The 144,179-nt window shown below is 45.0% G+C and overlaps 1 protein-coding gene across 2 annotated transcripts; it reads left to right on the top strand.

Moving 5' to 3' along the window:
* The first annotated feature begins 5,228 nt into the window (after positions 1–5,228).
* On the top strand, positions 5,229–82,663 carry FHL3 (four and a half LIM domains 3). 2 transcript variants are annotated; one of them, XM_069756917.1, is made up of 6 exons: positions 5,229–5,383; positions 60,951–61,124; positions 63,072–63,246; positions 74,095–74,264; positions 74,411–74,597; positions 79,899–82,663. In XM_069756917.1, the coding sequence occupies exons 2-6, from the start codon at positions 60,969–60,971 to the stop codon at positions 80,048–80,050; spliced, it is 840 nt and encodes a 279-aa protein (XP_069613018.1). In that variant the 5' UTR covers positions 5,229–5,383; positions 60,951–60,968; the 3' UTR covers positions 80,051–82,663. The 2 variants fall into 2 exon arrangements, with proteins under 2 accessions (XP_069613018.1, XP_069613017.1); XM_069756916.1 differs by lacking the exon at positions 5,229–5,383 and adding an exon at positions 8,788–8,937.
* Positions 82,664–144,179: the final 61,516 nt, after the last annotated feature.

The following is a 144,179-nucleotide window of genomic DNA, read 5'->3' on the forward strand; positions in this document are numbered from 1 at the left end:
TGACATTGGCAGAGATGCCGCGCCAATAGAGCAGCTCTTCCTCTTCTGGTCAGTGACTGTCTACAGTATGCTGATTGACAGTCGGCTTCCCACAGTTAGGCATAGGGGAGTCGGCTGTCAATCACGATGACATTGGCAGAGATGCCGCGCCAACAGAGCAGCTCTTCCTCTTCTGGTCAGTGACTGTTTACGGTATGCTGATTGACAGTCGGCTTCCCACAGTTAGGCATAGGGGAGTCGGCTGTCAATCACGATGACATTGGCAGAGATGCCGCGCCAACAGAGCAGCTCTTCCTCTTCTGGTCAGTGACTGTCTATGGTATGCTGATTGACAGTCGGCTTCCCCCAGTTAGGCATGGGGGAGCCGGCTGTCAATCACCATGACATTGGCAGACATGCCCCGTCAACAGGGAGAAGCACCTGCTCTGTCAACATGATGTCACAGGAAGCTGCCGAATCACCGGCAGGAACAATCTGTGACTGATCTGACCCTGAAGAAAAAAACACACAGTGATTACACAGACAATTTCTGTTATGTGCAGATTCAACAATGTGAAATAGTTTGGTCACATCTGCATCATGTGAATATGAAGCTCAATGTCTATCCGCTTTCTTTTCTTCTTAATGCTCATCCAGGAGAACATGTTTTACGCCCATGTGCTGTCAATATGCAAACCAGTTAGCACACAGACAGCACACGGACCAACATAAGCCAAATTTGGGTTTAACATAAGCATTCTTACACACAAGCCAAAGCATACACCACTCTGACCCAATTTTCAGATCAGACTTGCCTATTAAACTCAATGGGTGTGTTAATAAAATTAATGCACCATATGCATGACATCAGTGTTTTTTTTTATCCAATTGCAATTGAGAACATAAGAAACTATATTTGACCTTTAGTTTTTTGTATAAAAACAATGTCGGCTGGAAAATAGAGGCACACGGAAGTGGAGCGCCCCCAGACACAGGGCCACGCGTTCTCGGTACCAGGCCTCTCTGGTTCGGTTCTGTGGCTGTCACGGTGGCTAGACCCGGTCCGCGACCCTGCTAAGGGGCGTCCAATAAAGGTGGTACTGTCTGTCAGGGATTTGTGACGCCACCTGTGGTGTTCGGTCAGGTTGACTGACGCTGCTGTGGGGTCCGCTGGGGTGATGGAATGGCAGCTAGATGGTATACCTTCCCACAGGTGAAGTATGTCCCCAGGGCTTCCCAGTAAGGTGGATGGTGATGGTGTGAAGTGCAGTCAATAACGAGGACACAAGGTTGCAGTCTCTTTACCTCTTTACTGAAGACTTCAGGATCCTCAATCCAGAGCACAGTTTACAGGGCTATCTGAGACCGGCCGGTCCTATGGGCACATCCAGAATTCCCTTTGCAGGTGGAAATCGTTGCCTACCACTAGCGCCTGTGTGTTGTAGTGCTACCTTGCTGAGCATTCGGAATATTCCTCACAACTTCTGTTCTCGTTTGTTTGTTCTTTCTAATTCGTTCCAGATCTTTCTAGTTCAACGTCCCCCAGGTATGTTATGGCTAGGACGCACCCGTATGACGGGAAGGCCTGGAGTTCTTCCGGGACCCTAGAGACGCCCCTCTCCCACAGTTGCCCCCTATGTCTTCGTAGGTGTTTAGGTAATACAGCCAACCTATAATTAACTGTCCTGCGGAGTTTGAAGTAAAGTGTAGAGTCAGTTACTCCCTCAGTGTTCCGGCCACCGGCTACGCGCCTCAGTAGGATGTTGCCTCGGTCTCACAGCACGACTCCTACTGGTTCTCCTTTGTGCTTGATCTCGTTTCTCACTGTTCCACAATATCCTTCGCTTCGTGTCTCTTTCTTAGGATACCGCCGCGGGGTGTGCAGGCGCGGTTCCGTAACGTTCTATTCTGGTCGCTAGGTGCCTGCCAGGTTCCCACGCCTGACAGGGACCCCCCTGTGTCTTCTCCCTGCAACAGCCCCTGCCACGGGATGTTGCCTGAATCCAACCCAGTCAGCTTCTGACTAACTTCCTATCCAACCCCTAGTTTTACCAGTGTGAAGAGTGGCCCAATCAATAAAGCCTGTTGCTCCCCCTAGTGGCCGGAGTGTGAAGTGTAATGTGTGCTGGTGATACCTGGTCAGTAGAATTCCTTCAGTGCCATCAGACGTACCATAACTCCCCTTAGAGTGTCATACTGCAACGACCAGAACTCTGGGGCGTTGCAGAAGGATAAAAAATCACTCATTTTTTCTAGTTGAAAAGTAACTTTTCATACGGTACTCTCATCTGAACACGGCCTAATGTCGTATTCACACTTCTGTGTGTGATGATCTCAACATGGACCCTGAGTCACCGACTGGCCCGAGAGTCTCTTGACCTGAAGTTATCAGACTCATAGATATAAATGAGGCCGTGAAGTTCTGGTCAAGAGACCAGTGGACGGTCCGTTCTTCCTAGACCATGCTCAGACACTGAAAACCTCTGCAGTGTTTCCATGCTGGACTGATGAGTTCCCATGGGATGAAAGGTCAGGAGACCAGAATCATATAGTGCAACGTGTGCAGATGCACAGGGGCCCAAGAGGTAAGTGGGCCCACATCCACCTCCGAAGTGTAAGGAGGAGGACCAGGCTGCAAGTACCTGTATTGAGCCGGGTCTGGAACTGCTGAGGCGGCATCCTCTGTCTCCTGGGGGAAGGAATAGAGGACCAGACAGGCCCCATGACCCAGGAAGAGGGGGTGTGTTTAGAGAGAGAACCCAGCCAGAAGCAGAGGTAGAAAGGGTACGAAGCTACAGAGAGGCCCCTGCCGTCAGCGTGCGAGCAGCAGGGCAGGCAACGTGCTCCACACTCGAACCACCGGCACTGCGACGGACTCCAGCAGCCAGACCCGGTGGCCTAGAGCGAGATCGGGTGCAGGACTGCCATCTGCACCTCGATTCACCAGGGTATATCTGCTGGGCCACGTCGGGCTCAGACAGTGACGGAGCCCACCGCATTAATAAGGAAAGAGCCGGGAGCCCTGCTCAGCTAAGCCCCGCATGCCAGCCTAAGAGCCAGGGCAGAGTTCAGGACTGTTCGCTGCTGCCCTTTTTGCCGGACCGTGTTCCGCGGGACCATGCTGGAGAAGCATTGCACCAGTGGTTTTCGACGCTTCAGTCTTTGCGGGAACAGGCAACGCGCAACATAGAGAGAAAAGTGCAGCATGCCCCCGGTGGCTGGCAGAGAATGAGGTGCCGTGTGCTTCGTGACCGTGAGTACAGCGCACGTGCCGCAAAGAGAGAACCAAGTACTGGATAGACTTTTGTAACCCACCTTAACAGCATATACTTTCCCAACCACGGGAGACCCTGATTGTGCTGCGGCCTTGTTTGCTCCTGCCGCATATGTTCATGGACTAGGGGCTCAGTGGAAGATACAGGACACCGACTACTGCCGCCAGAAGACGGACCGTTGTTTGCAGGACCCCACTGGAACAGCACCGCGCCAACCGTTGTTGGCATCATCGCCTGCTCTGTAATTGCCACGGCGTGGAAGACGACTGACAGGCTAAGTTGATCTAACAGGAACTGCCACTACCTTTTCCCTTGTTTTCATTGACTTTGACAGCATCTTTTTTTGCATCTTTTTCAGCATCTGCTACTGTTTTTGTTCATCCTTTAACTGTTTGCCTCCCTGCGTGGAGTATTCCCGTTAAGTTAAACCTTTCTCTGCCTCCTGTCCGTCACTGCATCTCACAACCTGCTTACAGAAGCAGCAAGCAGGTCCAGTCACAGACACGAAGGGGGTCCCAAATGCTGTTCTTGCACAGCGGCCCTCCTCCGTCTGTGTCGGCCACTGCCCAGAATGTACCAAGACTGGCATAGAAAATGGTCCTAGGATATCATTTGTATCTTTCCAAGAGTAATCCACAGCAAAATCTGCAAAAAAATGGCCTTTATCGTAGATTGTAACTTTCATATTAAACAGTACATACTGTACGCTCCCCTATAAAGTGATATGTGGATTAAAAAAAAGAATCCAGAACGCAGGTGAGCCTCAACACGAGAAATAAAGAGAATTTAACATTCTCAATCAGCCTGCTGCTAATGTGAAATCCCAGTCCGTGAGGACAAGTTCGCACAGATGGAGGCAAAATCGTCCAATTTTCATCTGCGTTGTCCCACACGCACAATCTGTACGACACCTGGGTTTATACATCAGCTGTTAATGCAATTGATAAGACCAATGTATTCGGAAAAATCGGATTTTTTTGCGCACCCGTAGACTTGAATGGGTGAGTGATGTACAGAAGACACTGGTGCGGCTGCCATTTTGTTTTACGTGGACATTCGGTCACTTAAAAAAGGATCGATTATCTGATCAGCCCTTCTGAATAATATTGGTCCGAGGGCTGACAATTGTTTTCACATCCATTTTTTCATATGGTCACGTGTGGGCTTAGGCTTCTTTCACACTTCCGTCGGTACGGGCCCGTCACGAAGCGTCGGCGCGTCGTACTGACGGAAGTGTTTGCTTTCACATTTCCGTCTGCGTTGCCGAGCAGGAAAGATCGTGAGAGGGATATTTCCTGCTGGGCATACGCAGTGTGAAACACTGGATGCGACGTACGGAAAAACGTTCACTTGAACGTTTTTACGAGACGACGGTCCGCCAGAACCCGACGCATCCAGTGGACGACGCATGCAACGTGTAGCCATACGTCCCAATGCGTCGCTAATGCAAGTCTATGGAGAAAAAACGCATCCTGCGGGCAACTTTGCAGGATGCGTTTTTCTCCAAAATGACGCATGGCGACGTTGGCCAAACGACGGACGTGTGAAATAAGCCTCAGCCTGTGTTCACATCTGTGAGGGAGACAACATGCAGCAATATACGGGCAATGTAGTGTACAATTCTGTCACAACTTAGTCTGCGCTCACACCGTCTGCCATGTTGCTGTTTTACCTTGACGACCAAAAATAAAACGTGGCCACAATGTGTGAACAGCTTATGCCACAAGTCCATAGGATAGAAAACTACTGCTAAAACCGCATGGAATCACAACGTCGTTTTTTTTTAAGTAGGAAAACTGACACCAGGATTAAACTATGACCAGAAAGTGAGAAAAGCCGCACTGTTTCTAAAGCCCGGCGGGGCTGTGTGTGGACAGGTAGCAGATGGCACCACACAGGAGCCAGGTACCAGGCTGCCCCTTGTCACTGCCCATCCCCGCCCCGGGCACGCAGCACACACTGGTGGGCGCGGCCTATGCTAATGAGCCGTACCTCAGGAATGAGGCCAGTCCTCTGCTGTTAGTCATTTCCTCTGAGTGGCCACATTACACGCGTGTCTGTCTCCGGAGTCTCGCCACTTTCCTCACAGCCAGGAGGGCAGCCGTGTGGTACCAGTGCCAGGAGAAGAGGTGAGTGCCAGTGCCTCAGACACAATGGAGTCTGCCGAACACAGGGGAGAGCCTACCTGTCTGCTGTGGGGCCATTAGTCAGGAAGCTGCAGAACCTCTTCATGTATGGACTGATGGGGAGACATGTCTGTCCTCTGCCCTTCTGGGCTACAGTTTTCTATTAGTCCAGGTGAATTGTGTTGTCACCTGTGATCTCTTCTGCCTCTATAGCGGCAACATATTCCGCAGCGCAGTACAGAGACTGTGATCACCACCGATCTGAGCTGTAATATTCAGCCGGATTATGATTGTATAATTCACCTAACATGGAAGGTGTGCTGGATGAGACCCCCACCTAACATGGAAGGTGTGCTAGATGAGACCCCCGCCTAACGTGGAAGGTGTGCTGGATGAGACCCCCACCTAACATGGAAGGTGTGCTGGATGAGACCCCCACCTAACATGGAAGGTGTGCTGGATGAGACCCCCACCTAACATGGAAGGTGTGCTGGATGAGACCCCCACCTAACATGGAAGGTGTGCTGGATGAGACCCCCGCCTAACATGGAAGGTGTGCTAGATGAGACCCCCACCTAACATGGAAGGTGTGCTGGATGAGACCCCCGCCTAACATGGAAGGTGTGCTGGATGAGACCCCCACCTAACATGGAAGGTGTGCTGGATGAGACCCCCGCCTAACATGGAAGGTGTGCTGGATGAGACCCCCACCTAACATGGAAGGTGTGCTAGATGAGACCCCCGCCTAACGTGGAAGGTGTGCTAGATGAGACCCCCGCCTAACGTGGAAGGTGTGCTAGATGAGACCCCCGCCTAACGTGGAAGGTGTGCTGGATGAGACCCCCGCCTAACGTGGAAGGTGTGCTGGATGAGACCCCCGCCTAACGTGGAAGGTGTGCTGGATGAGACCCCCGCCTAACGTGGAAGGTGTGCTGGATGAGACCCCCGCCTAACGTGGAAGGTGTGCTGGATGAGACCCCCGCCTAACGTGGAAGGTGTGCTGGATGAGACCCCCGCCTAACGTGGAAGGTGTGCTGGATGAGACCCCCGCCTAACGTGGAAGGTGTGCTGGATGAGACCCCCGCCTAACGTGGAAGGTGTGCTGGATGAGACCCCCGCCTAACGTGGAAGGTGTGCTGGATGAGACCCCCGCCTAACGTGGAAGGTGTGCTGGATGAGACCCCCGCCTAACGTGGAAGGTGTGCTGGATGAGACCCCCGCCTAACGTGGAAGGTGTGCTGGATGAGACCCCCGCCTAACGTGGAAGGTGTGCTGGATGAGACCCCCGCCTAACGTGGAAGGTGTGCTAGATGAGACCCCCGCCTAACGTGGAAGGTGTGCTGGATGAGACCCCCGCCTAACGTGGAAGGTGTGCTGGATGAGACCCCCGCCTAACGTGGAAGGTGTGCTGGATGAGACCCCCGCCTAACGTGGAAGGTGTGCTGGATGAGACCCCCGCCTAACGTGGAAGGTGTGCTGGATGAGACCCCCGCCTAACGTGGAAGGTGTGCTGGATGAGACCCCCGCCTAACGTGGAAGGTGTGCTGGATGAGACCCCCGCCTAACGTGGAAGGTGTGCTGGATGAGACCCCCGCCTAACGTGGAAGGTGTGCTGGATGAGACCCCCGCCTAACGTGGAAGGTGTGCTGGATGAGACCCCCGCCTAACGTGGAAGGTGTGCTGGATGAGACCCCCGCCTAACGTGGAAGGTGTGCTGGATGGGAACCCTGTATGTACACCCTAGGTGGTGTTGTAGCAGATCTTTAGTGTCCCCCTCCAGTGTTGCTCTCCTGCCCAATGTGACATATGGCGGGTAGAGACGTACCTTCTTAGGTGGCCATACAATGCCCAGCAGGTATCTGCCAGCTCTAATGTTTGTTGAGGATCTGCGCCTAAGTGCAGTCTCTGCTATAGTAGACCCCCAGCTACAGTTTCCATCATTACAGGGGTTCTCGGTCCTTGCATGTGCCATAAATGTGATAAATGGGGGTCCCATCCTATCTGTGGGGAATTCTGACCTGTAAGACAAGGTCTCTAGCAATGGCCACTAATGAGATAGGTGATGGCTTGGCTGTTTCTGTGGCTTCTATAGCCTAGTGAAGGTGGTCTAGTGCGATGCTGCCTCTGGCCTGTAGAATGGGTCAGGGGATCCCTGATCTCCCACTTAGTGGGCATAGAGTAGGAATCCCACCTATCAGACATTTATGGCCTATGTAGTTGACAGTAAGGCTATGTGCACACGTTCAGGAATTCATGCAGAAAATTCCTGAGAATTCCGGACATTTTCTGCATGAAATCCGCAAGAAAACCGCATGCGTTTTTGCCGCGGTTTTGACGCGTTTTTTCCGCGTTTTTTTCCGGACACTTCCCAATGCATTCTGCTGTGAAAAGAAGTGATCTATTCTCGGGATTGGTGATTTGTCCAGTAGGGGTCTGACCACTGGGACCCCCATCAATGGACAGAACTCTTACCCCTATTATAATGGAGGCGTATGCTCGTCCTGCATTACATTCATTCTCTATGGGGCTGGTTAGCGCTGCTATTGACTTTCTCTGGCAGCCTCATGGCGAATGAATGGCACAGGAGTTGGGCATTCAAAATGCCACGCCATTTTGTAACCGAGATAAGAGCCCTGTCTTGGATAGAAATTCCCTAGGTCGCGGCAGTCTATTCCCCACAGATCAGCAACTTATCTCCTAGTCTGTGGGTAGCTGATATTTTGTTTTAACCCAACAACTTCTTTAATGATGAATATCATTGCGTCATATACCATTTATGCCTTCAGGGGCCATACAATGAAACCTTTTCTAGATCTCAAAGACGGGCAGCAGCAGTAGTAGGTTGGATTTGTACAGCCAGGTGTATGTCTTCCTAATATTGTGTCGTTATTAGTGATGAGCGAACGTGCTGGGATAAGGTGTTATCTGAGCATGCTTGTGTGCTAACCGAGTGTCTTCGGCATGCTCGAATAATATGTTCGAGTCCCCGCAGCTGCATGTCTCACGGCTGTTCGACAGCTGCAACGCATGTGGGGATTGCCTGCCTGCATGGATTAAGGGACATGCAGCTGTGGGGACTCGCACATATTATTCGAGCACACGAGCATGCTCAGATAACACCTAATCCCAGCACGTTGGCTCATCACAAGTCGTTGTTACTATGTATAGAAGGAAAAGAAAGGGTGTAGACGTTGGCTGCGTCTGTGGGATAAGCAGCCTGATGTGCCAGATGCTGGAAAAGTTGAAGGTAATTGTAGGTCTGAGTCATGTTGTACATGTGGTAAGCCCACAGGGGGAGCTCTTCATAATGGAACTGAACGCTAAATCCGCTGCGCTCACTGCCAAGACAATCACTTTAATGTTTTATTTCTTTTTCTTCTCTGATGCTACTGACAAGTATAAACCGATCTGACAAGGATGACTAAGACCATTTCACAAAGTGATCACACAATAACTGTCCCATCCATAATAACCTCTGTTGGATGTGCCAATATCCAGGGTGCAGAGAAGCAGCTCTGGATGTTCTGCACTTATTATTTCATGTAAATATTTGTAAGGTAGGTTTGTTATCTATTAATTCCTTTTATTTTTTATAGAGGTGATCCAAGTGTGATATCATTGTATGTCTGATTGAGGAACAGTTTTTTTTTTTTTTTTTCCTAGCTACTTTGTCTATATCTGTTAACAATCCGTTTCCTCTCAATCTATATAACCTGTAGTTTTCGGGTCTATGGGCAGGAAGTTGGCTGGCGCAGGATGTGTATGTGGCCCTGTCTGTAATGTTTATCTCTACAGTACAAGTGCATCAGTTGAGAGCTCGTTCCTTCAGGACGCAGAATCTATAATCCAAGCCATGTGTGCTAGCTCAGTATTTGTAACATTACAGAAACAAATGTACTACAGAGCATAAGATTTTGTCCGAAAAAACGAGTCCTTTTGGGGAGAGGAAACGTCTATATAGATATAGCTTACTGTATCAGTATGGGTGAAGTACATCCGTTACATGGTCAGATATTTACAAGTTACTTTCAGCAGATCAGAAGACCATCCACTTTTTGTGGTCACTAGATGTCAAGTTTTGGATGAACTGGTCAGAGGTGATATCCTATTTTAATGTATCTGAGGAGGGAGTTGGATCCACTCTGAAACGAGTAATACAAAAAAAAGAAAACCTTCATCTACCTGACTTTGGACATCTCTCACCCACAGGCTTCGCCCAATATATTTCGTAATTCGTATTTTTGAATGTCAAACGTTCATTCCAATTCCAGCAGTATATATGCATAGGAGCAGCGGTCACAGAGGTGTCTAATGGACTCGCACACACGCTCCAGTGTTGTGCCTGCTAGGCACAGGTCGCAGCAGTCTCTAGTGGACTCGCACACCCGCTCCAGTGTTGTGCCTGCTATGCACAGGTCGCAGCTGTCTCTAGTGGACTCGCACACCCTCTCCAGTGTTGTGCCTGCTAGGCAGAGGTCGCAACTGTCTCTAGTGGACTCACACACCACTCCAGTGTTGTGCCTGCTAGGCAGAGGTCGCAACTATCTCTAGTGGACTCGCACACTCTCTCCAGTGTTGTGCCTGCTATGCACAGGTCGCAGCTGTCTCTAGTGGCCTCGCACACTCTCTCCAGTGTTGTGCCTGCTAGGCACAGGTCGCAACTCTCTAGTGAACTCGCACACTCTCTCCAGTGTTGTGCCTGCTATGCACAGGTCGCAGCTGTCTCTAGTGGCCTCGCACACTCTCTCCAGTGTTGTGCCTGCTAGGCACAGGTCGCAACTGTCTCTAGTGAACTCGCACACTCTCTCCAGTGTTGTGCCTGCTATGCACAGGTCGCAGCTGTCTCGAGCGGGCTCTCACACCCGCTCCAGTGTTGTGCCTGCTATGCACAGGTCGCAGCTGTCTCTAGTGGACTCGCACACCCGCTCCAGTGTTGTGCCTGCTATGCACAGGTCGCAGCTGTCTCTAGCGGGCTCTCACACCCGCTCCAGTGTTGTGCCTCCTATGCACAGGTCGCAGCTGTCTCTAGCGGGCTCTCACACCCGCTCCAGTGTTGTGCCTGCTATGCACAGGTCGCAGCTGTCTCTAGCGGGCTCTCACACCCGCTCCAGTGTTGTGCCTGCTATGCACAGGTCGCAGCTGTCTCTAGCGGGCTCTCACACCCGCTCCAGTGTTGTGCCTGCTATGCACAGGTCGCAGCTGTCTCTAGCGGGCTCTCACACCCGCTCCAGTGTTGTGCCTGCTATGCACAGGTCGCAGCTGTCTCTAGTGAACTCGCACACTCTCTCCAGTGTTGTGCATGCTATGCACAGGTCGCAGCTGTCTCTAGTGGACTCACACACTCTCTCCAGTGTTGCCTGCTATGCACAACCTCCCCAGGTGAGCAGTGCACAATCTTATATTGAAAAAAGTTGATCCACAAGTTTTACACAAGGAGCGTTTTCTCTATTTTTGTATTGCTGTTTATTCTTCTGTTTTTTTCCAGTCAAAAGATGCTTTTTACTTTACAATACAAGGCAATAGAAAGGTTCAGAAGACACCAAGATGTTTTTTGGACTGGGAAATGACAGTGAAAAAAATACTTGAGAAAAACCTTTTTAAAAAATCAAAAAAAAAAAAAGTCTTTCCTATCAGGAGTACGCTGGGAGCTAAAGCACAAGTGACTCGCCTGCACAGTGGAAACATGAAGCCCATGTCCAGGGAAGGGTGGAACACTGAAGAGGAACGACTGCGCAGGCGCGAGATTACAGGCTGAAAACCCAACGTGTCAGTGATGCTGTGGGAGGCGATTCACAGGATAATGAAGTACGGAGGCGGAGGGTATCCAGCCCTACCTGGAAGAACTAGTGTACATAAATTGATAAAAGATGATTTCTCAGCAACAAGGCATCTGATATGATACATACAAAGAGGACTGTTTTCAGCAGTCTATAACCTGTATGCCCATATTAATAGAGGAATGTTTTCAGCAGTCTATAACCTGTATGCCCATATTAATAGAGGAATGTTTTCAGCAGTCTATAACCTGTATGCCCATATTAATAGTTTACATAGCTCAAAGTGGTGACAGATTCCCTTTAAAAGACGTCTGTGCACATACCCTTTCAGGAACTCCCCTGGAGGTCTTTTCACAGCTTGCATATTAGATGTGGAAAGTTCTGAAAGTGTGGGACTGTCATCTCTGTGACTGCTAAAATATCAGAGTGCTGTATTTTGGCTTTCTCTGGCATTCTTATAGACCATAAATGGGGTGTAGGTTGAGCATGCGCACCTCTCCTCCAGTTAAGATGCCTGTTCCTGGAATCGCTGGCTGTCCCACAGTCGGACATCTAGCGGTCAGTAATTTATCTACTATCTGATGGATAGGAAATAACTCCTGATTTTGGACTAACTCTTTAAAGAGACTGTCACCAAGCTTTTCTAACCTCATCTAAGAGCAGCATAATGTAGGGGCAGATGTCCTGTAGACCTCGAGATTCATGAGCTCCGTTTATTCCCAGCACTGATTGGCAGCTATATGCCTATGCACAGTATACACAGAAAGCTGCCAATCGGTGACATGGACAGGGTTACACAGAGTTCATCATTCAGAGAACTACTAGACCAGCAGCAGATAAAACAGTGGTTTGTTTTGTTTTCGGGGTGTATGGGGGGGGTGTTACCAAAACTAGAGCAAAAAGTCTAGGATCTTTGAAATCTGGGTCTCTGGAATTGGGGTCTTTGTTCCTACACTATGGTACTCACAGATGAGGCAGCAAAAATCTGGTGACTAGTTCTCTTTTAGGGTGGCGTATATTTTGGTGACTGGAACATTATTTCAAATTAACACCATTAATTTTCGGATCCTCTAGTATTAAAACTTTCCAGTTCCTTATGTATATAAAACAGGAAAATTCACTGCAAAATACAGAATAGTATAAGGTTCTTGTTTTTCATGCTATGGGAAAGCTGATAAAGCGAGGAAGTGGATTATAGCTGACTAGAGAATTACATGGAGGAAACCTCATGACATCCATTATTTGCATTGTCCCATTTCCTTGTCAGTCAGGAGTAATGTTTTTTCAGTGATGTCCTGTGCTTTTCTCAGCAGTTCTATACATGGCTTGTGTCAGTGTCTTGGCCACCCAAGTATATTATGGGGAGGTCAACCAGACACCAGCATGGCCTCCATAGTATTTCATTGTGTGGCAGTCTGTTTTAGGGATTTGGTGCAGTAGTTAGAACGTGTCTTAGAGGACCTGTCACTACTGATGACTTTTGTAGTAAATATTTCTATTCTCCATGAAATAACAATGCTTTACTTAGTCTGCATTGCGCCATTCCACAATCATTCTTTCTAGTAATAAATAAACAAGTTGACAAGTGAGGGCTGTTCCCTGCACACTATTTAGGTTGCAATATACATGTCAGTAAGCCAACTATTCGGTGTGCATGGAGCTCATGAGACACTTCCGCAATGGCAAATGTCATGGAAAAGATACACCAGTGATGCACACACATGAACTAAAACCAGCTTCTGTTGGTGTACAAGCATGAAAATATATATAAAATATCAACGAAACAACCTGAGCTGCACATAGTCTGGTGCAAACATGGGCCAAGTTGACATACCAAAAGGTAGACTTAACAGCATTATAATACATCATCTCTTATAATTATTACTAGCAATGGCACATAGAATTAGTATAAGTCATGCATATAGAGGGCACCATATAATGCCCCAATAATCCTAAGGAATAAAGAAATGGTATGCTACATCCCACACCAGTGAGAACAAGGCATACTGGAGATGAGCTACAGAAAGAGTGAAATATCACATATTGCACCATCACACAGAAACATTTCGGTTGTATTTACATTCACTCAGTTCAGGCCATTAAACAACCGTGACAGTGAAGTTGTTTGACGCTTGTTCCTGAGTTTCTTTAAACTGCCTAAGGAAGAATTATGGGCACAGATAGTCCTCGATATAGTATAATGCACTCCCCACGGTCCTTTGTAGAGTATACTGCAACCCCCCTCAGAGTACTTCGCTATACACACCTAGTATAATGCATCTCCCTCTCCCCCTCCCCCTCCCCCTTTACAGTTGGGAATAGGGTTGGGATTAGGGTTAGGTGTGGTTAGGGTTACTGTTGGAATTAGGGTTAGGGGTGTGTCAGGGCTAGAGGTGTGGTTAGGGTTACTGTTGGAATTAGGGTTAGGGGTGTGTTTGGACTGTTTAGGCACATCAGGGGCTCTCCAAACGTCCGATCTCAATTCCAGCCAATTCTGCGTTGAAAAAGTAAAACAGTGCTCCTTCCCTTCCGAGCTCTCCCGTGTGCCCAAACAGGGGTTTACCCCAACATATTGGGTATCGGCGTACTCAGGACAAATAGGACAACAACTTTTGGGGTCCAATTTCTCCTGTTACCTTTGGGAAAATACAAAACTGGGGGCTAAAAAATAATTTTTGTGGGAAAAAAAAAGATTTTTTTTATTTTCACGGCTCTGCGTTATAAACTGTAGTGAAACACTTGGGGGCTCAAAGTTCTCACAACACATCTAGATGAGTTCCCTGGGGAGTCTAGTTTCCAATATGGGGTCACTTGTGGGGGGTTTCTACTGTTTAGGTACATTAGGGGCTCTGCAAACGCAATGTGACGCCTGCAGACTATTCCATCTAAGTCTGCATTCCAAATGGCACTCCTTCCCTTCCGAGCCCTCCCAAGCGCCCAAACGGTGGTTCCCCCCACCATATGGGGTATCAGCGTACTCAGGACAAATTGGACAACAACTTTTGGGGTCGAATTTCTCCTCTTACCCTCGGGAAAATACAAAACTGGGGGCTAAAAAATAATTTTTGTGGGAAAAAATTTTTGTTTTATTTTTACGGCTCTGCATTATAAACTTCTGTGAAGCCCTTGGGGGGTCAAAGTGCTCACCACACATCTAGATAAGTTCCTTAGGGGGTCTACTTTCCAAAATGGTGTCACTTGTGGGGGGTTTCAATGTTTAGGCACATCAGTGGCTCTTCAAACGCAACATGGCGTCCCATCTCAATTCCTGTCAATTTTGCATTGAAAAGTCAAACGGCGCTCCTTCCCTTCCGAGCTCTCCCATGCGCCCAAACAGTGGTTTACCCCCACATATGGGGTATCGGCGTACTCAGGACAAATTGTACAACAACTTTTGGAATCCAATTTCTTCTCTTACCCTTGGTAAAATAAAACAAATTGGAGCTGAAGTAAATTTTTTGTGAAAAAAAAAAAAAAGTTAAATGTTCATTTTTATTTAAACATTCCAAAAATTCCTGTGAAGCACCAGTAGGGTTAATAAACTTCTTGAATGTGGTTTTGAGCACCATGAGGGGTGCAGTTTTTAAAATGGTGTCACACTTGGGTATTTTCTATCATATAGACCCCTCAAAATGACTTCAAATGAGATGTGGTCCCTAAAAAAAAAAAAAAAATGGTGTTGTAAAAGTGAGAAATTGCTGGTCAACTTTTAACCCTTATAACTCCCTAACAAAAAATAAAATTTTGGTTCCAAAATTGTGCTGATGTAAAGTAGACATGTGGGAAATATTACTTAAGTATTTTGTGTGACATACCTCTGTGATTTAATTGCATAAAAATTCAAAGTTGGAAAATTGCGAAATTTTCATAATTTTCGCCAAATTTCCGTTTTTTTCACAAATAAACGCAGGTACTATCAAAGAGTTTTTACCACTATCATGAAGTACAATATGTCACGAGAAAACAATGTCAGAATCACTGGGATCCGTTGAAACGTTCCAGAGTTATAACCTCATAAAGGGACAGTGGTCAGAATTGTAAAAATTGGCCCGGTCATTAACGTGCAAACCACCCTTGGGGGTAAAGGGGTTAATGCTTGTAAGCCATGCATGGCAGGGACATCATGTGCTGCGCACAAGCAGAGCACAGCTGCCAGAATACTCACTGGGTGTTCATTGGAGATCGCGGTGTGTATCCATTCCTCTTCAGTATCGCGCACTGCTTCCTTCTGCTGTCGGCGGTCACGTGTGCCGCTACTTAAATATACCTGAATATTCATTTTTCTTAAGTAAAGGTTTTTTTTTGTTTAATCGTTTCTGATGGGGACATGGATACCAGGACTGGGATGGGGCCAATCATACCAGCAAGGGTTGGGGCCAATCAATCATACCAGGATGCCAGAAAGAAATGAATATTCATTGCCCTCCACGCCCATGGTCGTGGAATGCAGTGCATATTCATTTCTCTTTAGCAGCGGGCAGAGGAATTGGCCGGAGCTGCCGGCTCCTGCCTCTGTGACCCGCTGCTCCTTTGATATCGCTCCCCCCACCTCCCCACCACAGCCAGAGCCAATGTATCCAGACTATAAGACGCACCCCCCAATTTCCTCCACATTTTCGGAGGAAAAAAGTGCGTTTCACAGTCCGAAAAATACGGTACTTTCTCCGTCTCCTCCACAGTTGTGCTCCGATCCTGTCGTGCAAAAAGATCAGATCAGAGAGCACTCGCCTCACACTCGCAGCAGAGCTGGAGCTGAGGGTCATTAGCATATCATGTCTGATGCTCTCGCAGTGGGTGCTATAAGCTGGTGTGACTTCAGGCTTGGGTACAGTATGTAGAGCTATGTAATAAATCTCACATAATGTAATAATAGTATTCCCAAATGGCTGTAGCCAGATGTACCCAGTTATTCAACAATAAATACACACAAAGCCCACAGCAGGTGTAATAAAGATGCTTATAACGTTACTATTGTCACATATGAAAAACACTCCTAGACTATTCCTAGCCCAAGCTGTAACAGATAAAGTGCCGTATGCTAAGCAACAGAAAACAAGTTCATTTTTTCTAAAAGTCGCTATTTTTTTGTGCAAAGTAGTACACCCACAGCGTCTTTTTTTTTTTTTTTTTTGATGATAGAAATTTTGGGGCAAATGCTAGAGTTGGCTGCAACATTTTAACAACGTATGAAACGTTTTATTAGAAAAAGGTGCCAAACAAAGTTAAAGGAGGGGAAAAAAAAACCTTTTTAGCGCAAAATTCAGTAAACACATGCACCATTGAAAAGAATTTGGTGCAAAAAAAAATATGACAAATTCTACAAAACAAAATAAAGTGGCTTTAAAAAAAAACAAACAAACACACAAATGACTCGTACTCTAAATTTAAGTACAAAGTTTTCGGAGTGAGTAAACTATCTTTGTCTTGGGTATGGAGTCCTTCCTTTTACTGAACAAAAGAGCATACCACACTGCACAATTTTCAAGCATTTTATTTGGATGTTTGGCAAAGCGTCCCATGCAGATGTGAATTCTTGCTGTGGAGTCTCCTAGCTTCCGAGTCGCAGCCAGTGGTTGGGTTTCCTCTTGGCTTCAGAACCCCACAGCTTGAATCCACTGGAACAGAAGACGTCTTGTGACCGCACTGCCGATTTCTCCCCTGCCAAAGACAAATGCAGTACACGCTGCAATGTGTTCTAGTAGGAAGGAATGCAACGTCTTATGGTTGGGCGATCTGTTCTGTCTATGCCATTTGGATTACTTTCCTAATATTCTCAGTTATGCCATTTTTTTTTCTCCGACTCCACTCTCTCACACTCTCTCTCGCACACACACTCGCGCGCGCACACACACTCGCGCACACACACTCGCGCACACACACTCGCGCACACACACTCGCGCACACACACTCGCGCACACACACTCGCGCACACACACTCGCGCACACACTCGCGCGCGCACACACACTCGCGCGCACACACACTCGCGCGCACACACACTCGCGCGCACACACACTCGCGCGCACACACACTCGCGCGCGCGCGCACACACACTCGCGCGCACACACACTCGCGCGCACACACACTCGCGCGCACACACACTCGCGCGCACACACATACACACACTCGCACACACTCACACGCACACACTCACGCACACACTCACGCACACACTCACGCACACACTCACGCACACACTCACGCACACTCGCACGCACACTCACGCACACTCACACGCACACTCACACACACACTCACACACTCACTCACGCACACACTCACTCACTCTCTCACACACACTCGCACACACACTCTCACTCACTCGCGCGCACACACACACACTCACTCGCACACTCACTCGCGCACACACACTCACTCACTCGCACACACACACTCTCGCACACACACACTCACTCACTCGCGCACACACACACTCTCGCGCACACACACACACACACACTCGCGCACACACTCTCTCTCTCTCTCGCGCGCACACACACACACACTCGCACACACACTCTCTCTCTCTCGCGCGCACACACACACACACACACTCGCACACACTCACACACACACTCCCGCACGCACACTCCCGCACGCACACTCCCGCACGCACACTCCCGCACTCACACACACACTTCATTTCACGTTCCAGTGGAAGACAGACATAGGACATGACCACGCTTGATGTGGATTCCTGTGCATGTACTTTAGTGAACCCAAAAGGAATTATGCCACATCCTCAAGAATCTACAGGGTATATCCTAAGTGTTATAATTCACAGCAGATGGGTCAGATAGTGTGAACAAGTTTACTTCAGTGGTGTACTATTACTTGTACAGGATTAACCTGTCCTGGAAGGAAATAACAATCTGCTGACTATTTCCAGGTAAGGTGGCAAGCATTCAGAGACCATTCGGTGTTGCAGAACTGTGACTGCTGACAAAAAGCAGACTTTCACAATAACCATGGTCTGAGTTGATATATATATCAACATCTCGTCACTTTTTTTCTTCTACATTGGCTAATTTCAGGAAATTTCTCTCTGGTTTCTAAATGAGATGAAAGAATCACCCATTATAATGCTCTAGTTATAGAGCATATTAATTACTGAGACTTTGCATACTGTGGCCTTGATTCATCAGAGCAATTTTGCCAGAATTCTTGGGTAAATTGCTTTGAAAAGTTGTAAAATTTTTGCACAACTTGAAGTTGCAGATATGGAGCGCCCCCAGACGTAGGGCCGCGGGTTACTCGGTACCGGTCCTCTGCTGGCTCAGTTCTGGGGATGTCACGGTGGCTGGACCCGGTCCGTGACCCTGCTAAGGGGCGCCCAATGAAAGGTGATACGAGTCTGTCAAGGGTTTGTGACGCCACCTGTGGTGTTCGGTCAGGGTGACCGATGCTGCTTGGGGTCCACTGGGGTGATGTGATGGCAGCTAGATGGTATACCTTCCCACAGGTGAAGTATGTCCCCAGGGCTTCCCAGTACTGTGGATGGTGATGGTGTGAGGTGCAGACAATAACGGGGACACAGGGTTGCAGTCTCTTTACCTCTTTACTGAAGACTTCAGGATCCGCAATCCAGAGCACAGTTAACAGGGCTGTCTGAGACCGGCCGGTCCGAAGGCACATCCAGAGTTCCCTTTGCAGGTGGAAATCATAGCCTACCACTAGTGCCTGTGTGTTGTAGTGCTTCCCTGCTGAGCATTCGGAATAGTCCTCACAACTGCTGTTCTCGTTCGTTCCAATTCGTTCCAGTTCTTTCTAGTTCTACGTCCCCCAGGTATGTTATGGCTAGGACGCACCCGTATGACGGGTAGGCTCGGAGCTCTTCCGGGACCCTAGAGACTCCCCTCTCCACGCGTTGGCCCCTATGTCTGCTTAGGTGATGTAAGGTAGACAGCCAACCTATAATTAACTGTCCTGAAGTAAGGCATAAAGTCACTTCCTCAGTGTTCCGGGCATCAGCTACGCGCCTCAGTAGGATGTTGCCGTTCTCCAGGCATGACTCCTACTGGCTCTCCTTTGTGCTTGATCTCATTTCTCACTGTCCACAATATCCTTCGCTTCGTGTCTCTTTCTTAGGATACCGCCGCGGGTAGTGCAGGCGTGGTTCCGTAACGTTCTGTTCTTGTCGCTAGGTACCTGCCAGGTTCCCACGCCTGACAGGGACCCCCCTGAATCTTCTCCCTGCAACACCCCCTGCCACGGGATGTTGCCTGAATCCAACCCAGTCAGCTTCTGACTAACTTGCTATCCAACCCCTAGTTTTACCAGTGTGAGGAGTGGCCTAATAAATAAAGCCTTTTGCTCCCCCTAGTGGCCGGAGTGTGAAGTGTAATGTGTGCTGGTGATACCTGGTCAGAAGAACTCCTTGGTGCCATCAGACATACCATCACTCCCCTTAGTGGCAGAGCAACGTTACTGCAACGACCACGTCTCTGGGGCGCTGCAGATACATTTTATAATCTTTTGTGTTTTCATGTCCGCTTTTCCCAGCTCCGTCAAAGTGATGCCAAAGCTCGTCTAATTCATAATGATCTGTGGTGTCCTACTCTAGAAATCTTACTCTAGTCAAAGATTGAGGTAAGATGTTTGGTTCAGTGATCGTAAGTGCGTGAAACTTGTCAGATGCTCCTAATTCATAAAGAGACGTGCACGTCTTCATGAATCGGGAGCATCTGACTTCACCACAGCCCCTCTTCAATACTGGTGAGAAAATCGCCAGTCTTGATGAATCGGGGCCGATTTCCACTACTGACACTGTAGGAGAACAGCTCATTGAGTTACCAGTCACTTCTTTTATCTTCAGACCAATTTTCATAAAATTTATCAACCTCCTCCATTGTGTCAGTCCATGGAAATTGGACTGCACTCAGATGTCATCCAAGTGAAGTTCGATGTTTTCCACGCACTGATTGACTTGCATGGCTCAAACTTGGGCATGCTGCAATTTTATTTATGGGCTCAGTCCTAGAAGTCGGACATGTGCATGGCCCCATAAAATAACATGGGGACGAGGGCTGTCTGTCAAAATAACGGATGATGCTCGTCTGATTATCACTGTTATCTGCACGAGCCCTAAAAGCCTCATTGGCATATATAACTATGAAATGTGGACGTATGAAGCCGGACATGATGTATATTGAGCGGAACCAAGTTAGCTGTCTTATCCTGTTATGTCTTGCATAGACATTTCCGATTATTGTGTATAATTTTCAGTAATACACCTATTGAGAATATCTTGCTGCCTGTCACTTTCCACAATAAGCGACAAATGAGTGTGACTCTGAATTGCCAAGTACCATAATTCTCTTCCCTGAACGACATACATAAAGCATTATTGACAAAGCTTAAAGGTGGTTTCATACCTGAGAGGATTAACTCCTGCAGAGTCAGACTTGGAGAAGACTTCCTGGAAGTGTTGGGAAAGCGGATGGATGACATGTATAGAGTATTTTGTTGTAGTGCTGGAACATGTAATAGGTGTCAAGAGACGGCTTTGTGTGCCTGAAAGCAGACCTCTCAGAATGGCTTCGATGACACGTGTACCTCCACGATGTCAATACACAGCACTGTGACTCTTTCCAGCTTCATAGAAGCCCATTTCTGTTCTTCCGCTGTCTTGTACTTTGTCACTTCACCTCCAGTTGGCAGCTTATAAATATACCTGACTTCATCTTTTGGAAATAATCAATATAGACACTTTTTTCTGGACTTCATTACACTATTTCTATTGAGACCCTTTACATCAGCCTCTCCCAATGGCTACTTGCAGAAAGCAGCAGACTGCTACCTGCAGAGTAATGCAATAAAATCAACAATTGCCGTTTCATTAGTGTTCTGTTTCTTATTGCTAATGCATAGCGGTTATGTATCCGACTTTTGCCATATTACAGATCTGTACAGTGTGGTTCTGTAATACAACACCTATAGACTGCTTTGGACCCACGCCCTGTGCTTCTAATGTTAGTAGCTACACACATTTTATTTATCCTCGCCATATCAAACAGGCATTAACCTCTAAATTCATTTCTTATCTTTTTTTGCAGATAAGAAAAGAAAACCATGAAAAGAAATTTCAGCACGTTCCCAGTTTTGGCTAGAGTATATCTCTAGAGGGTCTATCACCAGTTTTGATCCTTCACAGAGAGCAGTTGAAACATACATATGCGCATGGTCATACAGGTTACATGACCAATGACGCCACATTTTACAATTCCTCGCATTGTGAGATCGCAAATGTTCTGGGGACAGTTGATTTTTGTGTGCAGTATCCCGGGCACGCTACACTAAGCACTCCCCAATATTTCCCCTCTGAGTGATGGCTGTAGCATCTAACCAGACCGCTAGAGCTTTCTCTCAAAAGCTGAGTGGAGAAGTTGGGGAGTGTTCAGAGTAGAGACCTCCAAATGGACACTTGCTCTGATAGACATAAGGGGGTCTAAACTTGGATTCCTGAGAATCAGAATGGTTCAAACTGCTTCCATTATCACCTATGTAACTGTCTAAAGCTTTCTTTTAAAGGGAATATGTCAGCATGTTTTATATGGAATCTGAGAGCAGCAAGATGTAGGGGCTGAGACCCCAACTCCAGCGATGCGTCACTTATTGGACTGTGTGTTGCTGATTCAATAACATCAGTAGGTTATCACTACAGAACTAGGTGTCACTTCTAGACGGCTGCTTTATGTAACCAGGCCCCTGACACTAATTAGCAGTTTTCTGTCAATATACAGTGTATACAGAATGCTGCCAATCATGTGCGTGAGTTTACACAGAGCTCATTTTAGCACTAGATCTGCAACAAAGAAAACAGTGATTGTATCAAAATGGTGGCATGTAGACAAGCAAGTGATGCATCATTGGAATCGGGATCTCAGCCACTACATCATGCTGCTCTCCGATTGCATAGGAAAAAACCCGGTGAATGGTTTCTAGTGATGAGCGAATGTGCTCGGATAAAAGTATTCAAGCACACTGAAGATACTCTGTGCTCAAGTTCGACAGCCACAACACATGCAGCAATTTCCTAACAAACAGCAATCCCTGCATGTGTTGCAGCCACAGTGACTCAAACATAGTATTCAAGCACATCGAAGATACTCTATTAGCATACAAGCATACTCTGATCATAGATTCCTACAATGTTAGTGGTGGAAGGGAATTCCAGGGTTATCATGTTCAACCCCCTGCTCAATGCAGGATTCATTAAACCATCACTGATATATATCTGTCCTGCTTCTGTTTGAGGACTTCTGTTGAAGGAGAACTCGCCACCTCTCGTGGCAGACTATTCCACTTATTGATTACCCTCACTGTCAAAAAGCTTTTTCTAATATCTAATTTGATCTCCCTTTCAGTTTAATTCCATTGCCTCTCATGCTTCCATGTGCAACTGAGAAGGATGATCCCTCTACACTGTGACATCCCTTCAGATATTTGTAGACAGCTATAAAGTCTCTTTTTTGTTGGCCAAACATTCCCAGATCCTTTAAAGGGACTCTTGTCACCCCCCTCCAGCCGTTATAAACTAAAAGAGCCACCTTGTGCAGCAGTAATGCTGCATTGTAACAAGGTGGCTCTTTTAGTTTTTGGTGCAGTTATTGCGAAAATAAAGCGTTTTATAATTTCGCCAAAATACCTTTCTTTAGACAGGGAGGCAGGTTTTAACCCCCCCTGCTGGAAACGCCACACTGCCGTCACTCAAATCTTCTGGGGCACCGGGCGCCGCCCCCTCCGCGCTGTTTTCCCATGAAATTTGGCGCCTGCGCTGTTTAGTACTGGCTGGTGCAGGCGCAGTGAGCTCTGGCCGTCTGACCTCTCATGCAGTCTTGCAGACTGCGCCTGTGCGGCCAGTACATTTATAAAAATGTTGAACACTGGGGCCAGGACAGAGTCTTGTTGTACCCAACTTGAAACAATCTTTCTATTGGATGATCAACAGTTTATCACCACTCCTTGAGTATGATCACTGAGCCAGTTATGAATCCACCTAACTGTTGCCTTGTCAGTCCCATACTTGGTAAGTTTTTCAATAAGGATAGTATGAAGTACAGTACTTTGTCATATACTTACCAGATATTGAGATATACTATATCTACCGCATTTCCCTGATCCACCCAGTCAGTGATTCCATCTTAAAAGGAAATTAGATTAGTCTGGCATGACTTGTTTGCTAAAAACCCATGCTGGCTCTGGTTAATTACTGTATTCTTATCCAAGTATTTACATACTTGCTCATCACTACTGGTTTCCCTTATTATCTGTTATAACTAGCATCCACATGACTCTTTGGTTCTAGTAAATGTTTTGTTTGCATTGAACTCCTACTGTGACTTTAAATAGACTTTTTTTTATGTAATTCATACACGATTCTTTTTTTTTTTTAAGAAATATGGAAAGTTTCTGGTAATCTTGCAGTACGTTTTGTTCTTTTATATCCGGTAAAGTGGCTTTTACATAATAAATATTTTACAGTCCACTTGAGTATTAATAAATGGACTCTGAATTCACTCAAACCCTCCATGTTCATGTCCAGAGACAACTGATTTGGCAAAGTGCACCGTGGTCCCCTGCAGAGCCAAATCCTGTGAATGGTCTCCCAACCAAGCACTATTTTTGAGCTGTAATGTCAGAAGGGCACATTCCTCTGTCCATTTAAAAAAAACAAAATGCCCAGAGTTGAATTCCTGAAGTAAAAAAAGTTGTGTATCCTCATCATGATTTATTCCAAAAAGGATGCTTTCTGTATACCGTACATGCACAGAAAGTTATCACTGGTGAAGAAAGTTTCAAACATTGGAAAAATGGGGTGGATATTGCCATGAGTTTTCTGTGTATATATTTTTTTTTTTCCCCGCAAACTTGAAATTGACCATTTTTATTATATGGAATTCTCAAGTCTACCAGATCAAGACTGATCATTTCACGGAGGGTGAAAGATTTTTACAGTAACTTTTATGTTGACTTGTATACCATGAGAACAACATGCACCAAGTTTAATTTTCTGACAAAAACAGAGCACTTGCAAATTATGGATGTCTGAAGTTGATGGCTTTAAACAGATGGTGGTCTCCTGTGTAATGACGAGAAAAATAGCAGTAATAAATGTCAGGAGTCCCAGTAAAGGTTATTCAAGGGCAGATGTTCTTTGTGGTCTGCAAATAAAGAGCCGTGTAACCGCATCTTGTCTTAATATGGCAAAGAATCTTTTGCTATTGTTGGATCATTGTATTCTCGTCACTGCTGCTTTCCTTGTCTGCTGATGAAACATAGCTTTCTTGTGGATGATGACAATTTACATAGCTACATGGTAGCATTATAGGCTTTACAATAGCTATATAAACTCAATGGAGCTTGAATATCCAGTTGACAGAAATGGAAATTGTCTCAAATTGGCTATACACATTAATATATAAGGTGGCCAAATCCCATTTCCGCAAGATTTGCCAATGTGTTGAGGACGGACCTTGTAGGATAGTCACCTAGTCCTTTCTTCTTTTAGGAGATAAGCAGATACTAGAGGTATCTGGCAGATACTTATGGCCCTTTTACACTGGTAGAAAAGTGGAAAACAAACTTGTTTCTGACTGTTGACCCATTTATGCATGCTTGTTGGTCAGGTAATTAGATTGTCATCAGCAGATCATCCTGTGTAAATGGGGACTGTGCCTTCAACAATGTTTTGAAGTATCTTGTGTGAGATGATTATTAAACGCTGGTCAACTTGTGTAGTCGTATGTGTCCTTGCTTAAATCTGCCGATGTAAATGGGCCTTAATTCCTTTATTACTATTAAGATGAATATGCATGTATGATGGGGTGGCGGAAGTCAGAAAAGTTAGCCATCAAAAGGCACACATACACACAAAATAAGTTGGTCAAAATGGCCAATTTACACCGTGATGATCGATCCTCGGATGTTTTGGTGAAACTAACAATTGTTTAGTTCAACTGATGCCCGAACAAGATATCATTATCATTTAATTGTTTCATTTTTATTTTTTTTATAAGCACTGGCTGCATTAATGGCCAAAAAAGAATGCTGACATGCTATTTTTGTCGTAGAGAATCGGTCATCTGTCCACCTTTTCTGTTATGTACGTGTATTGGGGCCTTTCGATTGCATTTACCACCTAAGTTGGAGTAGCTTGTCTGGAGGTGCCAAAGTAGCCTCTGCTATTCTTCACCCAAAGTTATAGCACAGTATGCTGCACTATTTCTTTTCAAGAAAAATGAAAGAAAGGACCCTAAATCTAGTGAATGGAGTCCAATAGGTGTTGCATCATTTCATGGATCTTTACCTCACATAGATACGCCTAATGATCAGAAAGTACAAAAGGCCTCTTGAGTGCGATTCATCAAAGGTTTTTTGCCAGATTTCTGGTGAAAACAACAAAAAAAAGCTTTGGAAAGTAGACTTTGTTCAGTGCAAGGTTGCGCAAGAAAATACAACTTCTGTTGTTTTCATGCAATTTTCACCTCAGCAAAATGGTCAGTACTTGAAAGAGATGAGGATGTGGCAACCTCTGGTCATGTAATTCTATGCCACAAATAGTGAGGCGCACTCCACTACCCCCCGCACCTGATTCATTAAGAGGCATGTGCAGCGTCCGCTCCAGCACACCACCTCATCAAGGCCGGCAAGAGAATCGGAAGTGTTGAGGAATCGGGCCTTTCTATGCTTTGACGTATTTGTAAGCCAAAACCAGGAGTGGGTGATAATACAGAAGTGGTGAATATGTTTCTATTATACTTTTCCTCTAATTGTTCCACTCCGGGTTTTGACTTATAAATACTGATGTAAAATACTGACCAAATACTGCTAGTGTGACTGTGGCCTAAAAGTACCGTAATTCGTGATTGACATCCTAACTATTGAAGTCTACATTTCTTTTCAGGCATCGGAGCGGACGTATTATTGGGGCACCTGTGCAGCCGCACAGGTGCCCCATGAGCGAAGGGGCCCATTTCTATCTCCAGAACAGGTGGCATTTTGCATTATTATGAGCTATTGGACTGGAAAGGGCCCATTTACTGTACTGTTCGTGTACTAGTGCCCTCTTCTGTCCATGTCTGCCAGTGTCAGCATTATTAATTTAAGACTTTAGAAAACCGCTCTGGTCTGGTGATATTTTTTTTTTTCGTTTTCACCACTCAAAGAAATTACTTTACCACTACTGCAGTAAACATCTTAATATATACTTACCTTGTAATGTCTTCACATCCTGTTCCGTCCAGATGTGTCCGGATCTCAGAATTCCAAGCAGCGGAAGTTCACCGACCTCCATATTGGGACACCCAAGTGATGGGTGTCTCAATATGGAAACTGCTGGTGGTACCAGCCTCTTGTGTAGTACCACCAGTGGAAGACGACAAAATGTATCGTCTGCGATCTCCTGCTGTAATGTCAGTATTGTCATTGAGGGGAGAACACAGCACAGGAAGGAGAGAGATGGGGGGATAGCACATGGGGTAAACAGGTCAAAGAAGAGAGCACAGACGAGAGAAGTCCGCACATGGGGGAAAGAGAGAGTGGATAGGTGGGTGAGCACATGAGGGGGGGGGGAGAGATTCTCAACGCTGCAAAGCCTGCCCCCATCGTGACATTACCGCCCTCGGGCCTCCATCTAGTCTAGCTATAACTGTATACATTGCAGTGTTTGATTCCGACACTATGCACATAACGCACTGTTCAATGTCAGCTGTCGAACCCTAACAATAAAACTTTCTAGGTTTTTTTTTTTTCCGCATTATAAGCTGTAGGTTGGAGTGGCATTAAGTTTAGACGTGCAGAATTCTGGTAATATATATTTATCTACAGTTAAGGTTTTATTTGAAATGTTTGAATACGAAAGTACATGAAGCCACACCTATTGTTGGATAATGCAGTGCATGAATGTCTTCTGAATCATTTATTGTTTCGATTATGACTGCACTAATGATTTTTATTTTTTTTTTCCTCCTAAAAATTGTCAGCATGATTTCTCAAATATATAGTGCCCGATGAAACTGACTTTTAGTATAGGCTTTGTCCTTGAATGTGCTGTTATGTTCACATCTGGATCCTAAAAGGAGTCCGTCTAGATTGTGTGTAGCGGAACTGGCCCCTAAAACAATCATACTGGCATTGTACCTGTTGCTGGTACAGTGACAATGACTTTTAATTCATATGCAAATTAATAGGTTTTGGTGCACCCTTAGTGTGGCCAAGAGTTTGGTGCATCATTATGCCTCCTCGTTTGCAAATTGACGCCCTTCCCCTGCTTCTTATTGATAGGGCTATCTTCCCAGAGCAAACGCGTCTGCTGTCGGTGTGTCTGGCTGTGGCTGCGCACTTTCTCCTCTCTAACTCTATTATTGTAGGTCGTTCTGGTAAGCAAGTACTGTAAGAAGGTGGGGGGAGACCCCCAATATGCATATGAGGAGGCGTACCTGTGCTCCGATCTTTCGGCCATGCCAAGGGTGCACCGAAGCCACCTCATTTGTATATGAATGAAGTTATTTTCTCACGCACTGTACCAGTGACATGTACACTGCTAGTATGGTTCTTTTAGGGGCTAAAAGTCCCATACCACACTATAGCCCATTTTTTAAATAGATTTTGGAGAGGATAGATTCCCTTTAAGGAAAACTGTTATGGACCACATTTTGCTTGCATAATCTTGGCTTTGTAAAAGATCCAGTTTAAAATGCATTATCTTTTCTATCCAAGTCATTCTGATAAAAAATGCAGCTAGCAAACACACTACTACTGTGCACCAGTAGTCCCAATTTAGCTTCTCATTTGCTTGCCTCCGATCTATTATTCTAAACAGCGCCACCCATACTCCTTCGGGATCACATCAGTTCCGGCTACCATCACCTTGCCCACAGCAGGCAAGCAGGCACCCCATTTTTCCCCAGTGCTGCTAGCTCAGTAGAAATCCAAACAATAGTTGTGTTGTCTTCCCAGCAGAGCAGTTTAATGTTGACTGCAGGGAGAGGTGCAGCTATAGGCTCAGTGGCAACCCAGTAGAGGGGCATCTGCCCACCTAAATCATATAAGGCAGGAACAAGTCATAGTCATCAGGGCTTATGCAGTAGTCACAATGGTTAGCCCGGTTCTCGTTATTCTCAGATTTATTACTGAGTGCAGTATATTCTTGTGAACTGACTAGACAAGTGGAGAAAGGAAAATCACAACTACTTGGCACATTTCTAGCCCAGAAGTTAGTTGTAAATGTAACATTGAGTAGATCCTTCCCTTTATAAAATAAAAGAATATTGTAATCTCTAGATCAAAATTTCGTAGTGTTGTGTGTGTGTTATATTTATGCACGGACTTCTTGATTTAGAGCTGTAGGAATCCTACAAAACGATCAAACTTAAAATGGAAAAAATACAATGGCTGTATGGAGCACTCCCACTAAATCTTGACAATCGCGCTAAGGATTACTCCCTTTTAGAGCTAGACTGTGACTGTATGGATCACTCCGATTAGCTCTTGACTATAGCCGTATAGATCACTACCATTTACTGCAGCTTTGAATTACTCCCTTTTCGATGTAGACTATAGCTGTATGGATTACTCCCGTTAAATCTTGCCTGTAGCTGTATTGATCACTCCGATTTAGCTCTTGACTATAGCAGCATAGGCCACTACCATTATCTCTAGACTATAGCTTGTCTGGATCATTCCCATTAGGTCTAGACGATAGCTGTATAGATCACCCACTTAGATCATGCCTGCAGATGTGTAGATCACTCCCATTTGATCCTTCGAGTGATAATGCTACAGTTTTTTACATGCACTTTCTGCCTCAACTGCTATAGTGAAACACAACAATCACCAGTGCAATTTCATTTGTGTAACACCTCTTTCCAGGGACCAATGAACTAATACTCAGTCTAAAAAGTAGACCCTTTTCTATTTACTGTCCCTCTTGAAACTGTGAGTGCAGGCCATATGATGCCTTCCCATAGGATTTTCTAGCTTCCACTCCACTACTGATGCCACGTAATAGGGTACCCGGAAGTGCTCGGACATCCACTGAGCATGTGCAGTTCATACACATTGTTTGATGCACTCAGTACATTTCCTCCACTGTGGTGCAAAAGGCATTTTGCCGCTTTAATTGGATGTGAAGCCACCATATAAAGAGCTTTTCCTACAGTGGCTAATGTATTAGAAAGCCTCTTTAATACATTTTTTCTAACACTAATGTGGTTGTTTGCTTCTGTGAACAACTTATGTTTTTCTTCCTTTTTCTTCTGATTGGCATTAGTTCTATTTGAGTGCCGTGCATCGGTTTGGGCCTCGCACCTGGGCACGACATTTGAGTGAAGCATACAGGTGTATCCTGTTTGCCATGGCCAAGGAGAGCATGCCAGCAGGCCTGTAGACAAGGACTTCCTAAAATAACATGAGCCAGCAGGTGGAAGAGGCTGTAAGCACAATGACCTCAGGAAATCCCTGGCTCCCATCCCTCATGTCTGCAACATATTAATACTTGTCTTATGTATGGCACTACACCGCCCGGCAATTGTTTCCTTCCCAGCCCTGCAGAGCGCATAATCGAATTTTGGAACAGATATAGAAATTAAGATGGTCTGCTGTGACAGTAAGCATATTGGCTAGGACGAGGCTACTGGCATAGCTCATATGCTTTTATTACTTCTTAGACAAAATCTTAGCTGTAAATAATAATAATAAACAACATACAGGCACAAATAGTTAAGCAGTCTTTGTTTTACAATATCTTACACCCATTAAATAGGCAGATTTACATGGGCACATAAAGTGTCTTAATAAAAGTAATAAATGTTTCTTCGATGACAGATTAATCACAGTTAACGCCCCATCCTTATTTCTTCTGTGAAATGATCATTATTCTCGGGAACACTAAATTCGAGTTTAATGCCTTGGACTAAAGTTAATTATATAATTGCCTAGCACTAGAATAAATCGCTTTAATATCAATATTTTCCCTTCGTAGCTGGATGCGGCAAAATAAATGTTGATTTTTAATTGTTAAAATGAAAATTCTCCTTTTATTTTGCAGCACAGTGTAGGGTGCGGTTGGTCACAGCGTCCGTGTTAGGAATGGGCTATCTGTGCCATGCTTTATGTAACCCGTACGGTAACTCGCCTTTATATATGAAGCCTCACAAACGGCACTGCTTCTAGAGAGCCAGCAAGTGGGGGGGAATTGGGCAAAGTAGTTCTACCCCAGTAGTGCCCCCTAAAGGTAACTACCCAGGCTGAACGTCCGTGAGGCAGAAATCATGGAGCATTATGCGTTACTGTGTGTTACAGTTTCTCATGTGATGGTTGGGGGGTACAATACGTTTTCAGATATGAAATAGGATTTGGAAAGTATCAGCTTAGTTTGTTCTCCAAAACCCCCTAGAAAATCTCAATGAGCACAAACCCTATTGTTCTCTTTTTACTGCTGTAAAATCACCTTTTTAATGGAACGTTTGTTTGTTTTGCATCTATTGTGGCAGAACAATTCCTTACATATGTGTATCCCTCCTATAGGGATTCCTGCTTCCTTCAACATCTCCTCTTCCTCCATGTAAAAGAGTATTCTTCTCCTTCTATAGTATGGGAAACACAAAACCCATGTCAATGACAACTAAATTTAGCCTGCTTGGCCTCTTGCTGCTTTTAATGGGCTTCATTTGAAGAAACAGACCATTGTTTGGTGTATTGAGCAAAAAAAAATCTATAAATGTAGTCTGATCTGGAGAATGTTTATACAGAGTTAAAAAAAAAAAAAATCCTTAGTCATTTCTTAATTGTGGATTTGCACACTGACACCAAACATTTTGAGTGGCCACGTCCTGCCTTGGCCTTTTTGCTACCTATTGTACCTCGCTATGCCCCATTATATAATGGTATGGGGCTTGTGGCTTGTGCATTGCAGCTATAACCACACCACAGACTTGACTTCAAATAATGTTGCGTTAGCCACACGTTCTCTGACAAAGGCCGGCATGAAACCCAAGGAATGTAATGGTGATCTGTAGAATCACACTTGTGTATAAACTTTTACTCAAGGCGTAAAAACACCACGCTGTGCCTGTAATTCTATCCCCTACTGCTTTCTCTGGATATTAAAACGCAGGACCCTCCATCAGGAAAAGGGCCTTTAAGTTTTATTGGAGAGCGGTGGAGAGATGCTATGATGATATGTTACCTCACCCTGCAAATATGCTTTGTTCCAGAGAAAGTGGAAACTGAGGTTTGTGGTTTGACTGGCGTATGCGCTTCATCAGGACACGGCTATGGCGGCTGAATGTTCTATTCAGATACAGAGCCTTACATTGCATATGATGCTAGGCACTTGCGTCTCTGAAGTGCATTTGTGGTGTATATACAGTACAGACCAAAAGTTTGGACGCACCTCATTTAAAGATTTTTCTGTATTTTCGTGACTATGAAAATTGTACAATGCCAAGAGTGTGCAAAGCAGTCATCGAAGCAAAAGGTGGCTACTTTGAAGAACCTAGAATATAAGATACAATTTCAGTTGTTTCACACTTTTTTAAGTATATAATTCCACATGTGTTAATTCATAGTTTTGATGCCTTCAGTGTGGATGTACAATTTTCATAGCTATGAAAATACAGAAAAATCTTTAAATGAGGTGTGTCCAAACTTTTGGTCTATACTGTATGTATATAGATTATACTATAGTTAAGTATTGAGCTATTCTAACCCTGGGCTAGTCCTCCTCTTAGGGCAGTGATGAAAAAGGACATTGGGGGGGGATCTTCTTTTTTTCTTTCTTTTTCAATGAGAGGCTTAGCCCTTAGTTTTTCCCCCCTAGCTTGTCACCTGGAACTAGGTACTAAACCGTTGAAATATATATCTATATCTTGACATTACAGAATCTGAGCCCCATTCAGGGAATTTAACTGCCTCGCATAGAAAAGAGACCCCCATGTTCTTTTTCCAGATGAGGACTAGCCCAGGGTTAGAATAATTCAATACTGAACTAGTCCTCCTGATCATTACCTTCAGTTACATTAATACTACTTTTAGGAATCTAATAAAGCTCTCGGCAATCTTGGCTAATGTTATGCCTTCATGAATGGCATTTAGTTAATGAGAGGGAAATCTTATTTGGGTGGGTTGGGCCTGTAATTAGGCTCCTCTGTCATCTGTGAGCGGGCGTCTGGGCTCTGACTGATGCTAGGCTTGTGGGTCCCAAAACAGTAGCGTTGAGTAGTAGGTATTTAGTCTGGCTTCGGCTTGTGGTCAATGATGTCATCTGGTTCATCCTGACACAGCTGGAACAGCAACCAAGCCTATGTAATTTGCTTTCTCAAGGATTTTCATTAACCCATTTGTGTCTAAGTAACTCTAGAAGGAGTTCAACCACTGCAGACATTTCCTACCAAGTTTTTCCTATATCTTTTGGAGATGCCATCTTTTCCGGTCCTTTTCATTACATAGTATTGCTCGTGGTTTCTGATGAGCTCGATTTAGCAAGAAAACTGATGGATCTGAAACTGCAGCTGATAAAGATTAACAGCCTGCCAGAAAATCCTTTCTGTAGGTTTGAGGCAAGAGGTAATAGCAGTCTCGGCCCTTCAGTCACGCAGCACAACAAACTTTACTCGCCCGTAAAAATGTAGACTCTTTCCTGCAATCTTCCTTTCTTAGCTGGGCCCGATGAGTTTATGATCCCACTAACACCAGGGTTTGAGGTTGGCAGCTTGCCCGGCACATGCGTGGTCGCTGGCCTCAGTTACAGACTTCAGCTTGAAATCTTCGATCCTTCGTGAAAAATGTACACTCTCCTAACCAATTCTTCTATTGCTGAATGTATCCCATTGTAAGCCTATGTAGTGGAATATTCACAGCCTTCTATGTCCAACATACACCTCTGCTACCTCTCTGTAGCATGGTGAAATGAAGGTTTCAGTACACTTTTACAGGGGTATTCCCATCTCCCAAATCCTAGTCCGATATGTAGTAGGTGTAACAATATTTACCAAATACCTCCAATAAGAAATGTAGTATAGTTCTTCTGATTGACTGTTGCTTACCTCTTGTTTACAAAACAAACATGGAACAAAAAACAATACAATAAACAAAATTAGAATGGGAGATAAGTTTCGCTAGGAGAGTGCGGGCCCCACACACTTTTGACCCAAGCTGGGAATCTTATCATGAATGGTTTGCCACTTGTATGGCATAAGAAGGCTGCCAATGGCACAAGCCACACTTACAAAATAAAGTATTTCCTACTCCAATTAATACATTTTTAAAAGGAACAAGAGAAGGGTGCGGCATCTCCATAGACAGATTTTCCGCAACTTGTCCCAGAAAATGATGAAGCCACAGCTTTCAGCTAGCATAGAATTCCTTTACTGGCATCACAGAGGCACAAGATGTGCCCGTTCTTACCCTTGGCACATTGTAATCCTTCACACGTTAAAACTTTGATATTTGCTTGCTGTCACTTTTATGTAGATGAAGCCTTTGTGTTCAATAAGGCAAAGGTTGGGGGTCCTGTAGTTTTATCCTGGATATATGCTCTAATCTCTCTAGCTCTCAATACTGTGACCAGTGTGCTGCCATATGTCTCATGTCTGTGCTGACCTCTCCCAGCTGCACTGCTGTGCTGTCAGTGGCATTTCCAGTTGGGGGATGGGATGGGGAACTAGCCCCACCTGCCATAAATAATGGTGACAACTGATTCATCCCCAGTATGCTTGCAACCCCTCACTTAAAAAGTTCTCTTATTTCCTGTTCTCTGCTAACTTATTTTTTCCATTATGTGATTATATACCGTATATATATTTTTTTTACAGTGACCTCATGCCAAAGAGCAGAAAGTTTTACATGCCATATTTTTGGCAAGCCTTGTGCTGCATACACATCATTAAACATGACGGGGCTCATGAGGAATGGTTAGAGAAGTCTTCTAGTCTGGAAATTATCATTCTGCTTGTAACTCATTGTTCTGATCTGCCGAGCCGTACAGTGACCAATGTGCATTTACTGCTGCCTATTATTCCACTGGTCGAGAGTTTAGATTTGATTGCATCAAACAAGCCAGTCGAGATTGTAGCCCAGGCGCTTCTCTTCATTGGATGGTTAAAAGATCTAGAATGGCCGAGGATCTTTTTGGGGACATCCAACAGGCATCTCACTTGACATTTAAAGTTCCAGAAAATACAATTTTTTACAAAAACTGGTCTAAGCTATACCCCTTTTTGAGATGGTTTGCAAAGCAGACTCAAAAACTTATGCAAGTATGTTACTATGACTGTCAGATATGTCATGGTGCACTTTGCTTTTTTTGTATATGGCTGTTGCTCTCGACTTTAGCTTTCCTGTTGTTAGTGGTAGTAATAGATATGATATTGATATATCTATGTGAGCGGACATGAGCTTTCAGTGTCCATATACACTGGAAGAAGTCGTCATCTGCTGAAACTGAAGAAAAGGCTTCACGCTGGGACGGCACAGACTGATTCACAGGCAAGTTTTCTTGTTTGACATGATGATAGATTTGCGTGTGCGGACGGGAGACCTGTTTATTCTTTTGCCTACCAGCCGTTTCAGATGTTCGGATGGTTTTGATGACTTGCCTGAGTGACGGGCTGATGCAGATAGGGTGGTTCCTTTTGTCATTCTCTTCTGTGCTTTATTTCGCCATGAGCAGACAGATCTTTTCACTTGTATTCCTGTCTCATACTCGCCTATCACTCACACAACCTGAGGTGAGGTTAGAAAGGCTGGCATACCTCACAAGTTACTGCACACCAAGCTGACTAATTGTTTCCGTCTCTATATCAATATATGAAAGAGGCCGTAAAGTAATGGTTTCATTATTACCTACTGCAAAGTATCTGTATAACTGATAGTCAGCACCCATTTTGTTGTGCTGATAACTATGTAATTGGCATTCCAAGGAGTTTAGTTCCTGATTATTGGTCCATGTAAACAGGCAAGCAAACCACCATCAAGTGGGTGGATCTGTAAGGAGTTGGACATGCTTCCCACATTCCCCCTTGAAGAAACAAGTGTTTTTTGTAATGTGAATTGTGACTAGTGTTAGTAATGCCGATATTGTGTAGTGTTTGACAGTATACACAGTGAGAATTAATGGTTGGGACTAGCCCAGGGTGTGAGGGGCTAAGCTGAAGGGAAAATAGTTTCCTGTAAGAACGGCAGAAAGGCCCAGTGATCGTAGAAGAAAGACCTAAGGTCTAGTGTGAGCAGTGAAGCATGATGTGGGTGTCTCTACCAAGAGAGGATATTGAGACAGAGGAAAATGAGATTCTGAGCGGAGAAGTAGAAGTGACTGCAGGAATAGTGATCGGAGACAGGTCTTGGGTCAGGACGCCTAGCGGTACGTCCTAGAGTTTACAGCTCAGAGGTAATGGGCATACGTAAGTCGAAGAGTGTGCCCCGGGCGGCAGTCCCAGAGCGTCATAGACAGAAAAGATAATTACTGGTAAAGTAGCTTCCATTAGGGGAAAAGGATGCAGAACCAAGGGTTGAGCAAATGATTCTTACAAACTGGACTGTATACTGAGCTGGGTTGTGGTACAGTTTGTGGTGGAATGAAGAGGAATGGTAAAAAATAAATAAGCTAGCAAAGAGGAAAGCATTGTGTGGAAAATGCTCGGTATCATGAAGGAAATGTTCGTAAAGTTGTGTACCTCTATCTTCTGTATATATTCCCTACCAATTTCCCGCTTCGTAAAGTTTCTTTTTGAACTGCGGTCTCCCTCATTGAACTGTCCAGCATCTGTTCCGGGGAAACCAGCCTGCACGGGCGTATAGCGCCCTCACAGCACAAGTCCACACACCTAGCCAGGACCTCCACTTTCATGTAATGTGGTGGGTCACAAGAGTAGTACCTCGCCCACTGCTACCACTTCGCTCCACATTACAGATCGAGCACAATGGATCAGTTGCCAGATTTCCTTATGAAAGAATTTGTTTTGGAAAGCCTATCCCATAGCCGCAGTTTGTGTAAAAAAAAAACAAAAAAAAAAAAAAAAAAAACATATATATGAAAAATGCTTTACTCTCCCTCCCCTAGGCCCAGCGCTGAGTCTCCATCACTGCTCCCAGTGTCGTTTATTGTTTGTAGAGCTGACTTCATGTTGACGGAGCAGGAGACAAAAACTGAATTTACTGGCTCTACCCAAGTTGACTGCACGAACAATTCAGAGCTGCTTGGCTCCATTATTGGCTGCATTGCTGCCGGTCTGCAGAACTATTGTCACTATTACAGGCATGGAGAGTAAGGAGAATACCTCCGCAAATGGGCAGCGGTTTTCTTGTTTTGGATAGCAAACAACTGGAGAAGGCATAACGCTATAGGAACAATGTTTTTTTTGGGGGGTGGGGGGATGGATGAGACCAAAATACAACTTTCTGGTTTAGATGAGAATGTTTGGAAAAAAAATTACAGCACGATGGTGAATAGTATCATGGTTTGGGTTTGGTTTGCTGCATGGTTTGGGCCATGATGGGTTTCCGTTATTGATTGGAACAATGAACTCTCAAGTATACCAGCAAATTCTAAAAGAAAATGTGAGGACATCTGTCCATGAGCTGAATATGAAGAGAATGGCAGTCATGCACAAGACAAAGACCCAAAGCACACAAGACATTTTACGAAACAATAGTAACAGAATAATAAAGTTCTGGCTGAATCAAAGTCTTGTCTTAACCTCAGTCCTATAGAAAATGTTGAGGAAGGACCTGAAGCAAGCGCGTCATGGGAGAAAACCCACCAATAGAATAGTTGAAGGTGTTGTGTAGCAAAGAATGTGCTAAACGTCTTCCAAGCCAATGTGCTGGACAACCCAGATACTGAAAGCAAAGGTTCATATACTTTTGCCAGTCAAACATGTAGTATTAATAATTTTCCTCATTTGAAATGACAGTCTAATAATTTTTTACTTATTTGTTAGATTTGTGTTTTTTCATCTACTTTTAGGATTTCTGTAAAAATCTAACGAAGTTTAAGTACAAATGTATGCACAAACTTGGAAGACTATTAAGGTTTCACAAACTTACCGTATATGCACTACTATGCACTTTGCAAGAGAGGTACGGTATATAATATACGGTACTTCTTTTTTTTTTTTTTGTTATAGCTTTGGGTACTATTTATGTATTTGTTATTAATATGCTTGTTTTACTCAAAGGGAGTCAGGTTGTCCCTAGAAAAGCCCTAACAATCCCCTCGCTGCCTTGTACCTCTCTCCCTCCACCTGTGATTGATATACACAGCCGACAAAGTGCGTGCACAGGTGTGAGGCTTTGCTGGCTGTGTGGTTGAAGAAGAAGACCTAATTCAAATCATTCATAAATATAGGGGCATCATTACAAGGCAGAGAGGAGCTGCCGTGCTTGGTCTGAAAAGCCCATTGGACCGTGTGTGTGTGTGTTTTCTTTATGTATTTTTTTACGGAGCTGCTGTGACTGCTCATGATTAGGTAAAGGGGCCCTGAACTGTCCCTAGGACTGGGGCCCTAACTATTCCTGCTCCCAAAGGTACCTCTAAAGGTGAGGAGGTTTGGGCCACCAGCCTTAGGCTAGGTTCACATTGCGTTAGGGCAGTCCGTTTAGCGCATAGCGCTATGGACTGCGCTTATGCAATGTCCCAAAAGGGATTGTGTTTGCCGATCCCGCTAGCGCAAATACCCGATCTGCGATAGCGAGGAACGGACCTTGGACGCTACAAGCAGTGTCCGCGGTCCGTCCGAAATTAACGGGACATCGCTAGCGTGTGCCGAAAATGGCATGCGCTAGCGATGCACTAGAGATCCGTTAGCACATTGCCGTCAATGGGTGCGCTAACGGATCCGTTGCATGGCGTTAATTGAGACAATTTCGCCATATAACGCAGTCCACTAGCGTTAACCCATTAACTGTTCTGTTATTCCCTAAGCTGTCCCCTCAGGAGGCCTGGGACAGATATGCTAGTGTATCAACACACAAGACCCAGTGATAACAAAAAGCAACAAACATACAAGCCCTCACCAAAGGTAGAGAGGTATATAGGGAAGGATAGGAATGTACCAACCAAATGGGAATAGGACAAAGAGGAAAGCATACACCAAAAAACAGCACACAACAATCTCCAGTAGCAACAAGTCTCCAATTCAGCACAGCGTCTCCAAGGAGCTAGGAAGCAAAGCTTTCACTTGCATGGAAGAGAAGCTCTGACCAGATTTTGTAGGGTGAGGAAATGACCAGGTCAGGGACAGCTGTTAGATGGAGCTGAAAGTTTCTAACCAGCATAGAAAGGGGGATTGTTAACCTCCTAAGCACTAAAGGAAACTAAATCCATTTAATAAGAAACACAAACATTGGCAAAATTTAAAATATGCAATTCACAAAACGTAGTGATTGTCGAACCCCTGATCTCAGGTGGACGTGACCTGCTCGAGACAGTTGCCTGAGTTTTATAGTTGACTGACTTCAGTATTTTAATACATTCTTTATATGTGGGGTCAGTGATTTTTATATGGATAATCTGGTGAAGGTTTCGCTTTAAGGGACAAAAAAACAGCAAATGTTTTGCAGCAACTCTGGAAAAAGATGAATTCTAAAGTGATCCATAATAAAGTATTTCCTGTTACTTTTATTGTGCTTATGAGTTCTGCAGCGCAGCACACAGATTATAATCGTACTCATCAGTCCCTGTCCCTACCTACACTCAAATCCTAGGCTCGGCTGAGTACGCCTGTGTTCTCTGCGCGTAGCAAATGGATCAGCCATTGTAATTCTACCATTCCACTATCTGTCAGGAGGCCCCCTATACACATTAGTCTGTCTGCCAGTTGGCTGGTTTGGACGACTTTAGTCTAATTTGTATGGAGTCCTTAAGACTCTATTCACCGGTTTTGTATCTGTTGATGTCTACATATCACTAGTAACATGAGAATCCTGGACTCTTCTACTATGGAAATAACAAAGAGCAATAGCGTTTTTATTACGTCATTGCCGAACACTATCCGCCTTTAGGCTATGTGCACACTTCGGGATTTTCTGCAGAATTTTCCTGAACAAAACCGGTCTTTTTCTGCAGGAAATCCGCATGCGTTTTTGTTGGTGCGTTTTTCTGGAGCTTCCCAATGCATTAAATAGCGGCAAAAATGCAAACCATCCGCAAAATTAATGAACATGCTGTGTTTTTTACGCGGGGAAAAAAAACGCACCATGTGCACAAAAATTGCAGAATGCATTAAAAATGATGGGATGCTTATATGGCTACGTTCACATTAGCGTTGCGCGCCGCTGCGTCGGCGACGCAATGCACGACGCACAAAAAACGCGCGCAAACGCACGCAAAAATGCTGCGTTTTGCGACGCGTGCGTCGTTTTTTGACGAAAATCGGACGCACGAAAAATGCAACTTGTTGCATTTTCTTGCGTCCGACGCTAGCGTCGGAAACGACGCACGTGTCGGAAAACGCAACAAAAAAAACGCACGCGTCCCCCATGTTAAACATAGGGGCGCGTCGCCGACGCAACAGCGACGCACATTAGCGGAACGCTAATGTGAACGTAGCCAAAGTTATACGTTTAAGCGTTTTTTTCCGTGGAAAATGGCCAAAAAACCCGTGAAAAATCCTGAATGTGCGCACATAGCCTTAGAACCAGGGGCAAGAAAAGGTTCCAAGAAAAATATATTATTGGCAATCAACCAGAATAGACTTCACTGCTGCAGAAAGATTCATGGATCCTTCGGGATATTTGCACTTGGCTGCAGTTTTTCGCAGTTCTAAAATCTCAAACTGGGGCTCTTTCTATCTGCTCTCTCCTTTATGAGCTTTTCCACCAAAATATTGTTTATATGTATGCCCATGTGCAAGTTTATAATTATATATTTATTTATAATACCCACATTTGTCTATATGCTTTGGGTACACATGTTTTTATATGTGCCTCATGTTGATGTTCACATTAGGCCTTGAAGGTGCTCAAAATGCTCTTCAAAGATTGGTATAGGTTTCCTGAATTGTTTACCTGAGAACTTTTTGATGATTGTAGTAGGTACAGTAACTACAAAATGAAAGGCAGAAATCGTGTCTAAAATGCATCCATCGCCAGCAATGAAAAATGGACTGTTTTGAACCCTTATGTGCAGTTTTTCTTTAGTACTCTAGAATTGTGCTCTCGTGTTTTTTTTTTGTTTGGTTTTTTTTGGGACGGGGTACAGTAGTAGTGGACAGCTACTGTACCTTTATCAGCCATATTGGCTCCAATGGTGTTAATGTGTTTTTCACCCACAATAGAAAAATTCAGTGACCATGCAGAGATATCCTTTCACTCTATGCTTGTGTGAAACGTGATCTGCTGATGGGCACAATGTGGAAAATTCATTAAGGGTTTTTACAACATATTAAAGACTTGCATTTGCACAATTACACTTTTTAGAGAAATTATTTTTGCTATACATGTGCTGGCTTCACCAAAAAAAGTGGGTGGACTTTTCGCTAGCTCATTCCCATGCATTGAAAATTTGTGCAGAGACTTTTGTTGCGGCTTCAAAAATTTAAAATCCACAGTAGGAAAAAAAGCACTTTCCTATTTTTCCTATAGATTCATCACAGAAAGTCTGCTGATTAGTGTCATCAAATGCCAATAAAGCTACCGTAATCCTCATGCTGATCCATGGCACATCTGTAGAAGAAATGCAAGGGTTATCCTCCTGTTCCTCCCACAGAATAAAAATATCAAATTTGAACCAATGTTTAAGGTTATGTTCACAATTGTGTATCAAGTAGTCCCCCCCAAGTAACAAAAAGTTACAACCTTGTACTCCAAGGAAGCAATCAGTTATAATTAACAAAATACGCCTGTGATGACACCTTCAGGAGCCTGCATTATCAGCCATGTCTGATTTGACCACGAGAATAGCAGAGAATAATTAAAGCACCTTTCTTCCCATCAAAGTGACAAGGCATTTACACTGCAAGAAATTGTGAACAAACCTTGTTAGAAATGCTTCTTTCACAATTATCTTGCTGTGTAAAACAGGCATCATAAAAGATCATCATTTTTTGGCAGTGCATCGTTCTGTGTCAAAAGACCCGCAATGCTGAGAAGGACATCAACCTATGCACAGTGAGTGAGCAATCTAATATAGATCGCAATCAGTGGTCTTATCCTGCTGCTGGTCAGTCTGTGCAAACAAAACCTTGGATAATTTGTCACACCTTTATATAATTCAGTGGGGGTCTGTCTGTCTGGGGACACTTAAGGTACCGTCACACTTAGCGACGCTGCAGCGATACCGACAACGATCCGGATCGCTGCAGCGTCGCTGTTTGGTCGCTGGAGAGCTGTCACACAGACAGCTCTCCAGCGACCAACGATCCCGAGGTCCCCGGTAACCAGGGTAAACATCGGGTAACTAAGCGCAGGGCCGCGCTTAGTAACCCGATGTTTACCCTGGTTACCAGCGTAAAAAAACAAACAGTACATACTTACATTCAGCTGTCTGTCCCTTGCCGTCTGGTTCCTGCACTGACTGCTGGCCGTAAAGTGAAAGTGAAAGCACAGCACAGCGGTGAGTCACACAGCGGTGACTCACCGCTGTGGCTGTGCTCTGCTTTCACTTTATGGCCAGCAGTCAGTGCAGGAACCAGACGGCAAGGGACAGACAGCTGAATGTAAGTATGTACTGTTTGTTTTTTTACGCTGGTAACCAGGGTAAACATCGGGTTACTAAGCGCGGCCCTGCGCTTAGTTACCCGATGTTTACCCTGGTTACCAGTGAAGACATCGCTGAATCGGTGTCACACACGCCGATTCAGCGATGTCTACGGGGAGTCCAGCGACGAAATAAAGTTCTGGACTTTCTTCCCCGACCAGCGATCTCCCAGCAGGGGCCTGATCGCTGCTGCCTGTCACACTGGACGATATCGCTAGCGAGGACGCTGCAACGTCACGGATCGCTAGCGATATCGTCTAGTGTGACAGTACCTTTATGTAACCAAACAAGAGAGGGCTGCCAGGCCCAATTTCAATACATTATTACTTGAGCAGTAGGTTATGTGCTCAATCAGCAGTTGACGCCCCCCTAAAAAGGAGACCACACTCCATTTACAGTGGCATGTAAAAGTTTCAGCACCAATGATAAAATTAGTTATTGTGAACAGTTAAGCAAGGTGAAGATGTGTGTGTATGTATGTAGGCGTGTGTGTGTGTGTGTGTGTATAACATTTTTATATACAGTGTGTCCGTAAAGTCATGGTGCACTTTTTTATAGTTTACATTTTGGCGCCCTTTCTCTGGCCCAATCATATCAGACCTGTTCATGAGGAGAGATATAACAAGAACCAGTCAAACACAAACTCATTTAAGCTGGTGCTGAGCCCCCAGTCAGATTAACCCCTGATAAACTGAACTCTGATTAATACACTGCCAGGTCTGTGACATCATGCAACCACAAGCTTATGCTATCGTTTGGATGTGTGAAGGGCAATAAACGGAGCCCACATCAAACTGCACTGAATAGGTATGAAACTGGGAAAGTTTTTCTTTTTATTTGGAGCAGATATCACATTTATACCTTTTTGTTTTTGTTTTTTTTTGCTTTCCAGTGACTGGTCAAAAGTGCACCATGACTTTACGGACACTGTATATTAATATATTTAATATGTATAAATTAAGAATTTATAATTTTATTATATATAATTTACATTTTAAAAATTACAAAAAGGTAAGATGGGCCAATGCAAAAGTCTGGGCACCCTGCATGGTTAGTACTTAGTAGCACCCCCTTTTTGCAAGTATCAAAGCTTGTTAATGCTATTTGTAGCCAGACAAGAGTCTTTCAATTCTTGTTTGAATTTTCATCCATTCTTCCAGCTCTGTGAAATTCTTGGGTCGTCTTGCACGCACTGCTATTTTGAGGTCTAGCCACAGATTTTCAATGATGATCAGATTAGGGGACTGTGAGGGCCATTGTAAAACCTTCAGCTTGCCCCTTTTGAGGTAGTGTATTGTGGATTTTGATGTGTGTTTAGGATCATTATCCATTTGTAGAAGCCATCCACTTTTCAATTTCAGCTTTTTTACAGATGATGTTATGATTGCGTAAAACATTTGTTGACCTTTTTATTAAATCCATTCTTCCCTCTATCCGTGAAATGTTCTCCCCGTCCCCTGTGGGTGAGAACATAATTTGCAGGAGCTGTTATCGCGAGCTCCTGCAAATCTCGTGCACGTGTGCTGCACATTTCGGCAGCGTTGCCGCACTTCTGCATCCAGGTGTATGCTTCCCGGCTTCGGAGGCATGCACTGTGCATGTGCTGAAGTTTAGAAGATAGCTTCCGGTCATGCACAGAGTTCCTCTGAAGCTGGGAAGCGAACATCTGTCTTCAGAAACACAGTGACGCTGCCGGAATGAACGGGTGCGCATGCGGGAGATGTGTACAAGTGGAGATGATGCTGCTCTAACAAATTATCACACCGATAGGGGCATGATAACATGGAAAGAGGGCTGAGTAGTCAACGGAAACTAACGCCCCATCAACTAGTCAACGCCCTAATTAGCATAACAAACGGGAAAAATATAAATGCCCATATATTTTTTTTTTTTTTTTTTTTTTGTAAACCTCATTTGCATAAAAAACGTTATACAAGGATTCTTAGTCAGGAAATTTACTCATAAATGGGGCATGGGGGACAAAAGACTTTACAAGTTTCCTTTTAATTACCATACATTTTGAACTGAGGAAAGAACAACTTGAAAACTCTTTGCTATCTTGTAGCCTTCTCCTGCTTTATGGGCCTCCACCATTTTCAGAGTGCTAGGCAGCTGCTTAGAAGAACCCATAGCTGCTGGTTTTTGATGCCAGGTTAGAGGAGGCTGGGTTTTTATTAAGCTGGGAAATTTGCATCACCTGGACTTTCCTAAGGATGATGTTGAAGAAATCATAACCCCAAGCTAATTAAGGTCTAATAGCTTGGTCAAAGTTATTTGAGCATGCACATCTCCAAGGGTTCCCAAACTTTTACATCGGCCTATTTCATCTTCAACTTGCTTAACTGGTCACAATAACAGTAATTTTAACGTGGGGTGCCCAAACTTTTACATGCCCCTGTATCTTAAGGCTATGTGCACACGTTTGCGGATTTCTCCGTAGCGTTTTTTCCGCGCAGAAACGCTGCAGATTCGGAAGTGATTTACAGTACAATTTAAATCAATGGGGAAACAAAAATGCTAATGGTGCGGAAAACTCCGCACTGAAAACACTGCGGATTAAAAGGAGCATGTCATTTATTTGTGCAGATCTGCAGCGTTTCTGCACCCATTGACTTGCATTGAGTCAGGCACATCCGCAGCAAAACCGCAGATGTAAAAAAGATCTGCGGTTTTGCTGCGGAGTTGGGTGCAAGAAACACTGCAGATCGGGAGGGGAAAAGTGTGTGGGCGGAGACTGTGTGCGGGTGTTTGTGTATGTCTGCGGGGCTGTGCTGGGATTGATTGGCTGTGCGGCGATCGCGGGGCTGTGTGGGGGTCTGTGCAGGTGTACCGTGGGTCTGTGCGGGGCTGTCTGGGGGGGGGTCTTTGGTGGGGTGTGTGTGTGTGCGTGCAGGCATCGTCCGATGGGACTACAAGTCCCATCGTGCTATGCCTGCTACAGTCACAGTGATTGACACATTAGCCAATGATGGGACAGTAGTAGTCCCATCATCCGGCTAATGTGTTGAATGTAAAAAAAGAAAAACATGCAACAGTACATGCAACAGTACATGCAACATGCAACAGTACATGCAACAGTGAGTACATACTCACCATCACCTTGATCCCCGAAGGCATTGTCACCTGTAAAAAAATATTAAAATAATAAACAAACAATATACTCCCTGATTTGCAGATATCCAATTAAAACGAGTGTCCCACGATGATCTCTCATGGAGAGCTGCAGCATCGCTGATGCAACTGCTCTCCAGGGGCTCCAGGAATACAATGACAGAAGGTATTCTTCCGCACTGTATTCCTGTGAGAAATAGTCCCTACTCTCACTTGTGGCACTGCTGCTTTGCCATAAAGTGAGACCCTGAACCAGTGGTCCCCAACTCCAGGCCTCGAGGGCCGCCAACAGTGCAGGTTTTCAGGATTTCCTTAGTATTCCACAGGGGTTGGAATCATCACCTGTGCAGATGATCACATTACCACTGATGCAATACTGAAGAAATCCTGAAAACCTGCACTGTTGGCGGCCCTCGAGGCCTGGAGTTGGGGACCACTGCCCTGAACTCACTGCCCTGAACTCAGGTAACCTCTTCAGTGATGCACTGCAGGAGCCATTGTCTCTGTTCTATAGGGGAGATCATCGTGGGACACTCGTTATTAATTGCACTACGGCGGAAAGTGAGTATACGGTTGGTTCATTATTTTTAATTTTTTGGAGGCGATCGAGAATGGTAAGTATGGTGAAATTAAGAATATTAAAATACTTTTTTTCTGGTGGTGTCTTATTTTTTTAACCCTTTCACTACTATAGGATTAATAATGGATAGGCGTCTTATTGACGCCTCTCCATTATTAACCGGGCTTAATGGCACCTTATATTAGCAAGATGACATTCAATCCCTTATTACCCCATATCCCACCACTACAGGGAAGTGGGAATAGAGGGGCTAAGTGCCGGAATTGGCGCATCTTTCTGGTGCGGCTGCGGGCTGGTATTTGTAGCCAGGAGGGGGGCAAATATCCATGGCCCCTCTCTAGGCTATGAATATCAGCCCGCAGCTGTCTGTGTAGCCTTTCTGGCTATAAAATAGAGGGACCCCACGTCATTTTTTTTTGGGGGGTCCCCCTATTTTAATAGCCAGTAAAGGCTATGCTGACAGCTGCGGGCTGATATTCATAGCCTGGGAAGGGGCCATGGGTATTACCCCCATTTTTTTCCGTGTTTTTTTTTTTTTAATTAAACCTGTAAATTAATCAACATCGGCCTTATTATATATCTATGGATTTATCTATAGATATAACTATGGCTATATCTATCTATAGATATATTTATAGAGAGTTACATCTATAGACACATAGACATACCTATCCATATATCTGGCTACTTTCACACATCAGGTTTTTGCCGTCAGGCACAATCCGGTGAGTTTTGGAAAAAAAAAACGGCTTTTTTTTTTTTTTTTTCCCCGGATCCAATTTTTTTTCTCCGAGTTGTATGAGCGCCGGATTGCACCTGATGGCCACACGTTCCATCCGTTTTTTTGCTGGATCCATCAAAAAAGCTGTTTCCGGCGGACGGAGAAAACGTACAGAACGGTTTTTCTTTCTCGCGAAAAAACTCACAGCGACGGATCTGATGAAAAATGTATGAAACTGAGATGTGAAATGATGAATCCGGCCTCCGAATTTGGTTTTTCATGCATGTTTCCATTCAAATCATGCATCTTTCTTTCTTTCTTTCTTTCTTTCTTTCTTTATTTCTTTCTTTCTTTCTTTCTTTCTTTCTTTCTTTCTTTCTCTCTCTCTCTCTCTCTCTCTCTCTCTCTGTCTCTGTCTCTCTCTCTCTCTCTCTCTCTCTCTCTCTCATCAGTTACATCAGTTTTTCACTACTTGCAACTGATCCGTTTTTTCAAAAATTCGCCGGATCCTGCCTGACGGAAAAAACTGATTTGAGAAAGTAGCCTAACTGTCCATATATCTATCCATAGATATATCTATCTCATTCCTTCTATCTGTGTGTAATGGAGTGTGGGTTGGACAAATGTAAAAGAGGAGGTTGGACAGAAATGACATCACAAATATTTTTTTTTCCAATAATAGATCTTTATTTAGCTTTCAAAAACGCATTCAAATCAGCATGGAAAAAACGCACCTGCGTTTTCTGGCAAGAGATGGAAGAATCTGCACAGGAAATTCAGCAGGCAAATCTGCAACGTGTGCACATATCCTATATCAGTGACCACTGAATAGCTGCATCCCTCATTTTGGCATAATAATGTCACTTGAGCGCCGTGGACCAACATCACTGGGACTGGAGATGAAATGATTCATGTTTTACAAAGGGACTTGGGCATTTAAGAAGGGTTATCCAAGCAGTGGTAGAGCTGATCTGGCTACTCGGTAAGCACATTGACTAACATGTGGGATATATTAGCAGCTAGTGATTAAAACATACTGGATCCTAGGGAGATCTGAAGCAGATGGTCAACCATGGCTCCTACCCCCTCAGACTGCTTGTCGTACCATCAGAGGCACGCATACCGCAGGTTGAGAAAAAAATGTACAGGCAATCTGAAAACCAGTAAAAATGGTCAGTATAAACTAGTAAGAAATGGGCGGTATGCTTTTTAGTTTAATATGTGTGCCAGATGCCACCTAATAGTAACTGGAAGAAATGAGAAAACCTAGACTTTAATCAAGCGTCTACCAGCACTTAGTGGACCTGACTCATCATGTTGTGTATATGACCTCATTGTTTCAGGGAGAAAAGGAGCTTGATATTTTTTTGCAACTCTTTCTGGGAAAAAGCTTCACTCCAAATATTGTCCCATTAGATGAGCTGTTTTTACCTGTCAGGAATTCTAACACGGAGTTTAATTGCAACATGGTGAGATCATGCTTCTCTTTTTACCATTTGATGAAAGCGGGGAGTGAATGTCATGTTCTGCCTCTCATTAATAACCTGGAGTCAGGTATGCAGACTGATCATCACACATCTTCTTATTTTTACCTGTGTATGAAGTTCGGTATTACCTTCTTAAAGGTTAAGGGCTGTTTAAATGCCCTGTAAAGACTTATGGACTTGGAAGACAGCAGGGCCGGAGATCCGCTCTGAATAAACACCCATTCTGACATTGAAGTCCTCCTTGTGTTTCCAGCCATTCCGGGAGAATGCCTGGCAGGCCATGGCCTCCATAGCACAAGCATCTGTCTGTTGACCACAATGGAATGTGCATCTTGAGAGATTTCAAAATGGACAGTGCCAGATAATCCTTTCTTCTGTGACTAACACACTACAGCCTATGGCTTCTCTACTTGGCCCCCCAATATCGGGATGTCCTACTGTTATTCTGTGGCAGTCTAGGTTAGTGAACTGCAGGAGGTCTGCATATTGTGGCCATGTGAAAGCTGCTTATATGCAAATTTGCTTACAACTGTCTTGAACTCCTGAGTGAATACAGAATATTTATTATTATTGTTATTATTATTGATCCCAGTGTTGTTCAGTCTGACTTCTCTCTCCCATGAAGGCTGATCTCCATCAGTCTTGGCAGTATGGAAGTAAACTTGTACCAACACAACCACTAAACAGTGTTGCTCTTTACTGTCCACCCATCACCCTGAAGTGTTTTCTGTCTTCATATACATACATACAGGTCTGAAAATATGAAATTGAAGTTGTCACTAATAGGGTTAGAATGAAAGTATATTAAAGGGAAGCTGTCACCAGAAAAAAACACTGTTAATCTGCAGGGTAATGGCGTTACTAACCTGCCCAGTGCTTGCACTTAGCCGAGCGCTGCGGGGAGAAAATAAACTTTATTCTCCCCAGCAGCGTTCCCATTTCACTCCTCAGGGGCGGTGCCTGGCTCTGCATTGGTGCTCCGATGTCAGTCAGGGCCGGGGGCACGGTTACAGCTGCCGCTCTGTATACTCAAAGCGATAAGTGAATCCGTGTTGCCCCCTTGACTGAAACTGGAACGCTGCCGGGGATAATAAAGTTCATATTCTCGCTATGTGCAGGGGCCGGCCAGCATTATAATGTTAATAACCTGCAGATTAACCCCATATCTGCAGGTTAATGGCATTTTTTCTGGTGACCGGTTCCCTTTAAAACACCTTTGATTGTGCGTGTGCAAAGCCAGTATGGAGCCTCTTCTAGCTTATTTGGCACTGGATGTGTACTCCTCCATAGTGTAGAGTAGTGTACATTCTTCCACATGTCATCAAAGTATCAGATTTTATGTTGTTGGAGACGTCCTATTTGTTTCTATTATTGTAAAATCATCAAACTTTTTAGATTTACAGTAAGGAAGAGTATGTGGAGAACTTGTCCTATAAGTGAGTAGTTGGCCAGTTTATGGCTTGTGCTGTGTTGTAATTTCTGTCTGCTATGACTTTATTAGAGAAGATTGTCTCTACAATATTTCTCCACAACAGACACGCAGTAAAGGTAATCTGTGATCAGGTGATGGCTATTCCACTTGTCTGCAGCTTGATGTAGAGGCAGAGACCCTGATTCCAGCTTTGTATCATTTACTGGGTTGCTTGCTGCAATTTTGATAAGAGTAATTTTATCTGTTGCAGATCTAGCAGTTCTCTGAATGCTGAGCTCTGTATAACCCCACCCACACCACCGATGGGCAGCTTCCTGTGTACACAGTGCATAAGTAGAAAGCTGCCAATCGGTGATGGGGTTATACAGAGCTCAGCGTTCAGAGAACTGCTAGATCTGCAACAGATTTGCAACTAGAATTTAGTTTATTTATACTCTCCTAAACATTGAAACTACAATACTAAGAATGAAAAGTTGTGGAATTCTGAAAATCGCAGGATGGATAGATATGTTAATGATGTGCAAATGAAAAAGAATGGAAATTAAGTTTTTAAAACATCTCAATCTATTTAGTATCCAGAATGAATACTACATGCTATCAGTTAGGGTATTAATGGTGGTCTGAGAAATGTTCTACCACGATGAATCCATGTGGGCACGTAGGTCATCAAGATCCGCTGCTGGCAGCTTCCTTTGCAATGAGTTTAATTTCCTAGTTAATGAGTTTCCTCCAAATCCCTATTACTCCGAGTAATAAATCGATTGCAAATTTTCAAATCCACAATATACCTAATGTGAAATGTTATGGATTAAATTTATTAATTGCAATTAAACATTTTCATAACCTAATCTGCATGATCTGCTGCTGAGTTTGTTGTGGACTTTCTGCTGCAGGAAATCTATTAGGGTATGTTTCCACAGGGCGTAGTGGCAGCGCTTTGGACGCAGCAGATACCTGCTCTGCCCAAAGTGCTGCCCCTTTTTGTATGCACGTTGATTCTGCATGTGTTCATTGGACACATGCAGAATCACCACATCCTACACATTGGACGGGTGATATTTATCTTGCAGAGACTGAGCGTCTCACAAGATAAATAGACATGCTGCAGTCTATAAAGACGCGCCGCATGTCCGGTTATGCAGGTCTTCCACCTGCGTGTTTGTATGCATAGTGGAGATGGGATTTCATAAAATTCCCTCCACTATGCTGTAACATCTGGATGCTGCAGCTGTACACAGCTTCCCATCCGCAGCAAAAACTCAAGCATTACGCCCCATGGAAACATACCCTTAGGGCTACATAATTGTGCATTTTCTGAAACTGTTTCAAGGGTGCCACCACTTTTTGGCCATGACTGTATATTTATGTAATTGTAAATCAGAAAAACAGCAACTGTGTGATTGCACAAATCACTTCCACATGCGTGCCATAGAGCAAGCTGAAGAGCAATATATCCTTTTACCTATATCCTCCTCACTTTATAGTGCAAGGAGTGTTTTTATTCTTTTGACCAAAAAGGGAAAGGGCCTAGGTGTGTTTGCTTTCCAGTTTTGCTCCTGGGATGTGCCCTCAGATAAGACTCTGGTTTGTGTGCATAACATTGAGCAAGGTAGATATAGTTTTATGAACTGCTTCTCCAGCCTTTTATATAAATAACCTGCACTGATAAAGAGCCAGTGAATCAGTGCACCATGGTGGCCAAGATATGTCAGCAGCAGAACAAACAGTGTTTAAAGGGCACGATCATCTGATTCATGCTGCCAAAACATGAATCAGCCTCACTGCATGATTACAGGCAAGTATACTTTTCTATGAAACTCTGGTGTTGGAGGGAGAGTTCAAGGTTCCAACCACTGACCATATTTGAAGACTATAGTAGTCTGGCTATACCCCGCCAGCTCTTCTTAGTGTTGCTCTGGGTGATTGGCCAGTCTTTACCTCATGTGCACATAGGGAAAGACATGTCAATCCTATGCAGCAGCGCTGGAAGAAGCCAGCCGAGGACAGTGCAGGACTACTGATCTCCAGCTATGGTCCATAACCAGAACCTTAAGAGTTGTCCACTGATAGGACAACCCCTTCTCGATCTGAATGTTTGCCCCTAGGAAAATAAAAGCACTTATTATTCTCTCCTCCCATTCCAGTGGTGTCGGCACTTGCGTTCCCAGGGCTCACATGCTTTTATTCAGATTGAGAAGGGCTTGTCCTAGTAGTGGACAACCTCTTTAAACACCAGTGGAACAGCACCAGCACAGGAGGAGAGAATAACAAGTGCTTTTTTTTTTTCACACTGTATATGCATCATAAATGTTGGACTACCTACAGTGGAAGTAATCAATGCCTGTCATCTACTATATAATTGTCGAAGGGTCACTTCCGTCTTTCTGTCTGTCCTTCTGTCACGGATATTCATTGGTCGCGGTCTCTGTCTGTCATGGAAATTCAAGTCGCTGATTGGTCGCGGCAAAACAGCCACGACCAATCAGGGACGGGTACAGTCCGGCAGAAAAATGGCCGCTCCTTACTCCCCGCAGTCAGTGCCTGGCACCCGCTCCATACTCCCCTCCAGTCACCGCTCACACAGGGTTAATGCCAGTGGTAATGGACCACGTTATGCCGCGGGTAACTCACTCCGTTACCGCCGATATTAACCCTGTGTGACCAAGTTTTTACTATTGATGCTGCCAATGCATTATGTTAAACAGAGGCGTAGCTAGGGTTTTGGTCCAGGGGGGGCGAAGCTTCTGAGTGGGCCCCTAACCAGGTATCCTTGATTACAACTCGATGATGCCCCCTAATAGTGGAGAACCTCAGCAGATGACCGCGCTGTTACTGAAGATAATCTCTATATAACGACCAACATGGATATTACCGCCATATGGTCAGTGGTAGATACTAGCCCTACAGAGCATATAAGAGATCACAGCACAGTTGCAGATAATGTCTTACCATTGACGTTCTTTATGATGGAATCGTCACTTTTCCTGTCTTTTCCATCTGGCCCAGACCGACATGACAAACTTCTTCCAACTACAGCTTGTCTGCAGAGAAAACAGACACATTTCACTTCTCACATTCCAGCCATCACCATCTATTCCCAACCTGCACAAACTCCTCATCCTGCTGATACCCCAATGCTGAGGCGCTGCTGTCGTATGTGTCCCTATTACTGCACCTGACACCCCAATACTGAGCCGCTGCTGCCGGATGTGTTCCTATTACTGCACCTGATACCCCAATACTGAGCCGCTGCTGCCGTATGTGTTATGATCTGGTGGCCTAGGAGCAGCATGAGACGTACTCTGGAGAAGGTGGTACCTGCACTGAACGCAGACCCTGAACTTAACAACACAACTAGATGTAGCCGTGGGATGTACCTAACGCTCCCTAGACACCTCGACACAGCCTGAGGACTAAATACCCCTAAAGATAGAAACGGAAAACTATCTTGCCTCAGAGAAAATCCCCAAAGGAAAGACAGCCCCCCACAAATATTGACTGTGAGAGGAGAGGGAAAAGACATACGCAGACTGAAATCAGAATTTAGCAGAGGAGGCCATTCTAGCTAAATAGGAAGTATAGGACAGAGTACTATGCGTTCAGTATTAAAAACACTAGAAAATATCCACCACAGAAAATACAAAAACTCCACATCTGACTAAAGACATGGAGGGTATATCTGCATCTCCAGAGATACCGCTTGGCTGCAAAAAATCCTTTCACAGACAAGCTGGACAAGACAATACTTGAAAATGCACAGAACTATAAGGCCCACAGCATGTGGACAGCAGAAACAAAGCCAGGACTTATCTTTGAAGAAAAGCACAGCAAACGGGAGAGACCAGAAAGGGATGAGAATCCTCCAAAAACAATGGACAACTGACACTGACTAAAGGATCAAGCAGGACTAAATAGCTGAGTCCAAATTGCAAAAAGTGAACACACCTGATAGCTGCTGCGCTCCACAGACAGCAGCACTACCACTCATAACCACCGGAGGGAGCCCAAGAGCAGAATTCACAACAGTACCCCCCCCCCCCCCCCTCGAGGAGGGGTCACCGAACCCTCACCAGAGCCCCTAGGCCGATCAGGACGAGCCAAATGAAAGGCACGAACCAAATCGTCAGCACGAACATCGGAGGCAACAACCCAAGAATTATCCTCCTGGCCATAACCCTTCCATTTGACCAGATACTGAAGCTTCCGCCTCGAAAAACGAGAATCCAAAATCTTCTCAACCACATACTCCAACTCTCCATCAATCAACACTGGGGCCGGAGGATCAACAGAGGGAACAACGGGCACCACATACTTCCGCAACAAAGATCTATGGAAAACATTATGGATGGAAAAAGAGGCTGGAAGGGCCAAACGAAAAGACACTGGATTGATAATCTCAGAAATCTTATAAGGACCAATAAACCGAGGCTTAAACTTAGGGGAAGAAACCTTCATAGGAGCATGACGGGAAGACAACCAGACCAAATCCCCAACCCGAAGCCGGGAACCAACACACCGACGACGGTTAGCAAAACGCTGAGCCTCCTCCTAAGACAACACCAAATTATCCACCACATGAGCCCAAATCTGCCGCAGCCTGTCAACCACAGAATTCACACCAGGACAATCAGAAGGCTCAACCTGCCCTGAAGAAAAACGAGGATGAAAACCAAAATTACAAAAAAAAAGGCGAAACCAAGGTAGCAGAACTAGCCTGATTATTAAGGGCAAACTCGGCCAATGGCAAGAAAGCCACCCAATCATCCTGATCAGCAGACACAAAGCATCTCAAATAAGTTTCCAAAGTCTGATTAGTTCGCTCGGTTAGACCATTTGTCTGAGGATGAAATGCGGAAGAAAAAGACAAATCAATGCCCAGCTTAGCACAAAAGGCCCGCCAAAACCTCGAAACAAACTGGGAACCTCTATCGGACACAATATTTTCCGGAATGCCATGCAAACGAACCACATGCTGAAAAAAAACAACGGAACCAAATCAGAAGAGGAAGGCAATTTAGGCAAAGGTACCAAATGAACCATTTAGAAAACCGGTCACAAACCACCCAGATAACAGACATCCTCTGGGAAACCGGAAGCTCTGAAATAAAATCCATAGAAATATGCGTCCAAGGTCTCTCAGGGACCGGCAAAGGCAGAAGCAACCCACTAGCGCGGGAACAGCAAGGCTTAGCCCGCGCACAAATCCCACAGGACTGCACAAAAGAACGCACATCCCGCGACAAAGAAGGCCACCAAAAGGACCTACCAACCAAATATCTGGTACCAAAAATCCCAGGATGGCCAGCCAACACAGAACAATGAACCTCAGAAATCACTTTACTAGTCCATCTATCAGGAACAAACCGTTTCCCCACTGGACAGCGGTCAGGTTTATCAGCCTGAAACTCCTGAAGAACTCGTCGTAAATCAGGGGAGATGGCAGAAAGAATCACCCCTTCCTTCAGAATGCTGACCGGCTCAAGAACCCCAGCGGAATCAGGAAAAAAACTCCCAGAGAGGGCATCCGCCTTAACATTCTTAGTACCAGGAATGTACGAGACCACAAAATCAAAACGGGAGAAAAACAGGGACCATCGAGCCTGTCTAGGACTCAGCCGTTTGGCAGACTCGAGGTAAATCAGATTCTTATGATCGGTCAGGACCACAATACGGTGCTTGGCCCCCTCAAGCCAATGTCGCCACTCCTCAAATGCCCACTTCATAGCCAACAACTCCCGATTGCCGACATCAGAATTGCGTTCCGCAGGCGAAAACTTCAGAGAAAAGAAGGCACACGGTTTCATCAAGGAACCATCAGAATTCCGCAACACAGGGGCAGAAGTAAATCGGCGTTTAAGCTCCTGAAAGGCAGAAACAGCCACCGAGGACCAATTCGTCACATCAGCGCCTTTCTTGGTCAAATCGGTCAGAGGTTTAACCACACTGGAGAAGTTGGCAATGAAACGACGATAAAAATTAGCAAAGCCCATGAATTTCAGCTCTTCACAGATGTGGGCTGAATCCAATCATGAATGGCCTGAACCTTAACCGGATCCATTTCTACAGATGAAGGAGAAAAAATGAAGCCCAAAAAAGAAACCACCTGCACTCCAAAGAGGCACTTCGACCCCTTCACAAATAAAGCATTATCACGGAGGATCTGAAATACCATCCTGACCTGTTTCACATGAGACTCCCAATCATCGGAAAAAATCAAAATATCATCCAAATATACAACCATGAATTTATAAAGATAACTCCGAAAGATATCATGCATGAAGGACTGGAACACAGATGGGGCATTAGAGAGCCCGAATGGCATCACAAGGTATTCAAAATGGCCTTCGGGCGTATTAAATGCAGTTTTCCATTCGTCACCCTGCTTAATACGAATGAGATTATATGCCCCTCGAAGGTCAATCTTAGTAAACCAGCTAGCCCCCTTAATCCTAGCAAACAAATCCGTAAGCAAAGGATATTGAAATTTGACCATGATCTTATTCAAGAGGCGATAATCAATACAGGGTCTCAAGGAGCCATCCTTCTTGGCAACAAAAAACAAACCTGCTCCTAATGGTGAAGAAGATGGCCGAATATTCCCCTTCTCCAAAGACTCCTTAATATAGCTCTGCATAGCGGCATGTTCTGGCACAGACCGGTTGAAAAGTCGGCCCTTAGGGAACTTACAACCTGGAATCAAGTCAATAGCACAATCACAGTCCCTATGCGGTGGAAGGGAACTGGATTTGGGCTCATCGAATACATCCTGGAAATCTGACAAAAACTCAGGAATTTCAGAAGAGGGGGGAAGAGGAAATTGACATCAAAGGAACGTGACCATGAACCCCCTGACAACCCCAACTAGTCACAGACATAGATCTCCAATCTAAGACCGGATTATGTACCTGTAACCATGGAAAACCCAGCACAATATCCTCATGCAAATTATGCAACACCAGAAAACGACAATCTTCCTGATGGGCTGGCGCCATGCGCATGGTCAGCTGTGTCCAAAACTGAGGTTTATTTATAGCCAACGGTGTAGCATCAATACCCCTTAAAGGAATAGGATTCTGCAAAGGCTGCAAGGGGAAACCACAACGTCTGGCAAATTCTAAGTCCATTAAGTTCAGAGCGGCGCCTGAATCCACAAATGCCATGACCGAAAATGATGATAATGAGCAGATCAAGGTCACAGATAACAGAAATTTAGGTTGTACAGTACTGATGGTAACAGAACTAGCGATTCTCTTAGTACGCTTAGGGCAATCAGAAATAACATGAGCAGAATTGCCGCAGTAAAAACACAACCTATTCTACATAACATAGTAACATAGTAAGGCCGAAAAAAGACATTTGTCCATCCAGTTCAGCCTATATTCCATCATAATAAATCCCCAGATCTACGTCCTTCTACAGAACCTAATAATTGTATGATACAATATTGTTCTGCTCCAGGAAGACATCCAGGCCTCTCTTGAACCCCTCGACTGAGTTCGCCATCACCAACTCCTCAGGCAAGCAATTCCAGATTCTCACTGCCCTAACAGTAAAGAATCCTCTTCTATGTTGGTGGAAAAACCTTCTCTCCTCCAGACGCAAAGAATGCCCCCTTGTGCCCGTCACCTTCCTTGGTATAAACAGATCCTCAGTGAGATATTTGTATTGTCCCTTTATATACTTATACATGGTTATTAGATCGCCCCTCAGTCATCTTTTTTCTAGACTAAATAATCCTAATTTCGCTAATCTATCTGGGTATTGTAGTTCTCCCATCCCCTTTATTAATTTTGTTGCCCTCCTTTGTACTCGCTCTAGTTCCATTATATCCTTCCTGAGCACCGGTGCCCAAAATTGGACACAGTACTCCATGTGCGGTCTAACTAGGGATTTGTACAGAGGCAGTATAATGCTCTCATCATGTGTATCCAGACCTCTTTTAATGCACCCCATGATCCTGTTTGCCTTGGCAGCTGCTGCCTGGCACTGGCTGCTCCAGGTAATTCTGAAGCCTGAATCCTTGTCGTTCAGCTCTAGACAAAATCCTATCACACTGCATAGGCTCAGGGCTCTGCTCAGAGGACAACGCCACAGTGTGCACAACTCTGCGCTCGCGCAAGCGCCGATCAATCTGAATGGCCAGAGACATAGAATCACTCAGACCAGCAGGCGTGGGGAACCCCACCATAACATCTTTAACGGATTCAGAAAGACCCTTTCTGAAAATTGCCGCCAAGGCATCCTCATTCCATTTAGTCAGTACAGACCATTTTCTAAATTTCTGGCAATACGATTCTGCCGCTTCTTGACCCTGACACAGGGCCAACAAGATCTTCTCAGCTTGATCCACTGAATTAGGCTCATCATACAATAACCCCAATGCTTGAAAGAAAGAATCAACATTAAGCAAAGCAGGATTGCCAGTTTCCAGGGAAAATGCCCAATCCTGTGGGTCACCACGCAGCAGGGATATGATGATTTTAACTTGTTCAATGGGATCACCAGAGGACCGGGGTCTCAATGCAAAAAACAGTTTACAGTTATTTTTGAAACTCAAAATTTTTTGGATCTGTCACCAAAGAATAAATCAGGAGTGGGAATCTTAGGTTCTAAGGCAGGAGTCTGACCAATATAATCTGAAATACCCTGTACCCTAGCATATACAGTATAGTACCACCCACACAGTATACTGACCCCTTAGTAGCCTTCAAACTGTTTGATGGCTCCAACACTGTAATCCCCACACTGTATGATGGCCCCATAGATAACCGCTATATAGCATAATGTGCCAGATAGTCCTCTATATAGCACAAGGCATCACCCCTATAGGCAGACCCTGTAGTTTAAAGCAGCCCCCCCATAGGCAGATCCTGTAGAATAAGGCAGCAGTCCCCCCCCCTATAGGCAGATCCTGTAGAATAAGGCAGCAGTCCCCCCCCCCCATAGGCAGATACTGTATATGAGGCAGCACTCCCTCCCCTATAGGCAGATACTGTATATAAGGCAGCACTCCCCCCTATAGGCATACACTGTATATAAGGCAGCACTCCCCCCTATAGGCAGATACTGTATATGAGGCAGCACTCCCCTCTACCCTATAGGCAGATACTGTATATAAGGCAGCACTTCCCCCCCCATCCCCCCCCCCCCCCCTCCTATAGGCAGATACTGTATATGAGGCGCATCGCCAGAGGTTTGATGGATCTACGCTCGATCCCGCCGGGTGAGTATATAACTATTTTTTATTTTAATTGTTTGTTTTTTTTTAACAGGGATATGGTGCCCACACTGCTAAATACTACGTGGGCTGTTAGATACCGCATGGCTGCTATATACCTCGTGGCTGCTATATACTACGTGGCCTGTGTTAGATACTATGTGGGCTGTGTTCTATACTGCGTGGGCTGCGTTATATACTACATGGCTACTATATACTACGTGGGCAGTGTTATATACTACGTGGCTGTGTTCTATACTGCATGCTATATATTACATGGCCATTGTTAGATACTATGTGGGCTGTGCTATATATTACGTGGGCTGCTATATACTGCGTGGCTGCTATATACTGCGTGGCTGCTATATACTGCGTGGCTGCTATATACTGCGTTATATACTACGTGGCTGCTATTTACTGCGTGGCCTATATTAACGCATTGAATATTCTACAATATGTATGTATATAGCAGCCTCATGGTATATACCACAGGCAGCGTAGTACTCCTATATACTACGTGGCCTGTGCTATATACTATGTGGTTGCTATATACATACATGCATATTCTAGAATACCCGATGCGTTAGAATCGGGCCACCATCTAGTCTACTATATAATTGTCTAAGGGTCACTTCTGTCTGTCTTTCTATCACGGATATTCATTGGTCGCGGCCTCTGTCTGTCATGGAAATCCAAGTCGCTGATTGGTCATGGCAAAACGCCCACGACCATTGCCACGACCAATCAGCGACAGGCACAGTCCGGCGGCCACATGGCCGCTCCATACTCCCCTTAAGTCAGCGCTCACACAGGGTTAATGGCAGCGCTAATGGACCGCGTTATGCCACGGTGTAACGCACTCCATTAACGCTGCTATTAACCCTGTGTGACCAACTTTTTTACTATTGCTGCCTATGCAGCATCAATAGTAAAAAGATCTAATGATAAAAATAATTTAAAAAATAAAAATAAAAAATCATAATATACTCACCTTCCGGCGCCTTTCCTGCTCCTCGCGACGCTCCGGTGACCGGTCCATGCATTGCAATCTCGCGAGATGATGACGTAGCGGTCTCGCGAGAACCGCAATGCACTCTTGAGACCGGAGCGCGCGAGGAGCGTCGGTAAAGGCTTCCTGGATCCAGGGGCCAACGGAAGGTGAGTATATAACTATATGTTTTATTTTAATTCTCTTTTTTTTTTTTTTTAACAGGGATATGATTCCCACATTGCTATATACTCCGTGGGCTGTGCAATATACTCCGTGGGCTGTGCAATATACTCCGTGGGCTGTGCAATATACTCCGTGGGCTGTGCAATATACTCCGTGGGCTGTGCAATATACTCCGTGGGCTGTGCAATATACTCCGTGGGCTGTGCAATATACTCCGTGGGCTGTGCAATATACTCCGTGGGCTGTGCAATATTCTCCGTGGGCTGTGCAATATACTCCGTGGGCTGTGCAATATACTCCGTGGGCTGTGCAATATTCTCCGTGGGCTGTGCAATATTCTCCGTGGGCTGTGCAATATACTAGATAATTTCCTCAGTGATTTAAGAAAGACTTTCTTTGTTTTGGTGCTTTGTGTGCATCTTTGTATCTACTACGGTACTTTTTCTAGCCCCTTACTCCTGATGTCACCTGAGCGCACACAAAAGATATTGGGGGAGCTCTGTGCGGGATTTTGTTACAATTGTCAGTCTTGAGTGGGCTAGTGATATAGGGTGGAGAGAGAAGACCTGAATGACATTATTGGAATACCTCTTGTGGCTCTATGACCACTAACAGCAGCAGCAGACTACATACATTATTTTGGGCTATATCCGGTATTTCAAACTACATACGTTATATCGTGCCTGTGACACAAATGCACAAATATAGACTAATATCAGTAGGTGGTAATTATAGTTGATGGTCAGGTTAGTCTCTATTGTTGGATGAGAAAGTTTTGTCTGGTAAGCGGCATTTCAATTCTTCCCATAGGTGTTTGATGTGGTTGAGGTCAGGGTTTTGTGCAGACCATTCAAGCTTTTCCAAATCAAATTCTCCCGACTGTGCTTTTATGGACCTTGCTTTGTGCGCTGGGGCCCATTCCCACATTGAACAGGAAAGCTTCTTCCTCAACATCACCCTTGGCTGATAGATGGGTCTGGCCCAAATCCTGAAATAAACCCATACCGCTATCCTTAGTACACCAAATTTTACAGCAAGTATTGTTCTTGAATTATCCGTTAAAACCACGTTCATCCATCATACTGCCAGAAAGTGAAATTTAATTGTGTTTTTGTTCTGAAAAATACTTTGTTCTGCTCCACTACAAACTATTTATTAACCTCCAGTCTTGCACATTCGGGAACCCATTTCCGCAAGTTGTATTCCTGTATGTGACTACGAAGATTAGGGATTCTGTTATCAGATGGGACTATCCTCAGTAAGGAAGGTAGCACCTCTATAGAAGTGTGTGTTAGAAAGAGAGGGAGAATTTGAAAAATCAAATATGATGGCTGTGACCTTATTTGCTCTTTGTTTTGCTTTTTTTTCTTTTCAAGAACCACATACCCAAAAAAATGAGTGACCCGTTTGACTGTGGTAGCTGTAAGGAGTCTCTCTACGGAAGGAAGTATATCCAAATGGAAGAAGGTCCTTACTGTATACCGTGCTATGACAGCCTGTTTGCGAACACATGTGATGAGTGTAAAGAGCTTATTGGCCACGATTCAAGGGTAGGTCGACCTTGTCAAGAAATGTTTTTTTTTTTTACTTGTTATCTAAACCTTCATGTTTTCGTAAGAAATTCGTGCAGAAAGGCTTTCACTGCTAGACGCCACTGTAAGATTACAATAATGATGATCCTGTTCGGCCATGTAAAAAAAAAAAATACCGTAAATAAAAAATTCCTTCATCATTGAGAATAGAGAGCATTAACAATTAAATTGCAAAGCTACTTAAGCTGTTTGCAAATTTCACCTTCTTTCATGATGAGTCACACTTTGGCGCTGGATTACGGAGGCTTAATACGATCTGACTTTATTTACTACGTTAGAAAAGTGGTTCCCAAACATTTGCTGAAAGTGAAGACCCCTTTAAAGACTGACAACCGTGAAAATACAGTAGAAATGTGTATAGTCAGAATGGAGGCAGGCAAAATTCGGCCTGAGTAAGAGATATATTGTCCGTTATTGTTACATGTAAGTGGTGATCTCTATGAAAATTACTATAATGAAACAGTGGAGCTTAAATTATTCTTCCTTGTGGAGGAAAATGGTAACGGTTCAAATGTGTTTTTTCAGCTATTCCATAAAATTGTTTTCTGAAAATGTTCATTAAATCACAAGTTGGTTTGGTGACAGTTAGTTGGTGTCCAGGCACCAGTTAGATGCCAGGTTCTTTGACTATTTAGATCTTGATCTTGCAGTCATAATATGGATCCTAAGATTCAGACGTTTTTTGACTGCAGCCTCATTCCAGCTTTACACATCTTGACCAACCATGGGTCTCCTGACCTGAACTCGACAGCCTCAAAAAATCCCATAGCAGTACTGAAATGAACTTTATTTTTCCCGGGAGCTGCCGACTGTATCATGCAGGCATGCCCGGAGCAATTAGTCTCCGCTGACCGGACGGAGAGCGCGTCAGCTGCGCGCACGTCCTGGCACTGACTGACAGCCGGCTCAGTAGTGCATCAGGGTAGAGCCCTGTCAGTCACAGTGCTGGGACGTGCTTACAGCTGCCCCTCCGTCCTCTGCACGCATGTATAATTTAAAAGCTGGCGGCTCCTGGGAGAAATAGTTAATTTTCTCCACTCTTTCAGTGCTGCTGCGTCATCTGACAACCTATATCTGCAGGCAAATAGTTATCAGACATGACCGGTGTCATTAAATAAAAAGTATAGCGCCTCCAAAAAGTTTGGAATGATTTTACAACATTTCTTAAAATAAAGTCTTCAATCCAATGCTATGTGGAAGTAAATTAAATAAGTTGTCTCTTTCCTGTTTTTGGGTTTTTTTTTCTGTGGTGCTTTATAACAGAGACAGAATATATCTTTAAAGTGAACCTGTCTGCTTTTAGGTTACTGAGCACAATCCTGCACTGTCTGGTCGGCGCAGTTATAGTGAGTAAAATAATACCTGGGTTCCAGAAATCTGTCTTGTGGTTGTTGTTTAATTTTTGTCTTCAGATAATGAGATTCTGTTCCTCAGGGTGGGCCTGTGCCAGAGCTTTGTGGTGCTCTCTAGCCTCATCTTCATTATAGTGGCTTGAATGACAGGTCACTTATCCTTCAGTGACCTGCCTGCTATTTTAGACATTGCAGTTAATATTTTGAGTGTTGGGGGGGGGGGGGGGGGGGAAGGAAATGACCTGCAATATTTAAAGTAGGAGGCAGGTCACTGAAGGATAAGTGAGCTGTCATTTAAGCCACAATAATGAAGATGAGGCCAGAGTACCACATGAAGAGAGGCCCACCCTGAAGCACGAGAATCCCATTATCTGAAAACAAAGCTTAAACAACCACAAGACAGACTTCTTCACCACAGGTACTGTAATCCGTATAATGGCACCGATCTGACACTGTGTATAGGTTACTGAGCACAATCCTGCTGACAAGTTCCCTTAAATGTTTTCTAGTGACATGCTGCATTATAACCATGTGTCATATCTATGAATTATAGGAACTCTATTATGAAGATCGTCATTACCATGAAAACTGTTTTCGGTGCTTCCGATGTGAGCGATCACTGGCTGATGAGCCCTTTACGTGCCAAAATGAAGAGCTGCTGTGTAATGATTGCTACTGCAGTGAATTCTCCTCCAAGTGTGTCAGCTGTGAGAAGACCGTCATGCCAGGTACTCCGCAATGACAAACATGCCATGTCACTTTCCCACCAAAGATAAAATACAAGGTGTACAAATAGGTTTGACTAATAAAGCCGCACTAACCACCAATACTGTAATCGTAATATGCGATTGTGAAAGTCTGTTAAGTCTACATAGCATATTCTCAGGTCTTAAAATGCATTCCATCGCTTTATTGCCACCTTGATCTCTACGTTGCCTTTTAAAGGGGTATTTCTATCCCAGACTTTAATGGTATACCACACAAGAGGTGATCATGCACGGCATGTTCCCTCCATTTGTTTCTCGTGATTGATCCTTCACTTTTATCCGGAGATCCAAATTGACATGAAGAGAGAGCAACTCCTCTGCAGCCACCTATCCATTCTCTGCAGTGTTAGACTGGGCCTTGTTCTCAAAATATATGCAAGAGGGACCTCCACTTATCAGACATTTTTTAACAATCTAGTGAAATTGGAATACCTCATTAAAGGGAATGGGTCACCAGGTTTTTGCCACCTAATTTGAGACCCTGAATTCAGTGATGTAATCTACCGGTTTTCTGGGTGTTGTTTTGATAAAATCACTGTTTTATCAGCAGGAGATTATCACTAGAGGACTAATAAGCCTACTGCCGCCATGTAGTATTCATATTTATGAGCTCTGTATAAAACCACCCCCACCACTGATTGGCAGCTTTCTAACCAAGCACCATGTACACAGAAAGCTGATGAGTTAGCATATATTCAGAAATGCAGTGGCATCAGTCATGCATGCCCACACTATTCCATTCAGTCCAGACCAAAATGAGACTGAACTATGATCATTCTAGTAACGGGTTCCAGTTTATCCACTCAGGTTCTGTCCTGAGCAAAACACAGGCTACCATATTTATCTAATGTTGCTTTATGGATCAGTGTCATTTTCACAGTATAGAAGAGTCTGTTACTATATTCTTTTAATAGTACTTTTCAAGAGGTGGCAGAAAACTACTTGGCATCTGATTAAGGCTACGTTCACATTAGCGTTGCGTCGGGGGCAGCCGCGGCGACGCATGCGTCATGCGCCCCGATATTTAACATTGGGGGCGCATGGACATGCGTTGCTCTTGCGTTTTGTGACGCATGCGTCACTATGGCGCAACTGTCAGGGCGCAGAGGACGCTGCATGATGCAGGGTTTTTTGCGCCAAAAACCACGAAAAAATGAACGCATGCGTCACAAAATGCTGCGTTGTGCATGCGTTCACATATGCGTTGTGCGTTGCGTCGCCGACGCTGCACCGCACAGTGCTAATGTGAACGTAGCCTTAAACACAAACCATAAAAATCTCAGGGGAATTTCACAAGAAAAAGGAAATGAATCAATGTTCCGAATTCCTTGGCATAGATTCATTTGTAGTGTGTGAGCTAAATTGTTGGCAAGTGTTTGACAGTGTTAGGACATTTGCTTGTGACGTGCCTGGAACTTCTTTCCTATCCAATATTACTATTAATGAGTACCGTATTTTTCAGATTAGAAGATGCACTTTTTAGTAAGAAATACTCTTGCTAAAAATTGCTCATGTCTTAGTCCAGAAATTCCTGTGATGGAGAAAACCGTTCCCAATCACAGAATGAACTGATTTATGTGATCGGTGCAGAGCAGGAAAGGTAGCTGTGCATGTGCTAAGCAGTTAAAGGATCTTCAACACAACTATCACCAGGTCCTCTCAGGTCATGTTATCAGTCACATGCCTGGAAGGAACATGTAATGTGTGTGTCTGTTTGTAGCAGAGCTGTGTGTATGTAAATGTGCCTGAAGCAGAGCTGTATGTAAATGTGCTTGTCGTAGAGCTGTGTGTATGTAAATGTGCCTGTAGTAGAGCTGTGTGTATGTAAATGTGCCTGTAGCAAAGCTAAGTGTGTATGTAAATGTGCCTGAAGCAGAGCTGTATGTAAATGTGCCTGTAGCAGAGCTGTGTGTATGTAAATATGCCTGTAGTAGAGCTGTGTGTATGTAAATATGCCTGTAGCAGAACTGTGTGTATGTAAATGTGCCTGTAGCAAAGCTAAGTGTGTATGTAAATGTGCTTGTCGTAGAGCTGTGTATGTAAATGTGCCTGAAGCAGAGCTGTATGTAAATGTGCCTGTAGCAGAGCTGTGTGTATGTAAATGTGCCTGTAGTAGAGCTAAGTGTGCATGTAAATGACCCCGTAGCAGAGCTGTGTATGTAAACGTGCCTGAAGCAGAGCTGTATGTAAATATGCCTGTAGCAGAGCTATGTGTGTATGTAAATGTGCATGTAGCATAGCTATGTGTATGTAAATGTGCCTGTAGCAGAGCTGTGTGTATGTAAATGTGCCTGTAGCAGAGCTGTGTGTATGTAAATGTGCCTGTAGCAGAGCTGTGTGTGTATGTAAATGTGCCTGTAGCAGAGCTGTGTGTATGTAAATGTGCCTGTAGCAGAGCTGTGTGTATGTAAATGTGCCTGTAGCAGAGCTGTGTGTGTATGTAAATGTGCCTGTAGCAGAGCTGTGTGTGTATGTAAACGTGCCTGTAGCAGAGCTGTGTGTATGTAAATGTGCCTGTAGCAGAGCTGTGTGTGTATGTAAATGTGCCTGTAGCAGAGCTGTGTGTGTATGTAAATGTGCCTGTAGCAGAGCTCTGTGTGTGTATGTAAATGTGCCTGTAGCAGAGCTGTGTGTGTGTATGTATGTAAATGTGCCTGTAGCAGAGCTGTGTGTGTATGTAAATGTGCCTGTAGCAGAGCTATGTGTGTATGTAAACGTGCCTGTAGCAGAGCTGTGTGTATGTAAATGTGCCTGTAGCAGAGCTGTGTGTATGTAAATGTGCCTGTAGCAGAGCTGTGTGTGTATGTAAATGTGCCTGTAGCAGAGCTGTGTGTGTGTATGTAAATGTGCCTGTAGCAGAGCTATGTGTGTGTATGTAAATGTGCTTGTAGCAGAGCTATGTGCAGGGGTGTTGCTAGGTTCAGAAAAAATATCTGGGGCTCAGGCCGAATGTATATTGCATCATCCGTACTATTTATTTTACGCACTTATATAGCACTATTAATTACACAGCACTACACTACTTTACAGTAATGCAAAAACAATACGCTTACTGAACATCGTAGCTATAGATAATCTATACAAGAATACTATTGTGCATTAACTGAATAACCCTGGCAGCATTGGTCACACTACATTTTTTTACTGACACTTATTTGTATTTTTTAGGAGTATTTGTAGCTAAGGGGATGTGCATGACTTGTAATAGCCCAAATTTGTAGTAGAAGCTGTAGGTATAAGTATTTTAAGAACTTTGTTATACATGAAAACATTAATATATTTCATGGTTGGAGGTGACACTTAACTAATACTGTATTGTACACTAATAATTAGAAAAATTACAATGGGCTCTGGTTTAAGACTCGACAATAGTAGTGATGTTACTGTTGTATATACTCTAAAATAACGGAAGCAGGCGGAGCTTTTTTATAGGGGCTCTGATTAGTGGGGGGTCGACTGTCAGAATCCTCTTGACCTTTAGAATAAGGTGGCTGTAGATTGAAAAATCGGATTGTACCAAGTTTCAAAAACTCTCCTATCCAGGGGATGGGGGAGAACTTCCCGATCGCTGGGGGTCTGACTGCTGAGAACGCCATGTGACAGGAGCGACTCGATTTACATGCACACCATTCATTCTCTGTGGGCCGGCTGGAGATACCTGATCACTGCGTTCGACTGGTCTTTGGCACTTCCTTCAAGAATTAATGGAGCTGCAGTGATCATCTACTGCTCCATTCATAGTCTATGAGACAGCCAGAAGTGGCAGAGCACTGTTTGTAGCTATTCTGGGCAGTCCTATAGACAATGAATGTACGGGATGTTGCAGCTGACCCTGTTCCTGGGATCTCTTGGGGTCTCAACAGTCAGATCCTTAGTAAGTAGCACATGTTTCCTCTTGTTTGGATAAGAGAATTTGCTATTTAGCTGTAAGGCTAGGTTCCCATTGCGTTAATGCTAACGGACAGCGTTGCACGGCGAAAATGTCGCAATTAACGCCGTGCAACGCGTCCGTTAACACACCCATTGACAGCAATGTGATTTTTCTCTGTAGCACATCGCTAGCGCGTGCCACTTTCTGCACGCGCTAGCGATGTGCCGTTCTTTTGTGATGAGTTTCTTTTGTGATGCGTCCGAGGTCCGGTCCTCACTAGCGCAGATCGGGGACCTGCGCTAGCGGGGACAGCGAACGCGGACCAAAAAAACATTGCGTTAGCGCAATCCGCTAGTGCTATGTGCTTAGCGGATTGCTCTAACGCAATGGGAACCTAGCCTAATTCTTTAATTACAACACTTTGCTAATTTTTTCCCCTCTCCTGTCCATCTTTATTATGTCTGTTGTTTTCTCTGACTTTTCAGTGCAGTGTAGTGTATGTCTCTACCACTGAGTGGTCACTGTGTAGGACATCCAGATGGTTCCAGCAAGTAGAAGCAGTATGTTCCAGCAGTCCTGCTAAAGGAACACACCCGCACCAGACCTGCATTTATGGTGTGCGGGAGGCTGGGAACATGCCCGTTGTCTTTGGGGAAGATGTCAGCCCACAGGCACTTGAGAGCAGGAGATAAAGCAGAAGTTTATCTAAAGAGTGATTTGGCTTCCTCCACAGGAAGAGCAGATGCTGGGGGAGGAGTCGAGGTATCGCGACATGCTGTGTTAAGCTCCTTTTCACACGTCTGTATATGTACCTGAAAAAACTGTGCCAGAGATATCCATGTCTCTGTGTGTGTGTGTACTACATGTGGCAACCGTGTGCCGCATCAGTAACACACGGACAGCCACCAGGGAAGAACCGCTACAGTAAGCGCTGTTCCCCGGCGGCTGGTGCTGAAGCTGGCTGTCAACATTCTCAGCTGCTCCGCTAGCGATCAGAGGAGAATGATGAGCATTACATTAAAGTCTGAATGACAGCAGGTGGTGGCTTTTGGGACTGTTACCCCCATCATCCGACAACTGCTCTCGCTAATAACCGTGACAGTAAGTGCGGAGGATGGGGGTATTCCACAGCTGCCGGCTGCGATTGTTCAGAAATGAATGAATGAAAAACCCGGCGTGGGTTCCCCCCTATATTAACCAAGCAGACAAAACTCGCAGCTTGGGGCTGCAACCCCCAGCTGTCAGCTTCTGCAAGGTTGGTTATCAAGAATAGAGGGGTCCCCACGCTGCATGAACAGGTCACCAACAAGTATGTGTACAAGTACAGACACAGAGGGCTATTAAGTATATGAATGGTGGGTGAACAGGTGCTGCTAGGGACTGCATTTGCTAGGGACTGCTCCCTGTTTTTTGTTCTTTTTAAACTATTCTTCTCTTATTAGCACCTGAAAGGGAGGACTGTGGAGCAGGAAGGAGAAGCCACTTATGTACCAATCATGCAGGCTGCGTCTGCCAAACCCAGGCTGTCTGTGTTCAAGTTTTGCTTGAACATTACCGTTTACTTCAGTTTAAAAAAGAAAGTCACTAGAGAGTGGGGTCATTAGTTGTAAGATCTGAGGCTTGAGCCCTGGCTAGAAGTACCTAAGGAGGCCCCTGGCTATGTGTGTGTATGTAAATGTGCATGTAGCTAAGCTGTGTGTATGTAAATGGTTCCTATAGCAGAGCTGTGTGTATGTAAATGTGCATGTAGCTAAGCTGTGTGTATGTAAATGGTTCCTATAGCAGAGCTGTGTGTATGTAAATGTGCATGTAGCTCAGCTGTGTGTATGTAAATGTGCCTGTAACAGAGAGGTGAGTGTTTCTCTGCCTTGTGTATTATACACAAACTATAGATCTATTACCGCCCTATTCTAGTTCATTAAAATTTGTGATAACGACCCCCGCACTTGAAACCTTTTAATTAATAGGAAAAAATGTTTCTATTTTCTGCTGGGGTCCGCCTTATAGTCTGTATTTTTAAATTTGCCATACGGTTCCAGAGCTTTGGGCCATTTTATTAAGTGCTAATTTCTCTGGTCTTTACTAGGTAGTGTGACTCCCAAGAATCTACACCCCTTGATTAAAAAAAACAAACACTCCAATTAGCCCTGAATAAGACCCACTCTAAAGTAAGTTCCGTAAATGAAAGTCAGCAGTACTGGCAATTTGAAAAATGGGATGCATGCCTCTATGGACTTGATCCAACAGCCACTAGCAATCAATAGATATAGAAAGTGAGTCCGCACATCCAATGAAATGAACCTTTTATTAACCCATGCCATGGGTTAATAAGTTCATTCCATTGGATGTGCGGCCTCATTTTCTATATCTATTGAATAAATAGTTCCAAATCTTTTAAAATAAAAAATAAGTCCTACTTTGGTCACCAGGTAAAAAGTGGACAGTTTTGTTCCTCAGATCTATTCATATAGCATTCTGCCAAAATCCAAATAAAGAATTCTAGAAACCTATAGCCTTAATACAGCTTCCTACCCCTGTTAGTTAAATCATAAAAGTAAATACATTCTGACATACTAAAATAATTCTAAGTGACTCCACAGCTTTTAAAGCAGAGATGGGGGAAACTTGAGCCTATTGCAGAACCCCGGGACTGCAGTGTTTGAGCTGGCAGCCGCTGGCCCTTTAATTTACTCATGCTCTGAGGACGTGCACAGTGTTAACTACTGAATGGTGAAGCGCATGCAATGAAAGATTGTGTCCTGACACCAGTGCAAGCGTCAGGATGTATTTTGTGGGCTGAGTTGGTGCGCAAATTTGTACGGCACATGAAGCATGGTATAAATCTCCAAAAGGCCCATGGCAGAAAAAAGGTTCCACACCCCTGTTTTAGAGCAACACTTGCTAAATGAAATGAGCAAGGAATGTTGGAGTGCGCGCTTTCCTATAATCACACAAATGTTACATTTGAAACCATGTTATCTATAACCACAGAAACCATTAGGGTAAGTTCACACAGGGCGGTTTTGCTGCGTTTTTTTGGCTGCTTTTTATGCTAATTTCAGCTGCTTTTTACAGTACCGGCAAAGCCTAGGAGATTTCAGAAATCTCATGCACACACATTGTTTTTTTGTGTGATCAGTATTTTGTGCTTAGCTGCATTTTTTGGACATAGAGCATGTTACTTCGTTTTTTTTTTCAGCATTTTCCACCCATTGACTAGAATGGATGGTGAAAACACACTGCAAATACGCTAGGTTGACTTTTCTTGTAGCGTATTTGCTGCAGAAGAGTCACGGACAGCCGGATGTGACGTCGCCCTCAGCTCTGCTACTTCTCGATGGCAAGCTGTATGATGCGTCCATGCAGCGAGGACCAGATCCCGATTCTCTTGAATGGGGGGTCCGACAATACTGTGTTAGACACGCTGTAATTTGCATGACAGCGCCGCAAACACCGCTTTTGATCGGCGGGGAAATCATCCCCGCCGGTCAGAGAGCCACAGTTTCCACACTGCCAGAAGACAGCGGGGAGCGCTCAGCTGTAATCGGAGATATAAACTTTACCTCCGATCACTGGTATCAGCTGATGGGACTACTGCTCCCATCATCCGACACCTACTGCCGCTAATTACAGTGAGAGCAGGAGCGGCGGATGGGAGTTTTCATCTGCTGCTCCTGCGCTATAAATAAATAAATAATAATAATAATAAAAATAAAAAAAAACACGGCATGGGTTCCTCCCTATTTTTGAAAACCAGCCAGACTGCTGCAACCCTCAGCTGTCAGCTTCAGCAAGGCTAGTTATCAAGAATAGAGGGGTCCTCATGCTCTTTTTTTTTTTTTTTTTTTTTTTTTTCTTTTTAATTAAAAAATAATAATAAAAAAAAGTCATGGGGTCCCACCGCATTTTTGACAACCAGCCTTGCTAAAGCTCACAGCTGGGGGCTGGTATTCTTAGGCTGGTAAGGGGCCATTGATATAGGCCCCCCTCAGCCTAAAAATAGTAGTCCGCAGCTGCCCAGAAAAGGCGCATCTATTAGACGCGCCAATTCTGGCGCTTTGTTGCCCAGCTCTTCCCACTTGCCCTGTAGCTCTGGCAAGTGGGGTAATGAGGGGTTAATGTCACCTTGCTATTGTAAGGTGAAATTAAACCAGCTTAGTAATGGAGAGGCGTCAATAAGACACCTATCCATTACTAATCCTAGAGTAATTAAAGGGTTAAATAAACACACACATGCACACGCAGAAAAAGTCTTTTAATGAACTAAAACACCACACAGTTTTACCATTTTATTATTCCGCCATTCCAAGCGAAGCCATTGATCTTCTGAAATAAAAAAATAAAATAACAAACCAAAAGTATACTCCCTCATCCATCGTAGTCCGATATAACGAGTGTCCCACGCAGTGTCTGGGGGAGATTAAGCTTAGGCTGGAGTCACACTGCCGTATTTCTCCTGCGAGAATCGCATCGTAAAACTTGCACTGGCTGACGGCTCTCCTGACCTGAGCTTGACCGCTGCAGCGTAATCCATCATGCTGTCATGCTCGGGTCAGGAGAGGTTCCGGCCAGTCCGTGCAGTGTGATGTGATCATCGCACGAGAAATACGACGGTGTGACTCCAGCCTTACAACTGGGAGCACTGCTAATGTGACCGCCCCTGGCTGCAAGCTACTGGGGAATTAATGAGATGGAGCGGGTGCAGGCTCAGTAACTAGCGGTGACGTCACCGAGCCTGTGCTCCATCACAGCCTGACCGGAGGTAACCTCTGCACCTTAAGAAAATGCCAGTGAAGAGGATACCGCAGGTAAATTATCTATTCTATCTATCCATTCTATCTATTCATTCATTCTATCTACAGGAAGTTGTTTTTTTTTTCTGTGTGCACTCCACTTTATTGGCATGCACAAAGAGAGAAAAAAAAAACGCATTAAAGAATGTGGCAAAAAAACGCACCTAAACCTGCTTTTTTAGCGCAGCTTCTTTCCTGCCAAGATGATCAGGTTTTGCTGCAGAAAAAAATGCAACAATAACGCCCTGTGTGAACTTGCCCTACTGATTTCCGAGTATAGTCAATAATAACAAATATGATGAGGAATAAAGTGATATATGCATACAGTCTGATGACTTCCATGGACCTTACAATTCTGCATGAGTCCCATCTTTTCCCCCAGGATTTCATAACACTTGACTGTCTGTACGAACTGCCTGACAATTCCCCCCCCCCCCCCCCCAACATCTCCTGATAAAAGAGAAATCTAGCATGATGTCTTCATCTTTCTACTTTACACCCAAAGGACTCATACCCATCAGCATGAATAAAATCAGTCCAATGTTTTATCTTGAAAACTCAAACGCATGTAATGCAAATACATTGCAATATTTCTCACCTAGCAGCCATATGAAATTTTAATAGCCACCAGACAGCTAGGAGCAGATTTCTCTAGCCTGGGAAGGGGGTAATACACAAGGAGCTTCCCAGGCTATTAAGATCAGCTCAAAGCTGTATACTTAGCCTTTACTGGTTATTGAAATGACATGGTGGGGGGTACCCTATAATTAACCAGCTAAAACTAGACAAGGCACCTCCTGGATGATCTTAATAGCTTATAACGGGGCCATGGATACTGGCCCCCTTCCAGACTAAAAACATCTGCTTTCAGCTGCCCCAGAAATGGCGCATCTATAAGATGTGCCAATTCTGGCACTTAGCCTCCACTCTTCCCACTTGGCTTGGGGCAGTGGCAAGTAGGGTAGCAGTATTGGGTTTTATGTCAGCTTTGTGTTGGCAGCTAGTAATGGAGAGTTGTCTAAACACCACCACTACTAACCCCACAGTCATTGTAAATAAATAAAAAAAAAAAACACCCAGAATAAAGTCCTTTAATTGAAATAGATACTGATCCCCTGTGAAGGATAAAATAATAAACCACCATAATCCTCACCTGTCCGATAAGATGATAATCCAGTTGTCCTGCTCTGCTAGATGGCATGCTGAATGTTGGCATGATGGGAGTTTTTAACCTGCCATCCAGCAGACACACTGAACTGCGCATGAAAATGCAGTGATGTGAATAAGGTGGACAGAGTTCTTAGCCGATGAACTCCGTTCACCTCACTTACGTCATTATTGGCTAAATCCATTAACATTATAAAACACACCACTGCACACACATGGTCCATGTGATTTTTTTTTTTTTTTTTTTTTTTTTTTTTTTTTTTCTTTTCTCACACCTATTGACTTGAATTGGAGAGTCTCATCTGATATACAAGATAACTCAAAGGATACTATGACTTTTTTTTTTTTTTTTTTTTTTTTCCCTCTGAGCTGAGAAAAAAATTGCAGATGAGCAGGGAATCGTAGAATAAGTCAGTGTAATCAGTTGTTTAGTTTTTTTTGTTTTTTTTCTTTATCGGATTGCACTCGTCCGCTCTTCTCACAAATGAGTATGAATGCGAAGTCGTCTTCTACCCTAGTCCAATAATTGTTCATGATCACCGGGCTAGAGGAGAGTACGATTGTCCAGTGTGTCTAGCTGTAGCCGGAATAAAACCTGTTGTTGCATTATTTCTGAGGATTGCGTTGTCACTTAATTAGGTTGTGACCCCTTATCTATTTTTGTCTTTCCTTTTTTCTGTGTTCTTCGGGGTTAGATGCAGCACTTTTCAGTGTGTGCCTTGGCTGTGCACTGAAGTCTTCTTAGGACAGGAGTAAAAGGATTAAAGGCTTCTTGAGGCTATAAATATTTTAAAATACTTTAAGCCCATGTGGACTTTTCCTAGAAAACAGATCATTATGCTTCCCTGACCGGAGTTTACAGAAGAGCAAAGAAAAGAAATTGGCCTGAAATGAAGCATTTAAGATTAGTTTGTTGTCATGCAGATATGTATGTAAAGATACTTGGAGCATGAATATGCATCTTGCTTTTTCCTGCAGGATCACGCAAATTGGAGTACAATGGACAGACTTGGCATGAGCACTGCTTCATATGTAATAGCTGTAAGCAACCCATCGGATCTCGCTCATTTATTCCCGATAACCAGGCTCACTATTGCATCCCATGTTATGAAAGCAAATTTGCCCCCCGCTGTACACATTGTAAGAAGGTAAGAGAAGGTGACGCAAACCCAGACATGCTACTAGTCCTTTACTATATATCCAATCCCAAGGATTATCTGGATTGATTTTGTGACTCGCCTGGATAACTGCCTTCAGTTTCAGTAATAATTAACGCAGTCCTTTTACTTTGCAGTCATTGACCAAAGGTGGCGTAACCTACCGGGATGAGCCATGGCACAAAGAATGTTTTGTCTGTACTGGGTGTAAAACCCAGTTGGCTGGCCAACAGTTTACTTCGCAGGATGAGAAGCCTTATTGTATCAAGTGTTTTGGAAATTTATATGCCAAGAAATGCTTTGGATGCACTAAACCTATCACAGGTATATTATTTTGTTTTGATGTTGTAATATGTAAAGCTAATTTATTAATTTATGTATTCTTTTTACCCGTATCCTGTCATGTCCAATAAAGGGAATCTGTCAGCAGGTTCTTTCTATTTAATCTGAGAGCAGAATAATATAGTGGCAGATAGCCTCATTCCAAGGATGTTACTTGCTGAGCTATAGGGTACCGTCACACAGTGCAATTTTGATCGCTACAACGGCACGATTCGTGACGTTCGAGCGATATAGTTACGATCTCGCAGTGTCTGACACGCTCCTGCGATCAGGGACCCCGCTGAGAATCGTACGTCGCAGCAGATCGTTTGAAACCGTCGTCTAGTGTCCCGCTGTGGCGGCATGATCGCATGGTGTAACAAACGTGTGCACGATATTGTATACGATGTGCGCATAGTAACCAACGTCTCCTACATCGCACATACGTCATGAAATTAGAATAAATTATCGCTCCAGCGTCGTACATTGCAAAGTGTGACAGCAGTCTACGACGCTGGAGCGATATTGTTAAGATGCTGGAGCGTCACGGATCGTGCCGTCGTAGCGATCAAAATGCCACTGTGTGACGGTACCCATAGTTTCAATACAATACTTTTGTATCAGCAAAGGATTATCTATGCAGGACTAGGTGTCCAGCTAATGTGTGTAAACCTGAGCCACCATTCATTGGTATCTTGCTGACAATGTATTGTGCACACAGCAAGCAGCCAATCATACACAGCTCGGCATTCTGACCACTGTTTTATAAACCTTTCTTTTTGCGCTGAGGGATAGTCATGTGGACACCGAAAAGTGCTTCCCCAAAACTGTTCCCACAGAGTTAGAAGCTGACAATTGTCCTAATTGTCCTGATATGCTGAATTCAGATTTCCCTTCACTGTAACGAAGGGCCTAGACCAAGCCCTGAAAAAGAACTCCACAACATCATATCTCTAGGTCACATCATTCTAGGCATGACTCCTCTGTTAGATTGCCAGAGAGCGAGGGGTGATTTGACACTGCACAGAACACATTTCCACTGCTCCGGAGTCCCATGGTGGCATGTTTCACAGTACTTCATCCAACACTTAGCATTGTGCTTGGTGGTGTAAGGCTTGCATGCAGCTGGAATTCCGCAATTATGTAGTCCGCATAACTTTAGAAGGTCTCCACTTTGTGGTCAAGTTGCTGTACTTGCTAAACCCTTCCACTTTTCAATAATATCACTCAGAGCTGATGGAATATTTAGAAAGGCATTTTATGAGCTGACTTGTTACAATGGTGGTATTACAGTAATATTACAGTAGCACGTCCGATTTCAGGGAGATCTTTTTAGTAAGCCATTCTCATAAATATTTGTGCAGGCAGGCTGCATGGCTGGATTCTGGATTTTGTACACATGTGAGAATGGGACTGAAAGAAAAATATTTTAAATGATTGACTTGTTTCCCAATATTTTTGTCTTTTGTAGTGCAAGTCATACCACTAAATGCCCTCTTACACATTAACACCTTAACAACCACCAGTACGCATTAAAGCGGCAGTCGTTAAGGGGCTTATATAACGGCGGCCGCATGTTCCGCAAATGTCAGCTGTACATGACCACTGACACCCTGCAGTATCGGCCCCAGCCGGTTTTGAAGCCATTTGGAGCCTTGTTAACCCCCGCGGAATTTAATTAACTATAACGAGGTTACAAGTAGCCATCGGACCCCTGTAATGAGAATAGCGGGTCCTGATGGTTATTATGGTACCCTATGGTCCTGTGATGACCGCAGGGTTCGGTGGCCTGTGCAATCCAGCTATAAGCTGGGCATCACAGTCTGTGTCAGTGAGACACTGACAGTCTCATGCACTGCAGTACACGAGTACTGCAATGTATGAGATCAGTAATACAAAAAAAAAGGAAAATTAGACATGCCCCTCAGTGGGACGAAGTAAAAAAAAAAAACAGAAAAAGCACACACGAATCGCAAAAAAAAGTTTCGCCACTCCAAACGCAGCGTTTCTGATAACAAAAATAAACACAAAAAGTACACATAATTGGTATTTGCCATGTCCCAAAACTACACACTATATAAAACTGGCACATTAGTTATTCCAGAAAGATATATGCTAAAAAAAAAGGAAAAATGAATACACAATACCGTCCCACAGAAAACAAGCCCTAACATGGTTTATTCAGCAAAAAAATAGCTCCAGCTCTCAGAATGACTATGTAAAAACAAATATTGTTTTTGGTGTGTAAAAATAGCAAATCACAAAAAAATATATAAAAGTTCCATAGCTGTAATCGTACTGACCCGATGAACAAAAGAACAAAACGGTCTTCTCACTTTTATTGCGCCGTGAACAGCGCTAAAATTAAAACAATAACTGAATTGCTGGGTTTTGTTAATTCTGTGCCTGAAAAATCTGAATAACAAGCAATAAAAATGTTATATTCCCCAAAATGGTACCAAGAAAGTCCTAATACAGCTCTGTTTGCCAAAAAAATAAGTCTCAGCTCCCAGAATATATGGTTATGAAAAAATACTTTTTCTAAAAAAAACACTTTTACTGGCAGCAAAACCTAAAAAAAAAAAAAAAAAGATATAAATTGGGTATTGCTGTAATCACACCGACCCAAGGAATAAATCCGCCTCATCACTTATACCGCATGGTGAACTCCGCAAAAATAAAAAAAATTTTTTTCTTGTACTGCTCTCTATTCGCTCATTTTATCTCCCAAAAATTGGAGCAAGGCTCAGCGCAAGGCTCAGCTCACATTTATCTTGCGCTCTCCGCTGTGTGCTTATTGTGCCTTCCATGCAAATAACCCAAAACTGCAATTCAGACAAAATCATCGATGGAACCCCTCACTTATGAAGCAAATGGAATCCCTTTGGATTGGTCTTTGTTCCGGCGGTGTCTCATCATTTTAGACGTCTTTTTAGCACACAAGTGTGGGTAGCCACAGATCTGTGCACGCCTTAAAAGATGGGCAACCCAGGAACAGGTGACAAACTGACTCCAAAGTGTCTCCATTTGCCTCATTATGTTGGGTGGTTCTGTTGCGGGTTTCGTCTGAATAACCTTTAGATGTGTCACTTTTGGGCATTTTCTGTTATATAAGCACTTCAAGCACTTCAAGGGTCACTTTAAAAGTGATTAAAAAAAAAAATTGGTTTGTCTTTGAACCCTTCTAACTTAATTTAAAAAATTTTTTTTTTTAAAATGCAGATATAAATTAAACATGGTAAATGTATATATTAACTATGTATATATTAACTATTTTATGACTTCACTTTCTAGTTTAAAGACCAAAAAATGAAGTTTTAAAATTTCAAAATGTCCTATATTTTCACAAATACATGCAAGTCATATCGAACAAATTTTACCACAATCATGAAGTACAATGTGTCAAGAAAAATTATTTCAGAATCACGGAGATCAGTGGAAGCGTTCCATAGTTATTACCACACTAGATGGTGGCCCAATTCTAACGCATCGGGTGTTCTAGAATATGTATGTAGTTTATTTATGAAAATTTAAGAATAATGCAATGAATACACAGGATTTTCCGGGTAAAATATATACATTTACAGTGAAGCGGTGTTAAAATCCCACGCCGATATCGCTGATTGGCCGTGCACGACCAATCATTCATCGAAGCATGGTTCAAATCCCGGGCCAATTCGCGGCCGGACTGCGCCTGTCGCTGATTGGTCTCGCCAAGCTGCCCGCAACCAATCCGCGACGTGGGATTTCTGTTACAGACAGAATTAGATGATTATATAGTAGATACCCGATGGGTTAGAATCGGGCCACCATATAGTATTCATATAAACATTGGTGCTAACATTTATGTTTTAACCCATTGGACACACTGCCATTGTTTTTCTCCTGTCTTTATTTTAAGAGTCAAAACTTTATTAGTCATCTATTGCTATATGACAGCTTGTTTTCCACAGGATGACTTATAGTTTTCAAAGACACCATTTATTTTACCATATGATAAACTTAAAAACAGGGAAAATTTTTATTCTCTCACTTACACACTGTCCTTCATGTTATTCTCGCCCTCACATATTGTCCTCCATGTGAACTCTGATTGGTCGCGCCCGGCCGGCCTCGACCAATCAGCGACGCGGGATTTCGGTTACAGACAAACAGACCCTTAGCCAATTATATATATACTAGATGGTGCCCCGATTCTAACGCATCGGGTATTCTAGAATATGCATGTCCACGTAGTATATTGCCCAGCCATGTAGTATATTGCCCAGCCACGTATGTAACAGGTTTAAAAAAGACTTAAAATAAATAATAAACATATACTCACATTTCAAGGGCCCATTGTAGTCCTGGCGCCTGTGTGCGGTGCAGGTGGCAGCTTCCAGCCCCAGGGTTGGTCTGAGCGCAGGACCTGTGATGACGTCGCGGTCACATGACAGTGACATCATGGAAGGTCCTTCTCGCATAGCATCCTTGCCACTGGAACTTTTTAATTATTATTATTTGTAACATTAGATCTCTTTACTATTGATGCTGCATAGGCAGCATCAATAGTAAAGAGTTAGTCACACAGGGTTAATAGCTGCGTTAATGGAGTGCGTTACACCGCGGCATAACGCGGTCCATCAACGCTGCCATTAACCCTGTGTGAGCGCTGACTGGAGGGGAGTATGGAGCGGGCACTGACTGCGGGGAGGAAGGAGCGGCTATTTTGCCGGCGGACTGTGCCCGTCGCTGATTGGTCGTGGCAAAACGCCCACGACCAATCAGCGACTTGGATTTCATGACAGACAGAGGCCGCGACCAATGAATATCCGTGACAGAAAGACAGACAGACGGAAGTGACCCTTAGACAATTATATAGTGTGTGTATATATATTATATTATATTATATTACACTGTTCACACTTACAAAATGTAGCCTGATCACGAAGGTTAAAATCACTAAAGTCACCTAAAACATCTGATTTTGGTAAGACTACCCCCTGACAGATGTCAACATGGAGATGGATCTTTTTGTTCTCCCTGGAGATAAGCTGAGGAGTTGTAGGTTGTAAGAGTTGTTTTCTCCTTGAGAAAACATGCAAGCTCAGCCAAGCGTTCATGGGTATGTGGGAGTAAGGAGAAAAAACTGTCCACTTATAATGGGCCCCTTTAGGCAATTCAGTGAGCTCTTTAGACATGCACCAAATAAAATGACAACGCATGTTCCCTATATTAAAAGTTCACAATACTTTTTTTTTTTTTACTTTAGTACAAGCTTATTTTCTATTTATTTATTACTTTTTTTTGTTTGATTCTGTTTAGGTTTTGGAGGAGGGAAGTATGTCTCCTTTGAAGACAAGCACTGGCATCACAGCTGCTTTAACTGCTCCCGTTGCTCATGTTCCCTAGTAGGAAAAGGATTTATTCCCGATAACGAGGACATTCTGTGCCGTGACTGCAACAGTGACCTATAAAGTTTTGGAACGGGCACCAACCTGTACCTCTTTGTCATGAATCAACTAGCCTATGGAGCAATAGGCTATCACGCTTGTGGACTGCACAGTAACTGTGTCCTTCCGACAGCTTTTGACACTCCATTACTTGTCTGCATTGCTTACTTTTGCCGTTGCTGGAGTACATCTGTTTGTTCGGTTTGGATTTTGCAGGAAAAAGTTGCTATTGCTCAGTAGTTAACGAACCTTCAGCGTTGTCATTTATATATTCGGAAATCTTATATAAAAAAATAAATAAATAAATAAAGCAAAATGATTGTATAATAAAAAAAAATCAGGTCCTCAGGCTGATGTTTGTCATAGCTTTTTGGTAATGCACATTTTCTATCATATATAAAGTTTACTATTAAAATAAACTTGATTTGTAGCGTGATGAATCTGCTTTAACAAATGTTGTATTCATGACTATTAGTCTCCTTTTAAATAATGCATCCCTTTACTTTATGTAACCCACAGATGCACATTTAGAGAGGTAGTCCATCTTGGACAACTCCTCGAGGGCAGTAACCATCTTTTGTCATGTCTCTTTTGCACCACAAGCATTTATAAGACAAATGTATTTTTGTATTGCTTGCAAGGTTTCTAAAATGGGGATGCCAAGTAACCGGCCCTATTAATTTTTTTCAATATTACCCTTTTGGACTGTAATATAATGTGCCTTTGTATTTCAGCAATAGTGACCACAGTAGTAGAGATAGACACTTTATGGCAAGTTGTGCTGTATATAAGAGGATTTGTCATGGGAGAATAATTTCAATGTAAATTGTTCTTGTGATTAGGAAAATCAAGTGTCCTCTTTGAATCTTATTGGCAATAGATTTGCTAACTTTTTTTTTTTGTGTACGGGGCAAAGAACTTAAAAACAGTTGCTAACTACCTGCCTGTTCTGCACAGGAACGATCTCTGCCAGTTCACATAGCGATTTCCCCTGCTTCGTTTCACCTCTTGTCATCAGAGAGGTGCTTCTTCCAGTCTGCTGTGTCGATGGCACTTCGCTGCAGACGCCATGCTGATTAACAGCTGGCTCCCCGCAGTTAAGCAGCGGAGAGCCAATTGTGAATGAGCATGACATCAGCAGAGGCGCCCCCTCAACAGAATGAAACAGAAGAGAAGATGTTGCTCTGTTCACGTAACATCAATGGAATCTGGGGAATTTCTGTTATTGTCGCCAGGCAAAACAAAGGACTTAAAGGCATGTTGCTAACTACCTGCCTGGAAATTCTTTGCCCCATGCACAAGTTATAAAAGTCACGGCAAACCGCTTCAAACACTAGTGTAAAACCAACACCTTGCATAACTGGCTTATGGAATTGGTCATTTGCATTGCTCGATAATTTTGTTCTGCTTTTCTTGTTTTTGTTTTTTTATATGCCTCCAAGCAGAGGTCAGTGGCAAAGACTGAAGAATACAGATTCTCTGCAACTAAATATCAGAAGGCTGTTCACTTTTGGCCTGTCATTGTTTTTTTTTTCTTCTAAACCAATCTTGTATTCCTATATACTTGTTTATTTAATTTTTTCTTTAAATATTGATTTATAATGTAAATTATATTATGTTATGTAGTAGTTTAATTTCCAAACTACATTCTTTGTGTGTGTATTCTTTAGGTTATGTACTGTATTATTTAAAGGGGTGTCCAGGATTAACATAATGATGACCTATCCTTTTGGTTAGGTCCTCAGTATTGCTGCCAATATCAGATCACTGTCAACAGATCTAAGAATGACTGATCGATGAAGTCGCAAGATGTTGGAGCCCCACGGATCTGATATTGACAACCTATCTTATGGTTAGGTCATTAACATGTTTGTCTTGGATATCTCTTTAGATTATTACAATACATGGTTGACATTCCCTTGAAAATTCATTTGGATGTGTCTCCTACTGGCTAATAATTGCTACGATGCTTTTTTTTTGCCCCCTAAAATTTTCTCCTCTTTCTCTAATTTACACATTTATGAACAGTAAAAAGAAAACTGTACATTACTAAGTGTGCTGGTAAAGGAAATGGGAGATTTGTTACCAAATGCACCCCCAATAGTGAACTATCCTAAAACTGAGGTAAATGCCCTTCGAATGAACTGAAACTAATCCCTATTCCTTCTAGTTACTTTGCGCTTACGCCATTTCATGTAAGTCACCTGATCACACGTAAATGATTCATGTAAACCAGTTTTCAGAAGTTTCCCACTCTTGGGTTTACTGCTAGAAGCAAAGCAGTATTACAGAGCAATAGTTTTAGGACCTACAGGTCAAATGTACACAGAGCAAACTTGAGAAGTTTTTGATGGCTTTAAAATTTGGCTAAAATCAGAAGTGGCCCCTTAAGAGAGGAAAAGTCGCAAAGCAATGCTAAAAAACCAAACACTTAAAAACTGCACAGTGAACCTGGCCAGGTGGATGTGTTGGATATATTAGTATTTCAAACTTTGATGCTGGCAAATCAGAGTTTTAAGATGAGCAATAATCAAATGTTTTTGTGTTTTCTTTTAATAATGTTCACATAATCATGTAATCGTATAAATGTTTTTTTAACATCTTATGCAATAAAACTTTTTGGTAAAGTTTGTGAAACCCTGCCTAGGAAGCATTTGTTTGACTCCACTAATGTGACCTTTTCTTCAAATTCTCATATTCATGTATGGTCGGATTAGTAAGGAAATATATGGACGACTGGGAGATCTTTTTAAGGCCTCCTGCACATGTCCGTGAAAAAAAAATAGTACTGTTGTCATCAGTGTTTTGGATCCGCGTGACATCCGGGTGTCCGTTTACCATCAGTCATCAGTATTTTTCCGGTATGGATAAAAGAATTACATTACCAAGCTTCTCCTATAGTTTCCAATGTTAAACACTGACAACACACGAATGGCACTTGGATGTCTTCCGGGTGCTGTACGTGTTTTTCACAGACCCATAGACTTGTATTGATGAGTGTCATCCATGCTATCTGAAAAAACAGACCTGTTTCCATGTGTTTTCCACAGACCGACAGTTATAAAGGGTACGTGTTATGCCCGTGAAAAAAAAAAATTTATATCCCACATACTGGAGACATGGACATGTGAAGGTGGGCACCTAAGATGGTGGACAATCCCAGCTTAATCAAGTCAGGACCTCAATTAATATAAAATTTATACTCCCTTAACGTTGCCGTTCCAGCGATGTCAACGCCACTGTTCCTGGAGAATGATGTGATTTTGCCAGCGGGTACATCCGCCCTGACAGAATATTCATGGGCCACAGTCAAACAGCAGATGCTCATTGGCTGCAGAAAGCATGTGACATTTGTCACCCTCCACATACAGTGGCACGGACATTGCCGGAATGGTGTGACTCTGGAAAGGGCAGGATCCACTGTTTTTTTTTGTTTTGTTTTGTTTTTTATTTGGGGTCTTGAATTAAGTTGTTCCAATTGTGTACAATCAATTTAAAGTGAACCTGTCATCAGGTTTGGCTGATACAAGTTACGGCCACCCCCTTTTAGGGATGATATAAAGCATTCTATAATGCTGTATATAAGTCCTCGATCTGACCTGTAAGAGAAGAAAAATAACTTTTATTGTACTTGCCTGCAGGGTTGTCCGGTCTGATGGCTATCGCTGGTCTTGGTCTGGCGCCTCCCGTCTTCTTACGATGGCAACAGTATGCAATACACTCTAGCATGAGTGGGCAGTCATGTGACTAAAGTATGTAATTTGCATAGTTGTGGTGCAGATTAAAATCTCAATCACTTCTCTCAATATCTCTATTTTAGAGAGGTTGATGAGATTTGAGTCAGCAGGTGGCTGCAACTTTGCAGACTTCTGAATCTCCAGTGAGCGTGGGTAGTCATTGCACTCTCAATGACTGCAAAAATTGATGCAGAGACCATAAAGCCTGTCACAATATTGTATGAACTGTAATATGATTATGCAGCTTTGCCTGTGAGCACCCATGCTTTGGGCTAAAAAAAAACCCTTCTGTGTTTCTGCTTCCCGGGATGTGTGTGTAGAAGATGTTTTATTGCTTCTAGCTGCAAATTCCAGGGTCTGGGCAACTTACTCATTCCCTCCCACAAAAGGAATTTTTACAACCGCTGTAGCTGCAATAGACAATTGTACCAGCTAAAACTGGTCTGATATCTCTCTCAAGACATGCGGTTCTTTGTCCTGCTATAGTAAGATATTGGGCCACCCATTTGGGCTAGGAAAATAATAAGTCCATGTTGCGAATCTCCATCGACGGATCTTCCAGCCACTGTAAGGGCGCGCTTCTAATTCCAACGGGTACAGAGTACGGATTTCTCTGGAACCGGGCGTCCCAACGAGCCCAAATTTGGTCTCATTAGAAAGCAAATTTTAAAATAAGATGGATGCTGGGAGTGTTATGATTCTGACATGTTCGGGAACGAAAATACAAGAATTCTAAGAATTGTTGGAGAAAACTACAGCTGAGGAGAGGGGAGGGTGATGTTAACTCAACCCTTTTAGTGATGTCACAAGGCTGCAGTTTATAAGTCTCTACTCTTCAGCCAGCCTTTAGTCTTACCTGAGGAGCTCTTACTGCCAGCCCTGATGAACTGGGATATTTGGAGCTCTGCCCACTAGCCTGGTTTTGCTTGAAATGACCTGAACACATGTAAGTGTTAATTTCTCATTTAACCCCTGTTATTTTATAATTACTTTGTACATATTTCCAATTGTCTCATATTGTAATATCTTTATATACCTTTTTATAAACACTGCCTTAATCTTTTGGAGTAAAATATTTAAATTACTAGTTTTCGTTTTCCTGCTCTAAAATGTACCCCAAGTCATCTGAAGGGAATTGCGCTACTGTTTTGGGTTAGCTTCCGACCTGTTAATCGAAGCTGGTGGCAGCATACCTTGTTCTGTGCCTTTGGGAGTCGTTGTATTGACGGTGGCGTTGATAATTATTGTTCCTGCCTGAGTGGGAGTAGTTATATCGCCTCGCTGCAGCGTGCCCAATATTCAGTACATAGCAGGCAGCCTTTCTGGCGACTAATTACCCGAAGTGCAGTACCTAATATGACCTGAGGGTAAGGGGGCGCCAGACAGCTGCAAGTTTTCAAGTGGAACTGTAAAGCGGGATATACATAAATCCCTGCAGTTCGTGTTATATTGCAGAGCAGTGGGATAACTAAAATAAGCACCTGAGGTAAACTAAGAGGTCAATAGCCTTGTTTGTGTTTTCATCGCAGTGGAGGGATAACGAAGATAAGCCCCCCTGCACATGTGATAGCCGTCTGTTGGCCTAAAGTCACCCCGATCCGTGATGTAGGGGGTCACAGTCACGGTGTGAATCATGACATTGGTGGCAGCGCGGTGGGATCTTCGAGTATTAGTGATTTGGTTTGAGCAATCATTCCTCTCACTAAAAACTTGCAATTTCTTGCGAGGACTTTGGAGAACAAACTCAGTGTTTATTAGTCCTGAGACAATTGGGTACTGGCAATTCTCCCCTTCTCTTCGTTTTTCTATCCTATCTATTATTTGGCAACCATGGCTGCGAAAGGAGAAGCCTGCTACACCCAGCAGAACAAGGACACTCTTGCTGGGATATGCACGTACCATGGCCTGAACTCGTGGCAAAAACAAAGCCCAACTGGTCGCAGATCTGGTGCAATGGGAAGCCACTCTAGACCGCTCTCAGAGCCCAGTGGCCGCAGAAGCCAGGACAAGCAAACATGGTGCTGCAGCAGAGGTCCAATTACTGAATACTGGCCCTACTAGCAACCAGGGCGAATTGGACCCCCTCCTGCTGGCGACCTTGGAAGAATTCCCCACTGATGACCATGATGGACAGCTACAGCTGATTCAGCAATACCGGCAGGAGGCCCGAGCCGAACGAGAGGCTCAGAGAGCCAAGCGCCAAGCCCAGTGAGTCGATGAACTGGAGATGGTCCGGTAGGTGGGATACCCTACACCGCCCGGAGCCATGAGCCCAGCAGCGCTCAGATACCGAAGCCCCGGCCCGAGCACTTTCCTGTGATGGAAAAGGATGGGGATTTGGACACTTTTCTGCGGGCCTTTGAGAAAGCCTGCAGACAGTACCAGCTGCCTACAGCAGAATGGGCACAATACCTGACCCCAGGGCTGAGAGGCAAAGTTCTGGAGGCATTTGCTGCCCTCCCACAAGAACAAGATGGTGACTATGAGGCTATCATGCATGCCTTGATAAAAAAAAGTACCAGCTTACACCTGAGGTTTACCGTAGAAAGTTCCGGAACCTCCAACGTGGCCCACACGACAGCTACGGCGATGTGGTGCATGGACTCAGGACCCACTTTAACCAGTGGATCCAAGGACTGTCAGTGACCACCTTTGAGCAGCTGGGAGACCTGATGATCAAAGACCAGTTCTTACATCTTTGCCCAGCTGAGGTGCGACAGTTAGTGATGGACAGAGAACCCAAAGACGTGACAAAAGCAGCGCAGATTGCCGAAGCCTATGAGGCCAACCGTAGTGTGGAAGCCAGTCACCACCAGCTGGAGAGGGGGTAAGCCTGCAACCAACGCCAGTACCCCTGCCAGCCAACACACCAGAGGCCCTGTACCCGTGGCCAACAGCACCAGACCTACCACCGAACCTCGCCAGTGTTTCTTCTGCAAGCGGACTGGCCATATCAGTCCCCACTGTCCAGACAAGCAGAAGAACCCCCTATCCAAGGCCCCAGGGCCTAACGCTGCAGTTCTTTTGGTGGGTGGGGTGGCTGGGAGGGTGTGTGACAACGTACAGCACGTCAACGTGGGAGGCCATGTCGCTACAGGCCTCAAGGACACCGGGGCTGAACGGACCCTTATCCAACTCGAACTGGTGGCCCCAGAAGAGGTCATTCTGGGGAAAGCCCTAACTCACTGGGATTGGGGGCATCAGCTGTCCCTTGCCAATGGCCCGGGTTTATATTGATTGGGGTGGCGGGAGCAGGGTGAAGGAAGTGGGACTGTCTGATAATTTGCCCACTGATGTTTTATTGGGGACTGATTTGGGGAGGATGGTTGCATACTACGTTCCTGACACCCCTCCCCAATCTGCTAATAAGGGTAACGTTAGCCCTGATGAGGATGATGATGATGATGTGAAATCGCATGTGTTACCTGACCATGCTTTATCTTGTAATGATGCATCTGATAACCATTTTTTCCCTAGGATTGATGGTGAAAATGTTGTACCTGTGCCAACTGAACCTGATAATGATTTTTCTGTGAAAGTTGATGTGTCTATAGGTACAGGAATGCTCAGCCCCGTCGCTCTGTGGAGTGAGACTGCTGAGGAGCCCCTAGCAGGGGCAAGTGTCGGTGCTACAGGAAATGGGGAGATACATGGGAACCGTGATAGTGATGCCATGCAATTGACCAATGCCACCAAGGAAGGTACCTGGCCTATAAGTAGCATTGCTCCTGAGGTAATGGTGGTGGATGGGGAAGTAGTACCCATAGCAGCATCGGCTGATGAGTCTGTAGAAATCCCCGGGGAGACAGCCTATGTAGCTGCTGTCACCCACAGTCAAAGTGCCTGGAACGCAGAGAACTGTCTGCCTTCCGGACCCTCCTCAGTCATCATTGTGACTGAACCAGAGATGGACCCAGAGCAGGTCCCAGAGGGTTCCCGTGGGGAAGGGACCCTGACGTCGCTTCTGGCTTCCCCTAGCCAGGAGTTTCAGGCCGCTCTGCACACAGATGCGAGCCTAGAGAGTTTGAGACAACTCGCCAAGACGCCCACCTCCGTGACTGATAAGGAGAGGGTGTTCTGGGAACGAGGAAGGTTGTATCGGGAGACAGTACCTGGAGAATCACAAAAGGAGTGGTTGAGGGAAAGACAACCGGTTGTCCCGCAGCAATTCCAGGGTGAGGTATTATGGATTGCCCATGAGATCCCGCTAGCTGGACACTTGGGGTCAGCAAAGCAAAGGCCCGGCTTTCTCAACACTTCTATTGGCCTAAGTTGGGGACAGATGTGTCAAACTACTGCCGCTCCTGTACCACCTGTCAAAGAGTGGGGAAGGCGGGGCCTGCTCCTAAGGCTCCCCTTATCCCTTTGCCAGTGATAGAAGAGCCTTTCCAGAGGATTGCGGTGGACATTGTAGGCCCGCTGGCCGTCCCCAGCAGCCCTGGAAAGCAATACATCCTTACTGTGTAGACTACGCTACCTGGTACCCAGAGGCAGTAGCTCTGTCATCAACTAGGGCAGACAAGGCAGCGGATGCCTTGTTGGCTATCTTTTCACATGGAGGGTTTCCCAGGGAGATGCTTACTGATCAAGGGACCCAATTTAGGTCTTGCCTAATGGAGGCTCTCTGTTAGACAATGCAGGTGAAGCACCTGGTATCGAGTGCGTATCACCCACAGAACAATGGCTTGTGTGAACGCTTCAATGGTACCCTCAAACAGATGCTACGCATGCTAGTTGAGACCCAAGGGCACGACTGGGAGTGGTACCTCCCACGCCTGCTATTCACTTATCGAGAGGTTCCGCAGGCCTCGACGGGGTTCTCCCCCTTCGAGCTCCTGGATTGAAGGCGAGTCCGAGGGCCCCTTGGGTTCGTAAGGGAATCCTGGGAAGAGGAGCCGAACCCTTTTGAAGTGTCCAAAGTGGATTATGTCATGCGCTTCCGTGACAAGATGCAGACCTTAACGCAGTTGATGCATGACAACATGACGCAGGCTCAGGCTGACCAGACGCACTGGTATGACCAGAACACCCGGGAGTGGACCTACCATGTGGGTCAAAAGGTGTGGGTGCTGGTCCCCGTACCAACGGATAAGCTTCAGGCAGCCTGGGAGGGCCCATCTGTCGTCCACCAACCGCTCAACCCAGTCACCTACGTGGTCACACTTGACCACGCTCGAGGTAGGCGAAAGGCCTTTCACGTAAACATGATGAAGGCTCATCACGAATGTGAACATTTCATCCTACCAGTCTGCAGCCTGCCCGAAGATGGGGAGGAAGACACCCTCCTGGACATGCTGTCCCAAGACCAGGCCAGTGTGTCCATCGAGGACGTGGAGGTAATCGCCTCACTAACCGAACCCCAGCGGTCGCAGTTGCGGACCAAGCTGGAACCCTTCCGAGTCGTGTTCTCCAACCGACCTGGAAGAGCTGAGTTAGCAGTCCATGAGGTGGAGACCGGGAATCATGCCCCACTACGGCAAACACCCTGTCGAATCTCCGACCAGGTGCAGCAGGTTATGCGCCAGGAGATCGATGAGATGTTACAGCTGGGGGTGATTCGACGGTCAAAGAGTGCGTGCGCCTCTCCTGTAGTTCTCGTGCCCAAGACGGATCGGACCACCCGGTTCTGCGTGGACTACAGGGGCTTAATGCCATCACAGCCTCTGATGCGCACCCAATGCCACGCATTGAGGAGCTGCTTGAGAGGTTAGCTGGCGCAAACTACATGACCATAATGGATCTGAGTCAGGATACTGGCACATTCCCCTAAGCCCCGAGGCGCAGGAGAAGTCTGCCTTTAGCACACCCTTCGGACTATACAAGTCCACAGTCATGCCCTTCGGCATGAAGAATTCCCCTGCCACTTTCCAGCAGATGGTCAACCTCCTGCTTCAGGGACTGGAGAAGTACACGGTGGTGTACTTGGATGACATTGCCATCTTCAGTTCCTCCTGGGAGGAACACCTGCAGCATCTCGAGGAGGTGCTCAGGCGAATTCACCAAGCTGGACTATCAAGCCGGGAAAGTGCCAGATGGGCATGAGTGAGGTCCACGACCTAGGGCACTGGGAGACAGGGGCACCCTAAAGCCAGAGCCTGAAAAAGTAAGAGTGATCGTGAACCTACTGAGGTGCGCATGGAGGTATACCGAGGGGTTCTGCCTCCGTAGCGCAGACCAAAAGGGGGAGGTGTCACGATATTGTATGAACTGTAATATGATTTGTAGCTTTGCCTGTGAGCACCCATGCTGTGGGCTAAAAAAAACCCTTCTCGGTGTGTTTCTGCTTCCCAGAATGTGTGTGTAGAAGAGGTTTTATTGCTTCTAGCTGCAAATTCCAGGGTCTGGGCAACTTACTCATTTCCTCCCACAAAAGGAATTTTTACAACCGCTGTAAAACCGATTTGGGCTAGGAAAATAATAAGTCCATGTTGCGAATCTCCATCGGCGGATCTGTCAGCCACTGAAGGGCGAGCTTCTAATTCCAACGAGAACAGAGTACGGATTTCTCTGGAACCGGGCGTGCCAACGAGCCCAAATTTGGTCTCATTAGAAAGCCAATTTTAAAATAAGATGAATTCTGGGTGCGTTATGATTCTGACATTTTTCGGGAATGAAAATACAAGAATTCTAAGAATTGTTGGAGAAAACTGTACAGCTGAGGAGAGGGGAGGGCGATGTTAACTCAACCCCTTTAGTGATGTGACGGGGTCACCAATGGGCGGATTTCCGGCACGATTGCCGAACGCACATGTTAAATGCCGCTGTGAGTTTGACAGCGGCATTTAACGGGTTAATAGCCACGGGTGGATCAAAACAGCTGGCATGTGCCGGGAAAGATGTGGGCTCACCACCGGAACCCACACCAAAGGTTCGACATCGGCATAAATTTATGCCCATTGTCGGAAAAAGGTTAAGGCCAAAACCAGGAGTGGGTGAAAAATCTAGAAGAGGTGACGTGTTTCTATTCTTTTCCTCTCCTTATTTTTGCTTACAAATACTGATGTAAAATACTGACCAAAAACTGAAGGTGTGCATGTGGTCTAAGAAAGATATATATATGATATATTGTATGATGTTATTGTTATAACAATATAGATCATAGATGTGGAACCACCGGCCCATGATACCCTTTTGTATGGCCCTCAACCATCTGTACAGTGTCTAGTCACAGATATTTTCTATTTCTTGAAGAAGACCAATAATGTGTAGCCCTGTAAGGAAAGGTTATTATGAATTGAGTGTTGTGGGATCATTTCTGGACCAGCCATATTTTGGCAGAATGGGCGAGTCCTGTGGGCTCTGCACCCATGAGGGTACTTCTACTTTCCTGATAGGATGGAGTCCTATGAATGTAACCAGCACCTATTAGATATTTATGGCTCATGCTTTTAATGTACAGTAAATATCTTGGAGGGCAACACTTTGATAGTGTTGTGGCCTATTGGGTTGGTTCAATCTGACAATGTGGCCCTCGGACCCCAAAAGTTTGTCCAGTCTTAAGCTGGATTCTCATATTCAGTTTTATTTGTTTTTTGTTTTGTTTTTTCATCCAAACACCAATATTATGTAACAAATGAGAATACATTAATCAGCCATAACTCTACTGACAAGTGAAGTTGAATACTAGTTTATCTCATTTGCAATTTGCGACACAAAGCAGTGGGATATTATTTGGCACCAAGTGAAATTAGTTTTCTGGCGTAAATATCAAAACTATTTTGGTAGGGGCACATTGTGATGTTTAAAAGTTTAGTTTGGGCCATGTGGATGTATGGCATGTATGTGAGGAAAGGATGGTTCCAGGGTGCCCTGTGGAGACAAAAGGCAAATCAACAAGCACTGTGATAATCTGGACAATATTCTGCTTGGAAATTTTTGGTCCTGGTATACATGAGCATGTCATTTTGACACATATCCAAATGTTGTTCCAGAACAAGGACATCTCTTCATTGCAGGAATATTTCCTAATGGAAATGGCCTGTTTTTTAACAGTGCGGTCGCTCTTCGGAAATTGTTCAGTAATGAGTTGTGGACCATTTCAAAGAGTTCAAGAGTTTCAAGATGTTGACTTGGCTTCCAAATGTCCCACATGCCAAATATTCCCAAAGTCCAGTCCTCATCGGCCCCAACAGGTCATGTTTTCGGAGTTTCCTTAGTATTCCGCAGGTGAGAGAACCTGTGGCAATCTTTGATACCTTGATAATAATTTCATTACCTGTGCAATACTAAGGAAATCCTGAAAACATGATGTGTAGGGAGCCGTGAGGACTGGAGTTTGAGAAACACTGTGCCAGACAATAAAAACCTATAGGGTTGGCTGCTAAAGTCTTGGCGGCAAATGATACGTTATTGCTTCTCAGCATAGACATTGGCATTCCTCTAGTATTTGCCACGAATATCCAATACGTAGAGGCTGCTACACTAAATTAGTTTTTTTTCTCTTCCAAAACAGCCACAAGGCCATTTATTCAGCATCCTGGAGAACTTTGAGCAGAGCAAATTAATGGTCACAGCGCTTTTCTAGTGCAGTACCAGTTTATTTTTTCTTCTATTGATTAGCAGAGATCACAGTTTTTATACTCACAAAGAATGCACATTTGAGGCTTATTTTAGCAACATTGAAAAATATATGGACAAGGACGCACTCCTATAATATTGAATTAATATGTCGGAGCACGTTTGCAATGGCCAAAATAAATAGGCCTGGATGGGCACATAGGTAAGTCATTAGAGTTTAGGGTCTATCTTATGAGGTCACTGTGTCGCTGGTTTATTCACTTTAACATGTGTAGGAATAGTGTAGTTCATTACTTCATAAAATGAAGTGTTGATGCAGCGCTTTATGTCACGTTCACACGGTCAGTATTTGTTCAGTTTTTGACCTCAGTATTTGTAAGCCAAAACCAAGAGTGGGTGAGAATTATAGACGTGGTGATGTGTTTCTATTTTACTTTTCATCTGGTTTTTCTATTTGGCTTGCAAATACTGATGTAAAATACTGACCAAATACTAAACATGGCCTGAAAAGGAATCTGGCAGCAGCATTTCACATCTCCTCCACCATTCAAACTATTTACAAATGCTTCTCACTAAATTAGAATATCATCAAAAAGTTAATTTGTTTTTCAATACAAAAAGTGAAACTTAGATACACTGCTCCAAAAAATAAAGGGAATACTTAAACAACAGAATATAACTCCAAGTACATCAAACTTTGTTAAATCAAACTGTCCACTTAGGAAGCAACACTGATTGACAATCAATTTCACATGCTGTTGTTCAAATCGAATAGACAACAGATGGAAATTATTGACAATTATCAAGACACTCTCAATAAAGGAGTGGTTCCGCAGGTGGTAACACAGACCACATCTCAGTACCAATGCTTTCTGGCTGATGTTTTGGTCACTTTTGAATGTTGGTTGTGCTTTTACACTCGTGGTAGCATGAGACGGACTCTACAACCCACACAAGTGGCTCAGGTAGTGCAGCTCATCGTGGATGGCACATCAATGCTAGCTGTGGCAAGAAGGTTTGCTGTGTCTGTCAGCATATTGTCCAGAGGCTGGAGGCGCTACCGGGAGACAGGCCGGTACACCAGGAGACGTGGAGGAGGGCGTAGAAGGGCAACAGCACAGCAGTAGGACCACTACCCCCACCTTTGCGCAAGGAGGAACATGAGGAGCACTGCCAGAGCCCTGCAAAATAACCTCCAGCAGGCCACAAATGTGCATGTCTGCACAAACTGTTAGAAACAGACTACATGAGGATGGCCTGAGTGCCCGACATCCACAGATGGGGGTTGTGCTCACAGCCCAACACCGTGCAGGACGCTTGGCATTTGTCACAGAACACCAGGATTTGCAAATTCACCACTGGCGCCCTGTGCTCTTCACAGATGAAAACAGGTTCACACTGAGCACATGTGACAGTCTAGAGACACCGTGGAGAGTGATCTGCTGCCTGCAACATCCTTCAGCATGACCGGTTTGGCATTGGGTCAGTAATGGTGTGGGGTAGCATTTCTTTGGAGGGCCGCACAGCCCTCCATGTGCTCGCCAGAGGTAGCCTGACTGCCATTAGGTACAGAGATAAGATCCTCAGACCACTTGTGAGACCATATTCTGGTGCGGTTGGCCCTGGATTCCTCCTAATGCAGGACAATGCCAGACCTCATGTGGCTGCAGTGTGTCATCACTTCCTGCACATTGAAGGCATTGAAGCTATGGACTGGTCCGTCTGTACCCCAGACCTGAATCCGATTGAGCATGTCTGGTACATCGTGTCTCACTCCATCCACCGTCACGTTGCACCACAGACTGTCCAGGTCTGGGAGGAGATCCCTCCGCCGACTCATCAGGAACATGCCCAGGCATTGTACAGTAGGGTGGTCATACAGGCACGTGGAGACCACACACAATACTGAGCATCTTTTCCTTGTCATGAGGCATTTCCACTGAAGTTGGATCAGCCTGTAATTTGATTTTCCACTTTGATTTTGAGTATCATTCCAAATCTAGACCTCCATGGGATATTCATTTTGATTTACATTGATAATTATGTTTTATTGTTCTGAACACATTCCACTATACAATGAATAAAAATTTGCAACTGGAATATTTCATTCAGAGATATCTAGGATGTGGTATTTTAGTAATGATTTTAAAATCCAAAATGTTGGCCTACTGAAATGTATGTTCAGTAAATGCACTCAATACTTGGTTGGGGCTCCTTTTGCATCAATTACTGCATCAATGCGACGTGGCATGGAGGCGATCAGCCTGTGGCACTGCTGAGGTGTTATGGAAGCCCAGGTTGCTTTGATAGCAGCCTTCAGCTCATGTGCATTGTTGGGCCTGGTGTCTCATCTTTCTCTTTACAATATCCCATAGAGAAATGGGGTTAAGGTCAGGTGAATTTGCTGGCCAATCAAGCATTTCTGTCTCCATAAAGCTTCTCGGCAGAGGGAAGCGTCAAGTGCTCTAATCGTTCCTGGTAGACGGCTGTGCAGACTTTGGTCTTGATAAAACACAGAGGACCTACACCAGCAGATGACATGACTCCCCAAACCATCACTGATTGTGGAAACTTCACACTAGACCTGAAGCAGCTTGGATTGTGTGCCTCTACACTCTTCCTTCAGACTCTGGGACCTTGATTTCCAAATGAAATGCAAAATGTACTTTGATCTGAAAACAACACCTTGGACCACTGGTCAACAGTCCAGTTCATTTTCTCCTTGGCGCAGGTAAGACGCTTCTGGCCTTGTCTATTGGTCATGAGTGGCTCGACACAAGGAATGTGACACTTGTAGCCCATGTCCTAGATACATCTGTGTGTGGTGGCTCTTGAAGCAATGACTCCAGCAGCAGTCCACTCCTTGTGCATCTCCCCCAAAATTTTTGAATGGCCTTTTCTTAACAAATTCAATCCTTTCAAGGCTGCGGTTATCCCGGTTGCTTGTGAACCTTTTTCTACCGCACTTTTTCCATTCCACTCAACTTTCCATTAATATGCTTGGATACAGCACTCTGTGAACAGCCAGCTTCTATAGCAATGACCTTTTGTGGCTTACCCTCCTTGTGGAGTTTGTCAATGACTGCCTTCTGGACATCTGTCAAGTCAGCAGTTTTCCCCATGAATGTAGAGCCTACTGAAACAGAGAAAGGACCTTTTTAAATGCTTAGGAAGCTTTTGCAGGTGTTTTTTTGCTAATTATTCTAATTTACTGAGATAATGACTTTTGGGTTTTCATTGGCTGTAAGCCATAATCATTAACATTAACAGAAATAAACACTTGACATAAATCACTCTGTAATGACTCTATATATTATGAGTTTCACTTTTTGTATTGAGGAACTGAAACAAATTAACTTTTGGAGGATATTCTAATTTAGTGAGATGCACTTGTATATGTGAAATGTATCGCTTTCACAGAATAGCCCAGAAATACCGTTACATGGCCAGTCCATTTCTCTATTACTGAGAAATAAGCATTTGAACTGATATGCAAATGAGGATGAAAATCTGAAGCCTCTGTCACTTCAGCTCTATTCCCCACCCAACGCCACCACCTCCCGCTTGGCTGACAGCCCTTATGCTCTGTGACTTTAGACCGTCAGTCAAGCAATAAGAGGCTATGCTGGGCAGGGAATGGAGCTGGAGTGATAGAAGGTTCAGATCTACAAATTGTTCTTCCACCTCATTTGCATATCAATTCAAATGCAAATTTCTCCACAACAGAGGCACAGATCTGCCATGTTCAGGTATTGATGGACCTGTCTTTGAAAGATGTATGTACACATATAAGTAATTAGGGGTGTGACATACAATTGATGGATTCTCTTTAAATCTAAAAGGTGTTTGAACCGTATTGAATAATTTATGATACGTGAAGATTAACATAATTGCTGGTGAACTTTATAAGGAAGGAAATGCATATTTTTCTTGTTTTTTTTGCATGATGCATATATACACTGAAGGCAAAATTCCTCTACTGTTCTGCACAATGTTTCTTCCCAAATACTAAATCTTTGAATATAAAGATTGCATTCATATTGCCTATTAAAGGACTTCTGAATTGCAATGAAGAAGAAATTGAATACATCTTGCTGCTGCAATGATTCTTGCTAGCCATTTCTTTTATGTATACATTATCAGTCTACACTATATAGAAATACAGTTCTGCTTAAGGTACGGATGTAAAGCCGTTAATAATGGGTTAAAACAGTGTGGGGAACTGTGCAAAGTTTATTACTAACAGGCTTCAGGGTGCTCCCGAAATGGACTGGGAGCTCTATAATTTTAGCCAAAAAAGGAAATGAAAAAGGATTTGCAAAGGCTGAGCTTTGGGGGCGGAGGGAGCATGGGACACATCTGGATTTTATCCTTGTCATGGGTATTCACGGCACCATGTCTCCTATGTAGACTGACTCCCATCAGCTCTCCTGGACACATGTAAGGAGGAGGAAAATCTTAACTCTTTGCTATCGGTTCGTTCTTACTAAATGTGCAAAAAAATTTGGCTTCTCGAGTAACTTTTATAGTTGAGACCTACCCCATTTTAGATTACATCAGTTTTCTGACCAGATTCACACCTCATCTGGGTTTTGAACCCACATCTGGTTTTCGCTTACAAAAATACTGACATGTGAAAGTAGCTTAAGGACATGTTATCAATAGGGGGGGGGTCTGTGATGAAACAACCCCTTTCGGTTACTTACTTTGCTTTGACTTTATGAAGTATTTTTGTTGTAGCTTAAGCTTCGAAAAAGAAAAAAAAATTATGAAAGTATAACATTCTGATAGGGGTGTGAATGACTTATTAACACCTTCATAACTTCACTGTGCAATGCTCATTTACACACGGATACAACTTTCAGATAGTCACATTTTTGAGGGAACCTGTCAGATCCTCTGAGACAGGTCAGTCTAGGGTTTGACATCATCTTTACATGATCTCTTAATTAGCAGGCAACAGTGAAAGCACAAAATACCAATCATGTGGACACAGACAGAAGAGTGCCCCTGTGTAAGAACAATGCAAGGGCCTTTTGCAGTCCAAAAGCTCCTCATAATACACAATGTCAATTACTTTTGGAGGTGGAAGTGGTTCATCTTAGCTCTCAGGCCCCTGTGAGGCTGCATGTGTGCACCAATAGAATGTTGGCGCCTGATACCACTCAATCTCATTCATCCAAATGGGAAGTAGTACTGAGCAATCATAACTGCCCTTCATTCCTGCCCACTGTTAACTTGATTGATGTCTTGCTCAGCACTTTTTGGCTGACCATGTTCTTAATCAAATAACAAATGACTGACTGGCACATCCAAGATAGTGTGAATAGGTGCAGCTACTTCCATAAACAATATATATATAAAAAAAGTTGCACCCTATCGTGCTAAAGCATGTCAATGTGTAGTACATGAAATATGAATAGCAATACGGCTTCTGAATACTAGAAAAACAAATGAGACGCTTTGCACATAATTTGGCCAAGTCATGCCTGCCCATCAACCAATGTCAAGGTGGTCTCAAAAACTGATGGGTCCCTATCAATGTGAATACCTCTCTTTGAGGCCACATGCACACATTGAGAATTTGGTGAGTTTTTTTACCCCAGTATTTGTAAGCCAAAACCAGGAGTGGAACGGTCAGAGGAAAAGCATAATAGAAACATTTGCACCACTTCTGCATTTTTGCACCCACTCCTGGTTTTGGCTTACAAATACTGGGGTAAAAAACTCACCAAATACTGAACGTGTGCATGTGGCCTTAGGCTGAAGTCTGAATTCCTGAGTGAATGTGGACACCTCTCTCAGCAATGCCTGCATTTATGGGTAGGTAGGAACCTGCTGTAATTAAAATCACCACATTTGTGAAGTTGAACGAAATTTATATGCTATTTACATTTTTTGTGGAAATTCAAAAACTTAAAAGTGGGGCGTGCAATATTATTCGGCCCCTTTACTTTCAGTGCAGCAAACTATTATTTTTATTATTATTATTTATTATTATAGCGCCATTTATTCCATGGCGCTTTACATGTGAGGAGGGGTATACATAACAAAAACAAGTACAATAATCTTAAACAATACAGATCACAACTGGTACAGGAGGAGAGAGGACCCTGCCCGCGAAGGCTCACAATCTACAAGGGATGGGTGAGGATACAGTAGGCGAGGGTAGAGCTGATTGTGCAGTGGTTTGGTGGATCGGTGGTTACTGCAGGTTGTAGGCTTGTCAGAAGAGGTGGGTCTTCAGGTTCTTTTTGAAGGTTTCGATGGTAGGCGAGAGTATGATATGTTGTGGTAGAGAGTTGCAGAGTAAGGGTGATGCGTGAGAGAAATCTTGTATGTGATTGTGAGAAGAGCAGATAAGAGGGGAGTAGAGAGGGAGATCTTGTGAGGATCAGAGGTTGCGAGCAGGAAAGTACTGGGAGACGAGGTCACAGATGTATGGAGGAGACAGGTTGTGGATGGCTTTGTATGTCATGTTTAGGGTTTTTTACTGGAGTCTCTGGGTAATGGGGAGCCAGTGAAGGGATTGACAGAGGAGAGAGGCCGGGGAATAGTGGGGGACAGGTGGATTAGTCAGGCAGCAGAGTTTAGAATAGATTGGAGGGGTGCGAGAATGTTAGAGGGGAGACCACAGAGCAGGAGGTTACAATAGTCGAGGCGGGAGATGATGAGGGCATGGACTAGGGTTTTTGCAGATTCTTGGTTTAGTAATGTACGGATCCGTGAAATATTTTTGAGCTGAAGGCAGCAAGAAATGGAAAGGGCTTGGATATGTGGTTTGAAGGAGAGATCGGTGTCAAGGATTATCCCGATTATCCCAGGGACTGGGGAGAGTGGGCAGCCGTTTACTGTAATGGATAGGTTTGTTGTAGGGGTCGCGTGAGATGGGGGAAAGACGATGAATTCTGTTTTGTCCATGTTAAGTTTTAGAAATCTAGAAGAAGGATGAAATAGCGGACAGACATTGAGGGATTCTGGTTAGTAGGGAGGTGATATCTGGTCCAGAGATGTAGATCTGCATGTCGTCAGCATAGAGATGATACTGAAAACCATGAGATTCTATGAGCAGTCCCAGGTCAAAGGTGTAAATGGAGAAGAGCAGGGGCCCTAGAACAGAACCTTGCGGGACTCCAACATAGGGGGCGAGGTGAGGAGGTGGTGTGTGAGTGGCAGATGCTGAATGTCCAGTCTGTTAGGTCTGAGGAGATCCAGCATAGGACCAAGTCTGTGATGCCAAAGGATGAGAGGGTCTGTAGTAATAGGGAATGGTCCACTGTGTCAAAGGCAGAGGACAGGTCCAAGAGGAGGAGGACAGAGTAGTGTCGCTTGCTCTTGGCAGTTAATAGGTCATTGGTGACCTTACTTAGGGCAGTTTAGTGGAGTAGTGTGACTGGAAGCCAGATTGAAAGCGGTCGAAGGGGGAGCAGGAAGAGAGATGAGGACAGTTCAAGATGGACGTGTTGTTCCAGTAGTTTGGAGGCATAGGGGAGAAGTGATATAGGACGATAGCTAGATACAGATGATGGGTCAAGAGAAGGCTTTTTGAGGATAGGTGTAATTGAGGCATGTTTAAAGCTTGAGGGGAAAACACCAGTTGTTAGTGATAGGTTGAAGAGATGGGTTAGGGTTGGGATGAAGACTGTGGTGACGTTTGGGATAAAGTGGGATGGGATCGGGTCAAGTGCACAGGTGGTGAGATGCGATCTTGAGAGTAGAGTGGAGAGTCAATCTTCTGTGATGGTGGAGAAGTTGGTTTTGGAGGTGGAGGGCTGGGCAGTTGGGAGGAAGGGCTCTGGGGGTTGTCGCCTAAAACTGTCTCTGATGTTATCAATCTTCTTCCTGAAAAATGAGGCTAAGTCTTCGGCTGAGATAAGTGGGGAGGGAGGAGGTGCTCGGGGATGGAGGAGAGAATTGAAGGTGTTGAATAAATTTTTAGGGTTGTGAGACAGGGAGGATATGAGAGATGAGAAGTAGGTTTGTTTAGCTGTGGCGAGTGTGGTCTTGAAAGTAGTGAGGGACTGTTTCAATGCGATGAAGTGCTCATTGGAGTGGGATCTTTTTGATCTCCGCTCATCAGCCCTGGAAGCTCGCCTCAGTTCTTTGGTCAGGCTGGTGTGCCAGGGCTGTCTGTTGATTTTGCGAGCTTTGGTATGTGTGAGAGGGGCACGAGATTCCAAAGCTAGAGCTATTGTGGTGTTATATAGAGCGGCAGCAGCATCCGCACTGTGTAGGGAACTTATGTCTGTGATAGGGAGGAGGGATTCAGAGTGTGAGTGTAGATCAAGGTGTTTAAGATTTCTGCGTGGGTGTGCAAGTTTGTGGGGTGGGGATTGTGGACAAGGAGTGGAGAGGGAAGAGAATGTGAATAGATTGTGGTCAGAAAGAGGAAGAGGTGAGTTAGAGAGGTTAGATAGGGAGCAGAGGCGGGTGAAGATGAGGTCCAGTGTGTGACCATCTTTGTGAGTGGCTGCAGAAGACCATTGAGTGAAGCCGCAGGAGGAAGTGAGAGATAGACGTTTAGTGGCAGCTGAGAGGGAAGTGTCAGTGGGGATGTTGAAGTTGCCCGTGATGATAGTGGGGATGTCCGCAGAAAGGAAATGAAGTAGCCAGGTGGTAAAGTGGTCAAAGAAGGTGGTAACTGGCCCTGGGCGGCGGTAAATGACAGCCATTTGGAGATTGGAGGGGGAGTAGATGCGCACAGAGTGCACCTCAAAGGAGGGGAGAGTAACAGAGGGTGGCAGTGGGATTGGGGTGAAGGAGCAGTTATCTGACAGTAGAAAACCAACTCCTCCACCATGCTTGCTGCAGGGGTGGGGTGTGTGAGAAAGGTGGAAGCCACCATATGAAAGAGCAGCGGGACAGCCTGTGTCAGAGGGGGTGAGCCAGGTTTTGGTGATGGCGAGGAAGGAAAGTTTGGTAGTAACAAAAAGATTGTGCATGTAGGAAAGCTTGTTGCGGACAGAGCGAGCGTTCCACAGAGCTCCTGTAAGTGGGACTGGGGAAGCGGGGACTGGGCAGACGGGTATAAGGTTAGAGAGGTTACGGAAGTTTGTGAAGGAGCATGAATGGGAGGTAGAATTTACTTTGGGGATGTGGTGAGGAGAACCAGGATTTGGAGAGATATCACCAGAAGTGAGAAGGAGCAGAGAAAGTGTTAGCAGGTGGGAGCATGAGAGGGCATGAGGTGGCTGTCTGTGCTTGGAGACAGAGGATTGTATGTTGAGGAACAGTTCTGAGGAGGAGGTGAGATGGATGGGGAGGATTGAAGAAGAGATGAACAGTACCATACTAGGAGTAGGGATTAAGGGAGTTAGCAGAAAGTGAAGGATTATAGGGGTGGAAGTGAAAACAAACAGAAACATTGTTTACAGTGACTATGTCCAGTTACCTTCAGTTCCCTTCTGGTTTTTAATTCTACATTAATCTTCACACTTTTAGGACACATTTATAGGATACACATAGCAGACTAAAGTCTTTGCAGACTTGAGATATGCAATATATGTGCTACAAAGTGCATTCAGGTGTGAAGCAGAGAGGAGTGGTCTCTGTTCATCTTGGTCAGAGAATTAAGAGTAGACCAGATGCATATAATCAAGCCAGAGTAAACATTATAAATACAACTGGGGTAAAGCTTGGGTTAGTTGAAAGACATACCATGTGAATGCTAGGAGCAGAGGAAAGTCTGTGGAAAGTTGGATGATGTACTATATGCACTTCATAGACAGACAAGGCAGGAGAGCTGGGTGGATGAACATATCATGTGAGAGCTAGGAGCAGAGGTAAAAGTCTGTGTGGAAAGTTTGGTGATGTACTATATACACTTCATAGACAGACAAGGCAGGAGAGCTGGGTGGATGAACATACCATGTGAGAGCTAGGAGCAGAGGTAGGGGTCTGTGTGGAAAGTTGGATGATGTACTATATGCACTTCATTCAGAGATCCACAATGAACTTCTGGAGTGCGTTTGCTGCACTGAAAGTAAAGGGGCCGAATAATATTGCACATCCCACTTTTCAGTTTTTGAATTTCCACAAACATTTAAAATAACCAATAAATTTCATTCAACTTTCCAATTGTGTTCCACTTGTTGTTGATTCTTCACCCATCTTTGGTATCTTTATGTTAGGAGCATGATATGTGGGAAAAGGTGGAAAAGTTCCAGGGGGCCGAATACTTTCGCAAGGCACTGTATATACTGTATATACAAGGATGGGGCACATTATAACATGATGGGGACATATACTGATGAGCAAAAGGGTAACAATGTATTGAACTTTTGACTTTCAGGCCCCATACCTCACCTTTCATTACAGCTTGGAATGTGAGACTACTATCATTTTATAGACAATCATCTTATACATAAAGTTGACTTGACAAGAATCTGCATAACTTATCATATGCAAAATATTTGCATGTCACTGCCTTATTACTGTTTTGCTCCTAAAATCAAAATTTAATAATAATCTTTATTTTTATATAGCACTAACATATCCTGCAGCGCTTTACAGTTTGCACACATTATCATCGCTGTCCCTGATGGGGCTCACAATCTAAATTCTCTATCAGTATGTCTTTGGAATGTGGGAGAAATCCAGAGTACCCGGAGGAAACCCACGCAAACACGAGGAGAACATACAAACTCCTTGCAGATGTTGTCCTTGTTGGGATTTAAACCCAAGACTCTAGCGCTGCAAGACAGCAATGCTAACCACTGAGCCACTGTGCTGCCCTAAGAATTTAAATTTTAAAAAAGTTAGTATTAAATAAATTCAACTTTGGCTTTCAACACTACCTGAATCCTTCTGGGCATGCTCTCAATCAGATTCAAGCATGTCTCGACCAAAATCTGATCCCAGGTCTCGTATACAACTTTTTCTTCAACACAACCCACAAGTGTTCGATTGGGTTGAGGTCTGGGGACTGTCAGGGCCCATCCAGTATCTCTACATCATTATAATTGAGCCACTTCTTTGCCAACTCGATGTATGCTCTGGGTCGTTGTCCCACTAGAACACTATGTCGTCCTTTTCAAACCATAGTACTCGAGTGTACTCACATATATAATAATTATAATAATAGTAATAATTTTTATTTATATAGCGCCAACATATTCCGCAGCGCTTTACAAATTAAACATATAGCTCAGCATTGAGACCACCATTGATTCTGGCCAAATATCCAATGCCTTTGGCTATGAAATTATCCAATATCATCAGGCTTCCTCCAAGGAACCTTACAGCGCCTTCAATTTCTTGATCCATTAGCCCCTTTTTCCCTTGTTTCTTCCGGACCCATTTTCACCCATCTGAGCCTAGGCTATTGATTTTCGTTTCATTGCTTCAAATCACCCATTTCCAATCATCTACTGTCCACTTTTCATACTTTTTGCAATACTTCTTATGTCGATATTGAAGTCGAGGCCTCTTCACCTTTTTTGGGACACCATTCTAGACTTGTGTAACGTGCATCATACAGTGCTTGCATGGACGTCTGTGATCTCATTATTAGGAAGCATATGAGCTACCGCCACTGTCATGTTTGTCGCACCAGATTTGATAAACCTTTGATGAGTCAACTTGTTGATCATAATATTTTGCCTGGACGTCCACCTCATGGCAACTGTCATGGCACTCATATGCAGTTTGCCAATTTTTTTAAATTGACGGTTCAGTTTTGAACCAAGGCTATTGTGTTGTAGTGAAAGTCTTTCTTGTGCTAACCACCTTGCCCAGAAGATGGCAATGACACAAATTAATTGTCCCCCATCCTCTGCCCCTGAATTTTCACAATGGGATACCCCTTTACAGCGTCGGACTGGAGCACCTTGGGCCCACCAGAGAAAATCATTCTTGGGGCCCACTATGTGGCTCCATAGAAATAAATACAAGACCACCATTTGTGCGGTAAAATACACTAATATCAGGACATAACATTAGGTAGTACCCGTCTTAATGATATAGCAGGGGTTGGCGCCACATTTTGGTTCAAACTCAATGATAAATGTTCCCTGGTGTTTATTAACCACTAGGCCAATGTGTTATAGCACCAGTGTACAGGAGGGGATTTTATGACATCTTATCTATATTCTGAGAAAATCCATGGCGGTAGTAGTAAACGCAGCAATATCTACACAATGTCTGTGTATATTTCCACTGTTAATTTTCTGTTAATGATAATAATAATTTTATTTATATAGCGCCAACATATTCCGCAGCGCTTTACAAATTATAGAGGGGACTTGTACAGACAATAGACATTACAGCATAACAGAAATCACAGTTCCATATAGATACCAAGAGGAATGAGGGCCCTGCTCGCAAGCTTACAAACTATGAGGAAAAGGGAAGACACGAGAGGTGGATGGTAACAATTGCTTTAGTTATTCGGACCAGCCATAGTGTAAGGCTCAGGTGTTCATGTAAAGCTGCATGAACCAGTTTACTGCCTAAGTATGGAGCAGAGGGCTAATATCTGCATAAAGTGTATGAGAACATGTTGCAAGGAACCTGATTATGTTTTTGTTTTTTTGAATGGGCCACACAGGGATAGTTAGTTTAGTGTGTTGAGTTGGTAGGCCAATCTGAACAAATGAGTTTTTAGAGCACGCTTAAAACTGGGGATTGGGGATTAATCGTATTAACCTAGGTAGTGCATTCCAAAGAATCGGCGCAGCACGTGTAAAGTCTTGGAGACGGGAATGGGAGGTTCTGATTATTGAGGATGCTAACCTGAGGTCATTAGCGGAGCGGAGGGCACGGGTAGGGTGGTAGACTGAGACCAGAGAGGAGATTTAGGGTGGTGCTGAGCCATGGAGTGCTTTGTGGATGAGGGTAGTAGTTTTGTACTGGATTCTTGAGTGGATGGGTAACCAGTGTAATGACTGGCACAAGGTAGAGGCATCGGTGTAACGGTTGGTGAGGAATATGATCCTGGCTGCAGCATTCAGGAAAGATTGGAGAGGGGAAAGTTTGGTAAGAGGGAGGCCGATTAGTAGAGAGTTACAATAGTCCAGAATGAATAAGTGAAACAGTAAGAGTTTTTGCAGAGTCGAAAGTAAGAAAAGGGCGAATTCTAGAAATGTTTTTGAGATGCAGATAAGAAGTGCGAGCCAGTGATCGGATGTGGGGGGTGAATGAAAGATCTGAATCAAGTATGACCCCAAGGCAGCAGACATGTTGCTTTGGAGTAATGGTGGAACCACACACGGAGATGGCAATGTCAGGCAAAGGTAGGTTAATAGAGGGAGAAAACACGAGGAGTTCAGTTTTTGACAGGTTCAGTTTCAGATAGAGGGAGGACATGATGTTAGAGACAGCGGTAAGACAATCACTGGTGTTTACTAAAAAGATTGGCGTGATAACAGGAGAAGAAGTGTATAATTGGGAGTCATCAGCATAGAGATGGTACTGGAAACCAAATCTACTGATTGTTTGTCCATTGGGGGCAGTATACAAAGAGAAAAGTAGGGGGCCTAGGACTGATCCTTGAGGAACCCCAACAGTAAGGGGAAGGTGAGAGGAGGAGGAACCAGCTAAAGATACAGTGAAGGAGCTGTTAGAGAGATAGGAGGAGAACCAGGAGAGAACGGTGTCCTTGAGGCCGATGGAGCGGAGCATAGTGAGGAGGAGCTGATGATCCACAGTGTCGAATGCTGCGGAGAGATCCAAGAGAATTAGCATGGAGTAGTGACCATTAGATTTAGCTGTTAATAGGTCATTAGAGACTTTAGTGAGGGCAGTTTCAGTAGAGTGTAAAGAGCAGAAACCAGATTGAAGAGGGTCGAGAAGAGAGTTATCTGAGAGATAGCGGGTAAGACGGGAGTGGACCAGGCGCTTGAGGAGTTTAGAGATGAAGGGAAGATTAGAGACAGGTTCTGTTTGATCTCTGCAGCAAATACATTATGTGAATGCCACATCTTCTAGTGCTGGGGGTCATAGATCACTTATGTATGACATTGGAGTAATATCGAAAGCGTTTTCCCTCACATCCCCCATACACTTTTTACAGAAATCTCTCTGCCACCTATAAAGCCATAACTTTTTATAAAGGGCCTCATTTTGTTAGTAGCAAGGAAAGAAAAGTTTTAGTCAGGGGTGACAAAGGGGGAGAGGGGATCAATCAGTGTGATGGAGGGGGAGGTGACACAGTCAGTCAGGGTTGATACAGGGGGAGGTGACAAAGTCAGTCAGGGATGATACAGGGGGAGGTGACACAGTCAGTTAGGGGTGATACAGGGGGAGGGGATGCAGTCAGTCAGGGGTGATAGAGCGGGTGCTGGGGGAGTCAGGGTGATACAGGGAGTGCGGGCGCAGTCAGGGGTGATACAGGGAGTGCTGGCGCAGTCAGGGTGATACAGGGAGTGCTGGCTCAGTCAGGGGTGATACAGTGGGTGCTGGCGCAGTCTGGGGTGATGCAGGGAGTGCTGGCTCAGTCAGGGGTGATACAGGGGATGCTTGCGCAGTCAGGGGTGATACAGGGAGTGGTGGCACAGTCAGGGGTGATACAGGGAGTGCTGGCTCAGTCAGGGGTGATACAGGGGATGCTTGCGCAGTCAGGGGTGATACAGGGAGTGCTGGCACAGTCAGGGGTGATACAGGGAGTGCTGGCTCAGTCAGGGGTGATACAGTGGGTGCTGGCGCAGTCTGGGGTGATACTGGGAGTGCTGGCTCAGTCAGGGGTGATACAGTGGGTGCTGGCGCAGTCAGGGTGATACAGGGAGTGCTGACGCAGTCAGGGTGATGCAGGGAGTGCGGGCGTAGTCAGGGGTGATACAGGAGGTGCTGGCGCAGGCAGGGGTGATACAGGGGGTGCTGGCGCAGTCAGGGGTGATACAGGGAGTGCTGGCGCAGTCAGGGGTGATACAGGGAGTGCTGGCGCAGTCAGGGGTGATACAGGGGGTGCTGGCGCAGTCAGGGGTAATACAGGGAGTGCTGTCGCAGTCAGGGGTGATACAGGGAGTGCTGGTGCAGTCAGGGTGATACAGGGAGTGCTGGCGCAGTCAGGGGTGATACAGGGGGTGTTGACGCAGTCAGGGTGATACAGGGAGTGCTGGCTCAGTCAGGGGTGATACAGGGAGTGCTGGCTCAGTCAGGGGTGATACAGTGGGTGCTGGCGCAGTCAGGGTGATACAGGGAGTGCTGGCTCAGTCAGGGGTGATACAGGGGATGCTTGCGCAGTCAGGGGTGATACAGGGAGTGCTGGCACAGTCAGGGGTGATACAGGGAGTGCTGGCTCAGTCAGGGGTGATACAGTGGGTGCTGGCGCAGTCAGGGTGATACAGGGAGTGCTGACACAGTCAGGGTGATACAGGGAGTGCTGGCTCAGTCAGGGGCGATACAGGGAGTGCTGGCGCAGTCAGGGTGATACAGGGAGTGCTGGAGCAGTCAGGGGTGATACAGCACAGGCTGGAGCAGGCGCCCATCCCCCATGCGGCGCTTAGTGGAAGCCGATATGACGGGTTGGTGAAGGAGAGGGGTGGGGGTGGGTAATGAGTCATTAGAGGGGGTGGCTATGGTAATGGGTGGGGGGTTTATAATGTTAGGTGGGAGGAGCGGGGCACTTTCCCGCTCTGAAGTGCAGCGAGAAGTCCCCTCGCTCCTCCACTCACCATGGTGTCCGTGGCCCAGGCCCTGGAATCCCTTAGGCAAGCAGCGGAGAGCCAGCCGCCGGGCTGGCTAGAAGCACAAGTGGCGGGGATCATCGGCGGTGGAAGCGGCGCTGCAGCGTCCGATTCCGGAGCGCTGCGGCGTTCACGCCGGGTACGTCTCCCAGAGCGGCTTTCACCCGACATCCCGTCCAGGCCTCAGCGCCGGCGCCTCTCCCGGGACCCTCCAGTCCGGGCGCCTGCATCCAAGCGCCCCAGCAGGCCCCGGGCTGGGAGGAATCCACCGGCCGGGCTGAGGCCTACAGCGTCGCGCGGCCCTTCCCGCCCTGTGCCTGGGGCGGTGTCAGCGCTCGCTCGGGCTGCAGGAGGATCCGGATATGTTACAGCAGGCCGCCGGGGTAACTCACCTGGCGGGCATCCTGCTTTGTCGCCGGGAATTACCCAGCGGTGGAGCACAGCAGTGGATGCAGCGGCAGGTGGCTCCCCAGTGGTTTTGGGGTTGCTGGACCTGCCAGTAGATGGCGCTGATGGCGATCTCGGCGCGTGCCAGCACTGGAGTGCTGGCAGTGGATCGTCGCATCACTCCCCGCATCGTGGATCGGGCAACGTGTCCGGAGTCAGCGGGGACGCCCCAGTACAGGGGCCCGCTGGCTCATCTGCAAGCAACAGGCTCCCCGTTTCCAGGGCGGCCGGGCCCTCTGCAGCGTCACCAGCTGGATCCGTGAGGTCGGTCATCAGTGGACCTCCTCTCCTGGTCCTCGATCGATGGTATGGACGCACGCCCAGTGGCTGGAGGGATCACAGCTCTCTCACAGCCTGGTGAGTATAGCTCCATGCCTTGTTCGTCCATTGCGGTATCTCAGTCTGTGGGGGTCCGTACGGTGGGGGCGTCGGGCGTAGTTAGTCAGAGCGCGTCGGCGGCGTCCGGTTTGGGTGAAGCTGTTGTTAGCGAACTGCTGGGTAATGTTAGAGAGTTGATCGCGCGGCTGGATAGTGGTGTGTCTTTGCCTGGTCAGTTGGCCGCGTGGGTAGGGCCGCGGGAAGCCGGGCGAGTGTTTCCGGGTTGGGGCCTGGTGGCGCACAACAGCACTGTTGAGCCAGTGTCTGTATCAGTACAGACTGAGAAAGAGAAAGAATGCAGGATTCATTTAGATGACAGGGCGCACGGCGAAGTGTTTGTGTGCTTCGAGGGCCCGTTGGGGGTCCATTTGAAGAAGGAAGTGAGGGAAAAGATTTGGAAACACAAATACGTCGAAATCTTTTCCCTTCTCCCGCTAGAAAAGTTTAACCTGGACAAGGGGAAAAAAGATGAGAGCAAGAAGGAGGGGGAAGAGAAGCGTAGGTGGCGGCTTATACCGCAGACTTTCGTAAATTGGTTGCAGGCATTTGCAATCCTGGCCAGCGTTGTGGGTGAGAAGGCACCGGAGAATTGTTCCGGTCTTTTCTGTTACATGGACTCGATTGGGGAGGCACACCGTGTATATGGGGGTCAGGCGTGGCTCCGATATGATGAGCAGTTCAGGCAGAGAAAAGCGATACGGCCGGCTATACGGTGGGATCAAAAGGATATTGGCTTATGGCTTCGGGTGATGGACAACCCTTTCAGGGTGGGGCCGGCGGGACCGGCCAGTCTGCATCCCAAGGGACCGCTGGGGGTCCGGGAGTCAGTCGGGAGGGCAGAAGCATGGCTTGTGCTGGCAATTTAACGAGGGCCAGTGCAGATTCGGCGCTACGTGCAGGTTTAAGCACGTGTGTTCGCACTGCATTGGTTCCTCACATGGTGCTGCACGATGTTTCAAAAAGAACAAGTCCAGGACCGAGGCTGGTAATTCCAAAGGGGGTGACGCCGGTGAAGCTGGCCCCCTATCTAAGTAGATATCCTGATAGGAAGGGGGGCCGAACTGTTGCGGTCCGGGTTTCAGGATGGTTTTAGGATACCGCCCCCCCGTTTGTCATCCCCCGGTCTTGTAAAAACCTCAGGTCTGCTGAGGAATATGCTGGTGTCGTCACTGAGAAATTGTCAAAGGAGGTTGCTTTGGGCAGAATGTCGGGGCCGTTTCAGGATCCCCCTTTTTTGGATTTGGTGGTTTCCCCGTTGGGTGTCGTGCCTAAAAAAGAACCTAATAAGTTCAGGCTGATTCACCATTTGTCGTACCCTCGGGGTCATTCCGTCAATGACGGGATTGATCCAGAACTCTGCTCAGTTGATTATACATCGTTTGACGAGGCGGCCCAATGGGTTCGGCGTTGCGGTAGGGGAGCGCTGTTGGCGAAGACGGACATTGAATCTGCTTTTAGATTGTTGCCGGTGCACCAGGAGAGTTCAAAGTTATTGGGGTGTTTTTGGAACGGCGGGTTTTTTGTGGACAGATGTTTGCCCATGGGCTGTTCCTTGTCGTGTTCGTACTTTGAAACTTTTAGTTCGTTTATTGAATGGGTCATACGTGACTCGTCGGGCTTTGATTCGGTTATCCATTACTTGGATGACTTTTTATGCATTGGTCCGGCAGATTCCAGGTGCTGTGAACTTGTTTTGCATTCAGTTTGTTGGGTGGCTGATCTCTTTGGCGTACCGTTGGCTCCGGGCAAGACTGAGGGGCCCTGTACGTGCCTTTCGTTCTTGGGCATTGTTATCGACACAGTGAATTGGGAATTTCGTATACCGGAGGAGAAGGTGGTCGCGTTACGGCTTGAGGTCGCAAGGGCGAGGCGTGTGAAGAAGTTGCAGTTACGGGAGGTTCAGTCATTACTTGGTAAATTAAATTTTGCGTGCCGCATCGTTCCGATGGGGAGAGTTATTTCCCGTAGACTAGCGGCCGCCACGAGCGGAGTTCGGGCGCCGCATTATTTTGTAAGGCTAACAGCTGAGCACAGGGCCGATTTGGAGGTTTGGGATCGTTTTCTGGCGGATTACAATGGTAGGTTTTTGCTCATGGAGGACGTTGTGGTTAACGCAGAGTTGGATTTGTTTACGGATGCTTCCGGCGGTGTAGATTTTGGGGCCTACTTCAGAGGACAGTGGTGCGCGACGAGGTGGCCAGCTGAATGGTTTGCGAACGGCTTGGTCAAAAATGTGACTCTGTTGGAGATCTTTCCCATTTTGGTGGCTGTGCATTTGTGGAAGTCTGAGTTTCGGAATAAGAAAATCCGTTTTAATTGCGACAATATGGGTGTGGTGTGTGCTATCAACAGCCTATCAGCATCCTCACCTCCGGTGATTCGGGTTTTGCGGCAGCTAGTGTTGTCTTGCTTGTCTTTGAATGCGCATGTTACCGCCACTCATGTTCCCGGGGTTCAGAATTCCATTGCTGACTCATTGTCTCGTTTACAGTGGGATCGATTTTGTGTACTGGCTCCGACGGCGGAGGAACGGGGTCTGGATTGCCCACCGGAACTCTGGAGCGTGGTCTCAGGGCAGCAGATCATTTGATAAGGGCATCATTGGCTCCCAGCACTTGGGCCGCGTATCAGTCAGTATGGGGCGCATGGGAGGGGTGGTTGGAATCCTGCCATAGTGGAGGTTCTGCGGAAGATCAGGTGGGTGCCTTATTGTTGTGGCTGAGTAAAGGGGCTAAGGAGGGTTGGTCCTCAGCAAAGGCGGGGCGCATTTGTGCGGGCTTGGCTTTTGGCTTTAAACTTAGAGGGTTCAGGGATCTGACGAAAGTGTTTCTGGTCCGGCAGGCGTTTAAGGGGTTTGGGCGACAGAGTGGTGCGGGGGACCGCAGACGCTCTGTTTCTTTCCAAATGTTGGAATCTCTAGGGGGGCGTTTGTCGGAAGTTTGTGTTTCGGATTTTGAAATCGCTCTTTTCCGTTTGGCTTTTTCCTTAGCCTTTTTTGGGGCTTTGCGGATCGGGGAGCTGGTGGCTCCGAGCAGGAGTAGTTGTGGAGGTTTGCTGGCTAAGGATGTTGTGCTGGCTAACGGTCGTTTAGAATTCTGGATTCGGCGGTCTAAAACGGATCAGCTGGGAAGGGGTCGAAGGGTTGTGCTGGGGGCAGTGGTTAATGCATTGATGTGCCCCATTCGTTGTTTACAGGTGTTTCTCAGTTTTGATCCGGTGAGGTCTGGGCCTTTATTATGCCACGAGGATGGGTCATTTTTGTCAAAATTTCAATTCATAGCGGTTTTTAGACAGGGGTTAGCGCTGATGGGTTTGGATACATCTCGTTTTGCCTCGCATTCCTTTCGGATCGGGGCTGCGACCGAGGCCGCGTCGGGTGGTTTGTTGCCTGAGGTGGTGCAGAGAATTGGTAGATGGGAGTCGAACCGGTACAGGAGTTACATTCGGCCCTGAGGGGCTGGGGGGCGTTACGAAGTTATAGAGTTATAGTGTGTTTTTCTATGTTAAGTTTCTTTTTCGTTGTAGGTGCCAAACCCTTCTTGGTCTGGATATTGGGACACTCGTATGTCCATTGGGGCGCCCGACGGGCCGATATGCGACGAGACGGACGGCAGCTCGGGTTTCATCGGGACGTGGCGGTCGTTCGGTAGTTAGGTTTCCGAGGCATGGAGTGGAGCAGGGTCAGCCAGGAGGTGCACAACAGTGCCCAGCTTGACAGGCCTCCAGACATTTTGGTGCTCCCCACGGGAGGCAACGATCTGGGTGTTCGGCCTCTAAGTGAACTGGTGAGGGACATTAAGCACGACCTTTTACGCCTATGGTTGGCGTATAGTGGCTTGACTGTCGTGTGGTCGGATATCGTGCCGCGTAGGTGTTGGCGCCACGCGAGATCATCTGCGAAGATCAATAAAGCGCGGATCAAACTCAATCGAGCGGTGTCCGGGTTTGTACAGCGGAATGGGGGAGTGGCGGTGCGGCATGTGGACCTGGAAGAAGGGGGCGAGGAATTTTTGTTGGGTGACGGTGTGCACCTAAACGCTGTGGGTATTGATATATGGGCACTGGGTTTACAACAAGGTATTGAGAGGGCCATAGCAATTCGGTGTGGGGGGGTCTCGGGTCTTTGAGGGGTCAAGAGACCCTCGTTGTGGCGGTTGGGAGGGGTCCTTGAAGTTGGTGCTAAATTGCGCTGGGGGTCCGTGGGTATATGGATTCCTCAGTTGGTCTTATGTGGTGGTTATTTGGTCTGGTGATTTGGGGGGATTTGGCCAGCGGTGGCTTGATCCTCAGGGGTTCAGTGGACGATGACACCCTTCAGGGTGATTTGGTGCTCCCGAGCCAGGGGGTAACGGCTGGGAGTAAGTTACGGTTGGTTCGTCCACTGTTTGTTACGGTTTTGTTTAATCGCCAGATTTTCAAGCTTCAAGGACCCACCCCGATTTATTGATTGGTTATTTATTGATTGGTTATTTATGTAATGTTAATTTGTTTGTTTAATAAAAGGCTGCTGTGGCCAAAATTATCCAACAATGGCTTTAGTGTCGTTTATGGTTCATTGGGAATAGGGGGGCTTCATGCCTGGGGCCTTAAAGGTTAAGCACCCTACGTAAATTAACCATACCAATGTCAAGCACAGGCTGGAGCAGGCGCCCATCCCCCATGCAGCGCTTAGTGGAAGCCAACATGACAGGGGTTGGTGAAGGAGAGGGGTGGGGGTGGGTAATGAGTCATTAGAGGAGGTGGCTATGGTAATGGGTGGGGGGTTTATAATGTTAGGGGGGAGGAGCGGGGCACTTTCCCACTCTGAAGCGCAGCGAGAAGTCCCTCCCGCCCTGTGTTTGTTATTTTCTCCATGGGTTAGTTTATTTTCGGGTCATAGTGGCTAGCGGTTGGGAGGGGTCCTTGAAGTTGGTGCTAAATTGCGCTGGGGGTCCGTGGGTATATGGATTCCTCAGTTGGCCTTATGTGGTGGTTATTTGGTCTGGTGATTTGGGGGGATTTGGCCAGCATTGGCTTGATCCTCAGGGGTTCAGTGGACGATGGCACCCTTCGGGGTGATTTGGTGCTCCCGAGCCAGGGGGTAACAGCTGGGAGTAAGTTACGGTTGGTTCGTCCACTGTTTGTTACGGTTTTGTTTAATCGCCAGATTTTCAAGCTTCAAGGACCCACCCCGATTTATTGATTGGGTATTTATTGATTGGTTATTTATGTAATGTTAATTTGTTTGTTTAATAAAGGCTGCTGTGGCCAAAATGATCCAACAATGGCTTTAGTGTCGTTTATGGTTCATTGGGAATAGGGGGGCTTCATGCCTGGGGCCTTAAAGGTTAAGCACCCTACGTAAATTAACCATACCAATGTCAAGCACAGGCTGGAGCAGGCGCCCATCCCCCATGCGGCGCTTAGTGGAAGCCAACATGACAGGGGTTGGTGAAGGAGAGGGGTGGGGGTGGGTAATGAGTCATTAGAGGAGGTGGCTATGGTAATGGATGGGGGGTTTATAATGTTAGGGGGGAGGAGCGGGGCACTTTCCCACTCTGAAGCGCAGCGAGAAGTCCCTCCCGCCCTGTGTTTGTTATTTTCTCCATGGGTTAGTTTATTTTCGGGTCATAGTGGCTAGCGGTTGGGAGGGGTCCTTGAAGTTGGTGCTAAATTGCGCTGGGGGTCCGTGGGTATATGGATTCCTCAGTTGGCCTTATGTGGTGGTTATTTGGTCTGGTGATTTGGGGGGATTTGGCCAGCATTGGCTTGATCCTCAGGGGTTCAGTGGACGATGGCACCCTTCGGGGTGATTTGGTGCTCCCGAGCCAGGGGGTAACAGCTGGGAGTAAGTTACGGTTGGTTCGTCCACTGTTTGTTACGGTTTTGTTTAATCGCCAGATTTTCAAGCTTCAAGGACCCACCCCGATTTATTGATTGGGTATTTATTGATTGGTTATTTATGTAATGTTAATTTGTTTGTTTAATAAAGGCTGCTGTGGCCAAAATGATCCAACAATGGCTTTAGTGTCGTTTATGGTTCATTGGGAATAGGGGGGCTTCATGCCTGGGGCCTTAAAGGTTAAGCACCCTACGTAAATTAACCATACCAATGTCAAGCACAGGCTGGAGCAGGCGCCCATCCCCCATGCGGCGCTTAGTGGAAGCCAACATGACAGGGGTTGGTGAAGGAGAGGGGTGGGGGTGGGTAATGAGTCATTAGAGGAGGTGGCTATGGTAATGGGTGGGGGGTTTATAATGTTAGGGGGGAGGAGCGGGGCACTTTCCCACTCTGAAGCGCAGCGAGAAGTCCCTCCCGCCCTGTGTTTGTTATTTTCTCCATGGGTTAGTTTATTTTCGGGTCATAGTGGCTAGCGGTTGGGAGGGGTCCTTGAAGTTGGTGCTAAATTGCGCTGGGGGTCCGTGGGTATATGGATTCCTCAGTTGGCCTTATGTGGTGGTTATTTGGTCTGGTGATTTGGGGGGATTTGGCCAGCATTGGCTTGATCCTCAGGGGTTCAGTGGACGATGGCACCCTTCGGGGTGATTTGGTGCTCCCGAGCCAGGGGGTAACAGCTGGGAGTAAGTTACGGTTGGTTCGTCCACTGTTTGTTACGGTTTTGTTTAATCGCCAGATTTTCAAGCTTCAAGGACCCACCCCGATTTATTGATTGGGTATTTATTGATTGGTTATTTATGTAATGTTAATTTGTTTGTTTAATAAAGGCTGCTGTGGCCAAAATGATCCAACAATGGCTTTAGTGTCGTTTATGGTTCATTGGGAATAGGGGGGCTTCATGCCTGGGGCCTTAAAGGTTAAGCACCCTACGTAAATTAACCATACCAATGTCAATGGGGTGTTGACGCAGTCAGGGTGATACAGGGAGTGCTGGCTCAGTCAGAAGTGATACAGGGGATGCTTGCGCAGTCAAGGGTGATACAGTGGGTGCTGGCGCAGTCAGGGGTGATACAGGGAGTGCTGACGCAGTCAGGGTGATACAGGGAGTGCTGGCTCAGTCAGGGGTGATACAGGGGGTGCTGGCGCAGTCAGGGTGATACAGGGAGTGCTGAAGCAGTCAGGGTGATACAGGGAGTGCGGGCGCAGTCAGGGGTGATACAGGGAGTGCTGGTGCAGTCAGGGGTGATACAGGGGATGCTGGCGCAGTCAGGGGTGATACAGGGGGTGCTGTCGCAGTCAGGGGTGATACAGGGAGTGCTGGCGCAGTCAGGGTGATACAGGGAGTGCTGGCGCAGTCAGGGGTGATAAAGTGAGTGCTGGCGCAGTCAGGGGTGATACAGAGAGTGCTGGTGCAGTCAGGGGTGATACAGGGAGTGCTGACGCAGTCAGGGTGATACAGGGAGTGCTGGCTCAGTCAGGGTGATACAGGGAGTGCTGGCGCAGTCAGGGGTGATACAGGGAGTGCTGGCGCAGTCAGGGGTGATACAGGGAGTGCTGACGCAGTCAGGAGTGATACAGGGAGTGCTGGCGCAGTCAGGGTGATACAGGGGGTGCTGGCGCAGTCAGGGTGATGCAGGGGGTGCTGGCGCAGTGAGGGGTGATACAGGGGTGCTGTCGCAGTCAGGGGTGATACAGGGAGTGCTGGCGCAGTCAGGGTGATACAGGGAGTGCTGGCGCAGTCAGGGTGATACAGGGGGTGCTGGCGCAGTCAGGGTGATACAGGGGGTGCTGGCACAGTCAGGGGTTATACAGGGGGTGCTGTCGCAGTCAGGGGTTATACAGGGAGTGCTGGCTCAGTCAGGGGTGATACAGTGGGTGCTGGCGCAGTCAGGGTGATACAGGGAGTGCTGGCTCAGTCAGAAGTGATACAGGGGATGCTTGCGCAGTCAAGGGTGATACAGTGGGTGCTGGCGCAGTCAGGGGTGATACAGGGAGTGCTGACGCAGTCAGGGTGATACAGGGAGTGCTGGCTCAGTCAGGGGTGATACAGTGGGTGCTGGCACAGTCAGGGTGATACAGGGAGTGCTGAAGCAGTCAGGGTGATACAGGGAGTGCGGGCGCAGTCAGGGGTGATACAGGGAGTGCTGGTGCAGTCAGGGGTGATACAGGGGATGCTGGCGCAGTCAGGGGTGATACAGGGGGTGCTGTCGCAGTCAGGGGTGATACAGGGAGTGCTGGCGCAGTCAGGGTGATACAGGGAGTGCTGGCGCAGTCAGGGGTGATAAAGGGAGTGCTGGCGCAGTCAGGGGTGATACAGAGAGTGCTGGTGCAGTCAGGGGTGATACAGGGAGTGCTGACGCAGTCAGGGTGATACAGGGAGTGCAGGCTCAGTCAGGGTGATACAGGGAGTGCTGGCGCAGTCAGGGGTGATACAGGGAGTGCTGGCGCAGTCAGGGGTGATACAGGGAGTGCTGACGCAGTCAGGAGTGATACAGGGAGTGGTGGCGCAGTCAGGGTGATGCAGGGGGTGCTGGCGCAGTGAGGGGTGATACAGGGGTGCTGTCGCAGTCAGGGGTGATACAGGGAGTGCTGGCGCAGTCAGGGTGATACAGGGAGTGCTGGCGCAGTCAGGGTGATACAGGGGGTGCTGGCACAGTCAGGGGTTATACAGGGGGTGCTGTCGCAGTCAGGGGTTATACAGGGAGTGCTGGCGCAGTCAGGGTGATACAGGGAGTGCTGGCGCAGTCAGGGGTGATACAGGGAGTGCTGGCACAGTCAGGGGTGATAAAGGGAGTGCTGGCGCAGTCAGGGTGATACAGGGAGTGCTGGCGCAGTCAGGGTGATACAGGGAGTGCTGGCACAGTCAGGGGTTATACAGGGGGTGCTGTCGCAGTCAGGGGTTATACAGGGAGTGCTGGCGCAGTCAGGGTGATACAGGGAGTGCTGGCGCAGTCAGGGGTGATACAGGGAGTGCTGGCACAGTCAGGGGTGATAAAGGGAGTGCTGGCGCAGTCAGGGTGATACAGGGAGTGCTGGCGCAGTCAGGGTGATACAGGGAGTGCTGGCACAGTCAGGGTGATACAGGGGGTGCTGGCGCAGTCAGGGTGATACAGGGGGTGCTGGCACAGTCAGGGGTTATACAGGGGGTGCTGTCGCAGACAGGGGTTATACAGGGAGTGCTGGCGCAGTCAGGGTGATACAGGGAGTGCTGGCGCAGTCAGGGGTGATACAGGGAGTGCTGGCACAGTCAGGGGTGATAAAGGGAGTGCTGGCGCAGTCAGGGTGATACAGGGAGTGCTGGCGCAGTCAGGGTGATACAGGGAGTGCTGGCACAGTCAGGGGTGATACAGGGGGTGCTGACGCAGTCAGGGTGATACAGGGAGTGCTGGCTCAGTCAGGGGTGATACAGGGGATGCTTGCGCAGTCCGGGGTGATACAGGGAGTGCTGGCACAGTCAGGGGTGATACAGGGAGTGCTGGCTCAGTCAGGGGTGATACAGTGGGGGCTGGCGCAGTCAGGGTGATACAGGGAGTGCTGACACAGTCAGGGTGATACAGGGAGTGCTGGCTCAGTAAGGGGTGATCCAGGGAGTGCTGGCGCGGTCAGGGTGATACAGGGAGTGCTGGGGCAGTCAGGGGTGATACAGGGGGTGCTGTCACAGTCAGGGGTTATACAGGGGGTGCTGTCGCAGTCAGGGGTTATACAGGGAGTGCTGGCGCAGTCAGGGTGATACAGGGAGTGCTGGCGCAGTCAGGGGTGATACAGGGAGTGCTGGCACAGTCAGGGGTGATAAAGGGAGTGCTGGCTCAGTCAGGGGTGATACAGGGGATGCTTGCGCAGTCAGGGGTGATACAGGGAGTGCTGGCACAGTCAGGGGTGATACAGGGAGTGCTGGCTCAGTCAGGGGTGATACAGTGGGGGCTGGCGCAGTCAGGGTGATACAGGGAGTGCTGACACAGTCAGGGTGATACAGGGAGTGCTGGCTCAGTCAGGGGTGATACAGGGAGTGCTGGCGCAGTCAGGGTGATACAGGGGGTGCTGGGGCAGTCAGGGGTGATACAGGGGGTGCTGTCGCAGTCAGGGGTGATACAGGGAGTGCTGGCGTAGTCAGGGGTGATACAGGGAGTGCTGGCGCCGTCAGGGGTCATACAGGAAGTGCTGACGCAGTCAGGGTGATACAGGGAGTGCTGGCGCAGTCAGGGGTGATACAGGGAGTGCTGGCGCAGTCAGCGGTGATACAGGGAGTGCTGGCACAGTCAGGGGTGATACAGGGAGTGTTGGCGTAGTCAGGGGTGACACAGGGAGTGCTGACGCAGTCAGGGGTGATACAGGGGGTGCTGGCGCAGTCAGGGTGATACAGGGGGTGCTGGCGCAGTCAGGGGTGATACAGGGGGTGCTGTCGCAGTCAGGGGTGATACAGGGAGTGCTGGCGCAGTCAGGGTGATACAGGGGGTGCTGGCGCAGTCAGGGTGATACAGGGGGTGCTGGCGCAGTCAGGGGTGATACAGGGAGTGCTGGTGCAGTCAGGGGTGATACAGGGAGTGCTGGCGCAGTCAGGGGTGATACAGTGGGGGCTGGCGCAGTCAGGGTGATACAGGGAGTGCTGACACAGTCAGGGTGATACAGGGAGTGCTGGCTCAGTCAGGGGTGATACAGGGAGTGCTGGCGCAGTCAGGGTGATACAGGGGGTGCTGGCGCAGTCAGGGGTGATACAGGGGGTGCTGTCGCAGTCAGGGGTGATACAGGGAGTGCTGGCGCAGTCAGGGTGATACAGGGGGTGCTGGCGCAGTCAGGGTGATACAGGGGGTGCTGGCGCAGTCAGGGGTGATACAGGGAGTGCTGGTGCAGTCAGGGGTGATACAGGGAGTGCTGGCGCAGTCAGGGGTGATACAAGGAGTGCTGGCGCAGTCAGGGTGATACAGGGAGTGCTGACTCAGTGAGGCCTTTAGTTCTTTTGTCATAGGATGAATTGTATGACAGAGAGGGCTCCTTATGGGTTCAAAATATATTGGGAATTTGTGTAGAATGTTCTCAGTTTTCCAGTCAATGGGGTTTGGATATTCTATGAACTTGATTTCCCTTTTAACATATGACCTCAAAACTGCAAGGATTCCAGTCGTTCCACATGCTGGTTGATAAGGATTGCAAACAGGTCTAACCCATAGCTAAATGCTAGCTTGTTCGACTGTGCTGCACAAGACCTAAAACTTACAAGAAGGATTTCTAGGCTTGATTTACTCATTAGCCCTAAAGATAAACTGATCTGTCATGCTCATATGAAGTGTCTCTAAAAACCGACCTAAAATATCAGCTGTACGTCAGCTAATATTTCTCCATAAGGATATTCCAGACAGACAAGGTCAGGAGAGATCTCTTTCTGTTGCTCCACAGATAGCATGGCCAATGTTTGTATAACCTAAGGATTAAAGCTCTTTACCCTGAAACATTGCTCAGTGTTTTACAGCATATGAGACGGCAACAATTGTTTATTTCTTTTAATGCAAGTGATGTTGAGCACAATAGTTTTGTAGGCTTCATGTCACAGATAATATTTGATAGGTATAATAGAAACGTAGCTGCATTCTAGAGATGGGCGAATAAATTAATGAGACTAGGTGGCAGCTTGACGTAATCCGCCTCCTATCTTTTGGCATCCAGTTCCTCTTTTGATTAGATGGCATGGTAGGATGTAACACCAGGCCAGCTAATCAAAACAGGAGCCATGAATGTCATCTGGTAGGAGGTCTTTTTCAGGATTCCTCTCCAGTGGCCATGAAATACTGACCTGGACCAGAGACCTCCAAATTGATTTGCTCATCTCTATTGCATATTTTTCATCCTTTACTGCTCATCATGGTTTGTTACTTTTTTTTTTTAATTAAAATAAAATAGTCATTACTCTTGTATATGGTAACATAGAGATGGAAAATGTTATGCTAGGTTCACATATGTATATCTGCAGAAGTATGGAGAATGCATTGGAGGTTCGTGTTCAAAACAAATCCAACTATGTGCCATAAATCCCCCTACAGAACATTTGCTTATATTTCAACGTATATTTTTAACCTTTGTGATACGTCCATGTAAAGTGCTCAACATAAATAAGTACACCCCCTCTAAAAATTAACATTCTAATCAATATGAACGCAAGAACAATTTTCAATATTTTGACAATACGGAGTTTCATAGAACATTTTTTAACGCAACACATGAAAATATGGTTAATTATTCAATTCTGTGGTGTAGCACATGTTTGAGAGATGATCTACAGCAATTAACAGGGGATTATAGGGTCAGCCAACAATGAACAGGGACACCATTTCTTGCATTGCTTTTTAGGGTGCTAACTTTCGCGGCCACATAGGGCAGATATCGAGGGCTTTACAGGGATACCATAGTAGACATCCAATCATCTCCTTATCCCTGAGTCCCATATATATACACTGCTCAAAAAAAGGGGAACATATAAACAACACAATGTACCTACAACCCACAAAAGTTGCTCTAGGATGGCACATCAATGCGAGCTGTCTCAAGAAGGCTAGCTGTGTATCAGAACAGTGTCCAGAGCATTGAGTGGGTACGGTATCAGGAGACAGGCCAGTACACCAGGAGATGTGAACAGGACTGTAGGAGGACAAAAATCCAGCAGCAGAACCACTACCTCCTCCTTTGTGCAACCTGGAACCAAAGGAATAGTGCCAGAGCACTGCAAAATGACCTCTAGCAGGCCAATAACATCCATGTAGTAATATTACATGGCACAACTGTACAGGTGCTCAAGTAGGGTCCCAAGCCAAATAGTGTAATTCATAAACTTGGCACTCAGCTTGATGATGTGAGGAAAATCTTAATGCAGTCCAAAATCTAGTACACACAACTCAGACGTTTCGGTCATGTTACGACCTTCATCAGGCTACTACAACTTAATTGTAAAGGTAAATGTAAATAAAGCATACACATCAATAATAAAAATATACATGATTCAGTATAAATTACATAGAGGTTTTTCCAACATTTAGAATCTAAGGAGTAAAGGAAAAAAAATGAAAAACAATTCATACATAACAAAAATCTATTACTTAGGGTGGCATAAAATTCAGCATTTTGATATACAAAAGATTGAAACAAAGGAAAAAAGGTAAGGAGGGGGGCCTACCTGACTGCTATTTAGAAGAAGTACGTACTGAATTCTGTAGAGCACAATATCACTTTGAAGTGCGTCCTGCTGGGCAAATATAGTGACGTGAGTGAGCAGTGCTGTGCAAATTAGTACAATAGTAATGATGTAGACCCACCTATAGGTTAGTTTTAACTCCTTTACCCCCAAGGGTGATTTGCACGTTAATGATTGGGCCAATTTTTACATTTCTGACCACTGTCCTTTATGAGGTTATAACTCTGGAATGCTTCAACGGATCCTGATGATTCTGACATTGTTTTCTCATGACATATTGTACTTCATGATGGTGGTAAAATTTATTTGGTATTACCTGTGTTTATTTGTGAAAAAATGTATAATTGGTGAAAATTTTGAAAATTTCAAAATATCCAACTTTGAATTTTTATGCCCTTAAATCACAGAGATTTATCACACAAAATACTTAAAAAGTAACATTTCCCACATGTCTACTTTACATCAGCACAATTTTGGAACCAAATTTTTTTTTAGTTAGGGAGTTAAGGGCACAAATAAGAAAGTTGGGGGTGGCGGTGGCATGGGGGTGGGGTTAGATCAATTAGAAAGAATAGAGGTGCAAAGAGATACATAAAATGTATGTATACTAATGTCAGAAGCCTTTCCAACAAAATGGACGAATTATAATTAATGTTGTTGGAGCATAATTATGACATGGTGGGGATATCTGAGACATGGCTGGATGAGAGCCATGACTTGGCTGTTAACTTGCAGGGCTATAGTCTGTTAAGAAATGACCGAACGGAGGGGGAGGTGTGTGTCTATATGTAAAATCATCCTTAAAACCCATCCGGCGTGAAAATATAGGTGAATCTAATGATAAAGTAGAGTCCCTGTGGGTGGAGATAAGGGGAAGGGGAAAAATAATAAATTACTGATAGGTGTTTGTTATAAATCTTCAAAAATAATGGAAGCAACGGAGAATATCCTCGTAAAGCAAATAGATGAAGCTGCGACTCAAGGAGAAGTCATTATTATGGGGGACTTCAACTACCCTGAAATAGATTGGGGAACGGAAACCTGCAGTTCCAGCAAAGGTAATTGGTTTTTGACAACTATGAGAGACAATTACCTTTCACAACTGGTTCAGGACCGAACAAGAAGGGAGGCACTGCTAGACCTAATATTAACCAACAGGCCAGACCGCATATCAAATATAAGGGTTGGGAGACACTTGGGGAAGAGTGATCACAAAATAATAAGCTTTAATGTATCATTTAATAAGATGTGTAATAGAGGGGTTACAAGGACACTAAACTTCAGGAAGGCAAATTTCCAACTGATGAGAGATGATGTTAGTGCAATTAACTGGGACAATATCCTGAGACATAAAAATGCACAAAGAAAATGGGAGACGTTTATTAGCATCCTGGATAGGACCTGTGCATTGTATATACCGTATGGGAATAAATGTACTAGGAATAGGAGGAAACCAATATGGCTAAATAGAGCTGTAAGGTGCGCAATAAGTGACAAAAAGAAAGCATTTAGAGAATTAAAGGAAGTAGGTAGTGATGAAGTATTAAATAAATATAGAAAATTAAATAAATTCTGTAAAAAGCAAATCAAGGCAGCAAAGATTGAGACAGAGAGACTCATTGCCAGGGAGAGTAAAAATAATCCTAAAATATTCTTTAACTACGTGAATAGTAAGAAACTAAAAATGATAGTTCAAACAAAAATACAAGTAAATAATAATCACAAGTATAAAGTCCATAGCAACTATATCCTAGGGTACATCCGTGTCACCCAGGTACACAAGACAGGGCCCAAATGAGTATGGGGAAAACAGTACATTTAATGATAAATGTCAAAATTAAGGTGCTGCTCACACAAGGGCTATACTACTTCAGACATGTGGTGATCTTAATGGAAAATCTACTCCCAGTGGCCACATTACAAAGATCACCACATACACTAAGTATACTAATAATCACATAAGAAAGAAATCAGATGGTTAAATTACCCATGTGTGCAAAAGGAGTCCTGTCCGGGTCCTGGGTCACATTCCCCAACGCGCGTTTCGCGTTCTATCGTTACCGCTTCTTCATGGGGCGTGGTTTAATACGGATCTCTATCCGGTTTAAATAGTGTGTTTATCCGATCACATGATCGGACGACAAGAAGGTGCGCAGGTGTGAAACGTCGGACTTTCCCCGCACTGCGCTCCAAGCCTCAAGCCAGCAAGCCCAAGTCACATGAGCGGGCAGGTGCCACGCCCACACCACGCGACCCGGGACAGCCGCCATGGAGAAGCCGGAACGCAGTCAGTTCTAAGTACCAGCGTACGTATATATAAAGTGACAGTGCCTATAATGTGCATTAGTGAAATTATAATACTAATAACGCATAAGGGTATGTTCACACGTTCAGGATTTCCATCCTTTTTTTTTCAGGACAGTTTTTTTAAAAAACTGCAGCTCTTGGCAGAAAACGCAGGTCCTTTTTTTGTCCTTTTTTGATGCGTTTTTGATGCGTTTTTTGATGCGTTTTTTTATCCTTTTACTGTGTGTTTCCTAGGAAGCTTTTTAGGGCTAAAATGGCTGAAAATACCCTAACCCTACCCCTACCCCTAACCCTAACCCTACCCCTAACCCTACCCCTAACCCTACCCCTAACCCTACCCCTAACCCTACCCCTACCCCTAACCCTACCCCTAACCCTAACCCTACCCCTAACCCTATTCTAACCTTAGTGAAAAAAAAAAAAAAAATTCTCAATTTTTTTATTGTCCCTACCAATGGGGGTGACAAAGTGGGGGGGGTGTCATTTACTATTTTTTTATTTTGATCACTGAGATAGGTTATATCTCAGTGATCAAAATGCACTTTGGAGCGAATCTGCCGGCCGGCAGATTCGGCGGGCGCACTGCGCATGCGCCCGCCATTTTGCAAGATGGCGGCGCCCAGGGAGAAGACGGCCGGACGGACACCGGGACGCCGGGTAAGTATAAGGGGGGGGAGATTAGGGCACGGGGGGAGCATCGGAGCACTGGGGGGGGGCATCGGAGCACGGGGGGGGCATCGGAGCACGGGGGGCGGGATCGGAGCACGGGGGGGAAGCCACACTCCGCCCATGCACTTCCGCCCGCTCCCCCGCACTTCCTGCTGCAGCGGTTCTGCACATCAAATCGCAGTAAAACCCGCAGATATATTTTTGATCTGCGGGTTTTACTGCGATTTTGACCTCACAATGGAGGTCTATGGGTGCAGAACCGCTGCGGTTCAGGAAGAAGAATTGACATGCTCCTTCTTTTTTCCGGGAGCTATTCAGCGCGGCTTTTTTTTTTACAATTTCCGGACCATGTGCACAGTGTGTCCTGTTTTCCATAGGGTACAGTGTACTGTACCCTGCGTGGAAAACAGCTGCGGAACCGCAGCGGCAAAACCGCCGCGGTTCCGCGGTAAAAAACGCACTGTGTGAACATGGCCTTAATGTGCATATGTGCATAGTTTCAGAGAATACTCTATACATTTCTCTGAGTCCTCAGTCCCCATTAGTGCATCGGTGAGTATGCTCACCCCCAATACTGGACAGATCTAAGGGGCTTAGAGTGACATGAAGTGAAAATAACAGCAAACAGATTGCTGGTGAGTGAATAAAATTACATTTATTGTAAAATAAATGCAAATTGAATTGTAAGTGACCCGTGCATATAAGCAAGCCAGATGAGCCACAATATCCCCAGTATAGGTAGCTGAATAGAAAGTTATAAATGCACATAAACAAAAACTAGAAAAAATAGGCAAAAGACAAAAACAAATAAAACTAAAATATATAAACATGCATACACAATGAGCCGCTGACATGGGGGACATATATATACAGTATATATATGTATGGAAAATATACACTCCATCATTCACTGATATTTAATGAATCGTATACGCCATCTAATATATCTAACATATTGTCATCTAGTGTCCTTAATACAGAATGGTGTATCATTTCAGGTCTCCCTGGCGGCTGTCCCGGGTCGCGTGGTGTGGGCGTGGCGCCTGCCTGCTCATGTGACTTGGGTTTGCCGGCCGGGATTGAGGCTTGGAGCGCAGTGCGGGGAAAGTCCGGCGTTTCACGCCTGCGCACCTTCTTATCGTCCGATCATGTGATCGGATAAACACACTATTTAAACCGGATAGAGATCCATATTAAACCACGCCCCATGAAGAAGCGGTAACGATAGAACGCGAAACGCGCATTGGGGAACGTGACCCAGGACCCGGACAGGACTCCTTTTGCACACATGGGTAATTTAACCATCTGATTTCTTTCTTATGTGATTATTAGTATACTTAGTGTATGTGGTGATCTTTGTAATGTGGCCACTGGGAGTAGATTTTCCATTAAGATCACCACATGTCTGAAGTAGTATAGCCCTTGTGTGAGCAGCACCTTAATTTTGACATTTATCATTAAATGTACTGTTTTCCCCATACTCATTTGGGCCCTGTCTTGTGTACCTGGGTGACACGGATGTACCCTAGGATATAGTTGCTATGCACTTTATACTTGTGATTATTATTTACTTGTATTTTTGTTTGATCTATTTAAAAAATATTACCTTTTGTGAAATTTTGTGGCCAGTTTTGACTCTCGGTTCTCCTATTTTTGATTATTTCATTTAGAGTCGCCATATATGTGCACACCGTATTTTTTACTGACGCCTCGTTTGCTTATATGTTTATGTCTGTATGTTTTTACAGCAACCAAAGTCAGTTCCAACATGGATTTTAGAGCCCGTGAACAGACGTGGCTGACACAGCTTAATGATGTATTTAGTGACGACCCTGGTACATCCCTGATGGGTAATGGTAGAGACAAACAGGAGATCTTCAGACAACTCAAAGACCTTCATAATAAGCGCCTAAGAACCTGGTGGAACCGGGCATTTCTTAACAAATACTTGGAAAAGGGTCTTATACCTAGGGGACTTAGGGTTCAAGTCTTCCCCTCCTTTGAGATAGATGACGCCACTTTTAAACAAAAGTGGGAGGAACTGGCGACAGGGTGTTCAAGGGGTTTTATGGAACTCCTGGTTCAGAACAATCAGAGTCACTTGGAGGTTTTGGATAGAGATATTGAAGAGTTGCAGGTCAAATTTAAGCAAGATCTGCCTAGTGAAACCCTGACCCAGTTTAATGTGGAATTGGAGAATGAATTCACTAAGTGGGAGAAGGGTATTTGTGAGAACAAATCCAGGAAATTCCAGCGTGACATGAGTGACCAACAGTCCAATACCGTGTACAGGTGGAATAGGAGGGGAAATCGGTCGAGGGGACCCTCCCGTGCCAGATCTGCCTCTACAGTATCGATAGCATCCAGCGAAGAATCGAATAAGACACAACCTAGATTTTATGAATTACGAAATTCTGGCTTTAATAGAGAGAGAAATGCTGGGAAACGTAAAAACCTCCTCATCAATCCATCCAATAACCAACCTAACAAAAAGGATATAAAGGGTTTGGAGGTAATTAATCTTTCCCACCATGCTCTCTCTGATGATCAATTGGATGTTTTACAAAGGGGTCTTACCTTCTCCCCCACTAATAAATTTGATCTTTTCACAGCCACCAAGGATTTACACCTCTTCTCAAGGAAATTAATTCTTAAAAAATTATTTGAGAAGGGTGGCAATGAGTCAACTAGTGATGATTTTGAGAGGGAGGCATTGATGGCACTGGAGGATCTCCTGGATGAGCAGACATCTCACACGGTGAGTACTTTCCCACGTGACTGTAAACCTAGGTCCATCACATTTCCCCCCTTGTCTCTGTGTCCAGCAGTAGAGATTTTTACTAGGATGGTCATACAAGAATTTCAGAATATATCTACTAGACGTAGACATGATAACTTAACATCTAAACAAAGAGTGGCCCTTGAACAACTTAGAAGTCTCGAGGATGTAGTGATCAAACCAGCAGACAAGGGGGGAAATGTGGTTCTTTGGCCCAGTACTCTCTATGAGAAGGAGGCGTTGAAGCTCCTTAGAGATAGGGATACATACAGGAAATTGGATCATAATCCTACTAATCTTTTTTCTCGTGAACTTGAGGGAATTCTGGTAGATGCACATGAAAGGGGCATCATTCCTAAATCAGTATTGGATGGTCTGCTTACCAGATCCCCTAAGGTTCCTACACTGTATTTCGTCCCTAAGATCCACAAAAATCCCATTGATCCGCCGGGTCGTCCGATAGTCTCTGGAGTGGGGAGGTTGAGCGACCCCGTATGTAAATTTGTTGATTTTTATCTTAAACCTTTGGTTGTGTCGCTCCCCTCCTATGCCAGGGACACGTCTGATGTCCTTCGGCGGATCATTGGGATTCAACCGGAGGAAAACATGTGTCTTGTCACTGCGGATATGCAATCCTTATATACTTGTATTGGACATGAGGATGGCCTGGAGGCGGTCCGCTTCTTCCTGGGTGCCAGCAACTGGGATGGCGCTATTTGTGACCTCGTCATCGAACTCTTGACGTTCATACTAACAAAAAACTTTTTTGTGTTCAAGGATGTATTTTACTTACAGCAGCGCGGCACTGCCATGGGCGCGGCCTGTGCGCCCTCCTTCGCCAACCTCTTCCTGGGTTACTGGGAGAGGGAGATTTTTGGTGGAGGGGGTCGCAGGCCATTGACCATGTGCAGTGCTGGCTGCGATACATCGATGACCTGCTCATTATATGGCAGGGGCCCGATGATGCTTTGCATGAATTTATGAAACAACTCAATGAGAATTCATATAATATCAAATTAACATATCAGACAAGCAAGACCAATGTGGATGTCCTTGATATTAAGATTGAGGTTGATAGCGATCGGTATCTACAGACGGATGTCTACAGGAAATCCACATCGGTCAATTTGCATGCTGATTCGGGCCACCCATATAGTACCATCAAAGCCATCCCAGTTGGTCAGCATCTCAGGATGAAGCGGATCTGCTCTTCTACTACTAAATTTGAGGCCCAGGCGGTGGATCTTAGAACTAGATTCCAAACAAGAGGATATAGTAATAGGAACATCAAGAGAGGTTATCTGAGAGCCAAATATACATCACGAGATGAATTACTGTGTCCAAGTAGTAATAACAGCAATCGTAAATGTAGGGAGACATCTAAACAACAGGACATAGTACGATTTATCTCTACCTACAATGGGGAATGGGCCACTATGAGGAGATGTCTCCAGAAGCATTGGGACATTCTCAAAAGTGACCAGGTGCTCTCTAAATGCCTTAATAATTATCCTGCAATGACCGCAAAAAGGAGTAAAAATCTAAAAGATCTACTGGTGTCAAGCCACTATGTTCCTAGACTTAGTAGATACAACTTTGGATCTGGTGGACCACCCAGGGGATGTTTCCCCTGTGGTGATTGTGTCTCATGTCCGAACATCTCTCGCACGGCCACTTTTGATTCAGCTGATGGGAAAAAATTTTTTTCCATCAACTACCACATAACATGTAACACCACGCAAGTTGTGTATTACGCTGTGTGCAGTTGTCCCAAAATTTATGTAGGATTAACATCTCGACGTTTGGGCACACGCACGTGTGAACATGTGCGTAATATAGTGGCCGCGAGAGATGAGACAGACATGATGAAACTTAAGACCATACCACGGCATTATAAACAACATCATGGTTGTGACCCCAAGTCCTTCATGGCACGGGGTATTGACCATATACAATGTGGTATCAGAGGGGGCGATATTGGGCGAATTTTAGCCCAAAGAGATTGCCGTTGGATTAGTACATTGGGTACCATGGCACCCATGGGCCTTAATGAAACTCATGGGTTTTCCTCTTTCCTGTAGAGTAGTCATCTGCGGGGATAACACCCCCTAGTTGGGTCTTCCTTTTTGTTCTCTTTCATGCACCATCATTTTTAATATGGTATCTTTTTTATTTTTATTCTTAGTGTGTTTATACTTACATCTATGCTCATATGACTGCTGACGTTGGTGATTACCAATTGGAGAAATCCAGGGATTGAAGAACTCTTACAGTCGTCTTGGAGAAAAATCAAAGACCTGAAATGATACACCATTCTGTATTAAGGACACTAGATGACAATATGTTGGATATATTAGATGGCGTATACGATTCAATATCAGTGAATGATGGAGTGTATATTTTCCATACATATATATATATGTCCCCCATGTCAGCGGCTCATTGTGTATGCATGTTTATATATTTTAGTTTTATTTGTTTTTGTCTTTTGCCTATTTTTTCTAGTTTTTGTTTATGTGCATTTATAACTTTCTATTCAGCTACCTATACTGGGGATATTGTGGCTCATCTGGCTTGCTTATATGCACGGGTCACTTGCAATTCAATTTGCATTTATTTTACAATAAATGTAATTTTACTCACTCACCAGCAATCTGTTTGCTGTTATTTTTCACTTCATGTCACTCTAAGCCCCTTAGGTCTGTCCAGTATTGGGGGTGAGCATACTCACCAATGCACTAATGGGGACTGAGGACTCAGAGAAATGTATAGAGTATTCTCTGAAACTATGCACATATGCACATTAATGCGTTATTAGTATTATAATTTCACTAATGCACTTTATAGGCACTGTCACTTTATATATACGTACGCTGGTACTTAGAACTGACTGCGTTCCGGCTTCTCCCTGGCGGCTGTCCCGGGTCGCGTGGTGTGGGCGTGGCGCCTGCCCGCTCATGTGACTTGGGCTTGCCGGCCGGGATTGAGGCTTGGAGCGCAGTGCGGGGAAAGTCCGACGTTTCACGCCTGCGCACCTTCTTATCGTCCGATCATGTGATCGGATAAACACACTATTTAAACCGGATAGAGATCCATATTAAACCACGCCCCCTGAAGAAGCGGTAACGATAGAACGCGAAACGCGCGTTGGGGAACGTGACCCAGGACCTGGACAGGACTCCTTTTGCACACATGGGTAATTTAACCATCTGATTTCTTTCTTATGTGATTATTAGTATACTTAGTGTATGTGGTGATCTTTGTAATGTGGACACTGGGAGTAGATTTTCCATTAAGATCACCACATGTCTGAAGTAGTATAGCCCTTGTGTGAGCAGCACCTTAATTTTGACATTTATCATTAAATGTACTGTTTTCCCCATACTCATTTGGGCCCTGTCTTGTGTACCTGGGTGACACGGATGTACCCTAGGATATAGTTGCTATGCACTTTATACTTGTGATTATTATTTACTTGTATTTTTGTTTGATCTATTTAATAAATATTACCTTTTGTGAAATTTTGTGGCCAGTTTTGACTCTCGGTTCTCCTATTTTTGATTATTTGATTTAGAGTCGCCATATATGTGCACACCGTATTTTTTCCTGACGCCTCTTTTGCCTAAAAAATGATAGTGTTGGCCCCCTTAACATTAGTCTGGGTGAAATGGTGGATGAGGATGAGGAAAAGGCCAATATGCTAAATGACTTTTTTTCCATCAGTATTTACACAAGAAAATTCCATGGCAGACAATATAATCAGTGATAACAAAAATTCCCCTTTAAGTGTCACCTGCTTAACCCAGCAGGAAGTACGTCGGCATCTAAAAATCACTAAAAATTACAAATTTCCGGGCCTGGATGGGATACACCCCCGAATACTGCAGGAATTAAGTACAGTCATTGATAGACCATTATTTTTAATCTTTAAAGACTCCATAATAATAGGGTCTGTACCACAGGACTGGCGTATAGCAAATGTGGTGCCAATATTCAAAAAGGGGACAAAAACTGAACTCGGTAATTATAGGCCAGTAAGCTTAACCTCTACTGTGGGAAAAATCCTGGAGGGCATTCTAAGGGATGCTATACTGGAGTATCTGAAGAGGAATAACCTCATGACCCAGTATCAGCACGGGTTTACTAGGGACCGTTCATGTCAGACTAATCTGATCAATTTATTTGAAGAGGTAAGTTCCAGACTGGACCAAGGGAACCCAGTGGACGTAGTGTATATGGACTTTTCAAAAGCTTTTGATACGGTGCCACACAAAAGGTTGATATATTAAATGAGAATAATGGGGATAGGGGAAAATATGCGTAAGTGGGTTAAGAGCTGGCTCAGGGATAGGAATCAAAGGGTGGTTAATAATGGAGCACACTCAGACTGGGTCGCGGTTGGCAGTGGGGTACCACAGGGGTCAGTATTGGGCCCTCTTCTTTTTAACATATTTATTAATGACCTTGGCATTCAGAGCAGAATTTCAATATTTGCAGATGACACTAAACTCTGCAGGGTAATCAATACAGAGGAGGACAATTTTATATTACAGGATGATTTATGTAAACTAGAAGCTTGGGCTGATAAATGGCAAATGAGCTTTAATGGGGATAAATGTAAGGTCATGCACTTGGGCAGAAGTAATAAGATGTATATACCATGCACTGTCCTCCCTCCCCCACTGCATCTAGTTCACTCTCTGACTTTGAAGCAGTTACAGAAGAAGAAGTAAGCAGGCTCCTTGCATCTTCTCGCCCGACCACTTGCACCAGTGACCCCATTCCGTCACATCTCCTCCAGTCCCTTTCCCCGGCTATCGCCTCTCACCTAACAAAAATATTCAACCTTTCCCTCACTTCCGGTATTTTTCCCTCCTCATTTAAGCATGCCATCATACATCCATTACTTAAAAAACCATCCCTCGATCAAAACTGTGCCGCTAATTATAGACCTGTCTCTAATCTTCCCTTCATCTCTAAACTCCTCGAACGCCTGGTCCACTCCCGTCTTACCCGCTATCTCTCAGATAACTCTCTTCTCGACCCTCTTCAATCTGGCTTCCGCTCTTTACACTCTACTGAAACTGCCCTCATTAAAGTCTCTAATGACCTACTAACAGCTAAATCTAATGGTCACTACTCCATGCTAATTCTCTTGGATCTCTCTGCAGCATTCGACACTGTGGATCATCAGCTCCTCCTCACTATGCTCCGCTCCATCGGCCTCAAGGACACCGTTCTCTCCTGGTTCTCCTCCTATCTCTCTGACCGATCCTTCACTGTATGTTTTGCTGGTTCCTCCTCCTCTCACCTTCCCCTTACTGTTGGGGTTCCTCAAGGATCAGTCCTAGGCCCCCTACTCTTCTCGTTGTATACTGCCCCTATTGGACAAACAATCAGTAGATTTGGTTTCCAGTACCATCTCTATGCTGACGACACCCAATTATACACTTCTGCTCCCGATATCACACCGACCTTTTTAGAAAACACCAGTGATTGTCTTACCGCTGTCTCTAACATCATGTCCTCCCTCTATCTGAAACTAAACCTGTCAAAAACTGAACTCCTCGTGTTCTCTCCCTCTACTAACCTACCTTTGCCTGACATTGCCATCTCCGTGTGCGGTTCCACCATTACTCCACAGCAACATGCCCGCTGCCTTGGGGTCATCCTTGATTCTGACCTTTCATTCACCCCCTACATCCGATCACTGGCTCGCTCTTCTTACCTGCATCTCAAAAACATTTCTAGAATTCGCCCTTTTCTTAATTTCGACTCTGCAAAAACTCTGACTGTTTCACTTATTCATTCTCGTCTGGACTATTGTAACTCTCTACTAATCGGTCTCCCTCTTGCAAAACTCTCCCCGCTCCAATCTGTCCTGAATGCTGCAGCCAGGATCATATTCCTCACCAACCGTTACACCGATGCCTCTACCCTGTGCCAGTCATTACACTGGCTACCCATCCACTCCAGAATCCAGTACAAAACTACTACCCTCATCCACAAAGCACTCCATGGCTCAGCACCACCCTACGTCTCCTCCCTGGTATCAGTCTACCACCCTACCCGTGCCCTCCGCTCCGCTAATGACCTCAGGTTAGCATCCTCAATAATCAGAACCTCCCACTCCCGTCTCCAAGACTTTACACGTGCTGCGCCGATTCTTTGGAATGCACTACCTAGGTTAATACGATTAATCCCCAATCCCCACAGTTTTAAGCGTGCCCTAAAAACTCATTTGTTCAGACTGGCCTACCGCCTCAATGCATTAACCTAACGATCCCTGTGTGGCCTATTTATAATAAAAAAAAAAAAAAAAAAAAAGGTTCCTCGCATCATGTTCTCATACACTTTATGCAGTATTAGCCCTCTGTGTCTGTACTGCTACATACTTAGGCAGGTAACTGGTTCATGCAGCTTTACATGAACACCTGAGCCTTACACTATAGCTGGTCCGAATAACTAAAGCAATTGTTACCATCCACCTCTCGTGTCTCCCCTTTTCCCCATAGTTTGTAAGCTTGCGAGCAGGGCCCTCACTCCTCCTGGTATCTGTTTTGAACTGTATTTCTGTTATGCTGTAATGTCTATTGTCTGTACAAGTCCCCTCTATAATTTGTAAAGCGCTGCGGAATATGTTGGCGCTATATAAATAAAATTATTATTATTTATTATTATGTATAACTATGTGCTTAATTCTGAAACTCTGGGCAAAACCGTCAATGAAAAAGACCTGGGAGTATGGGTGGATGACAAACTCACATTTAGTGGCCAGTGTCAGGCAGCTGCTACAAAGGCAAATAAAATAATGCAATGCATTAAAAGAGGCATAGATGCTCATGAGGAGAACATAATTTTACCTCTATACAAGTCACTAGTTCGACCACACTTAGAATACTGTGCACAGTTCTGGTCTCCGATGTATAAGAAAGACATAGCTGAACTAGAGCGGGTGCAGAGAAGAGCGACCAAGGTTATTAGAGGACTGGGGGGTCTGCAATACCAAGATAGGTTATTACACTTGGGGCTATTTAGTTTGGAAAAACGAAGACTAAAGGGTCTTATGTTAATGTATTACTATATGAGGGGACAGTACAAAGACCTTTCTGATGATCTTTTTAATGATAGACCTGAGACAGGGGCAACGGGGCATCATCTACGTCTGGAGGAAAGAAGGTTTAAGCATAATAACAGACGCGGGTTCTTTACTGTAAGAGTAGTGAGACTATGGAACTCTCTGCTGTATAATGTTGTAATGTGTGATTCATTACTTAAATTTAAGAGGGGACTGGATGCCTTTCTTGAAAAGTATAATGTTATAGGGTATATATACTAGATTCCTTTGTTAGGGTGTTGATCCAGGGAACAAGTCTGATTGCCGTATGTGGAGTCGGGAAGAATTTTTTTTCCCCAGTGTGGTGCTTACTTTTTGCCACATGGGTTTTTTGCCTTCCTCTGGATCAACATGTTAGGGCATGTTAGGTTAGGCTATGGATTGAACTAGATGGACTTAAGGTCTTCCTTCAACCTTAATAACTATGTTACTATGTTACTATGAGTTATAAGGGTTAAAAGTTGACCAGCAATTTCATTTTTACAACACAATTTTTTTTAGAATACCCAAGTGTGACACCATTCTAAAAACTGCACCCCTCAAAGTGCTCAAAACCACATTCAAGAAGTTTATTAACTCTTCAGGTGTTTCACAGGAATTTTTAGAATGTTTAACAAAAAATGAACATTTAAGTTTTTTTTCACAAAAAATTTACTTTAGCTCCAATTTGTTTTATTTTACCAAGGGTAACAGAAGAAATTGGACATCAGAGTTGTGCAATTTGTCCTGAGTACGCTGATACCCCATATGTGAGGGTAAACCACTGTTTGGGCACATGGCAGAGCTCGGAAGGGAAGGAGCACCGTTTGACTTTTCAATGCAAAATTGAATACCAACCATAACCCTAACCACACCCCTAACCCTGACACACCTCTAACCCTAATCCCAACCGTAAATATAATCCAAGCCTTAACCCTAACTTTAGCCCCATCCCTATCTTTAGCCCCAACTCTAACCCTAACTTTAGCCCCAACCCTAACCCTAAACCTAACTTTAGCCCCAACCCTAACTTTAGCCCTAACTTTAGCCCCAACCCTAACCCTAACTTTAGCCCCAACCCTAACTTTAGCCCCAACCCTAACCCTAACTTTAGCCCCAACCCTAACCCTAATAGGAAAATGGAAATAAATACATTTTTTTTAATTTTATTATTTTTTCCCTAACTAAGGGAAGGGGGATTTGATTTACTATTTATAGTGGGTTTTTAGCAGATTTTTATGATTGGCAGCTGTCACACACTAAAAGGTACTTTTTATTGCAAAAAATTGTTTTTGCGTCTCCACATTTTGAGAGATATAATTTTTCCATATTTTGGTCCACAGAGTCATGTGAGGTCTTTTTTTGTGGGACGAGTTGATGTTTTTATTGGTGCCATTTTTGGGCACGTGATATTTTTTGATCACTTTTTATTCTAATTTTTGTGAAGCAGAGTGACCAAAAACCAGCAATTCATGAATTTCTTTTGGGGCGGGGGGGGGGGGGGGATTTGCATTTATACCGTTCCACGTTTGGTAAAATTGATAAAGCAGTTTTATTTTTTGGTTCAGTACGATTACAGCGATACCTCATTTATATCTTTTTTTCTGTTTTGGCGCTTTTCTACGATAAAAACTATTTTATATAAAAAATAATTATTTTTGCATCGCTTTATTCTGAAGACTATAACTTTTTTTATTTCTTTGTTGATGATGCTGTATGGCGGCTCGTTTTTTTGCGGGACAAGATGATGTTTTCAGCGGTTCCATGTTTTTAATATCTGTCTTTTTGATTGTGTGTTATTCCACATTTTGCTCAGCAGTATGATAATAAAACGTTGTTTTTTGCCTCGTTTTTTTTTACAGTGTTCACTGAAGGGGTTAACTAGTGGGACAGTTTTATAGGTTGGCTCATTACGGACGTGGTAATACTAAATATGTATACTTTTATTGTTTTTTTATTATTTAGATAAAGAAATGTATTTATTGGAACAATATATACAGTATATATTTTTTCTTTATTTAGGATTTTTTTTTATTTTACACATGTAAATATTTTGTTTTTTACTTTGTCCCAGTGTGGGACATCACTGTATAGTGTCAGATAGCTGATCTGATACTTTGCAGTGCGCTGTGTCAGATCAGCGATCTGACAGGCACTGCAGGAGACTTGTAGGTGCCTGCTCTGAGCAGGTGCTTGCAAGCCGCCTCCCTGCAGTACCCGGAAGGAGCACAATGGCCATTTTGGGTCCGGGGCCTGCAGGGAGGAGGATGAAGGAGACGCACCCTGTATGATGCTTCCCTATGCCGCCGGAACGCTGTGATCATGCTGCGATAGTCAGCTGACACCCGGCCCTGATCGGCCGCGCTCCCCCCAAGAGCGCTGCTGATTGGTGATGACGTACTATGCCGTCGGTGGTCATACGGGCCCATACCACCTCAACGGGATAGTATGTTAAATGTCAGAAAGGGGTTAATACTTGCTGTATAGGGCTGTTTAGATCCGGTATACACCGTCACTCTAAAACATACAGTGAGGTCTATGTAATTTATACTGAATCATGTAGGACTTTCTGCACTGCACTGCACAAACTCCTCAGACCATGAAGAATAAACAGTCACAATCCAGTTCAAAGCTTGAACTATTAACTTTATTGCTTCTGGCACACAGCGCTATTTCTCCTCTGTCCCTGTCTTTCCTGCTCTGTCACTAAGCACACTTCCGAGACGGACCGGCATCTTTGGTCTCTCAGTGGTCATCTCTGCTCAGTCCTGCTTCAGTAGGGGTACCTCTAAACCATTTCACCCTGGTCTTGAGTACATCCACCCACGTAACAAGCCGCCACATTCTGAGTGACCTGCCCGTGCTGCTTAATCTTCCTCTGGCAACTGCAGACCCACTTATTCTGCACTGTCAGCACTTCTCCTGGTGCTACTACCCGATGAGGCCCTGTCCCAGAATACTGTTTGACTGGGCTCTTATCTTCAACGTTACGGAGCTAACCGCCATGTCAGGGCGCTCCTGCCCAACTGATCCAATTTTCCAGATGTTTCCCAGGTTAATGACCGTTAGCTCCTCCCACTTAACTATTTACAAGCTGAATATCACTCCACCCCCATCTAGTGGGCCAATTAGGGTACTAAGCTCCCCTAAAAAATATTAGAAACAATACAATATTTAGAAGCATAAATAAACATTAAATATACATAACGTCTTTCATGGGTTTAGTCAACCCCCATACACATATATGCAAATTAGTATTTGATACACTCACTCAGCTTATATGCACACACACACACAGGTGAGGATGTTACCTTTAGAAGCCATTCAAACCCATTTGTGTCAACTTCTGTGCATGTTATCAGGCCAAAATCACAAGGGTATGTGAACTTTTTATCAAGGTCATTTAGATGTTTTGGGTTGTCATCATGATTTAAAAATAGAAAACACAACAGTTTGACAATAAATGGCTTCACCCAACCACTAACCATGAGTGGAGAAACAGTTTTGGTGTTATCATTCATATTCTCTAAAAAAAAGGCCAAGAAAGCAAAACTTCAGCCGGGGTATGTAAACTTCTGCGCACAACTGTGTATATATATATATATATATATATATATATATAATATATAATTGCCTAGAATACTACTTCCTGCAATTTGTGCCAACTTCCGTGGCTTTGTCCGGAGCTAATGTCCGGAGCTAATGTCCGGAGCTAATGTGCGGAGATAATGTCCGGAGCTAACGTCCGGAGCTAATGTCCGGAGCTAATGTCCGGAGATAAGTGACGTCAACAGTGTCCAGTGTCTGATTGGTTGCCGCCTGCTGCGAGCGACCAATCAGAAACGTGCCGTACTGTGACACACTCCGCCCGCCATTTTGGTGTGATTTTTGAATTTTTACCTCACAGCAAGTTTCTACTGCGTGGAGGCGGGCCCAGTGACGTTGCTCTTCAAGCTCCTGCCGAATTTCGTCAAAAAAATGATAACACCATTTACCAACCTTAAATAACAAGAATTGTCAAGAACTGGTGAGTGCAGCCATTTTTTGTTCTTTCTTACTATTATTTATTAATTGTATTATTCTTACATTTGAATAAATAAAGTATATATGGATTCTAGACTCCCGATTCTTTAGAATCGGGCTGCCATCTAGTATATATATAAATATATATATATATATATATATATATATATATATATAGTACAGACCAGAGCTGCTATATACTATGTGGGCTGTACTATATATTACATGGCTGCTATATACTACGTGGGTAGTACTAGATACTACATGGCTGCTATATACTACGTGGACAGTACTGTATGCTACATGGCTGCTATATACTACGTGGACAGTACTATATACTACATGGCTGCTATATACTACGTGGACAGTACTATATACTACATGGCTGCTATATACTACGTGGGACTGGCCAATATACTACGTGTTTGTGCTGTATACTACGTGGCTCTGTGCTGTATACTATGTCGCTGTGCAATATACTATGTGGCTGGGCAATATACTACGTGGCTTGGCAATATACTACGTGACTGGGCAATATACTACGTGACTGGGCAATATACTACGTGGCTGGGCATTATACTACGTGGCTGGGCAATATACTACGTGACTGGGCAATATACTACGTGGCTGGGCAATATACTACGTGGCTGGGCAATATAGTACGTGACTGGGCAATATACTACGTGGCTGGGCAATATACTACGTGACTGGGCAATATACTACGTGGCTGGGCAATATACTTCGTGGCTGGGCAATATACTACATGGACATGCATATTCTAGAATACCCGATGCGTTAAAAATGGATGAAAAAAATCATTCAGTTCTGAAGGTCCAAAATAGGCCAGTTCCATACTGCAAAATAACACTTTTGTTTTGCAGCTTGATAAACATAAGAGCTCTGTGATTTCTTTTAATTGCTGTTAGTATTCGTATTTAAAAAGGAATTACTGTATATTGAAGATTCATAAGCAGTTATTTACCATCCTACTAATGATTGTACATGTTATGTCTAAGTGGAAATGTGGCTGAGCATGTTAAAACATCAAGACCCCTGGCTGGGTTAGTAAACTGTCTGTATAGGAGCTAATGTGCTGCCTTAAAATGAATGGAGGAATATAACTCTACCAAATAATTTGGAACAGCTGGCCATCACAGGGGGTTTAAGTTGAGAATTACGTCAGTTACAAATGAAATCAATAACTTGAAAAGCGAATGACTCATTCATGTGATCTAGCAGAGCCGTCTGGAGAACAAAGACTATGTATATAGTGTTGGAGGAGGCAATGATGATAAGTCACTTAAAAATTCTCTGTTGAGGGTAATGTGCATGTCATCCAGACACAAAGGTTATCTAGGACATACTTGTAGAGCAATGTTATCCACTCTAATGTACTTTGGCTCTTTATTGTTGTCCTTGGTGAAGCTTAGCAGCTCTTTATGTACAGTATTGATAGTTGCAATAAAAAAAAAATATTCGCCCCCATAGCTATTTAGGTTTATTAGCAAAATGTACATCATTGTGGCTGGCCAAGCACGGTGAGACTGTGGCTTGTGTCCCTCTCTTCAGCGGTAAGTCAAGCATGCATGTTTGCAGAAAAGTTGGGAGAGATAACTATTGGCCAACAGATATGTTAAATGTGAAAAAAACACAATTGTGACCAGGGCCGGACTGGGACTAAAATTCAGCCCTGGCATTTGAAGTCACACAGGCCCACTTGTCACATGGTGACTGTGTAATTTCTTTGTACACTTGTAGGTTACAAGAAGTGAGGGGAGTGTAACACGACTATCTACTATATAATTGTCTAAGGGTCACTTGCGTCTTTCTGTCTGTCTGTCTGTCTGTCCTTCTGTCATGAATATTCATTGGTCACGGCCTCTGTCTGTCATGGAATCCAAGTCGCTGATTCGTCGTGGCAAAACGCCCACAACCAGTGCCACGACCAATCAGCGACAGGCGCAGTCCGGCGGCAATATGGCCGCTCCTTTCTTGCCGCAGTCAGTGCCCGCTCCGTACTCCCCTCCAGCCAGCGCTCACACAGGGTTAATGGCAGCGCTAATGGACCGTGTTATGCCACGGTGTAACGCACTCCATTAACGCTGCTATTAACCCTGTGTGACCAACTTTTTTACTATTGATGCTGCCTATGCAGCCTTAATAGTAAAAAGATCTAATGTTAAAAATAATTAAAAAAAAAAAAAAATCATCATATATTCACATTTCGGTGCCTTTCCCGCTCCTAGCGACGCTTCGGTAACCGCTCCATGCAAGCGGCAGGTTCCGGTGGCAAGGATGGTATGCGATAAGGACCTGCCATGACGTCACGGTCATGTGACCGTGACATCATCACAGGTCCTGCGTGAAAGACCTGCCATGATGTCACGGTTATGTGACAGCAAAGTCATCACAGGTCCTGCGCCCATACCAACCCTGGAACCGGAAGCTGCCGCGTGCACCGCACACAAGCGCCAGGACTTCAACGGAGGGTGAGTATATGCTTATTTTTTATTTTAAGTCTGTATACTACATGGCTCTGTGCTGTATACTCCGTCACTGTGCAATATACTACGTGGCTGGGCAATATACTACGTGACTGAGCAATATACTACGTGGCTGGGCAATATACTACGTGGCTGGGCAATATACTACATGACTGGGCAATATACTACGTAGCTGGGCAATATACTACATGGCTGGGCAATATACTACGTGGCTGGGCAATACACTATGTGGCTGGGCAATATACTACGTGGCTGGGCAATATTCTACGTGGCTGGGCAATATACTACTTGGCTGGGCAATATACTACGTGGCTGGGCAATATACTATGTGGCTGGGCAATATGCTATGTGGCTGGGCAATATACTGTGTGGCTGGGCAATATACTACGTGGACATGCATATTCTAGAATCCCCGATGCGTTAGAATCGGGACACCATCTAGTATAACACATAATCACATCTGTATCCAGTATTACAGCTAAGTCCTATTTATTGCTTTTAGTTGCAGTACCAAGAAAAGCCGCTACTTTACCTACATAACTGGATGTCGTAAATAATGAAGGGATTGATATGACCAAAGGCTATGGAACCCCATTCTGATGCTCCATAAACTTTTCCTACAGCCACTTTTGGTTCTGCTGCGCAGCACGAGACCCGGTGACTCTGAATAGCGGTATTCCGGGTTTGCGCTGAGCTCGGCGACTGTGAAGAATGGTATAGTTACTAACATCACCGCTTTTCAGAGTCGCTGGGTCTCGCCAGGTCTGGGCTAGTAGTTGGGGTGTCTGATAGACACCACTCCATTACTTTCACCAGGGATTGATAGCAGCTGACATTACTCAGCTGACATCAACCCTAAAAATCATTACACGTACCAGAATTAAATGCATTGGTGGCTGGGAAAAGCAGTAGAGTTAGCGCTATTCCCAGGCATCGGGTACTAACTACAACTGTCATCATCCTTGCCTGGTCTCCCTGCGAAGCATTTCTGTTGTATTTACATGCGCTGATCTCAGGCCACTAAACGAGTGTGATCGATAATACCGAAGTCGTTCGCTTGTTTCCCGGCCTCTTTACACCAACTAAGAAAGAATGAAGGGAACAGAACAATCACAATTAGATCAATCTGTCCCCATACAGTATCATGTTATTGCGGCGCCCCCAAGGGCTGTGGGGTACTCGGATCCGGGCCTTTCTTCTGTACTCAGTGCGGATGTCAAGGTGGCTGACCCGGTCCGTGGCCCTCGGGAGGTCCGTTGATGTAGTGGGGGAAAGGTCTTTAAAGGGATAGTGTTCGTGACGCCACCTGTGGTATTCGGTCAGGGTGACCAACGCTGCTTAGGGGTCCGCTGCGGTGATGTTATGGCAGCTAGATGGTATACCTTCCCACAGGTGAAGTATGTCCCCAGGGCTTCCCAGAGTGTAGATGGTGGATGGTGGATGATGTAAGGCACAGTGAATAACGAGGACACAAGGCAGTCTCTTTACCTTTACTGAAGGCTTCAGCATCCACAGTCCAGGGTAGGGACCACAGGGTAGGCAGAGTCTGCCGGTCTGAAGGCAAATCCAGAGTCCCCTTATCCAGGTGGAATTCAATAGCCTTCCTCTAGCGCCTGGGCGTTGTAGTCCCTCCCTACTGAGCAACTCGGTAAGGTCCTCACAACTATTGTAGATGTTAAGTCTCTTCTCTCTGTCCCCCTGACGGATAGGACAAACCCTTATGACTGGTGGCCTGAGGCTTTTTATAGGGACCCTAGAGACGCCCCGGACCCCACAAGTTGCCACCCTGCCTCCTGGGTATATGGTCGGGCAGTCAACGTGGAATCAACTGTCCTGCCAGTCTCTGAAGTAACGGCATAGAGATCCTTACTCCCTCGGTGTTCTGGCTACCGGTACTGCGCTTCAGAAGGAGGCAGCCTGCTTCTAGCTGGTCTCCCTCTGGTGTTCCTCTCCTGTTGCTATGACTTCGTTGCTCACTCACTGCAACACAATTCCTTTCAATGTCTCCTTCTTGGGATGCTGCCGCATGGGATGCAGGCACAGCTTTGTGTACCCTCGTCTTCCGCAGGCCCCTGTCTGGAGCTGGCTGGAACCCACTCCAACCCAGCCTCTGCCAAACTTGTTCGAGACTCACTGATTATCTCCTACTCCCTCCAGTCAGCTTCTGTCTAAATTCCTAACCAACCCACCAGTTTTACCTAAGTGTGAGGAGTGCCCTAATAGATAGAAGCTTAGCTCCCCCTGGCGGACTGGAGTGTGAAGTGTGTTTTGTGGTTGTGATACCTGGACAGAAGATCTCCTTCATTGCCTTCAGACATAACATCACTCCCCCAGGTGGAAGAATAACATTACTGCAACAACCAGGACTCTAGGGCGCTGCATTATCAGCAGCACAATGACAGTTTACACCGGCGATGTGCTGCTGAGAACAATGATTTCTGTTCCTACATAAACAATCCAATCACTCGATGAATAGGCAGCATTTTGCTTGTTTAGTATAATACACCCCATAGTCCTCCATATATTATAATGTGCACCTCAGTCCTCCATATAGTATAATACACTCCTCATAGTCCTACATATAGTATAATACAGTTCTCTGTCCTCCATATAGTATAATACACTCCTCACTCAGTCCTCCATATAGTATAATACACTACTCAGTCCTCCATATAGTATAATACACTCCTCAGTCCTCCATATAATATAAAACACTACTCAGTCCTCCATATAGTATAATACACTCCTCATAGTCCTCTATATATTAAAATACACTGCTCAGTCCTCAATATAGTATAATACACTCCTCATAGTGTTCTGTCCATTCTAGGAAGGACAGTGTGACTCGCATTATGCATTAAGATTAGTACTATAGTGTTTGGTTTGTTGTGTTATAGCTCCATCTAGTGGTGGTTAAATTTATAATCTGTGTCTTAGTAATAATCAGAGTGTTGCATTCTGGGATTGTACCAAGGTATGCTGGGAAAGGGAAACTCCATTACTTTCTGTGTACTTCCT

Source organism: Ranitomeya imitator, chromosome 3 (assembly GCF_032444005.1).
Source record: "Ranitomeya imitator isolate aRanImi1 chromosome 3, aRanImi1.pri, whole genome shotgun sequence".
NCBI lineage: Eukaryota > Metazoa > Chordata > Amphibia > Anura > Dendrobatidae > Ranitomeya > Ranitomeya imitator.

Excerpts from the sequence above, each read along its gene's own strand:
- FHL3 (XM_069756916.1), top strand. The coding sequence starts at position 8,863 with ATGTGCCAATATCCAGGGTGCAGAGAAGCAGCTCTGGATGTTCTGCAC. Across the intron at positions 74,265-74,410 it reads GCTGTACACATTGTAAGAAG|TCATTGACCAAAGGTGGCGT; the intron begins GTAAGAGAAGGT and ends TTTACTTTGCAG. Across the intron at positions 74,598-79,898 it reads ATGCACTAAACCTATCACAG|GTTTTGGAGGAGGGAAGTAT; the intron begins GTATATTATTTT and ends GATTCTGTTTAG.